This window comes from Astatotilapia calliptera, chromosome 19 (genome assembly GCF_900246225.1).
Source record: "Astatotilapia calliptera chromosome 19, fAstCal1.2, whole genome shotgun sequence".
Lineage (NCBI taxonomy): Eukaryota > Metazoa > Chordata > Actinopteri > Cichliformes > Cichlidae > Astatotilapia > Astatotilapia calliptera.
The window spans coordinates 30676346-30820524 of NC_039320.1; the positions used below are offsets into that span (position 1 = coordinate 30676346).

The 144179-nt window shown below is 42.3% G+C and overlaps 1 protein-coding gene, 2 long non-coding RNA genes and 2 pseudogenes across 4 annotated transcripts in view; 3 read left to right on the plus strand and 2 right to left on the minus strand.

Annotated features, from left to right (window-relative positions):
* Positions 1-11330: 11330 nt before the first annotated feature.
* On the minus strand, positions 11331-20701 carry LOC113012719 (GTPase IMAP family member 7-like; annotated as a pseudogene).
* Positions 20702-21269: 568 nt separating this feature from the next.
* On the plus strand, positions 21270-22707 carry LOC113012019 (uncharacterized). Its single transcript, XR_003270633.1, has 3 exons — positions 21270-21826; positions 21923-22015; positions 22144-22707. It is a non-coding gene; the product is annotated as an uncharacterized LOC113012019 (long non-coding RNA).
* Positions 22708-25484: 2777 nt separating this feature from the next.
* Positions 25485-28188, minus strand: LOC113012016 (GTPase IMAP family member 4-like; annotated as a pseudogene).
* A 6219-nt stretch (positions 28189-34407) lies between these two features.
* galcb (galactosylceramidase b) lies at positions 34408-88548 on the plus strand. 2 transcript variants are annotated; one of them, XM_026151948.1, is made up of 17 exons: positions 34408-34611; positions 34764-34832; positions 34908-34971; positions 35297-35410; positions 35913-36052; positions 36944-36982; positions 37169-37296; positions 74629-74784; positions 74990-75114; positions 75499-75626; positions 75729-75818; positions 75904-75993; positions 76082-76226; positions 76333-76513; positions 76687-76850; positions 86937-87013; positions 87648-88548. In XM_026151948.1, exons 1-17 carry the CDS (start codon positions 34471-34473, stop codon positions 87789-87791), a joined length of 1995 nt encoding a protein of 664 aa, XP_026007733.1. In that variant the 5' UTR covers positions 34408-34470; the 3' UTR covers positions 87792-88548. The 2 variants fall into 2 exon arrangements, with proteins under 2 accessions (XP_026007733.1, XP_026007732.1); XM_026151947.1 differs by lacking the exon at positions 37169-37296 and adding an exon at positions 46012-46142.
* Positions 88549-143643: 55095 nt separating this feature from the next.
* Positions 143644-144179, plus strand: part of LOC113012760 (uncharacterized) — a 602-nt gene continuing 66 nt past the window's right edge. Inside the window, exons 1-2 of the long non-coding RNA XR_003270735.1 lie at positions 143644-143905; positions 144071-144179. The exon at positions 144071-144179 is cut by the window's right edge and continues 66 nt beyond it. This is a non-coding gene — a long non-coding RNA (uncharacterized LOC113012760). The remainder of the gene's footprint in view (positions 143906-144070) is intronic.

A 144179-nucleotide genomic window follows, 5' to 3' on the forward strand; every position in this document is an offset into this window, starting at 1 on the left:
AACACCTGCCTCATTTCTCTCTTAGAGTGTTTCCTTATTTTTACACTTGTGATTCTAACATGTATATAAGCAGACACGACTAATTCCTATCATCAATCATGGGCTATTATACTTTATAGATGAGTATATAATGATCATAATCTTATGTCACTACAATTCCTCAGCCAGTTTCTTCTCACAATTTGCATGGCTGTGAGGAAAAGTGTATGAAATGTGCTACTCCCTGAACAGAACCAGGCTCAGAGAGTGGCACAGTTTATCAAGTGCTTGTTTATACAATATAATACATACATTACACACTTATAATTAATTACACACACACACACACACACACACACACACACACACGTAAAGATAAAACATTGTATGTTTGCTTTCTCTCTTTCAGGTGCTGTTATCTCTGAGACTGTGTTTTGTTGCAGCACTTGGTGAACCGTTGGGCTCATCCCCTTTTTTCTCTTTATTCCTTTTTTCTTCCTCTCTGTCAGCTCTGGCATTATTACACAAGACATACATTAATGAGAATAATAAAAAAAAAAACTTTGAAAAATAAATAAAAAGAATAAGAAACTGGGCAACAAGAGGAGCCTGTGCAGATTTTATAGAGCTCCTCTTAGCAAAGCAAGTGTTCTTGGCACATCAGGGCATTTAGATCATGACACTGCTAAAGCCAACAGCCTCCCACCTAAGCAGCTACACTTCTTCTTCTCAGCAGGCTCGCCACAACTTAGTGCACTGCTTTTGTCCTTCTGGTGAAATAATATCATTGTTTGATTTGTTGTTACTTGATTGCTTTAAAGCAGGTTTTAGATGTATCCTTGATCCAACACAGCTGATTTAAATGGTTAAATTACTTCCTCAACATGTCTTGACATTCTCCAGAGTCCTGGTAATGAACTAATCATTTGATTCAGGTGTGTTGACCCAGGGTGATATCTAAAACCTGCAGGCCCTTGAGTTCCCCAACCCCTGCTTTAAAGGCACAGTCTGTAAAATTTCACAACTAGATGTCAGTAGATTGCAGACAGCTGAATTCTTTGTTAGTGATCTTAATTCATGTGCATAATTGTAGCTTTAGTGACAGCTGTACTACAAACATATTTTAGTCAGCTATGTTTCCACTAGAAATTTATTAGGAATAAAATTATCTTAGTGGGTATCTTAATATCCCCTCGGCTTGCTGCCTGTACGTTGAGGTTTCTCCTGGTGGATAAGAGTGTTTGTTCCCTGCACCATCAGGTCTGGGAATGGGTGGTTTTCTGAGCTTATACGCTGAACAACGGAACAAGAACAACTTCTTGGAGTTCCTGGGCGGGGTTTGAGGGTGTTCCACCTAGGGTCTCTGTGATCCTACTGGGAGACTTCACGGCTCATGTGGGCAACGACAGTAAGAACTGGAGGGGAATGATTGGGAAGAATGGCCTGCTAGATCTGAACCTGAGTGGTATTCTGTGCAAACCACAGTTTGTCCATAAAGAACACCATGTTCGAACATAAGGTTGCCGTTACGTGCACGTGGCACCAGGTCAATGATCCATTTTGTAATCATACCATCAGATCTGCAGCCATATGTTCTGGACACTTGGGTGAAGAGAGGGGCTGAGTTGTCAACAGATTACCACCTGGTGGTGCGTTGGGTGATGGAGCACATCTTCAACCTGAGCCTGAGGGGAGAGTTCCACAGCTCTGGAAAACCTCTTGTGTGGTACCAGTGCCAAAGACTCTACGTCCCAAGGAGCTCAAGAGCTACAGGCCGGTGGCTCTGACATCCCTGATGAAGATCCTAGAGCGGCTGGTCCTGGCTCAGCTTCGGCCCCTGGTGAGCTCATTATTGGACCCACTTCAGTTTGCCTACCAGCCTAGAATTGGAGTGGATGATGCCATCATTCACCTCCTGCATTGTTCCCTCTCTCACCTGGAGACCACTGGGAGCACTTTGAGAATCATGTTGTTTGATTTCTCCAGTGCCTTCAACACCATTCTTCCCACAGTCCTGAAGGACAAGCTGGAAAACACAGGAGTGGACCATCACCTCACAACATGGATACTGGACTACCTCACCAACTGACCAGAGTACGTGAGAACTAAGGGCTGTGTGTCAGACAGGGTCATCTACAGTGCGGGGACCCAACAGGGAACGGTTCTGCCTCCATTCCTCTTCACCATCTACACTGCAGACTTCTGCCACAACTCCACCCAGTGCTTCCTGCAGAAGTTCTCTGATGATTCTGTAATAGTTGGCCTCATCACTGATGGGGACGACAGGGAGTACAGAGAACTGACCCAAGGCTTTGTGGACTGGTGCTAGCAGATCAACAATAGAAAAACCAAGGAGCTGGTGGTACACTTCCACAGGCACAAAAATCCTCCAATGCAGCCACTAAACATTCAAGACATGGACACTAAGGCTGTGGACAGCTACAGGTCCATTGGTGTTTATCTGAACAATAAACTGGACTGGACTCACAATTCAAATGCTCTCTACAGAAAAGGCTGTACTGCTGCAGAGGCTCAGGTCTCAGTAAAGGGCCCACTCCTGAAGACCTTCTATGACTCTGTGGTGGCCTCAGCCATCTTTTACGGTGTGGTCTGCTGGGGCAGCAGCATCTCTGCCGGGGACAGGAAGAGACTGAACAGGCTGATCTGGGGGGCCAGCTCTGTTCTAGGATGCCCTCTGGACCCAGTGGAGGTGGTGAGTGACAGGAGAATGGTGGCTAAGCTGTCATCCCTGTTGGACAACATCTCCCACCCCATACAGCAGACTGTGACAACAGCACTGAGCAGCTCCTTCAGTGGCAGGCTGCGGCACCCACGATGTGGGACAGAGAGATACCGCAAGTCTTTCCTGCCAACTGCTGTCAGACTCTACAACAAAGACTTTACAGATGATCACACACGCACACAAACACACACACACACACACACACACACACACACACACACACACACACACACACACACACACACACACACACACACACATCCAATACACCAAGACAGCCTTCACCCAGTCTCTGTAATGTGCAATAGTACCAGTGCAATTTTATTCGAACTTGTATAGTATTTTTATTCTATTTTGTATATTACTTTATTCTATTGGATAAAATATTTTATCCTATTTTGTATAGTATGTTGTTCTATTTTATTTTATTCTATTCTATTGGGGGTTTTTTCTTAATTTTTGCTGCTCCTAACTTTATACTCTCCACTTTCGGCCGTGACCAAAACATTTCCCACTTTGGTACTTATAATAATGGTTTATCTCATCTCATCTTACCTTCATCTGTTAGCCTCTGACTATATTTTTCCTGAGTTTTACACTTAACATAAAATTTGCAGTTCATTTATCTGAGCTTTTCAACCTAAAACAGCTGTATGCTCCGGCAACCATTGATCACTGGTTGATGAAAAGTATGAGGTAAAGCCTGGAAAGCTGTAAGATTATTGATCGTCTCATTTAATACTTAACAGGTTTCAAGGCAATCTGAGTTCCAGATTTTCAGATCTACTTGACAATCACCCAGTGTGTCCCAAAAATGTGTCATTTGATCTGGGTAAAAGAAAAGCCAACACTAATCCAAAAACCGGTGTGATGTTTCATGAATTCACTTAAATGGCAGCTAACATGCATGTATAAATATTCAATGTTAATTTTCAGGTGAGCTGAGTACAAGGACAGCAGGATATGTTTAAAAAAGTATGGGGGGATAAAGTGTTATAATTTGTGACTGCAGTCTTCTCCTCTGACCCCAGAAATAGTGCGGTGTTGGCATCAGTTCTCATGTCTAATCTCCAACTGCTAAGTGAGTAATTGGAAGTGAGAGCTTATGTATTTTGGTAATGAGCTGACAGCATATTTCCACTCCTTGCCCCAAAGGTTTATCTAATCAACATGGTCACTCAGTTTCTCTGTTAGTGACAGCTCTCGCCACAATGACCATGAGAAAACAAAGTGTCAAACAGTGAAAAGGGTGTGTGTGTGTGTGTGTGTGTGTGTGTGTGTGTGTGTGTGTGTGTGTGTGTGTGTGTGTGTGTGTGTGTGTGTGTGAGTGTCTGTATTTTGGGTGGGCTTCAACTTCTCCCCCAACAGTGTTTCAACATCACTCCTTTTTGTCCATCTGCAGCACTGGACAGGAAGCTGCACATGATAGATAACTTAGATGAATATGCTTAGTATGAATGCAACCTTTATATGTTGTGAACTGGAAGCCCCAAGTTCACAGACACATACCGCAACATTTAGCTCTAGATGATGAGTGTTTGCGTGAAAAAAACTGGGGTGGCTGTAGCTCAGGAGGTAGAGCTGATCATCTACTAATCGGAAGGTTGGTGGTTTGATCAACAACTGCTCCAGCCTGCATGCTGAATATCCTTGGGCAAGATACTGACCCCAAGTTGCTCTCTGATATATCCATCAGAGTATGATTATGTGGGAATTTTAGATATAAAGCATTTACAGAGAAAACGCACAAGAAAAAAGTCTTTGTGAAATATGTGAATGAGACATGTCATATAAGGTGCTTTGATTGCTCAGTTAGAGTAGAAAAGTGCTATATAAGAACCAGTCCATTTACCAAAATGTCTATGGTGACTATTTAAGAGAAGAAAATGACTGAATGTGCATAGCATTGGGAAGCCTTTGGAAACAAGGCATGTCTTACATGCAAGATTTAAATTTCCAATCTATAAAAATTTACTTGCTGAACAGTTCTTACATATAAAAATAACTTTTCATCTTTGTCTCTTTATCTTGCTTCTTCTATTAGTTTTGCATATTAACAATTTTCCCTTCCTAGGAAATACAGCAGCTGTATCTTTGACTAGCAGACACATCTGGTGACAAACCCTCAGTAACCATAAGTAACAATTTGTGTTTTTGAAAAGTTTAATGTGAAGTTACCTGGCACTGAAACTCTTTGGTCACTCCTCTTCTGCAACTATCTAGATTCACACAAGTTTAAAAAATGATGTTTTGAGGCTGTAAAAAATGAAAATGTTCAATCGCAAGAGCTTCCAAACTAGGAGTATTCCTTCATGTTTATTATGCAATGAATTTGATACAACAGATCAGAATGAAACCGTCACACTGGCAATTAATAAAAAAAAAACCCCAAAACATGTGTGCTCGGTCTGTGTTCTTAAAGTGAACTGCTTGGGAATTCTTGTTGGATTAAGAATGCTAAAACTGAGAATACACAGAGCTCAGAGGTGAAAAGGCAAGTGGTACAATCAGGATCCTGTCTTTTTAATCTGTAACTCAAGCTGATGGGCCTATGTGGGAAATCAGCTTTGGCTGAAGGCTTCACGGATTAGACTCTATCTTCCATGCTCCCTCGGTCCCTCAAGGCCAGTGCTCCTGACCGCAAAGCCTCAGCCCCATATCTCCATTTAGGGATACATGGGCACATGAGAGGTCACAGTGGATTGTATATGGAGGTGTTCCATTTTAAATGCCAAAACAATTTCCCTCTGGCCTGTTGAAAGCCTGTTTTGAAGGTCATCTGCCACTTGTGACATCAGTGAACCCAGAGTAACCTGCAAAAGGGTTTAGGGCTGCTCTGGACCTGCTGTGGGACTCAAATGCTGCAAACCATAGGCAAGAATGCATATAATACAGTTGTGTCATCAACATCAGAGGCTATCCCAAAGAGTGTTATATGTTTTCTGAAGTAATTACAATCACAGCCATGAGCTCTCTCTCCCCCCCCCCCCCCCCCCATTCGTCCTTGCAGTAATCTGGAGTACTGGCAATTGTACTGCTGAGGATCTGCTATCTGCAGCACAGGGCACCAACCCATGCGTGACCATGTGTAATATAATCAAAAAGTCAGAGCTGTGTTTTATACAACTAATCAGAGCCAATCAGTGTGAGCCCAATGTGTGATGGGAAGGTAGAAAGGGGAGTATAGGGTTTGCTGGGGCCCCAGTTGAGTGTGTTACTCATCAGTCTCCAAGGCACAGCGCTCTGTTTGGATTGCTGTGTTTGGATAAAGCAGATTGGTTTGCACTTAACCCTGTAATATATGCAAACTATTCTCCTGATAATACTCTTTAAGGCTGCCCAGTCACCACTGTGGCAGATACCGTAAACGTGACACAGCTTGAAGAAAAATGGCACATAATAAATTGTGACAAAGTCAATGAGTCAGGCAGAGTCTGTGTAGCCCCCCCCCCCCCCGCCCAACACACACACACACACACACACACACACACACACACACACACACACACACACACACACACAGAGTTATATTTCCATTAAATCATAGGGCATTTCATTGACCTATTTATTTATTTTTTTTACAGACTAACCTTTTTCTCTCTTAAACCAAGTTAATTAAAAAATGTATTGATTTATGGTATGGAGGTTGTTTCTTGCATATCTAGAAGATGGATGTACCAACAACATTGATGCGTAACTAGATTAATGTTCTCGCAACATGAGCAATATAAGTAAGCAGATACAACACTCTCCTCTGTAATGTTTCCAGTAAGGATATAAAATATGGGATTGCGATTTACAGATGCCGGTCAAGAGTGCGTATTTGCATTATAGTGCACATTTGAAAATAAAATTAAGTAAAAATTGTTCAAGTTTTAAATTGCAATTTTCATTAATTTCTCACCAGACTTATATATAACAATAAAGCATACATCAAAATATTAATCATAGTATTCATTACTGCAAAAACACACAGAGAAGTCTGTATAAACAGTAACTGATGATAAACATGCTGGATTCTCTATGAGTCATGATAAATACAAGGGAAAGTAAGGCCCTGATGCTCCAGAGGAGACATGCAAATTAAACAGGCAAATAAATCAATTTTTTAGTTCAGTTCAATGCTAATGTATATATTTTTATTTAAATCACAGCAAAAGTCATCTAATGGCACTTTATATTGTAAAGGAAAGACCTTACAATGAGTCGTAGATGAAGGGAAATTGTCTTAGCATGGTGTGAGGGTAGAATGGAAATCAGATGGGTTGGCAAAATCAAAGCCACTTCAGGTGTTACACTCTGGAGTATGTATTATATATGGTTAAAATACATCAAATGTAGGAATTATACACAGTAAAGACAGACAGGAAAGTATACTATTCTTTCATATGAACATAGTCTGTAACTTTGTTATTACCATATTTTTTGGGCTATAAGGCACACCCAAAATCCTTTAATTTTCTCAAAAATCGTCAGTGCGCCTTATAATCTGGTGCGCCTTATAAGGCGCATTGAGCAAAGCAGAAAACAGACCCATTCATCGACAGAGCGCCTTATAACAATAATAATAATAATGGATTGCATTTATAAAGCGCTTTACAATTCCACTATTCATTCACTCTCACATTCACACACTGGTGGAGGCAGCTACAGTTGTAGCCACAGCTGCCCTGGGGCAGACTGACAGAAGCGAGGCTGCCATATCGCGCTATCGGCCCCTCTGGGTCGCTGAGTGCACTTCATGGTCCGAAAAGTACAGTAGCTTTAGACCAAAAGATTCAACATTTCAGTTACATAACAAATTTGAATTTTGATGTTATGTACTGTATAGCCTATATAATAAATAAGCATGTAGTCCTCTGTGTCCCTCTGTTCCTGTCTTGTTATTGTCTAATCCGTATGTGTGTTTCCCGGTTCAGTTCAGTCAGCTTATGTTCTGTCCATCCAGTCCTTATAATAAACACTATCCACATCCTCAGCCAGCAAGTTCTGCATTTGGGTCCTCTCTCTCCACACTGATGCTGACAAAACTAGAGTGGCAGTAGGGGTAGGAAGAGATTAGTGACTCTACTGTGACTCTGCTGTGGTATAGCCCACCACAGCAGATCTGCCCCACCTACAATACTAGAAACAGTAAAATGTAAAAACTGCTATATGTACAAAGACATTATTTATTACTATTTGGTGTTATTCTTAAAAACCACATTTACTTTACCGTCCTCTGTCAATGATCTGCGGGTGCAGATCATGTGAGGCAAGGTGCAGACCCAGGCACAGACAACGCATGGAAATGGGGAACTTGAAAACAAAAGTGAGCCTTTTATTGAGTGTTGATAATAATAATGGATTGCATTTATATAGCGCTTTTCTAGACCCTCAAAGCACTGTACAACTCCACTATTCATTCACTCTCACATTCACACACTGGTGGAGGCAAGCCACAGTTGTAGCCACAGCTGCCTCGGGCAGACTGACAGAAGCGAGGCTGCCATATCGCGCCATCGGCCCCTCTGGCCATCACCAGTAGGTGAAGTGTCTTGCCCAAGGACACAACGACCGAGACTGTCCGAGCCGTGGCTCGAACCGGCAACCTTCCAGTTAGAAGACGAACTGCTAACTCCTTGAGCCACGATCACAAGAACACAAAAATAACCTAAACTGGAAAAGTACTAAGAAACCTGAAAACCTTAAAGAAATGAGAGGAGGGGAGCAGAGACTTGGACAAAGGGACAAGGGAAGTCTGAAACAATTTTTACACAGAGGGATGACAAGGAAAGCAACAAATTAAGTATAATGAGACAGGAGAAGCCACTGAACACAAAGCACATGAGACAAGGAACTGGCACCAAAGGTGGAAAGTAATGAATTACATTTATTTGTGTTACTGTAATTGAGTATTATTTTTGTGTATTTGTACATTTTAAAGTAGTTTTTAAAATCTGTAATTGTACTTTTCCTTAAGTATGTTTTTGAAAAAGTATTGTAATTCACTACATTTTCAATCACACCTGTTACTGAGTGAAAAAACATAGCGCTTTGGACTCGGAAATACTGCAGGGAATAATGGGTAGAAGAACAAACTGGCGCTAAGGTCAGAATAAAGATGGAGACGGAGGCCGAGGCCGCCTCAAAAGGGAAAGGACCCAAATGCTGGGCGCCGAACAGCACGTAAGTAGTTTCAGTGACAACGTTTATTTTCTCAGTAAGTGTTCACAATCAGGAAACTGGAATGTGAGTTTAACAAGTGCTAAATGCCACAATTAAACCAAAGGGGTTTTAAGCAGCCTGGGCTAAGTAAGCAATCTGGTCGTTGGTCAGTGGAAACAGCTGTTCCAGGGATTGGGCTGGAGGGAGAGTCAAACTGGGTCCGGGGCAAGGGTCAGAGTCACTGTAAATAGAGTACAGACGTTCAGGTATGGTTCGAGCAAGCTATTCAATTCAATTCAATTCAATTCAATTTTATTTATATAGCGCCAAATCACAACAAAAGTCGCCTCAAGGCGCTTCATAGATACAGAGAAAAACCCAACAATCATATGACCCCCTATGACCCCCTATGAGCAAGCACTTTGGCAACAGTGGGAAGGAAAAACTCCCTTTTAACAGGAAGAAACCTCCGGCAGAACCAGGCTCAGGGAGGGGCGGGGCCATCTGCTGCGACTGGTTGGGGTGAGAGAAGGAAGACAGGATAAAGACATGCTGTGGAAGAGAGACAGAGGTTAATAACAGATATGATTCAATGCAGAGAGGTCTATTAATACATAGTGAGTGAGAAAGGTGACTGGAAAGGAAAAACTCAATGCATCATGGGAATCCCCCGGCAGCCTACGTCTATTGCAGCATAACTAAGGGAGGATTCAGGGTCACCTGGTCCAGCCCTAACTATATGCTTTAGCAAAAAGGAAAGTTTTAAGATTAATCTTAAAAGTAGAGATAGTGTCTGTCTCCTGAATCCAAACTGGAAGCTGGTTCCACAGAAGAGGGGCCTGAAAACTGAAGGCTCTGCCTCCCATTCTACTTTTAAACACTCTAGGAACAACAAGTAGGCCTGCAGAGCGAGAGCGAAGTGCTCTAATAGGGTGATATGGTACTACAAGGTCATTAAGATAAGATGGGGCCTGATTATTTAAGACCTTGTATGTGAGGAGCAGGATTTTGAATTCAATTCTGGACTTAACAGGAAGCCAATGAAGGGAAGCCAAAACAGGAGAAATATGCTCTCTCTTTCTAGTCCCTGTCAGTACTCTTGCTGCACACTTTTAGGAGTCCTCATTCACTTCCGCAAGGAACCTGTAGTGGTGGCAGCAGACATAGAACAGATGTTCTATTGTTTCAAAGTCTGCCATGATCACCGGGACTTCCTATATTTCCTCTGGTTTGAGGACAATGACCCCACCAAGCGCATCACGGAGTATAGGATGACCGTGCACGTATTCGGCAACAGCCCCTCTCGCGCTGTTGCCATATACGGCTTGAGAAGAGCAGCTCTGCAAGGACAGGAAGAACACAGTGCAGAGGCAAAAGAGTTTGTTCTAAAGAACTTTTACGTGGACGATGGTCTTGCTTCCTTCTCCACCAATGAGAACGCCATCCAAGTCCTGAAGGAAACCAAGGAAATGTTAGCTGATTCCAACATACGGCTACATAAGATAGCTTCCAACCACAACATAGTAGTGGAGGCGTTTCCACCTGAGGAATGTGCTAAAGAGCTGAATGACCTAGAGCTAGGTGTGGATCTGTTGCCTATGCAGAGAAGCTTGGGTCTCAACTGCCACCTTCAAACCGACAGCTTTACCTTTCTTGTCTCCCAGGAAGAGAAGCCCTTTAACCGTAGAGGCATTCTCTCCACAGTTAACAGCATATTTGACCCGTTGGGGTTTGCAACTCCAATAGTAGTTCAGGGCAAGGCTATAGTCAGAGAGCTATGCATGGAGCATTGCGATTGGGACACCCCAATACCTGCTGAAAAAGGGGTAGTCTTGGAGAGACTCACTGAAGGCACTCGAGCAACTTCACATACCAAGGCAGTATCTACCTGTTTCCCCTGCTTTCCGCACAGCACAGGGAGTTATGTGTCTTTTGTGACGCGTCCACCATGGCCATCTCTGGCAGATGCCTACCTCAGGACAGTTGATGATGAAGGACACTGTCTTGTAGGATTCTGCATAGGGAAATCTAAATTCCTATACTGTGCCCTGTCTAGAGCCGTACTATCAGTTGAGCTGGCTGATATCTTGAGGGATGAGCTAGATGTCGAAATCCACAAAGTGAAGTTTTACACCAACTCCAGAGTTGTGCTGGGCTACATCTACAACGCCAACCCAAGGTTTTATGTGTATGTTGCAAACAGAGTAGCACGCATCCGGAAGTCTTCGCAGCCTGAACAGTGGCACTTTCTCAGTTCGGAACACAATCCTGGTACAAGACCAGTTCCAGCTGCACTGTTGAGAGATACAAACTGGTTTTCTGGGCCGATGTTCTTGAAAATGAAAAGGGAGTTACACTTACTCCACCACAGTTCTTTGAGCTTGTAGAACCAGAAAAGAATGCAGATGTGCGTCCACTGATTGCAACCTTTTCTACGAAAGCTTCTGAAAGACTGCTTGGTTCACACAGGTTTGAGAGCTTTTCCAGCTGGAAGACACTTGTATGTGGCATAGCGAAGCTCATCCAGAAAGTCAGATCCTGTGCTAAGACTCTGGAGGGAGATTCGACAAAGGTAGATGAGCATACACAGGCAACAACAGTGCAGGGAGTGCAGAATTATTAGGCAAATGAGTATTTTGTCCACATCATCCTCTTCATGCATGTTGTCTTACTCCAAGCTGTATAGGCTCGAAAGCCTACTACCAATTAAGCATATTAGGTGATGTGCATCTCTGTAATGAGAAGGGGTGTGGTCTAATGACATCAACACCCTATATCAGGTGTGCATAATTATTAGGCAACGTCCTTTCCTTTGGCAAAATGGGTCAAAAGAAGGACTTGACAGGCACAGAAAAGTCAAAAATAGTGAGATATCTTGCAGAGGGATGCAGCAGTCTCAAAATTGCAAAGCTTCTGAAGCGTGATCATCGAATAATCAAGCGTTTCATTCAAAATAGTCAACAGGGTCTCAAGAAGCGTGTGGAAAAACCAAGGCGCAAAATAACTGCCCATGAACTGAGAAAAGTCAAGCGTGCAGCTGCCAAGATGCCACTTGCCACCAGTTTGGCCATATTTCAGAGCTGCAACATCACTGGAGTGCCCAAAAGCACAAGGTGTGCAATACTCAGAGACATGGCCAAGGTAAGAAAGGCTGAAAGACGACCACCACTGAACAAGACACACAAGCTGAAACGTCAAGACTGGGCCAAGAAATATCTCTGTGACTGATTTTTCTAAGGTTTTATGGACTGATGAAATGAGAGTGAGTCTTGATGGGCCAGATGGATGGGCCCGTGGCTGGATTGGTAAAGGGCAGAGAGCTCCAGTCCGCCTCAGACGCCAGCAAGGTGGAGGTGGAGTACTGGTTTGGGCTGGTATCATCAAACATGAGCTTGTGGGGCCTTTTCGGGTTGAGGATGGAGTCAAACTCAACTCCCAGTCCTACTGCCAGTTTCTGGAAGACACCTTCTTCAAGCAGTTCCACTTTTTGTTCACTTTTTCTTGCTGAGCCTGAGAGAGCACATGCCTGTAAGTAGTTGCTATATGTTGTGTAAGCTTTCCCGCGATAGTTATGCGTAGCAGTTTAGAGTTTTGTGTGAGAAATGGCCGCGATGCTAACACGTTAGCCCGTCTATGGGATTTCCGGACTCCCGGATGTTTATTGTGGCCCTGTTAGCTATCTGTCAAGCTAGAAACCACCCTAATGAGGGCAGAATAACGACCTCTAAAATTTAACAAGACCTGTGACGGATGACACTAACTGAGGTTAGCAGATCACTTGGCGGCAAGTAGTGGTGAATGCTGGTCTTAAATGCCGGCAGCTCAGTTGCTCGCAGGTGTGTGGTAATGCAAGTGCAGGGTGACTCCGCCCAGGGGTGGTGACCACGCTCCAGTGGAAAATCCCAGCACTCACCCGGACCATGACAACTAAATATTCCACAGTCATGTGTTAGTAATAGGGCTGCCACAAACGATTATTTTGATAGTCGACTAGTCACCGATTATTTTTGCGATTAGTTGACTAATCAGATCATGCATCCATTGGACCTAAAACGTACAGCTTACTGCACAAGCATGCATCTGCTCTTATATAACTATCATTAGCTTACAGCTTTAAGTGTGTAAGGTCTGTGCTAACTAAAAATAAAGACAAGATGATAGTTTATTAAATTTTAATGAAATTTGCAGATTGTTTCGGTGAAGTTTAATAAACTCCTTGCTATCTAAAATATAACAGGACACCGGAGTATATTCTCCAGCATCTCACACTTCTGATAATCAGTTGTCTGCTTGACGTTTATCCATCTGTGTAAAAACTATAACTTTAATCTCAGCCAAACCGATTTACTCAGGAACAAATAAAATACAAAAAAAAGCCAAACAATAACATTTTTAAGTTATCTAATTGACTTATATATATTTAACCTGAGTAGCGAAAGACGGCGGTGGGTTTGAAAACGATTTGTTGGGAGTCCGGTGTTCTCACGGGCTCTAGTGAGCCTTGCCCCCGGCTAGCTATCCAGCTAGTGGGTAACAGACGTCTCCGAAAACGTCAGAGCGCTTTTGAAAATATGTGGTGTCTTGATAAACTGAGCAGATATTTGAGGTTTACACAGCTACATTCTCGCCTGAAAATATGTTAAAAGTTTATTTTGTGACCCAGAAAGAATAATAAGAGTAATAATAAAACTAACTAGCTGCCGCCATTGTTGGAAACTGAGCAGGGCCGCGCTATGAATTCTGTGACACAGCTGCTTCTTCTTCTTCAGGGTTTAACAGCAGCTGGCATCCTTGTACATGCAGTGCTGCCATCTTCTGTTTCAGTCCGTTATTACACTCTTAAATCCTACTACTTATTCTTGCGTCTTTTGTGATCTTACAAAGCTTCAAACGACACGTCGACTATTAAATCAGTCGTCGACAATTTTGATAGTCGACGTAATCGTGACTAGTCGACTAATCGTGGCAGCCCTAGGTAGTAATATTATAACAAATTTTATAACATTAATATATATAGTATATAATATTATAACAAACAGATCACAAAGTGGGGGTCTAGTGCACATAAGTCACCAACTTTCTGCAGAATCAATTGCTACAGACTTCCAAACTCCATGTGGCCTTCAGATTAGCTCAAGAACAGTGTGTAGAGAGCCTCAAGCAATGGATTTCCTTGGCAGCAGCTGCATCCATACCATACCTGCATCCGTGGTCTAAAGCATGCCACCACTGTACTCTAGAGCAGCGGTCCCCAACCCCCGGTCGTTTGGTACCGGGCCGCGAGAGTTGAGGCTCAGGTGTGAAATATATAGTTTTCAGGGTTTTTATCGGTTTTCAGAGTTATTTTGTTATCGTTTTTATCGTTTACTTGGTTTTCCTGGGTCTTTTCACGTGTGTTATGAATAAATCTTCTACCGGTACTAGTTTTATTTTGTTGTATTTATCCGCGACACCTTAAAGGCCGGTCCATGAAAATATTGTCGGGCATAAACCGGTCCGTGGCGCAAAAAAAGGTTGGGGACCGCTGCTCTAGAGGAGTGGAGATGTGTTCTCTACAGTCACGATCACACTTCTGTGTCTGGCAATCCAAAGGACGAGTCTAGGTTTGGTCATTGCCAGGAAAATGGTACTTGTCTGACTGCACAGTGCCAAGTGTAGTTTTATTGTTGGGGAGTTATGTGTAGAGTTATTTTTCAGGAGTTAGTTCCAGTGAAAGAAGCTTTTAAAGCTTCAACATACGAAGACATTTTGGACAATTTTATGCTCCAAGCATTGTATAAACAGTTTGTAGTTTGCCTCTTTACCAGTGCACAAAGCAAGGTCCACACTGTAAAATCTAATTAGTTCCCAGAACTCAAAAAAATTGAGGAAACTCGTTGCCTCAAAAAAATTGAGTAAAGCTTAGCTAAAAATGACTAAATTAGAACAACTTATTTATTTTGAGTACTCTGTACAAGCTCATTTGTTCCCAGAACTCAAGAAAATTGGATCAAGTTTACGTAAGATGACCAAGTTAGGGCAACTTACTCATTTTGAGTACACTATACAGCCTTGTTAGTTCGCAGAACTCAAAAAAATTAAGGAAACTCGTTGCCTGAACAAAACTAAGTAAAGCTTACTTAAGATGACTGTTAGGACAACTTATACAGTGCAAGTCTACAGTATTAAGAATAACTTGATACTGACTATACAATACTAATTGTTTACCTACTGACAAACATTTCAAGTTCAACTAAATGAAAAAACAATTTGTGGTAACCTGAATATGATTAAAAATAATTAACAACACTTTTTGTCATGATGTTAAAATCAGACCAACTTTTATTTTCAAACACAACAAAGTATAACAGCCAACATACTGGACACTGTTCTGCTGAACAACAAACAATTATATTGCCATCACTGTTATAATCTTACAATGAAACAAAGTCGCAGATGTAATTATTCTGAAAATAAGTTTAGGCCTACCACAACTTTGTTTTGTACTTACATTACTTATATAATCAAAATAAAAATATGTGTTGTTCTGTCACAAGTGCAGTCTCTAATTTAAACAACACATTTGTTTTGCATTCCAACACATGAGCTGGAATGTTGTAATGTTTTAAGGATGGCTTGTTTCCAGTCCAGGCATTACTGCCTGAATGACTATCATGGATCGAGGTGATCCAAATGTAGGTGCAGAAGAAAGTCTTTAACTTCCCTTAAGTACAGTGTCACTGGATGTGGGTTGGAGATGCAATGAGCTTGAACCTGCAGGCGACCATCTTCACTGACCACACCATCTGTGATGGAGGACTCATCTCTCCTGTTGTCCTGCAAGCAAACAATCGTATTTTTTGGAACATGAACTTAATTGCTTTCTTAAAACATTTTTTCTGCATTTGGTATAAACAGACTCAAATTTAGACAATCTCAGGCTCCCTCCCCACCGGAGAGGTGACATTCAGTGTCCCAATTGTCAGTCTGGATAGCCCTGACCACCACCCAACACACAATAATGTCATGAAAGCATCATTTTAAAAAGGGCTATGCAAACATGGCCAATAACTTTCATTCTAATGATGTACAAAATGATTTGGGCACAAAACAAATTTTGTTGTTAGAAAACTTGCAGACTTCACTATATACAGTGTAGACCCTCTAAACTAAGTTTGGGGGATGTGATCTTTCAAGAAATGCAGACCAAACTGTTGTTGTTTGTTTACTTACACAGCATGTCTTGTAGAATTAACTGGAGTCACCAGCAACAGCATCGCGCAGTCATATCTCAAGTCTAATAACAGAAGACAGGAAAAGATCAGTAAAGAAACAACTTCCCCAAACCAAAGCACAAATAAAACAATAAGTAAAACAGGCTGATCTAAAGTATGATTAAAGTTCAGCCTGATTATTATAAATGTCACTGACAGTTGCTAATATATTGGAAAACCAGAATACTTACTGATGTCTTTCTGTCCAACAGCAGGAGTACTGGTCCCGAGCCTCAAAGACAGTAAGAAGCAAGCAGAGGGAGAAAAAACAGAACATTTTTCAGAAACTGATTTGATCCTTAATGGCTGTGCAATCATTGTAACATGGAGTTTGCTTATGTTGTTAAATAAAGGCTAGATTTGACATTAATAGATGCCACAGATGTTCAAAAGCTGCCACAAAGCATGAAAAAAATGGACGTCTCCGAAAACGTCTGAGCATTTTTGCAAATATGTGATGTCTTGATAAATCGAGCAGATATTTGAACTTTACACAGCTACATTCTCGCCTGAAAATATCTTAAAAGTTGATTTTGTGACTCAGAAAAAGTAATAAGTTTTTTAGCCGCGCTCCTCCGCCATTGGCCAATAAGTACGCACACGCTCCGACAACCGCAGCCGACAAATGCCATCCTCCTTTTCCCCAGACTACCCTTTCTGGGTCACAAAATAACCTTTTAAGATATTTTCAGGTGAGAATGTAGCTGTGTAATGCTCAAATATCTACTTAATTTATCAAAATATCACATATTTGCAAAAGCGCTTCCACGTTTTCGGAGAGCTCTGTTATCCACCAGCGCGATAGCTGACCGGGAGGTTAAGGCTTGATAGAGTCCATGAGCACAGCTAACTCCTGGCTTATTGTTTTCAACCCCCTGCGGTCTTTTGCTACTCAGGTTAAACATGATATATATAATTAGTTAGTTAGTTAGTTAGTTATGGCTATGGATTGAAAATACCCCCCACACCACACCCCTAATGGCTGCACCTCCCGAAGAATTTTGTCTGGGCTCTTATCTCACTTTTTTATTTCAAACAATCAACAGAAAATTTCACCGACATAGTTTTATGTAAGGTTTTTAAGGGTGTGTTAATTTTTAAGTAACATGAGCCCAGCGGCAACAGCAATGCTAGGCTAACACTAACTAGCTAGCAAGATTATAAACTTGCTGCTAAACTAAGAGAAGCCACAAAATCAGTTTGAATAAGAGTAAACATTTACTTACCAAGTCAGTGTATCAGGTAAAGATTCACAGCAATGACAATAATCTCTTGAGCTGACGCTTCTCCAGGTTTGCTCAACATATTCCATAACAAATGCTGGCACCATGAACATGCGGACTGATCCAAGAGGGAGGAGGACGGTAGTGACGTGGCATTTTCAAAACACATCTTTCATCCTTCCGCACTGAGAAGCAAAACTTCCAGCTTATTTAGTTTTTCTAAGTTAAGACAACTCAAATAAATTGAGTTTATCAGCATTTTGCATAAAAAGTACTTGTAACTTATTTAAATTGAGTTCTAATAACAAATTGATAAAAATTGAGTTCAGCTTATTTAATATTTTTAATTAAACACAATATTACATTTTACAGTGCATAAAGACATGAATAAGTGAGTTTGGTGAGGAAGATTGTGAAAAGTGCGCTTCTGGTCAAAAATTCCAATAAACACACTCCTAAACCTTGTGGAAAGTCTTTCCAGAAGAACTAATCCTGTTGTAGCTGCAAAGGGTGGGCTAACATCAGATTAAACCTACATATTAAATCACATTTTAATGAATTAAAAATAAAATGTCACTCACATTTATATGCGTGGTAAAGCAGATGAGCTAATACTTTTGGCAATGTAGATAATGCTTTGTTAAGCAAAGTTGGCTCTGACTAAAACAAGTTAACAACATAGTCTACAGCCAAAAAGCAATATTATAAAAGTAATACATTAAACTAGGCAATAGTTTTTTGCTTCTATGAAGTTTGAATTTCTTATTGCAACAGACATGTTGCATGCTTCACTGACTGTCCTGTTAAATTCATTTCTCTTTTGACTTCAGCCTTTAGGTTGTTCTTTCTCTGTTGCTCTTCATCCTTTCGTTCCTTTGCAAGTCTCTGTTTCTCTTTCTTTGAGGCCTTCTTTGCCTTTTTCAACATGTTTACTGTGTAGTGACCCCCACAATTCTCCACAGTCATTCTGTCAATTTTCTCTAGAAGCTGCCTAATTTGTTCTGGGTCTTCCACTTCGTTATTGAAGACATGATATCTGCCATAGACACCCTCAATGAGCTCTTGAAGTCATTAATTTTTTGAGATGAAATTTTCAGTAGTTTGTTTCTTTAGTTTGTCTCCATGTGTGAACAGAACTAGCGAGTATTTGGCTGCCTCTTTACCAAAAGTACTTTGAATCATCTTCACAGTGTCTTCCTCTTCTTGTGTGAACCTACCAAGCTTTAGGACCATCAGGAAGGCATGAGGGCCAGAAGCAGACAGAGAAATAGATATTTTAATTTTTTTAACACTTCTTCTTCAGTCACATTATTGTCAAATACCCCAGGAGTGTCAATGATGGTCACCTTTCGACCTTCCACATCTCCCTGAGCTCTCTTGCACTCAGATGTCCAGGACGGTGGGGACAGTTCAGACTAGAGATGGACCGATCCGATATTACGTATCGGTCCGATACTGACCTAAATTACTGGATCGGATATCGGAGAAAAATAAAAAATGTAATACGATCCATTAAATATCACGAAAGCACCTCACAAAACTTGCAACACGCCGTAACTCGCCTCAGAACGTTAGCACGTCGAAGCAGTATGCATCACGTGATAGAGCGGCTGTGGCATGCGGGATCTGTCGGTGGTCTGGATAGCATTTGGAGCTTCGCTAGCAACCCGGCATTTCATCTCCGACAAAGTTATTCCCGAGAGAAGTAAAGCAAGTGTGTAAGTCCATCTCTGAATGTTTGTAAAGCATTCCTGCGTTAAGCTTAACAAGCGACTGCCTCTTCTTGCTGCTACTTCAATCATGAAACTGCTTAATGATCAGCTGATCGGCTTTTCTGTCGTGAGTCCGTCTCTCTTGTTTGGTTTTGGCCCACTTTGCACCAGAAAGAGGAAACCAGCGGATAAACAACAGCAACACGTTTAAGCTTGATAAGCTGTTGTTAGAATTTATTTAATATTACTTTCTACTCGAGGATCTTTTTCTACGTAGCTGACGGCTGGTAACTGTGCAGGGGCGGATCTAGCAAAGTTTAGCCAGGGGGGCCGATAGGGCATTAACAGGGAAAAGGGGGCACAAAGACATACTTTTCTTTCTTATTCTCATTTAAAATGTCGAGCTTTTAATAAATAATTATCTGACACCCAAAGTTTTAATTTGATGTAAAAGGAATAGAAGTCAATTACTGTATATAGTGACTATTAAGTCTAATATATATACCCTAGTAAGATATAGTACTTTTTCCTTTGGGAAGGTACCATCTGTGCAGTCTGCAATTTTGTTGAAGAAAGATGTTGAATCTATTTAATATTTCTTGAAAAATAATTGATTTCTGTGCATTTTTTTTCACACTGCATCAAATTAAGGTTGATTACGTCGATTAAGCATCATGAGGTGGAGCGTGAGGGGTGGTTCCCTATTTTTTATTTATTTATTTTTGTTGTTGCTGGGAGTTGGAACCCTGTTAGTTAGGTTGCTTAATATTTACGCTAAGTACTCTTTAAAATACCAGAATAGGGAGGATGGTGTAGGTTTAAGTTTATTAGATTGATCAGTATTGCTGAACTATGAAATATTTTGTTTTGCATACAGGTATAACAGAATAGCTTTAGTGTAGTTGTTGTTTTAAACTTGAGTTATGAACTTATACAAAATGCAGCAAGATATAAAAAAAAAAAACAGTTTTGTTGATTAAAAAACACTATATCGGATTCATATCGGTATCGGCAGATATCCAAATTTATGATATCGGTATCGGTATCGGACATAAAAAAGTGGTATCGTGCCATCTCTAGTTCAGACTGAAAATCTTTTCTTCCTAAGATGATGTTTCCTGTTGCACTCTTCCCTCCTCCTGTTTTTCCCACCAAAATAATTCGTAGTTCATCACTCTTCTTCTGCTTCCTAGAACCTGCAGACATAAAACATAGGAACATCTTTTTTCTTTTTCAGTTTTTTTTTTCTTTTTCTGCCGTCATTGTATAAAACATTGAACTTTAGTGTAGATTGTACAGTGTACACTCTAAAAAGTAATTCATCAGGCCTTTTACCACCACTTGATTAAATCCATGGCTGCAACATAAAAATTCTAATTTATTGATTAAGATAGACCTTCTAAGTTGCAAACTTTATTTTTTTGGGTTGTGTTGAAATAATAATGTTGGTAATTACATTAAATTAATTTTATATGTAATTTGAAATTAAATCCCAATGTTAGTGGGTTCAAAATAAAATTCAAGTTGTAATTACTTAAAGAAATTTAATACATAACTTATTTTTTTCCACTGTAACTTCTGATTTCAAATTCCCTCCCCTACCGACTTAACTAGCTGGGCAAATTCACACATGTTGAGTTGCATGGTGCAAGCTTTTGTAAAAGACATTTCAAGGTAAGTAACATTTCATTTACAAATAACAGTTCTACCAAAGCAAAGCATTTGTGCTAGTCACCTGTAGTGGATTTGTGTATGATGTGATGCTCATACAGATAAGGAAATACTTTGCACTACCACATGTAGCTAATGCTAGCCATTCTAAACTTTAGCACAGCAGAGGATAAGACTTATAAAGTTTCATTTGACAAAAGTCTTCAGCTAGAGAGTGCAACTGTGGCTAGGAAAAGCGTGGTTAAAGTTTTGCTACACAGTGCAATCTAATTTCGATCTTAGGCTGATTTTGTTTTTCTTTTTACCAAAATTGGAAGCCTTAAACTGTGAATAGTTTTGTCAGAGGGATAACCTAGAGGCTTCTTTTTTCCATCTGGCTCACCTATTTTATGTCTTTATAAAACTTGCATGACCTATACGTAATATTACATTGTAAATGATTTTGGTTAGTATTGTGATACAGCTTAAAGTAAGTATTGTTCTTGATCTTAAGAGCTGTAGCTATCTTTGTTTTGTTTTTTTGGGGTTTTTTTTTTTTTTAAATCAGATTGTGTGAAATATTGTTAATGTCATTCAAATAGCATTATTCTGGCATTAACAATGTGAATCTACTTAATATTAAGACTTTATGTAAGCAGTTAGTATAGTGTGATAATCTAGGGTCATTAGTGCTTTGTTAAGTTGGGACACATTTTTTACAAAATGGGCTGGGAGTGAACAATGTGTAAATTCGAAACCTCTGCAAAAACAGGGTTGCTAAAACATTAGAGATTACACCACGGTTATGGTGGGGAAGTCTCCCTTGTCTTCACCAAGATTGTTTTTGTTCCCTCAAAACTTGGGGTAGCCTTAGATCACTTCTATCCTCTTTAAATAATGTATTACAGCATTCATTAATGCAGTATAGCTAATAGTCTGCAAGGTTTAATTCTTCTGTTTGTGTGGTCTACAGATAAAGGAGGAGTTCAAGAGAATAACCACTGTAAGCCTTGAATGGCTACACTTGACCATTGCACCCCAAAACTGATGGATGTCATTTTATCAAGGGGATGAGCTAAGGGAGTGAGAATCAGGCAGATCAAGGACATGCTTCTTGAGGTAGGACAACTATTTAGACTTTGGGTAGCTTTGAAATGCACTTTGTTGTCAGTCACCCATGTATTTTATACTCACACTTTATTTTTTCTTAAATAGCACAATACAATTGAAACACGCAGAGAAGTAGCCATCTGCTGCCTTATCACTTTCCTTGGAGAGAAGGACGAGGACCTTTTCATGGAGTTTGGTGTAAGTAATTCAGCATTGTGTGTGTGTGTGTGTGTGTGTTCCATTGATCATCTGAATTCATTAAGATTCAGTAAGTATAAAAGTAATCTATAATTCACTAACCTATTTTTTAAAATTTGCTTTACAAGGACACCAAAGAACTTAAGGCAGGTGATGAAAACTGCCATCATCAGTGACCGGTACACCCCTGGATCTAACCATAAGACTGCAACCATTGTGGTGGAGGAAACAAAAATAATGGAGGGCCAGAATTTCCCAAGGTGCTGTGTTTTGCTCATGGGCATAATATATGCTCTCAATCTGAGCTAATGCAAATATACTTTTGAAGTTGTTCAGAAGCTGTTCCTTGACCTTGATGGAACCATCATTATGTTAAAGATGTTGACTCTGTTTCAAAAATTGTTAACTGTTTTGAATCCTGTATGTGTAACATTGATCTTAAAGGTGTTTGCTACATTGTGTAATAGAAAGATGCAAGATCTTGTAAAGTTTGGTAGGCATTGAAAGTTAACATTTACTGAACACTTGCATGGAAGTATTACTGCAACAAAATGTTTTCTAAGTAGATTTTTTACCAATTGAACACATTTGTTTCTGTGGTGTTAAATACATAAAGGCATATTCTATAACTTGGCTGTGATGGTATAAATCTAAATTTCTGGTTTATTTTCACTTTTTAAATACAAAGTGTTGAAATGCCTACTGTTAAAAAAATAAAAAAGTTATTTGATAAAAAAAAATGTTGAATGAATTCCTTTCTTAAAAGCTATTACAATAAAAAAAAAATAAGAGAAAGCTAAAATGATGATAATAATGATGAAAATCAGCAACTTAATATTTTAAATAATGAACTTTAAAAAATTGTTTTTGTAATTGCTGTAATTAATTACATAACACTTAAAAATCATTTCAAATAATGTGGAAAAAGTAATTGGAGGAACATAATTTTTATGAGTAAACAACTTAAAAATATGTTTTTAAGCTACCAAATATTACGTAAATGGTAATTCAAATCACCTTTGATTATGGAGGATAATTTAATTCCCGTAACTCAATATAGTTTGTTGGTTCAATCTAATTTCAACATAAGTTATCATAACTCAAAAAGACTAATGGAAACTGTTGCGTTAATTTTTTTTGTTGAGCTTAAACAATAGTTTTTAGAGTGTACAAGTTATTTGCTCACCATCACAGTGTAAGATAAAAGCTGGCCTTTCTAGACTGTCAAGCACCCAATTCTAAGAGACTGAAAAAACTATCTCCATAAACTAATAAAATATGAGTGCATAAATTGGTGCCGACCCTCATTAGCAAATAAGCATTTTTATTTTAACCTCTATCTACCAGGCCACCCACAACAAATCTAGGGTTACGTTACTGACCCTTTTTTAAATCGTATTTTTACCTATTTGGAACACCCAGATGGAAAAAAAGAAACTTTAAATACAAAAACCCTAATGACACAATGTAAGCAATTTAATTTAAAAGGTTTTGTTTTCACCCTACAAGAACATGCTGACTTACAATTTCTTTAAAACATTTGTGTGTGTATAGAATAGAATAGAATAGAATAGAATAGAATAGCCTTTATTGTCATTGTACAGAGTACAATGAAATTGGAGTGCCACTCCCTTGGTGCAAGATAAATAATAAATATAAATGTAAAATATAAAAAGTACAATAAAATAATCGCAAGTACTCAAACAATAGTAAGTACGATATATACAGGATAACGTGTGTGTTTACAACCCTTCAAAGGTCTGTGTGAGGTTCAAGCCTTGATTTTACTGTTGAAGTCCTTAGAGAGACTGCCAGACAAACATGTCTATACACCTATATACCAGGTTGAGCAGACAGTCACTCTAGGGCAGGGGTCTGAAACTCAAATGAGCTGGGGGCCACTGCTAGCACTGTCATCTCATTGGAGGGCCACTCAAGTGTTCGAGAAGTACAAAAAAACAAAACAAAAAATACACTGACAAATATTTATGAAAATATAGTGGGTTTTTTAAATTTTAAATATTGTATAACACAAAACTGCAAAAGTGAGTGCCAATCTTTTTTCCTTACTAGACCCCTGCTCTAAGGCAATCACCGATAGCCAAAACACAACAACCATATATCAGTATATCCATGTCCAAAAGATGAACACTGAACATTTTTGAATTGGGTTCAGGTCATTTAAATGGTGACACATATTTCAAAATAAATGAGTTTCTTCCATTTCAAACACCAGCATCAAAAGAATTAATTAGAATTAATCAAGAACTTTGAGTTGAATGTGCAAGTCCATTGTTGATCAACAGCAAGGCAAAATCCCCAGAATATTAGAGAGAATAGTATAGAGCAGCGGTCCCCAACCTTTTTTGCGCCACGGACCGATTTGTGCCCGACAATATTTTCACAGACTGGCCTTTAGGGAGTTGCGGATAAATACAAACAAAATAAAACTATTACCGGTCTCGAAAAAAGAAGATTTATTCATAACACACGTGAAAAGACCCAGGAAAACCGAGTTAATGAAAAAAACGATAACAAAATTACGCTAAAAACCGATAAAAACCCTGAAAACCATACATTTCACACCCAAGTCTCAACTCTCGCGGCCCGGTACCAAATGACTCACGGACTTGTACCAGTCCGTGGCCCGGGGGTTGGGGACCGCTGGTATAGAGATTTCACATAGATAGCTACATCTCTCCTAGAGCTCACATGTCCAAGGTTGTGGAATATCGTACCAGCATGACTGGCTGGTTTCATGTTTGTGCTTGAACAAGCTTAGAATCAGAGATGGGCAGTAACGCGTAATCCGATTACTTTTTTCAAGTAACTTGACCAACACTGCTTAGAATGACACTTTTTCAATCCAGTCTGACAAAAAAAATACAAAATATTCCCAGAACAGAATTTATATAGATACTGATATTCCATTAGTAAATGCCTGCATTTGTATAGCGCTTTTCTAGTCCATAGGACCCCAAAGCGCTTTACACTACATTCAGTCATCCACCCATTCACACACACATTCACACACTGGCGATAGCAAGCTACATTGTAGCCACAGCTGCCCTGGGGCACACTGACAGAGGCGAGGCTGCCGGACACAGGCGCCACCGGGCCCTCTGACCACCACCAGTAGGCAAACACGGGGTTAGTATCTTGCCCAAGGATATTTGGCATGCAGCCAGGATGCAGCCTGGGATCGAACCACCGACCTTCTGATTAGTGGCTGACCTGCTCTGCCACCTGAGCTACAGCCACCCCATTAGTGACTGTAATCATTTACAAATAATAGTGAAGTTATTAACAGTTGAGTATCTCTCACTTGTACATGTTCAAATTATTTCTCTAAGTATTAAAAAGTGATTAGGAAAGTCGTATTCTTTATTTGTGCAAAAATGTTTCTTGAGATGCAGTTGACCAAAACTGCCAAAATTTTCCTGGGGAATAATTTAATCCTCCAAAATCTTCATTGTATGTGGCAGCAATCTGAGACTCTCACTGCTAAAGCACCAACTGTAGCTCCAACAGCTGCTCCAGCAGCAATTCCAACTGCCAAACCTATCGGACCGCCTGCAATTCCAAACACACCTCCAATGGCAGCACCACAGGCTGCTGCAACAGCTATTGCTGGTGCTGAAGTGAAGTCATTTGATTTTTCAGCTCTGGCTCTGGCTTCATAATGATATCTCATCTGCACCTTGCACTTCTCTCTGGTGGCCCTTCCTCCATATTTGGCTCTCAGTTTATCAAGCTCTCTCTGCTTCTGTGCTTCCATCTCCTTCAGGAGTCGCTCTTTCTCCTTTTCTATGGCTGCCTCTGCTTTCATGAACATTGCATTTGTATAGTAACCTCCACCACAGTCATCTTGTCAATTTTGTCCAGGAGCTGAGAGATTTGTTTGGGATCTTTGATTTCATTGTTGAAGACATGGTATCTGTTACCACACTTTCGAATGATGGCTATGAGATCAGGACTTTCTGAAATAAAGTTTTCAATGGTTTGCTTCTTTAACTGGTCTCCATGTGTAAATAACACCATTGTGTATTTTGCTCCATCTTCACCAAAGGTGGTCTGGATCATCTGAACAGTATCTTTCTCTTCCTGAGTGAACCTGCCCAGCTGAAGAACCACAAGGAAGGCATGAGGACCAGGGGCAGACAGAGAGATGCACATCTTGATCCTATTCAATACTTCTTCTTGAGTGAAATTCGTGTCAAAAAGGCCTGGAGTATCATTGACAGCTACCTTTCGACCGTCAACATTCCCCTTTGCTTTATGGCATTCAGATGTCAGAGAGGATGGTGACAGTTCTGATTCAAAGGCCTCTCTCCCCAGGATTGTGTTTCCTGCTGCACTCTTCCCCACTCCCGTCTTCCCCACAAGAACAATCCTCCTTTCATCTGAATCCATGGCACCTTTGTACCCTGTTGGACAGAAACACACTGTTCATCATACAGTGCTTTGTTGTTCAGGGTGGCATGCACATGCAAAATGCAAAAAACATATTTTATATGCTGCTTAGAGATGGTGGTAACTCTTAAAGCTGAACCAGTGAGAACCTAATAAGAATCAATAAGAGAACTGATAAGGAAATTTTGACATCCAACAGGTGAAACAGCTCAGAGATTCTCAGTTTTAGTTAATATTGGATTTAAATGCTTATCTCTTGTCTTTGATAATGCCAAAATAAACAAAAAGATTCTAAAGAAATGTTTTGGGGGATTTAAACAGATTTCATGGGAAAAAGGCTTCTCTAGTATTCAATCAGAGTGCTCAAGCCCTGTGTGAAAAGTGATTGCTCCCCTTTCCAGAAATGGCGAAAACATGGAACCATGGTGAAGCTTCCCAGGGGTGTCCAGCTGACCAAGAGTGCAGTGATCACTCATCCAAGAAGTCACAAAAGACCCCAGAACATTTGCCTCAGTTGAAGTCAGTGTTCATGACTCCACCAAAAGAATGTGTCTGGAAGAAAACATCTTGATGATCCCAAAGACCTTTTGGAAAATACTCTGTAAATGAGGGTGTATTGTGATAAACAGCTGAAACACCCAATGAGTTGGGGGTGCACAACTGATGATGTTTCGTATTCGTGACAAATGGTGGTTTACATTAGTCTTCAACTAACTGAAGAATTACATTACTGAAAACACCTAAGGTCAGTTAAAGAAAACTTGCTTCACTGATCCTGTGACAAAGTGGCTGGACTGAATGCCATTTGTCACTTGCATATATTGTTATTTTGTGTTCTGTTATCTTATAGTCAATCATAATGCTTTAATTAGTGATGTGCGATACCACTGATTTCCTTTCCGATCCGACACCAAGTAAAATTCAGGGTGGTATCGACGATACTGATCCGATACTGATACTTTGTACAAAAACGTATTTTATTTATTGCATCTTTTATTGTATCTCAAATTATAGAGTCATAATGATTACAGGACATTCGATTAATTGTTCTTATCACTTAATAATGCAGAATTCATCATATAGAAATAAAAAAACTGAAGTTGTGCGCTATTTGAACACGTTGCCTGCCTGCGGCACTAAAGGACTCCGTGAAAGACGTCTGTCTCGCCCTAGCAGCACCTGTCCTGTCCCTCTCCTCTCCTCCTCTTCAATTTGCCTCAACATATGCTCATCATATTCTGTGATATGATTTACTCTGAGGTGTTTGACAAGGTTAGTGGAGCTGCCACAACACCTTACTTTTTTGCCACATGTATCGCAAACCACGCCTCGGCTTGTTTGTGGATGTAAAATACGTCCGCACATGACTCCATTTATGCGCAGCCATTGTTGTGAGTGTGCATGCCAAGGGGCTGCAACACATTTATACATCCGTATTTCGCACATGACTATGAAAGGCGGAAGAGGAAGTAGTTCCTTCCTATGTAGACAATCTGAATGATATAGTTTCTTTCCATTGTGTTCCCATTAATGGAACTGGCCTGAGGATCAGCTCTGAAAAGTCGAAGCTCATGCACGTCAGCTCCATGGACCCACGACGGGGGATCTACATCGGGACACAGCTGCTAGAAGAAGTGGAGAACCTACCTCGGTAGCGCGATTTCCCATGACGGCAACGCGGAGGTGGATGTCAAGTGCCACACTGGAAAGGCAGCTGCGGTATTTCGGAGGATGAACAAGATCTGGTTCTCCCCGACCATCTCCCTCAAGATCAAACTCCGCGTGCTTAATTCGATCGTGATCCCAACTGCCATTTATGCCAGCGAGACTTGGAAGGTATCGGCCTGCATCAACACCAAGCTCGACGTCTTCCAGCAGCGATGTCTTCGCCGGATTCTGAAGATCCGCTACACCGACCACATCACCAACGAGGAGGTCCTGCGAAGGAGTGGCACAGTCAAACTTCACAACATCGTTGCATGCCAAAGACTCCGACTGGCCGGCCATATCCTCCGCATGGATGATGCATGGATTCCAAAAACAGCGATGTGCTGGCAACCCCTGGGCATTAAAAGACCACGAGGACATCCCCGCAACACCTGGTGAAGGTCCATCAAGACCTAAAGACATCGAACATATCATTGGAAGAAGCTGAAGCCCGCACACAAGATCGAGCCTGGTGGCGTTCGTTTGCCACCCGATATGCCACATAAGGCATGGGAGGTTCTAAGTCTAAGTAAGTAAGTCCTGTTAATGATAAACTACAAATTTACCCTAAATTACTAAAATATCAATATTTTAATGTGAGAATCGATTCTACAACATAAATGACTGGTATCGGAGGAATCGATATTTCAGTATCAATCAGCACATCTCTAGCTTTAATGTAGACACTGCACATGTAACCTTGGCTCTACATACTATCCCGGGTCTGTTTGTGGTAGCATTGTCTATATATTGAGGCGATCGTGGCTCAAGAGTTGGCAGTTCGTCTTGTAATCGGAAGGTCGCCAGTTCGAGCTCCTGCTCCGACAGTCTCAGTCATTGTGTCCTTGGGCAAGACACTTCACCTGTTGCCTACTGGTGGTGGTCAGAGGGCCCAGTGGCGCCAGTGTCCGGCAGCCTCGCCTCTGCCAGTGCGCCCCAGGGCAGCTGTGGCTACAATGTAGCTTGCCATCACCAGTGTGTGAATGTGTGTGTGAATGGGTGGATGACTGAATGTAGTGTAAAGCACTTTGGGGTCCTTAGGGACTAAATAAAGCGCTATACAAATACAGGCCATTTACCATTTATTCATTACATCTCTGCAAATGTTCTTAAAGCGAAATGCCACTTCATCATTAGTTGATTTGAATCTTTCATTTGTTTATGTAGTTTGGTTATACTTACCATTGTGTGTTCCTTGGTGCAGGTCCTATATGTGAAACAGGTATATGGGAATGGCCGCCCCAGTACTTCCTGATTTTATAGGATATGATGTCACTGATCATATCAATTGGGTGTAACCAAATGAAGGGCTGTTTCTTTTGTGTAAAATTGTTTATTTCATTTAAAATAACCTCACGAGTCAGATTAAGTGAAGAGATTGACTTTTCACACCGTTTAGTTGGGTAAATGAGTTTGTTAAGTGGAAAAATGATTTTATTCCTGTTTCTTTGTCTAGACTGTGTTATTTAGCCTACCCTATATTCTCGATGGTAGAGGTTAATGAGGTTCAGATGTGAATGGAATTCTGTATAAAGCAGGTGAGATTTTGACTGTCAGGTTCTTATGTTTTGTGAAACATTTGTTGAAAGGCAATGCTAGAAAATAAAGAAGACTTAAAAGTAGGGATGGGTATTGATAAGATTTTCACGATTCCGATTCCATTTTCGATTCTGTTTAACGATTCAATTCTTTATCGATTCTCTTATTGATTCTTTTAAAAAAAAAGGAGAACACTAAGGCCGATTAGCTTAGAACTTTGTTTTATATCTTCCCTTTGAACAAGATAGAAATTTAGGAGTAGCATGGCCTTATAAACCCAACAGTGAGATATTAAGAGATCTAGCCTATGGCTCTTCAATGGGGTTTCACAGGGTCCCCGGGGAAAAAAATTGTAAATGTAAAATAATAAAATAAATATTCTTCTGTAGCAATAACAAAGTATAACATAAATTATTCTGTAACAATTACACAAGAATATCCAGTAATGTCCCTGCCTACAATTAAACACATTCCCTTACCGAAAATTTGAGGGCATCTGCTGTGGCAAATGGGTGCAAGCCTTTTACCACAAACTGAGTCACTGCTCGGTGACATTCGTCTATCCTGGCCTGAAAGTAGACGCTACCGGTAGACTGCAGCGACAACTGCCAGCGAGCGCCAGCCAGACTCTGTCTGTCTCTCTCATCATGGTCACCTAAATGCAGCACACAGTAATGGCAGGTTTTGTAATAAGGCAGATCACACTAACATAATATGCACTGTTAGTTGATTATTTACCTGCTGCATTAACGGGAGAGGACGTACAAACGTTACCGCTGCTGCTGGGTTGAGATTCATGAGTCTGGAGTGGAATTAAAATCACGACATTCATTTAAGGTCATCGCGTGTTTTGTGAGCAAATGCTTTTGCATATTTGTAGTGTTCCATCCATCCATCCATTTTCATCCGCTTTGTCCGGGGCCGGGTCGCGGGGGCAGCAGCCTAAGCAAAGAGGCCCAGACCTCCCTCTCCCCAGCCACCTCCTCCAGCTTATCCGGGGGAATACCAAGGCGTTCCCAGGCCAGCCGAGAGATATAATCTCTCCAGCGTGTCCTGGGTCTGCCCCGGGGCCTCCTCCCGGTGGGACATGCCTGGAACACCTCACCCAGGAGGCGCCCAGGGGGCATCCTTGTCAGATGCCCGAACCACCTCAGCTGGCTCCTTTCGATGTGGAGCAGCAGCTGCTCTACTCTGAGCCCCTCCCGGATGGCCGAACTTCTCACCCTATCTCTAAGGGAGAGGCCAGCCACCCTTCGGAGGAAGCTCATTTCTGCCGCTTGTATCCGCGATCTCGTTCTTTCGGTCACTACCCACAGCTCGTGGCCATAGGTGAGGGTAGGGACGTAGATCGACCGGTAAATTGAGAGCTTCGCTTTTACACTCAGCTCCCTCTTCACCACGACGGACCGGTGCAGCGTCCGCATTACTGCAGCTGCAGCCCCAATCCGTCTGTCGATCTCCGGCTCCCTTCTCCCATCACTCGCGAACAAGACCCCGAGATACTTGAACTCCTCCACTTGGGGCAGGAACTCATCCCCGACCCGGAGTGGGCACTCCACCCTTTTCCGGCTGAGAACCATGGCCTCAGATTTGGAGGTGCTGATCCTCATTCCCGCTGCTTCACACTCGGCTGCGAACCGCTCCAGTGCGAGCTGGAGGCCCTCACCCGATGAAGCCAACAGAACCACATCATCTGCAAAAATCAGAGATGAGATTCTGAGGCCACCAAAGCGAAAGCCCTCCGCCACTTGGCTGCGCCTAGAAATCCTGTCCATAAAAATTATGAACAGAACCGGAGACAAAGGGCAGCCCTGGCGGAACGCTGGACCAGCTCTTCATCCTCTCCAGGATACTTGAGGATGCATGGGAGTTTGCCCAACCAGTCTACATGTGTTTTGTGGACTTGGAGAAGGCATTCGACCGTGTCCCTCGGGGTGTCCTGTGGGAGGTGTTGCGGGAATATGGGGTGTCTGGCCCATTGCTACGGGCCATTCGATCCCTATACAACCGTTGCAAGAGCTTGGTTCGCATTGCCGGCAATAAGTCGGACTCGTTCCCGGTGGGTGATGGGCTCCGCCAGGGCTGCCCTTTGTCTCCGGTTCTGTATTTGTAGTGTTTCCTCCCTTAAATTAAATATCTACTATGCAAGTATTGCAAGTTGCCCTGTTGTTCTCGTAAAGTATGACCAAACTTTTTAGCGTTTGCCATGTTTCCTGCCAGGTACTGTAAATGACGCTCTGCAACGTAGTGACATCATTCGGGGTGACTGGAATCGATAAGGAAATTGTTTGCAAAAATGGCAAACAATTCCAAGGAATTGAAACAGTGGGAACTGGTTCTCAACAAGAACCGGTTTTCAATACCCATCCCTACTTAAAAGAAACTTGAACAGTCTGCAGATGCTGTTTTGCTATCACTTTCCATGCTGCTTATGTTATGCTACCTCACACCCCCCACCCCCCCCAACCCATTCAAGACTTGTGCTAATTATTTTAGGGATTTTAAAATCTGGTCCTATCAAGCAACCCATTTAGTCGCTTCATATTTTTCCCATAGTATAGGTTTATCTTTCTTTGTAAAATCAGACAGCTGCTACTACACTAGTACTTTAATTAGCATCATTATCAGGAGGCTTAGTTTAAAAAGAAAAGACATGTTTTTCACGGACCATAATAACTACTGTTAGAAATTCTGAACCTAAAAATAAATAATGCTTATGCTAATTGGAAAGCAATAAGTATAACCCTGGCAGAGGGTCTGAGGGGGTGTTCAGACCTTTTTGTAATTTTATACAAACCCTTTTGGAAACAGTTCGGATTCAAAGAATTCTAATGAAGCATGTTTCTGTTCTTGTATGACAGCTTGTTCCAATATTAAACTGTAAAGATATTCACAAGTGGATTTCTTTCAGTTCAGTGGGTTTCTTAGATTTAGATTACAATCAAGTATTGATCAAATAAGAAAAAATCCCCAGCATGAGAAAATGAAGCTGACAAGTTTGAATAAAGTATTCCTTGTGTGGGCCTGGTCCTGCCCTGACATAGGTCAGCAGGACACAGCAGCAAGCTCAGCCAGAAGCTACACACAGCTAAGTTGATTCCTGAAAGGAAAAGAAAATGAGCTGTCCCCAGACTCTTCTTTGTCAGTGGTATTAAGGAGGTCCTCAAAGTATTCCTTCCACCGCCTGTCTATATCCCCAGTTATAATCAGTATTACCCCAACTGCCACTATCCACTGTGTAAATAATGCACTATATTCCCCTTCTGAATTGTCTGATGGTTTGCTAGAATCGCTTTGAGTCAGACCTGAGTTTCATGGCCTCGCCGAACTACTTTTGCTTCAGCAAGTTCCTGAGCAAGTTCCTAGTTTTCCAGTGTTAATTCCTAGTTTCCATGTTCAGGGTGTTGGTTTGCTTTTCATGTGTTTATTTAATGGAGTGTTTTTCCCAGTAATAAAGCTACCATTTTAAGTTACATTTCCATGTTCGATTCCTGTATGTAGGTCCTTTCTCCTGCCTGCCACACAGCGAAACATGACAACAGTGACCACTGGGTAATTTGTGTTATAAACATGGATAAACATTACTAATTTGTAACGTGGGTTGTATTAAGTGGTTGAGAGGAGGCCGTAGAAACACTCAGCAGGACACTCATGACCACACTGGTACTGGAAATTCCACAGTGTTCGTCTTTTAATAAACACACTCTTCACCAACCGCTGCTGTCTTACATGGAGCAAGCAATGTTCATACAACCTGTAACATTACTTTGAGTTTGGGAGCTGAAAAAACGAGGTCCATCTCAGTCCATGTGTCCATGTGTAAGCACGTTTCTCCCACACTCTACAGAGGGCAGTAGCACATACTTGTGACATCACTAAACATTAACTTGGGTTGTCTTAAAGAGACATCACACAGTTGAGATTGTTATAACTTCCTAATCAGTGTATATGTGTATATGAATTTAATAACCCATCTCAAAATAGACAGAGCCGGGTCCGTGACACAAATCGTGTTATTTTTATTTTTTAACAATGAATATGTCATTTGATGGTTTTTCCTCATTTCAGTCTTGTTTTTCAATTAGACTTGCTTTAATTTGTTTCACAATAAATATATTTAATAACCCATTACTTTACAAGTTCTCTCATTTAGAAGACTTCACTAAAAGGGATATTGTTTATGGACTCATTATGCACAATAGCAAAGATGACTTTCTGGTGAATGCTATAATCACTCTTTGTACATTTTAAATACACAGATCTAAACATACAAAGCTGGCTTTTGTAAAATTTTTATTTCATACTTTAAAGCCCTTATTTTATGAAAACAAAAGATGCAGTGAAACCTTTGAACACAACTGAAGAATGTGATTTAGTTAGTAAGCCCAAATTTACCCCTTTATTTTCTCTTCCTTTTTTAAAAAAACTGAAAGCTAATTTCTTGTAATCACCTGCTCCAAAGGAATCTTGCAGGAGCCATGTTGTTATATATTAATTCTTGTTTTTGCGTCAATAAAAAAAACAAAACAAAAAAAACTCTTCTAATGCAGCAGACAAATGCCTCACCGTTTTTCCCCGGATTTTAAGGGTGGGTCGTGTGTACCCTTAAAAAAATCATTGCGAACACTGTTTGAAGATTTTTTTTTTTTTAAATTGCGGACGTTCGTAGAACGAAATAAACGTTTAAAAGTAAGTACCGGTGTGACGGGTTTCAACATCACGTGGCCGCTCAGCTGCGCTGTCATGTGATAGAGAATGTGCGCGCGCGTACAGCGTCTTGTCAGCTAGCGCTCAGGATGGACTGCAGAGAGTCGGCGTTATTAGTGTCCGTTCTCCTCTTGGCTTTGGCTTTGTGCTCTGCTCAGAATTATGTCCTGAGCGATGACGGGGGTCTGGGAAGGGTTTTTGATGGAATTGGAGGTTTAAGCGGCGGAGGGGTGAGTTTAGTGTATTTTACTAGAGTACTTCCTTGTACAACACTGCCTCCACAGGAACAATCTGATCTATGCATGCCTGCCTGCATGTTTCTGTTTCTCTGATTAGCTTATTATTTTACTAACATAACATTTCTACGTGTGCCTTAATGTAGGCGACGTCTCGGTTACTGGTGAGTTATGCGGAGCCGTACCGCAGCCAGATACTAGACTTCCTGTTTAAGGTACGACAGAAGCAACTCATTCACACAGTTCAGTTTTAAGCACGGGAACTCACTGCTCTGTGTTCCTATTTTCAGCCAAACTTTGGAGCTTCTTTGCACATTCTGAAGGTGGAGATCGGAGGAGATGCGCAAACTACTGGTAAAGTACATTTAGTCACACTACATTTCTGACAGTTTCTAATTTGTTACTTGTTACATTTCCATTTCTCTGCTGCCAGGTCTGAAATGCATTATGACACACAGCTAAAGTCCAGCAGAATGACATAAATTCCTTCTTAACAAGGAAACACTTGTGACATCTGCTTCATATGGATCTTAAAGTCTTGTATGGATAGGATATTGGCTATAATTACCACATATTTTGGTGCTGGGGTCGTGATAGACACTTTGGATCATAGTATAACTTCAAGAATAAACTGACTCTCTCCATTTTTTTGGTATTATTGAACCTCTGATTTGATCAGATGGAACAGAGCCGTCTCACATGCGCTATGAAAATGATGAGAACTACTACAGAGGCTACGAGTGGTGGCTTATGAAAGAGGCCAAGAAGAGGAACCCAAATATCACACTCATAGGTAAGAAGGAACATTGTTTCCTTTTCTGTCTGATAACTTGACAGCAGTAAACCAAAACCAGTAGACATCAGAGGGAAAATGTCATAGTAGGAAACTGAGATTTAGAATCTACATGTGTTGTTACAAATGACCACTCCTGCTTTTCTTGGCATGAACACATTTGGTATTACTGGCAAACCTCATGGAATTTCTGCCAGAACTTTCCACCCATTTACTTCTATCCGGAGATTTTTTTTTTTTTTTTTTTCATTTATTTTTTTTTAAAATTTGAATAAAGTAGTTTTGATATAAAGGTTACAATTCAATGCATGCAGTTATTTTATATGGAATGTAAATAATACAATAATATTATTGATATTATTGAAAACTTTAACAAGTCTGCTCAGTTTGTTGGATAGATGGTGGGGGTGATTGGAAATGTGACCAGATAGTGAAATTTATATTAAATGTAACACAAAAAGAATCATTGTCTTTTCTTGTGTGTCTGCTTGTTTTCATATAGGTTTGCCCTGGGCGTTTCCCGGTTGGGTGGGCCGTGGCAAGAACTGGCCCTATGACTACCCGGATGTCACTGCAACATATGTGGTGAACTGGATCCTTGGTGCCAAGCAGTACCATGACCTAGACATTCAGTATGTTGGGGTGTGTATACCACTTCTCAGATTAGAATGCAGCTCTGCACAAACCCACAAAATTCATGCAATAATCATCTCTACTTCAACACATTGCTTTTGTGGTCCTTACAAAGGCTGCTTCCTCAAAAAGTGAGTGCTTTGCAGCTTGGTGGCTTTTGGCATGTTTTGAACTTTCCTTTCATAACAGGATTATAATTAATTAATATAGCTATTAATTATAATTCTTTGTTACATTTCAAACACACACATTCATTTTTGAGCTCTGGTTAAACTGTTTGAACATCTGACTGCTTGCATTATCTCTCAGTATCTCTGGCATTCTCAGGATTTTAATAACCAAAAGTAGTAATGGTCAAAACTTCTAAACACTAAGCAGTTATTTGCAGCCACCTAGTGACAGTAAATTCTCTAATGTAAGTCCTGTTACCAACTTCTGTATTTCATCAAATATAAACCAGGAATTGGAACAAAGATGGACCTCTAGTAGCAGATGTGAATCTGGTCAATGTGACCAAGTGAAAGCCAGCCCACAAACACAGGGAGGAAAAAAGTAGTTCTGTTAATGTTAAATGTTACTTATTGCTCTCTACAGTAACTTACATGGCTTTGATTCATTCATGTTGTCTTAATCCTGTGCGGCTGTTGTTGCATGGAATTAGCCCTGTTAGAAAATGAAGGGTTTCTGTCCACTAAAGTGTGACTTTAACATGGTAAGTGGGAACATATCAAAACCTGACTTTGTTGTAAAATGTGACAGATGACATTTATTAGTTGCTTAGTACTGAAGGCCTGCCTGGAATATAAAAGCTTTACCACGTGATACTGGATTGATGGATTTGCAGGAAATTGAGCCTGCAAAAGTTTGTTTGCAAACTAAAATTCTCTTTCATCCATTTAGATCTGGAATGAGCGAAGCTTTGACATCAAGTACATTAAGGTAAACATAACTTACTGTTATCTTTCATTGTACTTTTGTCATAATGAGTAGCCTGCAGTGTAAATTGAAGTAGAAAAACAGCCACTAACATTGAGTTGTCCTACTGAGAGATGCAGTGTGACGGTGTTTGGGATGATTTTAAAGCTCTAGCCGAGTTCCACTGAGAGCATGTCTTTGTCGCCAAAGGTGCTCCGGAACATGCTGGATAAAGTTGGTCTAATTGGTGTTGGCATCATCGCAGCAGACGGCGATTGGAGCGTCGCTAATTCTATGATCCTTGACCCATATCTTAATAATTCTGTTGATGTGATTGGGTAAGTACAGAGTCTCAAGAAGTTTGAAATGAAATGCTCCCACTGCGTAAATCATTGGACCAGATGGCACAGTAAAAGCAGAACTTTTACCATGTGCTATAAGTTTACTTGAAGGCTATTTGGTGCTTGACAACTGATTGCGTAAATCCGAAATGTCCACTGAGTTTGGGTGCGTCTCTGTTAAAACACACTCTTCTTCCACAAGTACCCAGCTGAATGTTTGTGGCTGTTATTTTGCTGGACTTGAAAGATAAAGTCGGAGCTGAATCATGTGTAGGTGTGTTGCTGCTGAAAAAAAAATTTCAGATCTGCCACATTTCTTAGGTGGTTTTAAAGCTGCATTAAAAAAATGTTTTTAAATATGAATATTGACCCAATACAGAAAGTAATCATAAGTGCTGAGAAATTTTTTTATTGAATTTGGAGTCTAATTTGCATCTGTCTCTCCTGGGTGACAGCATGTTGATGTGCTACTGTAGGAAAAAACGAATGACTACAGTTGTGCCACACACTTATACAATCAAGCACCTAGGCATGCAGACTGCTTCTACAAACATTTGTAACAGAAGGGGTCGCTCTCAGGAGCTCAGTGAATTCCAGTGTGATGCCGTGATAGGATGCCACCAGGACAACAAGTTGTTTTTCAAGAGTTGGGTTCAGCCTCTTATTTCCAGTGAAAAGAAACAGTCCATAGATCACAGTTTTGAGCCATTTTATTGATTTATTGGTTTTAACTCAGTAGGCGTGATTGCGGATGCCACGCAGTTGCATCCACACTGCCCCACACACCACACCCCACTACAAACACATAGTGAAACACTGTCAGTCATGGACTGACCCATTAACATTACTGAAGCAGTGTAGGATCATCTTGACAGAACAGAACAAATGGCCTGTAAATGGTAAATGGCCTGTATTTATATAGCACTTTACTAGTCCCTAAGGACCCCAAAGCGCTTTACATATCCAGTCATCCACCCATTCACGCACACATTCACACACTGGTGATGGCAGCTACATTGTAGCCACAGCCACCCTGGGGCGCACTGACAGAGGCAGCTTGTTAAGGAATAAAGGTAACCATACCAAATATCAAGAGTTAGTGTAAAAGCAGATGAAGCTGATCACCAGCCTCAATCCCTGCCCCCCTCAAATTCCCTTTCCTGGACACATGACTGTGATAGCTGGCCTGGTGAAGAGACAGCTGGAGTGAATGCATCTATGTTCCGTTTCCTAGTGTAATATAAAGGAAAAAAAGGAAAGGTTCAAGACTTTACAGTAACATTGTAGCATCAGAGAGCACCAAAATATATCAAACATTATATGAAGGACTGGGAGCCATAACCTCAATGATCACTTATAATATCTTCTCTTCTCTTTTGGCTCTCGGCGAAGGCAGTTGCACTTTTCTCCTCTCCTCCTTCCCCTTATCTTCCCTGCTTAGCCTCTTGTGCCCTTGTCTTGTCTCGTGTGCATTAGTTTCCCTGGAACAGTCTGTCACTGTCGTTCTCTAAAACCTAAAAGAATTATGGATTTGATCAACTGGTCTCTGAATGCTATTGACACCCTTTTCTCAACGAGAAGTCTGGGCTTGGGAGAGCCCGAGTGCCCTGGAGGGACTTTCCCTGCCGGATACACGATGGACGGGTGGCAGACATGGAGGATCGTGTGCTTGGCGGGACTGTCGATCGAGGACGCTGAAGATATCTACCTATTCGGAACCATGATAACAGGGTTCTTGCTGATCGGAGCTGGCTTGGCCCTGGCTTATCGGAGAATTAAGAAAGCGGAACCGGCTGTTCAAACCCCTCCAAGGCTGCCCACTGGGATTGAAACGGTGGGACGAGGCGCGACTTCTCAGAAAGAGCTCACTGAATGCAGCATGGTTAAGATCTTGGAGAAGCTTACAGCTGCCGTGAATACTCAGAATAAGACCTCTGAGTAGAGCTGGGCAATATAAGATTTTTTCACATCACGATATGTTTTTTTTCATTTCAGGCGATAACGATATCTATCATGATATAAGCCAAATAACTATATTTGTAAGATTTAAATGTGCCGTTGCTCACAAGTAAAGTGTGAAATAATCAGCAGCTTGTTTTTATTTAAATATTTATTTCCCATAATAAGTTCAACAGGGTAGATGTACTTAAGGAACATGAGACTTTTTCAGATAAATAAAGGCAAATATTGCAAACTACACAAAAGGCTATGGAACGCCAGGACTGCCATAATGAATTAATTAAATACACCATTAAATAATTAATTAAATGTGACAATAATTAATTAAAATTGGAATTAATTAATTAATTAAATAAATAGTTATGACACATGTAATTAATTAATTATTGACACATTTAATTAATTATTTAATGATATATTTATTTATTTCATTTTGGCAGTCCTGGTGCCTGGCTCTCATCTTGAAATAATTTTATCTGTCAGCCTCACCCATCAAACTCAGGGGGCGGGGTTAACGCTGCCCATGCAGCTTCTCTAACATTTGATTGGTTGCCGTGCAAAGTAAGTCAAAACAGGTCGATCCTAGATAATCGATTGCTTGTGTAGACTTGGGGAAGCCAGGTATCCCAGAATGCAGATCAAATCACAGGCAGCAGTGGTGGTGTAGTTTTAAAATACCCGTTTTTCTGTCACCAACTACACTTTTAACAGTGTTTTAGCCGCGAATGTCGCGCCGTATGTCTGGTCAGGTTGTCAACATAGAACATGTTTGCAAAAGTGCTCAGATGTTTTCAGAGATTTAACTAGCTCTGCTAACAATTAGCATGCAGAGTGCACCCAGGGGGTTACGTTAACCGGTTTGTTTACATATTCCACTCTCCGTGTTCCACATGTTGCATTCGCAGATTCTCATTTTCACCGAACAATCGTCTCTTTCCGCCTGGTTTTGTGTCTCTGTGCTTCTGTAACATAAAGAACGAGCTGACATTTTTCTCACGAAACCAGCGATCAGCTCAACAGACCCTCAGTTTACCTGCATGCATCCTCCTCCTCATCTGTCAGCTGTTTAACACCTGCTGCTAATTCAAGAAACACGCCTACGTTACCTGGTGATAGTCACAGTTTAACTGGGCAGCCGGTGCTCGATATAAAGCAATGTCAGCGCATTTTTCTGCACAAGATAAGTAAATATAGTATTTTTCCCGAGCTGCTGGAGCTTGTTTCCTTACAGAGGACTTTATAGGCGAACAGCTTCATCAGCGGCTGATGTCCAATCACCGGCACACAGCTTTCAAACCTCAGCTGAGTTTTAGCTCTCAGTGGTTAAACGCTGGACTTCATTCACTCAGGTTCTGTCTGTCGGGTCACGTTTACTTCGCTGTTTTATTTACAACTGAGCAAATCGGTTTGGCTGAGGTTAAAGTTACGTTTCATAACTGCATAGTTTCACAGACGTTTAATGGTTCACTGGCACATGTGTTAGACTGAACTATTCGCTTTTCTTTATCTGGTGTGTTTTGGATTTAACAGTGAATTTTGAGATTAAACTGACTTTTATAACGTTTTTATACAAAGAGGAAAGAGAAGGCGCATTTCCACCGAGAGGAGCAGAGTTTGCAACAGCATGTTCATCATGAAGTCTGCAACATGGACAGAAATATTATATCATCTGTTTTTTAATAGTTATTCAACTGTATTCTAAGCACCAGCTGTCTGTTAGAATGTGATTTTTTTTTCTTTCTCTCTGTTGGCAGAGGTATAAAAATGCGCAGGAAAATCTGACGTGCATGGCAAACTTCACCGACAATATTTAGGGAGGAATAAACACACATCAAACATAAATGAACCATTTTTTTGCTTTTTCGGTCATGTTATGTTTACCTGTCAAAGGCTTGTTACAAACTATGAAACACATCGTGCAGACTTCTGGATGTTAGAAGAAAACTAATACTGCTCATGAAGGAGACTAAAGGCAGGAAGGTGTCCTTTAAAACTAAACATGTTAATAGGACCTCCCTATTTATATCATAGTTTATGATATAGCACGTGTATTTCAGTAATAGCCTGCTGATTTCAGTGTAGTGGTGAACAGTCGCACAGCTCACGTAGGCGTTATCTGTGATACTCCTTAACTATAATTTATCCAAGTTAACTTCAGTTAACCATTCAGACGGTTCTTTTGCAATGAAAAACATAAACACCCATGCTGCCGGTAAGCTTCCTCAGTGCCAGCTGTTAACATTATAGCTGCTTATGCAGTAACCATGGTAACCACGGACTCTGAGCGGCTGGATCGACGGAGGTCAGACAACAATTTTACATGTATGATCTTAAAACAGGACACAGCCACTATACGTGCTGGCCTCATATCAAATGTGAAGGCAGACTGAGTCTATGTTTGACATTTTTTAATATCTAATCTTCCTTTTCAAACATTTAAACAGCAGCGAGTCTGCAGCTGAGGGAATACAAACTCAAATTGTCGGAACAGGTTTGCTCGTTTCTTGGATTCATTTGGTGATTTATTAAATGTATAAATGTTATTCTAATCTGCTGCTGAGTCTCTTACACTTTTCTTTATGCTGTATATTTTCACGTCTCTGGAATAGTTGGCAGTTAGATAGTCAGCTGGGAAACTTTGTGTTAACTCATGGAGCTGAGGATATCGTGGATATGCTGACCTCGCTCCGTGGTGTACAGGGCCGTTTACCCTCATGATTAATATTCACAATAAAAATATTAGCCGAACATCATGAAGTCTGTATGTGTTTCATAGTGTCGAACAACCTTTGTACAGTTAAAGCCAGCAGTTACTACATGACGGAAACACCAACGTTATCTCTTTTATGCGTTTATACACAGATGACGCTGATTACTGAACAAAAACCCAAAGATCAGATGTTAAACAGATTTATTTGCACTTTCTCCTCCTTAAACATGTTTTTAATGTTAGTTATAATTCAGAATTGGCGACTGAAACACGTAGGACACATAAGAACATCAGGAAATAAAACACAGATAAATATAACCTCAGTAAAAGAAGTCAGCGGGGGTTATTACAGCTGTGTACCGGGGCCTGCGCTTTGTCGGTGGGATTGCTTGCGAGGCAAGCGGGTCTATCCCACGCTTTGCCGTGAGACTGGGCAGACATCTCCGAAATCATCGAAACACTTTTGCAAAGAGGCTGTATCTTGACAAACCGACCAGACACATGAAGATTAAACCACTACATGCTCGGCTACAAAAATATTAAAACGGTATTTGGTGACACACAAACAGGGTTTTTCAAAGTTCAGTTCTGTTAGCTTCCACATGCCGGTTGTTGTGTGCTAGAAACAATGGCCACCAGGCCAAAGCAATGGTTTTGACTCGATCAGCGTTAACCCCGCCCCCTGAGTTTGATGGGTGAGGCTGACAGATAAAATTATTTCAAGATGAGAGCCAGGCGCCAGGACTGCCAAAATGAAATAAATAAATATATCATTAAATAATTAATTAAATGTGTCAATAATTAATTAAATGTGTCAATAATTAATTAATTAAATGTGTCAATAATTAATTAATCAAATGTGTCAATAATTAATTAATCACATGTGTCATAACTATTTATTTAATTAATTAATTCCAATTTTATTAATTATTGTCACATTTAATTAATTATTTAATGGTGTATTTAATTAATTCATTATGCCAGTCCTGGCGTTCCATAAAAGGCAGCCGCTAAAGCGTTTAAGTTTCAAAATAGAACAAACGAAACAGACTACTAAATTGTCAATTCCACTTAGAAACAAAATATTAATTCTAAAAATAAATCTTAGTTTGTTTTACAGAAGAACAGACAAAACTGACTAACTTTTGTCAATATCAAATAAACTGAGAACTAAAAGGAAATTCTCAATCTCTCCTTGTTGTATAGCTGAGCTTTTCAAACAGTTTTAACAGTTACTTTAGTCTGACAAAAGCCGAATGACGAATTAGCGCTTCCAGTCAGAGACTGAGGCTACGTCCACACGTACACGGGTATTTTTGAAAACGGAGATTTTTCGTTTTAAAAAATAATCCCGTCCACACATAAAGGCAGAAATGAAGGAAAACGCTGCTATGAACATGCCAAAGCAGCAGGTGGCGCTAGATTCCTAACCGTGCAGAAATGTTGGCCAATCAGAAGTCTAGAAGCCTCGGTGGGAAAAAGTAAACAAAGCTGGGGCATAGAAGCAGAACCGAGTCGTATGTGTGTGTCACGCTTGGTTGATTTTTCTAGTCGGCACACTCATTTCCTCCATTACCCGGGCGGTACGGTGGCTGGCTGCTTCCCAAACAAATACACATGTGACGTGACGTGACGCTGCGGCTGTGATTGGTTCGGCTCTGTGCTACTTAATTTGGATTGGCTGTTCTTTTTTTTCTTTTTTTGTAAGAGGACAAGAGCGGCGAGGTCTATCGCGATATTTTAATTTTTCTATCGAGAAAAAGTTATATCGCGATACATATCGTTATCGTTCTATTGCCCAGCTCTACCTCTGAGCATATATTGGATTACATCAAGGAGAAGATCACTCAGAATAACATCTCTGAGGGAAAGTTGGATTACATCGTGGAGCAGCTCACTGCAGTCGTGAGTAGGGATGGGTATCGTTTAGGTTTTATCCGATACCGGTGCCAAACTGGTACTTTTGAAACGGTGCTGGTGCTTAAACGGTGCTCAAACCGGTGCTTAAAGAATCGAGAACACAAAATTGGTCGAAAAACCTCTCATGTTCAGCTGTTTTTGTTTTTTGTAAAAAGATAACAATGTTAGCCTTTTCTGCAGCTATGGGGCATATATGGTATCGCTCTTGGATGGAAGCAGTGCTTAATCAATGGAAAAAAACACAAACTTTGTCCAAAAACCTCTCATGTTTAACTGTTTTCCACTTTTTCTATAGTCATTTTAGCCTTTTTGGCCAGGGTGAAGGGAGTATCTGCCATCAAACAAGAAGACAGCCGCATGTAGCTATGATGGTGTTTGCTAGTTCACTTTACTGCATTAGGTCAGCCTACTCAACGTAAATTACACACGAACAACATTAAGCTACTCACACAGAGAAGAACGGCTGCTGCTGCATCATCATCCGTCATCATTTCTGCTACACTGGCAGGGCTAGGGGCCAGGACTCTCCTCTTCGAGTTTTTGGGGGATGTTGCTAACTCCGGGTCCGATAACAGGCGCCACACCCGCAGTAGATGTGCACGGTGTGAGGTCTCGCAGCAAGCTATCAAATACGGTGCATTTCTCGGCTTTTAAAAAAACCCGCTATGCGTCGCCAGGTGTTTCATCGGATATGAGGTGTTACTTCCTTTGACAGTATCACAGTATCAGCTTAAAGCACTTGCAGGCTGCTGAGTTTGCATATTTTGCTGTGAAGTACAGCCAGACTTTTGACCGCTTCGCCTTGGGCATTTTTAATCTGTAGCTCTGCTCTAAAAGAACGTACGTACCTGGGCCCGCCTACTATCCTCGGAAACGTAAAATGATTGGCTAGAATCTAAAGTGTATCACAGCTCAGGGAAAAAAAAAGCACCGAAATAAAGCACCGAAATGTGCGCTGCTTTTCGGTCTGGTTACTACCGTTTATGTCAGAACCGGTGCCATGATGGCACCGGATACCGGTAACCATCCCTAGTCGTGAGTTCTCAGAATCGGCTATCAGAGCACAAGAATGACAAGACCACGGAGCGCAAGTTTGATAACATCATGGAGAGGCTCGCGGCTCTCCAACAGGAGATTGAGAGACCAGTGTGTGTTAAAGAGCAGCTTTGAAATTCTCATGAGTTGCTCGCATAAAAGAAAAATCACCATTTATTGCGGCTATCCCTTCGGCGCCAGCTGTGGGCTCAAGGCTGGAGCCGAACAAAAACTCCCTGATAACGACTGTGTTTAGACTGTTCCTTCCCATTCCATGCTAGGCCACCTGGGTTGGCTGGAAGACTGTTTACTTAGCCTGGCAGGCGAAGGACACTGTCTCAGCTGAACTATGGACATGCATACACATACACTGATATGCACACACTCATCACCCCTCCCTTTCCAAACGCCTTCGATGGTTGTTCCCTCCTGGGGAACACGGCGGGTCTGAGCCCGCGCTGGAATGGTAGCGCTGGGCAGGATGGCTGCTGTGTTTGCTTCGGATTACTCCTCACCCCCTACCCATCCCTGTGGCTTGTCACGTGTTACATAATGTTGTGCTGTGGACATTTATGTGCTTTTTTGTGCAGAGGAGTTTTTTTGTTTCTTGTTCTCATGCTGTCCTTCCCGGAGCCCAGCATGAGTAGAGGTCTCTTTTTTTCCTTTTGTACTTTCCCATTGTAGTGTATATTTCAATGTTTTTCTGTAACGCTACCGATCTCGGACCTGTTTCCCCATGTGATGTCTGTGTTGTGTGTGTATGGTCGGGGGGGGGGCGTCCCATTTCACTGCAGGGCACCCTGCATGTGGTGAATAAAGCCTTGATTGCTTGATTTATAATAAATTGTCCCAAACATGGACAGAATCACTGAAATGTTAACTGTAGTCAGTAGTTTATCCCTCCTATTGCATCAAGTCTCTACAAAAGCATCTTTAATGCCACCAGTTTCTTGAGAAACTAGTTCTGGATATAAAAGTTTTATGTGGAAAGCAGCAAACATTGTATAGACAAATTCTGAATTGTGCTAGCTGTGAATCCGTCTTCTCTGCTGTCAATCTCCTTCTATGACTGTGACTGTCTGCACCAGCTGCTGCGATACACTCTGGATAAGAGTGGTCTGGAGAGGGTCAAGATCATAGCCAGTGACAACCTGTGGGAGCCCATTGCCTTCTCTCTGCTGCTAGACCCTGAGCTGAGCACAGCTGTAGACGTGATAGGGTAGGATCCTCCTCTGTCAATAGTTTGTATACGTAGCTTATGTTCTCTATCCTCAGCAGCTAAAACTTCAGCCAGCTGATGGTTGCTGCTTAAAAATGAACCACCTACAAGGCTTTAAATGGTTTGGCACCTTCATACCTTTCTGATCTTTTGCACCCTTATGTTCCATCTCGTACTCTCCGATCCCAGGATTCTGCCGTTTTAAAGGTTCCTAGAGCCAGAAAAAAAAAACTATCGGGGAACATGATTTTTCTTTTCATGCCCCATTTTTGTGGAACAACCTTCCTCAAGATATTAGGCAGGCATGCTCTGTGGAGGTTTTCAAAGCTAAGTTGAAGACCCACTTGTTCACCCTATCCTACATGTCTTAATTCTTTGCCTTTTAGTTTTGTTTTTTGTTTTTTTTATCGTTTTTAACTTTTATTATGTTTTTAACTTGTTAATTTGTGTTTTTAACTTGTATTGCTATGCATCACTTTTATTTATTTATCTCTTTATTTTCAAATAGCTGTATAGCACTTTGTCTGAAAGCACTTTATAAGTTTATAAGTTGTTGTTGTTGGTTATTATTATTATTATTATTATGTAAACTACTAGCAGTAAAAACAACATGCTTTTTTCTAATGGCAGTATAGCACAGAGTCGTTTGTTATTCTTTCTTTTGCGTTTAAACAAAGTGCAGCATTTAATACCTTCTAAGACGGATTTCATCCACGTTTCAGAGCCCATCACAGCACAGAAACAGCTTTGGTGAAGGTTACAAATGATCTTCTTATGGCCTCTGACAGTGGACTCATCTTTGTGCTTATTGTGCTAAACCTCAGTGCAGCGTTTGATACTGTTGATCACTTACCTTTCATGACCACGTAAACGGGGTGGTAAAATCAGCATTCTATCACCTCAGACGTTTAATGAAGGTTAAGCCCTTTCTTTCCAAGCGTGACTTGGAAAGTGTTATTCATGCCTTTATTACCTCACATTTAGATTATTGCAATTCTCTTTTGTCCCGAATTCGAAAATATTGAGCAATGGAACAAACCAACAGAGGCCCAGAAGAGTGCAGTCAAACAATGATTTATTGAGTACACGCGTGGGAAGATGTATACAGCAACACCAGCATCGATCTTCACCGAACAGCTCAATTCAGAATGGTTTTATTCATGTCAGGGTTCAACCCCTTCTGCGTCACAAATTAACATAATATGCATCAGTTTCAGTAAATGGTCAATCTTAAACCGCTAAAATTAGACAAAGAAGTCACATCTTCCATACAAGGCAATTAGGTTCAGACACAGACGGTCCCTCTGGGCTTGTCCTCTTCTTGACTCATCTTCTGTCATCTGTCACTAAGCAAACTAAAATGCAGTTAGAAGCTAAATGAATACCAGGCCTTCGGCCTGGCCTATGTTTAAATCATATGTCTGTAAGCATGAATGCTGTTTATCCTTCTATTGCTCCAAGTCACCTACACAATATATTGTGAAGACATAGCGCTTCACAAAGCTTGAAACCTTTAATAGACTGAGCATCATCTCTGAATGAGCACAAATATGCAATGTGTGTATAAAGTGATTATGGCTGCACCTGTAATAAAAGGTTAATCCAATGCCAGTATCTTTAATAAACATCTTGATGCTATATCAATGCTGTAGGTTATATTATCAATGCAATGTTAATGATAAAGAATATATTGTAGCAGTAAAATAATTTCTTTTATTTCCACACTTTTAATAGGGGTTGGGCAGGGCACTTTGTCACGCTTGCAACTAGTGCAAAATGCTGCGGCACGATTTTTAACTGGCAAAAGGAAATTTGACCACATCACTCCGATTTTGGCCTCTCTACATTGGCTTCCAATTGAATTTAGGATCTGTTTTAAAGTCCTTTTATTGGTTTTTAAATCTCTAAATGGTCTGGCACCTGTTTATTTGTCTGACTTGTTGAAGCCCCAAGTTCTCATTCGTTCTCTTTGATCAGCTGAGCATAGAGCTGGGCGATATGAGATTTTTTCATATCACGATATGTTTTTTTCATTTCAGGCGATAACGATATCTATCACGATATAAGCCAAATAACTATATTTGTAAGATTTAAATGTGCCATTGCTCACAAGTAAAATGTGAAATAATCAGCAGCTTGTTTTTAAATATTTATTTCCCATAATAAGTTCAACAGGGTAGATGTACTTAAGGAACATGAGACTTTTTCAGATAAATAAAGGCAAATATTGCAAACTACACAAAAGGCAGCCGCTAAAGCGTTTAAGTTTCAAAATAGAACAAATGAAACAGACTAAATTGTCAATTCCACTTAGAAACAAAGTATTAATTCTAAAAATAAATCTTAGTTTGTTTTACAGAAGAACAGACAAAACTGACTAACTTTTGTCAATATCAAATAAACTGAGAACTAAAAGGAAATTCTCAATCTCTCCTTGTTGTATAGCTTAGCTTTTCAAACAGTTTTAACAGTTACTTTAGTCTGACAAAAGCCGAATGACGAATTAGCGCTTCCAGTCAGAGACTGAGGCTACGTCCACACGTACACGGGTATTTTTGAAAACGGAGATTTTCCGTTTTCGTTTTAAAAAATAATCCCGTCCACACATAAAGGCAGAAATGAAGGAAAACGCTGCTATGAACATGCCAAAGCAGCAGGTGGAGCTAGATTCCTAACCGTGCAGAAATGTTGGCCAATCAGAAGTCTAGAAGCCTCGGTGGGAAAAAGTAAACAAAGCTGGGGCATAGAAGCAGAACCGAGTCGTAAGTGTGGAGGGACAGTAACTGTGTGTATATGTAAGCATTTAAACACTGCAGAGAGTAGAATTAACAGTAACAGTATTGTAGAAATTCATTTCACCGAAACAATAACGTGGCGCACAGTGTGACGCATGCACCAGTTTATTGTATTTCCAGACTTGCTTTCGGCACAATTTACAGTGCACGCTACTCTGTTTTTTGTCAGACTTGAAATAGCCGAAATACCTTCACACTACGGAACTTCTATGGCTCTTCCGTTCGACAATCTCTCCGGCGTTGGAACCATCATCTGTTTTCTCTTCGGTCACGCTCGGTTGATTTTTCTAGTCGGCACACTCATTTCCTCCATTACCCGCTGGCTGCTTCCCAAACAAACACACGTGCGGCTTGGCACTTGTGCTGTACGTAACAAGTCACACGACGTGACGCTGCGGCTGTGATTGGTTCGGCTCTGCGCTACTGAATTTGGATCGGCTGACCTTTTTTTTTTTTTTTTTTTTTTTTTTTAAGAGGACAAGAGTGGCGAGGTCTATCGCGATAGCTTAATTTCTCTATCGAGTAAAAGTTATATCGCGATACATATCGTTATCGTTCTATCGCCCAGCTCTAGCTGAGCAGTTGTTGCTTTTGGTCCCAAAGTCACGGCTGAAACTTAGAGGAGACAGAGTGTTCTCTTTTGCAGCGCCGATGCTTTGGAACAACCTTCCTCTCCATATTAGACGGGCTACATCAGTGACAGTTTTTAAGTCCTTATTAAAAAACTATTTTTATTCCCTGGCCTTTAACTCTGTGGGTAACTGACATTTTTATTAATTTTGATGCTATGTCTGATTTCTGTTATTTTATTACTATATTTATATTTGTATTGTACAGCACTTTTTAAAGTGCTATATAAATAAATGATGATGGATTCCCATTCATTTTCTATGACGGTCACTTTTGAACACCACATATGTAACAAACTTGATTCAAACACTCAAAGTTAAACAAAAGAAGTTCTCATCACCTTAATATGTTCAAGTGCATAGTGTGGAGGACGTACTAAGGCCTTGAGGCACTCAGATGTAAAACCCAATATTTAGGAGTTTTTAAATTTGTAAATTGGTGAGATTTGACCCGAACACGTCAGGAAATGGAGAGTCCTTTTCACACGCTAAATTTAATTATGGAGTTCCACTGGGTTCTTGATATCCCTATGGCAGTATCATTAGAAGGCATAGCATACCACCAGTTCAGAAGTTTTGGCGCGAGATATGTGAAGACTTATCAAAGGCTACGTTCACACCGCAAGTCTTAATGCTCAATTCCGATTTTTTGATCAAATCTGATTTTTTTTGTCTGCTCGTTCACACTACAATAAAATGCGTTCGCGATGTCTTATCGAGCGCTTCTCCGGCGGTGATAATTGGCGTCTGTCTTGTGTCAGTGACGTAAAAAACGGATTTAATGCGACTTGACCATTTACACAGCAGTCGCTTTCTGAAACATCGGATATGTATCGGATTCAGTACCACATACGAAAGTGACCCAGATCGGATTTGAAAATATCGGATTTGTGCCGGTCACACTTTCATACCATGATCGGATATGGGTCGCATAGGGTCAAAAAAATCGGATTTGATGCGCTTTCGCCTGCAGTGTGAACATAGCCAAAGTGTCTGGAATGTAACATTCCAACTTCCCCTTTAGTGTGTTTGTTGGGCAGCTTAGATAATGTCACTACAGATAAGAATATAGCCCATATGGTTTTCACTGCCGTATGCATAGCCAAGAAAACAGTCCTCATGAACTGGAAAAAACAAAAATAATCTTAATTCTAACCAATATAGAAATTATCTATTAGATTACATTAGTCTCGATACAGCCTCTACCACCACATCAGATCAATTGCTCTGGGCTCCTTTGATTAGCTCCATCACCTAGTGGGGGTGGGGGGTCATAGTTTGGTCCCACCTTCGCTGTAGTGATTGGTGTGGGGGTAGGGACAGGCTTAGGGCGTCGGGGGGTTCCCCAGTAGCATCTTCCTTGGGGGGCTCAACCCGGGGTAGCGGTCATGGCCTATTAGGGGCTCTTAGGTGACGGTTTCCTTGTGGCTGCATGCAGCGGGGCTAAGGGAGGGTCTGTGCTGACGGACGTGGGTTACTGACCTGGTAGCCTGGCTGCCCCTGGGTGGGTCCGGGACGGGCGTGAGGTTCTGGGGCGCTCCGTCTCTGGGCTGGGGCCTTGGCCGGGCCTCGGGGGCTTGGGTCCTGGTTGGTATGTTGCTGGGGTTGTGGGCGGGTGGGTGTATGGGGGCCCGGCCCTGGCGCAGGGTTCCGCCAGTGCATCGAGCCACCTGGGGGGCTCTTCAACTGGTGGGGGAGGTTGTTACATCTTGCAGGAGCTCTCCTCTCTTCAGGAACTCACTCTGCAGGAGGGGGAGATACAGGAGAGGTGGAGGAAGATTTCAGCCTGGGCGTCTATTGTCTCATGTAGTCTGGAAGATGAGTGGATGGTGGGGTGGGTGCAGTTTTCTCTGTGGTGGGGTCAGATGGGCTGTCCTGGGCTCTGTGGGGCCGGGTGGCGCTGCTGTTCTGTGCCCCGGTCCGGATGGGCCTGTGCCCCCTTTCCCTGGCGGGTTGCAGAGTATGGGGGTGCCTACTGGGGTCAGCGGGGGAGCTGGCCCCAGGGAGAGGTCACTTGCCCCTCCCTTCCTTCCCTCCCCATCTCCAGCTGCCTCCCTCTTCCCGCTCCACCACAATCACCCACACATGCAGGGCCTTGGAGTAGGGGTGTGTCACCAGGGTGCAGGGGAAGCATCCCCCCTCTGTCCCCTTCTGGCTTCTTGTGCCTCAATTTTATCTCACAACTTAGACATTCACATTATTCACACTCTCATAACACATACATATAGGATCTTGGGGGTGGGCACGCTACACGGACTCCAAAAGACCATCAGGGTGTACACCTCACCCCTGGCGTCATTGCCCACCTCTCAATTTTAAATACACGTAGACACTGAGGGCTATCAGGAGGGGCTATGTGCTTACCTGCTGCTCTCTGGCAGGTAGCTCCATGCCCTCCTGGGTTTTAAATGCACCTTAGAACACACATGCATCAGCACTACATATGAGCGGGTGGAGGGAGGTTTGGAGTCTTCTCTCACCCCCGTTCTCTGCGACCTGCTGGAGCGGGGGGCCAGGAGGAGGAGTTGGCCGTCCGACTGGGGTCTGGAGTGTGGGGCCTCCCTGCTGCTGCGGAGTCGGGGCGGTCTGCTTTTCCCCACTTCAGGGAAAAGGGTAACACCACCTGGGTCTGGGTGCAGTTTCCCCCTCCAGGGGCAAAGGTACCTAGACCCGGTTCTTAGAGTACGCTTGGGGAGTGTGATTGTGTGTACAGTGTCTCTCTATGTCTGTCTCCACGTTGGGTGAGTGTTGAGTAATTGCATATGAGAGCATAAGGGTGGGAATGGATGTTTGTATCTGTGTGTGCCTGTATGTCTGTGTCTATATGTCAGGTTGGGTATCAGACGCCACCTCTCTGGGGACATCTCAGGCCCTCTAAGGTATGGAGGCCTATCTCCCCCCACCACTTCCCCTGCCAGTGGCAGACGCCCTCAGACATCGGTGCTTTGGTGGTTCTTTGTGTCCGGGGATGGGCGCCCGGGTACACACCGGCTCACTCCTTGGTGGCTGCTTGTCGGGGCCTGGAGCCTGGGGCTCGCTTTGGCCACTTCGGGGGTTGGGTGCCCTCGGCCTCTCGGCCTGGGGCTCGGTCACTCTGGCACAGCTGGCTGCCGGCGGAGCTCACGGGCACGTCACTGCAACCCCCCCCTCCTGGCTTCTGCTCCGCGGCTGCTGAGTGACCCCTCATCTGGGGCTCTCCTCAGCTCTTTCTGGGATAGTGGCGCAGCTGCCCCTGTGTTGGTCTTCCTTGGTCTCTTGTGTTCTGAGGGCCTCTGGATGTCTGGAGTTTTGATCTCCTCCATACCTGCTTCATGCCCTGGTGGACGGGGCTGTGCCCCCCCCCCCCCCCCCCCCCCCACACACACACACACACACACACCTCCTCTAGCAGATCATTACATGAAGGAACCTTTTAAAAACAAGCGCGTCCATGCTCACAGGTGTACACACGGGTGATCACACACACAAGCTACACCCTTTTTGGCTCCTACCTCAAAGCACACTGTGCGCTGTTGATATTACGTGCTGCACAATAATGTTTAATATTTAGTATTTACTGTCATATTCCCATATATCATCGTGATGTTGTTTATTGTATTGCTCTCCTTTTCTTCTGCTGTTTTTCTTTTTTCTTTCTCAGGTGATCTAGGTTATTGTATTGTATGTATTTTTTTTTTTGTCTGCTTATTTAATTTTTTGGTTTTTTTGCCCTTTATCCCCGTCTGTCTTCTCCGCTGTTTTTTCCCCCCCCTCTTCCTTTCTCCCTTTTCTTTTCCTCATTCAAGTCTGTCCCGTATCTAGCAAGTGTAAATAAAAAAATAAATAAAATAAACAATAAAAGGTGAATCAAATAAACCATTACGGCAAAGGCTGGGATGTTCAATTTGGTAAAGTAAATCCGTTGGGCATCTTTCTTGGCCTTTAGACAATAATTCTGATGGCAAAAGAACCAAACGGGACAGGCAAAACAAAAAAAAAGACAGCATACATTTTCACTGCCATGCAGATGACACCCAGCTTTATCTATCCATGGAGCCAGATCACACACACCAATTAGTTAGACTGTAGTAATGTCTTAAGAAGCTCATAAAGATGTCTCATACTGACCTTGATGACCTCTAATTTGTTTTTGCTTCTAGTATCAGAAAAATGGTATCTAACTAGATGCTTACTCTGGATGGGATTACCTTGGCCTGGATGGCATCCTGGATTTAGGATAGGTACTTCTTCCACAATTGTAAAAAGTTAATCAATATTTGATCAGAGCATGTGTTCACTGTTCATCAAAACAGTGATCAGTAATTTTACTAATAACCAGGGAAGTACAGAGCAGAAACAGCTTTTTAATATTGTTCTTGCTCGCACCTTTCTGAACACTTTTAAGATTTAAAATAAACAAATATATAAACTTATTAAACAAAAATTTAAAGAATTTCAAGGAAATTGTGCAAATATTTGTCAGACAGCTAATAGATGTGTGATGTTTCCCTGTGGTCTGCAAGTCCAGGCCCAGAGACCAGACTGATGGATCTAAAACAGATATAACTAAAGTTAATCCAGTGGTTACCTGCACAGAGATAACCACAAAGCATAAACAACTTAGCTGCTGCAAGCTAGGTGTGCTACGAGCTTGCTGTGTAATGTAATATAATATAAGATTTACACAGCATGTTCAGACCAATGAGCTACTTACTAAAGATGTCCAAACCCTTTTCTTTCCAAGCTCCTTAGACTATTAAAGAAACCCTGTCACATCCTTCTCTTCTGTCCACTCCACAGATTGTCTGTTCAGGTTCATCTAGGTAATATTTCAGGCTCTCTAAACTCACAGTTAGTGGAGCTCTGCAGCCAGATGTCTAAGAAACAATTTTACCTTTCTTAGGAATGCTGCATGCTTAAATCATAGAAGCTATGTAATGCTATGTAATGCTGTGCAACAAGCACAGAATTACACAGCATCAATGGGACAGCAGTGCAGAGGATTCAGAGCTTATCTTAGAATCCTCAGGTTTAAAATATTGTTTCAACATTAAAGTAATCCAGTGACACACCAAACAATAACTTGATTGTTCCAAGCTTTATTTTTCAAATTGTAACCAAATGCAGTTTAAAAATGTGATAGCGACAAAGAAAAACTATTTCTTCTTTCCAAAACAAAAACTGAGAAAGGAGTCAAGGATTAAATGGAATTTTAAAAAATATATGATTTTTGTAACCGTATCATCCAATTTCAATAATATTATAATTCTTTTCTGTTTCTCTTGTTTTCCCCTCTGGTAAATAAATCAGTTCCCTTTCAGTCTATTCACTCAGTACACATAAGTATGGGATAGCCCTCGCACATCCTGCCGAAGAAACCTTTATTCACTCCTTCAAGGCAGATGACCTGTGTTGACATGCACACAGCCCCACCTGCACATATAACCCCTATCATCACAGACGTCTCTCAGTTCTTACGCTCTTCCCCTCGCTGAGAACACCTCTGCTGAGTTGGGCTAGCTATCTGCTGCTAGTTAGGTCCGTTGTCTGCTGACTTGAACTTAACTTAACTGCCGCTGTTGGTGTTAGTCTCCATCTCTGGTTCCTGATGACAAGCCTGCTGGCACCTCTTCTTAACGAGGTCAGAGTTGCCACGGATTACATCATCCATGCGTCCCGCTGTGCAGTGCTCTCCCTGGGCAGAGGGATGGCTTCGACAGTAGTAGCGCAGAGGCACCTGTGACTGACCTTCTCTGGCGTCCCGGATAGGGACAGGGCTGTATATCTGGACTAACCAGTGTCTGCGGCTAAGTTATTCGGACATTCACTAGATTCAATCTGAGGAAGAAGCAGACAGAAGCTTTGCGCGACATCATCCCCAAACGTCAGGCGAAACCCAAACCCACAGCTACCTCGCACAGGCCCGCCACTCCTCTGCCAACTGGCAAAAGACCGGCGCCCACTGCTGCAGTGGGTGTGCCGCCAGCGGGAGCACATCCTCCACCCTGAGCTCCGCACCAGTCAGCCTGGAGCAAAGGACAACCCTTGGACCCCCGGCGGGACCCGACGCCCAGGAGGAAGCCTCAGCCCTCCTACAGTGGCTTGCAAAAGTATTTGGCCCCCTTGAACTTTTCCACATTTTGTCACATTACAGCCACAAACATGAATCAATTTTATTGGAATTCCATATGAAAGACCAATACAAAGTGGTGTACACTTGAGAAGTGGAACGAAAATCATACATGATTCCAAACATTTTTTACAAATAAATAACTGCAAAGTGGGATGTGCGTAATTTATTCAGCCCCCTTTGGTCTGAGTGCAGTCAGTTGCACATAGACATTGCCTGATGAGTGCTAATGACTAAATAGAGTGCACCTGTGTGTAATCTAATGTCAGTACAAATACAGCTGCTCTGTGATGGCCTTAGAGGTTGTCTAAGAGAATATTGGGCGCAACAACACCATGAAGTCCAAAGAACACACCAGACAGGTCAGGGATAAAGTTCTTGAGAAATTTAAAGCAGGCTTAGGCTACAAAAAGATTTCCCAAGCCTTGAACATCCCACGGAGCACCGTTCAAGCGATCATTCAGAAATGGAAGGAGTATGGCACAACTGTAAACCTACCAAGACAAGGCCGTCCACCTAAACTCACAGGCCGAACAAGGAGAGCGCTGATCATAAATGCAGCCAAGAGGCCCATGGTGACTCTAGACGAGCTGCCTCATTTCCGCAGAGTCGTAAACAAGACAGTCAGCATCAAAGCAGCAGGAAGAAAATAAAGGTGCTATTGCAGAAAAGAGCAATACAAGTACAGCCGTTAGTTTGTTCAAAAAAAAGGGGGGGAGGGCTTCATCCCATCCACAACCTGTGAGTCTTGAACATGTATCTACGAATGTACAAGGTCAAGATGCTAACACTCAGACAGCTCTTGAATGCAGTTGGTCCGGGAGATTGGTTTGCAACAATCGATCTAACAGATGCTTATTTTCATATGACTATACACCCGAACTACAGGCAGTTTCTGAGGTTTGCATTCGAGGGCGTAGCCTACAAATACTTGGTGCTGCCTTTTGGGTTCTTGCTTGCTCCTTGCACCTTTGCAAAATGTGCCGAGGTGGCGCTAGCACCCCTCCGAGAGAGAGGCATCCGCATCTTAGCCTACCTAGACGACTGAACTCTCGTAGCTTGCTCCAGAGAGCAGGTGGAGACTCAGTTGTCACTGGTTTTGTGACACATTCACACACTGGGTTTCTCTGTGAACTTTCAGAGCTCGCTAATCCCGAGTCAGCAGATTTATTTCCTCGGTTTAGAAATATGCTTGCTTTCCAGCCGCTCACGTTTGTCAGAGCATCGCTTCCTCATTCAGGTTCAGCTGGGACGCAGACTGCATTTCCAGATGATATTAGGTTTGTTGGGCATGATGGCATCTATGATCGCCGTAGTGCCGCTTGGACTTTTAAAGATGAGTGTTTCAGTGCTGGATTCTCTCTCATTGCCTGTGGGCATCGTGTCACCTCGGGAGGAGGCATGCTAGCTCTCCGTCCCTGGAGGAAGCCCAGGCTGTTGCATCAGGGCTCTTGGACTGGGAGGGTGTTGTTTTGCTAGGTGGTGTCCACAGATGCTTCCCTAAGGGGGTAGGGAGCGCTGTGCGGTGCATCAGTGAGAGGGATCTGGTCCCCAGCCCGGTGCGAGCTGCACATCAACCACTTAGAGCTGTTAGCAGTGTTCTTAGCTCTCAAACATTTCCGTCCAGTCCTGGAGGGCCAACATGTCCTAGTCAGGACGGACAATTCAACAGTAGTCTCTTACATAAACAGGCATGGAGGAATACGCTCCTCTCAACTGTTGAAGCTGCCTCGCTCTGCTGTTATGGTGCAGTGTTCATTTTCTGTCTCTAAGAGCCATCCATGTTCTGGGTTACCTGAACTTGGGGCCAGACCTTCTCTCTAGCGGGGGGTCCTCTGGTGAGGGAATGGAGGTTGCACCCTTTGATAGTGGCTCAGATTTAGGATCTGTTAGGCAAGGCACAAGTAGATCTTTTTGCCTCCAGGGTAAATACTCACTTCCACATGTTTTTCTCCATAATCAACCACGATGCACCGTTGGGCATGGACACGTTAGCACACCAATGGCCAGACGTGCTCCCTTGTGCATTTCTCCCAGTGAAAATGACATCTCCAGTTCTGGAGAGAGTGCATCAGCAGTCGCTCTCTCTGATTCTAGTGGCCCTTTGGTGGCCCACAAGGTTGTGGTATGCAGAAATAATCAGCCTGCTAGCAGCGAGTCCTTGGCAGCTTCCTCTCCGCGGGGACCTCCTCTCTCAAGGTGCGAGGAGAAGTGGTTCATCCACGCTCGGATCTGTGGCGGCTTTATGCTTACCTGCTGAGAGGTCAAACTTGATTGCTAAGGGTCTGCCAATAAGTGTGATAGCGACAATTCAGAGCATTAGGGCCTCATCCACTAGAGGCTTGTATGCTTACAAATGGAGCTTTGAGCAATGGTGCCAGGATTGCCATACTCTCCCATTTCAGTGCTCTATTGTGGTTGTTTTGACATTCCTGCAGGAGCTGCTAGATAAGGGCCTTTCATTTTCAACAAATAAGGTTTATTTAGCAGCTATATCTGCTTGTCATATTGGCTTTGACGGGATGACATCAGATGCATCTCCCCTTGCCTTACGTTTTCTGAAAGGGGTTCACCGGCTGAGACCCATGCTTCTGCCCAGTGTCCCTGCTTGGGTCTTATCTTTGGTGCTGGAGGCCCTTTGTGGCCAACACTTTGAACACATTGAGACTTTGGATATGAAATTTCTCTCATATAAGATGCATTACTTCTCACTTTGGCTTCACCAAACACATGTCTGTGTATTGCGTTCAGATGCTGCCTTTTTTCCCAAGATCATGCCAGCATCTTATAGCTCAATGGAGTTTGATTTGCTGAGCTTTTGCTCCCCTCCTTTTGTATCTGAGGAGCAGAGAGGGCTACATTCTCATTGTCCTGTGCGTGCGCTACGTACCTACATTGAGCATACTCAGAATATGCGTTTATGTAACCAGCTGTTCATCTGTTTCGCTAGTCCAGCCAGAGGTTCCACCAGGGGGATGGCAACTTCATGGGCTCTTTTGGGGTGCTGTTAAGATTCATTATTGAGGAAGGGTACAAGAGGTGATCGAAGAATAACCACACCGATCCGGCCGGGTGAAGTCAAACGATGATTTTAATGAATACACGCGTGGGAAGACACTCTGTACGCAGACAGCCAGTAGTCCTCAACTTAATCAAAGCATGAACAGATATTTTATAGCATCAGGGTTTGTTTACTGACGCCCCTTCATACGTCACAGACACATTTTATACATAGATCAGATCAACATCATCATGACTTTTCACCCAGAAAATCATCTCCTATTTTCATGGCTTGGTACTTTCCGTTCTTATCTTAAAATGAATTGTTCCTCTTTCTTGCCGAGACAACAAGAAACGGTTCCTCTTTTACCGAGACAATTTTGTAGTTACAGCCAAACATAACTAACCTCTTCCTCTAAATAAATCTAATTTAAAGTGTGTGTGTCACGACCTCACATGCTCTTTCTCAATTCACCTGTTGCACTTCTGACCTTTTACCAGACCAGAAGCTCACTGAGACTATGTGTATGTCTTCTACTAAATAAATGTTTTAATCAAGAACCTCTACTAAAACCTTAATATAAAATGATAAAGCTATCTGTTATATTGTTAAAGCCTCGTCTTAGCCTGCGGCTCAAAATAACTTCCTGGTTTCACTTCTGCATACAACTTCCTGTCAGCCTGCAACTCAGTCTTTCTGAAAGAGACACTGTCTAAACCTTGGAATGCAATATCCATGCTGCAAATTATATTATTAATGCAATAACAATTATTTAACAATAGCAGTAAAATAATTTCCCTCCTCGACACTCCCCCTTTTGACCTCTGGAACACCAGAGGTCACAATACATTGTGTCCTCACGCAGACCCTTCTCTGGTGGTCTCGAACCTCGAGATCTCCAGGATCCTCGCCCCTCCTGTGGTCGCCGAGATCTTCTGCAAAGGAAACAAAACACCTTTTCTTGCATCTCCCTAACTTATCCTATCTGGGACTCTTTAATCAAAAGCATGATCCTAATTATGCTCTTAACTTATTGACTTGTATTTATGTATACTCTTCAACGTTACTCATCACTTTAAACTCTTTGAGCCCTGCTTTCACGTCCAGTTGCTCGCTCTATTTTCCCTTATCTGATCATCAACATCCTGTGCACAAATTGTCGCTGCTGCAAGTTAATCTACTCCAAAAGAAGGCAACCACTTTAATCAATTAAGTTCAAGCATATAAGCAATTACTCCTGTATACATTTCATCATAGCTAAATGCTGCCTTGAAACAACTCCTATGTGTTAACACTAACTTCATTTTAAAACCTCACATTTCCTATGTTATCACCTGTTTCGGTATAGCCTTTTTATTTCATTTTGCTCCTTTTAATGTAACACTACCTTCTAATTCTAATGTATCAGACTTAACCAAAACATATGCTTTCCTTCCTCTTTGGTCCTTCTTTAAGTTCAGTTAAAAGCTAAATGAATTTAAGGCCTTTTGCCTGGAATCAATACTGTCATGTGTGTTTCTTAACTCTGTGTCTGTAAGCGTGTGCAATCCTTCATGAACTCATATTATCCTCACAGTAGATTGGCTAATCATAGCGCTAGCCAAAGGCTCGTGACCCTCCAGAGACAAATTTGAGCCACAACTCCTTTAAAAGCACAAAATGCAATATGTATAAAAATCATTTCTATTTATAAGCTCCCCCTTTTATCCTAAAAATACCTCCTATGTAATATCTGTATGTGTAAGCCTACATTATAACCACTTCTTCTAAAGATCAAAAATCAAAGCTGTTCTACCCCTTCAACCCTCACTAATTTTCCCTCTAAGATTTATTCACAGCTTTGAAAAACCGGCATTGTATCTTCTAAACAGGATTCAGTTCTGTCATGGTCCTGGGCCATGTTGGCCCAGTATTCTTGGTTCCTTGTATTTTCGCTCCTTATTTAGGCCAGGTTTTCTGAGGTGTCCTGTTGTGGTGTTCCCTAAGTGTTTTTCCTTTGTGACTCTTACCCCCTTGTGCCCCTCTGTGTATTTATGAGCTCTCGTCTCTCTTTGTGTTTATTCCATGTTTCCCCAGCCTGTTATGTCTGTGTTCTCCCCGTGCTCTGGGTGTATTTAAGTTGTGTCTTCTGATATTGTAGTTCCTGGTTCGTCTATATTGTTTCCCCTCGGTCTCCCTGCGTCCTCGTTTCTGGTTTGTGTTATTAGCTTACCCAGTTTTCCGGTTTCTTGTTTTTCCACCAGTGCTGTTTTGTGCCCACCGTTGTAAATAAATATTCACCTGCACCAGAGCTGCCGCCTTTTGGGTCCTTTTCTACAACTCCACACGGCTTGCCTCGCAAACCGTGACAAGTTCACTTTTAATCCTTTAACCTTAACTTAAAAATACCAGTTTCAGTTTTACCATATCCAAATGATCAAAAACCCAAAAGGTCCTAAAATGATCCTAAATTATTAAACAATTAAATTATTAAACCCTAAACCCCCCTTTATCTTGATACATTTCATGTGTCAAGATACTATACAAAACTTAAAACTGCTCAGTTTTCCCCACTCATGATCCAATCTATGTCATAAAAATAAACTTAAAACAGAACAGTTATCAGTCATGTGTTTCTACAATTAATGGTAACTGAGTTACATCAAAAAATATTTCCCCTTTAGCATTTGGCATTCTCCCAACAATATACTATAATCTCATAATCTAACCCCAGTCAACAAAACAAAAATTTTTCTGGTAAAAGCAAATTGTTTATCCACATTTATTCATCCTCACCTTCATCCAGTCACACATTCACTCACATGCAGTCACACCATGTATTTGCTGATAGTGGAGCCTCCCGCATGATCAGATACTCCACCCTCAGCAAAATGAGCTCCGTCATTTTTTATTTTCCATAGGAAAATATTTCTTCATGCTTTTGGACTGGATTGACTCGCATAAAATCCTTTTTACAGGGACTTACGACCTGAATTGTCCCCAGGTAGCTCTCCTCAGCCAATTGTAATCTGGAAAGCCGCCTTATATTTGCTCTTCCCGAGAATTTTCAGCGCTGTTATTCACTGTTGCAGGCCTGCTTAAAACAGAAATGAAAAATAGAGCTGGTTGTTAGCTCATAAAAACAAAACAAAATCACCTGACAGGTTTTCTTTAAGTGCACTGTTACAAAATAATGGGCCCAATTTTAGACATGTCCATGTTTCCTAAAACTCCCTCTATTTAAAACAAAAACACCAACAACAACCTACCTGACAGAATCAACCCATCACCACAACAACCTTAAACACACAAATCTTGCCACCACATAATTTCTCCTCCTGAATACACCAAAAGTCTCATTAAAACCACTCAATTTGCACACAAAAATCACCCCCTTATACTCTTAAATTCAGCATAAGACCCCTTACGACATCATATAATCACTAAACTATAAATTCCCTACCCCAATCTGCACTTCTCGTCTCTGCTATGCTTCCTCTTCCTGAAAGTCACAGTCACACACACACTCCAGCTAATTTGCATACTGAGTCATCTCTCAAGAAGCTGTAACAACAGAAACATATGTTTAAACATTCCCAACTCATTAAATCATTTTATTTCTTCCAACAGTGATCACTAGTGTTGATCACTCAGTACGAGAGCACTCCTTAAGTCACTCTTTTTTTTAAAACTACTTTAATCCCTTTTTCGTTTTCATAACTCCCTTTGTCATATGGCTTATTCTATTCCTCAATTACAAACTCAAATGTATTTTATTAAACATTCACACCATTGTATCATTCATACAAAATAGCAAGCTGTTCTTCATTGCCTATGTTTGTGTTCTTAGCCAGGTTTAATCAGTGTCTATGCATTAAACTCCATGAGCTTGTCTTGTCTTTATAAGTTTAATGCATTTCCTGTTTGTGTGTGTGAATTTGCACATGGTGCTTTTACAGTGTGTCAGACTCCTTCATAATTTTGCCTTTAAACAGTCAATTTTCTCCTCCCCAACTTTACTAACCCAAATTCTGATTTCCTACCTTAAATAGCAGCATTCCTTGTCCTCAGCCAGAAGGTAGGGCTCCACTTGCCACTTTCCACCTCCACCCTAGCCCAGCGGTCTTACCCGTCAGGTCCGAGAGTATTCGTGACTGTGCCTGCCTTAGGTTGTCCCAGGGTTTCGAGGTGGGATCTTACCCGTCATGGGCTATCCAGCCTTCCATACTCGCCTGATACGGGGCCCAAGTGGGCAGGGGAGGGAACACACTGGCTCTGGGAATTAAAGGAATGTAAGCTGCTTCCTTCATTGCATCTTATGTTAAACTATCTCTATAATAAGCTATCTCAATTCTGACTCCTTCCTAGAATAATTTCACATATGGCACTTTGTGTATGTGTGTTTTCTATTCATTAATGTAATTGTCAGTTATTTTCTCTCTTCATTTTACCTTATTTATCTATTTGTTTGTGACATTCTACTTTAGCTCTACTAAACCTTGATGTAAAAAACAATACTCCCTTATTTCACGCACACACTCTGCATTTTGCCTACGCACACACTTCTCTCTCAGACTTCCTCTGTTCACACATCACCTTGCACTCACTCTACTATCAACTTTCATAGTGTTATTATTATTTAGTATTTTGTACACCTCACACAGAATCATTCAAATCGAGTACTCACAGCATTCACATCACAACCTTCAACTTTCACTTTCGATCCTGCAAGACGCAGAGATGGACATCTCCTTCACCTAACATAAAACTAAATTACCATATCAACATACAATTACTGAAATTCAAACTCAAATACACCATCTGTTTTAATAAAGTCAAAGAGTAAACAGGTGTACCAAGTGTATGTACTTATGTGTTTTAAACTGAAAGAAAAAGAAACTCAAACTCTCATAACATCACTCATGCATCTCTTAAATTAAAAACACTTTCAAACTTTAAAACCTCCTACTTTACATCACCAAAGAAATACCTCTCACACCTTCATTCATCATTCAAAACCTTCTAGTCACCGCATTCACACTTAAACTGTGACTAGAGTTGAAGAATATAACTCAAAACACAATTTCCTAAGAGTATTTTAGACATGCTTGTCATAATCAAAAAAGCAAGTAAAAAACAAACAAACAAAAAATTGAAACCTCCATTAATTCTCACCGCACACACAAGAAATTGAAAAAATAAAACCCACCAGCAGCTAATGCTGGAGAACAGTTACTACTGAAAGTCATGTGTTAGTCTTAAGTATATACAGTGCACTCAATATATTTATATATCTACATCCAAACTCAATCAATTACTATACATCCACTACGGCAACTCAAAACTTTATTTATAGTCCTTTGCTAAACATAAATGGCATTTTAAACACACACTCTACAATGTTTGCAGCAGTATTTGTAAAACCAACTGTGGCTTAAACAGTTCACTGCTTACTCATTTGCATTTTCACTCACACACACACCTCCAAAAATAGCAGCAGGCAGTCAGTGCATTACTGACTCGACACACAGAGATCTCTTATTACAAAGACGTCTTATATTTACAACTACTGTCAGATCTGTCAGCTTTAGCGCCTAACCAATTTAGACAAATTTAAAATAACCGCCCACCAATTAACCAGTATCAAGACTTTAACTGTTTCTGGCCTCATTTCTAAAATCCCTAACTCAATTTAAAAGCGTCAACCAACCCAAACTTTGCCTGAAGCTCTATTTTTGGCATTTCACAGCCAAGGCTTACCTCGAAGTGTTAAGTTAAAGTTACACGCCCGAAGACCAACTTCTCCTGTCCAAAAAAGCGCAGATACCGTTGCAAACGGTAAGGAGACTCTAACTCCTAGCTTAATTCCGGGATGCCCTGTACCCCACAGCTAAACCACACTGAACTAACCCTCTTCGCCGAGAGGTCAATGTCGCGCGTCCACGACAAGGAGGGAGCGTAACCTCCGGGCTCTGCGCTTCCTAGCAGACTCGAACTGCCGTTCTAGAATAATTTAGAATATTTTGAAACAACAATCAACACCCGAAACAAGTGTATAACTGAGGCAGGTGCAACCTAGTGGCCAATTTGACCGCTCAGGTCCACTCTTATGACCAAATTTGGACTCTAACCAACACAATAACCAATTCCCTACCAACTACTTGAGACTCTAACTCAATTTCTTTGGGACTTCAACCCATTATTTAAACTTTTCTTATCAGACTCTTAACTACTTTCATTTCTTCTTAGCAGAACTCTAACTGCTTCAACTCATGAGATTTTCATCAAAATCAAAACAGACATCCACCAGTAACTTCAGTGAGTAGACTTAAATTTTATCATGTCCAATTTGGCACACTTTGGAAATAATTCAACAGGTAGTGCCTTACCTTTTGGATAAGCCGGCTTATGCCCACTCACTTAGACCACTGGAACTCATGTCTGCCCGTCAGACCACCCAAGACCACCAAATTTCTCCATCTAAACCTCCAACTCACCCTCCTCAATAACCGGACGAAGCCCCCAAATGTTAAGATTCATTATTGAGGAAGGGTACAAGAGGTGATCGAAGAATAACCACACCGATCCGGCCGGGTGAAGTCAAACGATGATTTTAATGAATACACGCGTGGGAAGACACTCTGTACGCAGACAGCCAGTAGTCCTCAACTTAATCAAAGCATGAACAGATATTTTATAGCATCAGGGTTTGTTTACTGACGCCCCTTCATACGTCACAGACACATTTTATACATAGATCAGATCAACATCATCATGACTTTTCACCCAGAAAATCATCTCCTATTTTCATGGCTTGGTACTTTCCGTTCTTATCTTAAAATGAATTGTTCCTCTTTCTTGCCGAGACAACAAGAAACGGTTCCTCTTTTACCGAGACAATTTTGTAGTTACAGCCAAACATAACTAACCTCTTCCTCTAAATAAATCTAATTTAAAGTGTGTGTGTCACGACCTCACATGCTCTTTCTCAATTCACCTGTTGCACTTCTGACCTTTTACCAGACCAGAAGCTCACTGAGACTATGTGTATGTCTTCTACTAAATAAATGTTTTAATCAAGAACCTCTACTAAAACCTTAATATAAAATGATAAAGCTATCTGTTATATTGTTAAAGCCTCGTCTTAGCCTGCGGCTCAAAATAACTTCCTGGTTTCACTTCTGCATACAACTTCCTGTCAGCCTGCAACTCAGTCTTTCTGAAAGAGACACTGTCTAAACCTTGGAATGCAATATCCATGCTGCAAATTATATTATTAATGCAATAACAATTATTTAACAATAGCAGTAAAATAATTTCCCTCCTCGACAGTGCCTATAGCTGATATTTGTGCAGCAGCTAGTTGGGCATCACCACACACTTTTGTGTGGTTTTATTGGTTCGACATTAAAGCCCCTTTGGTGGCTCGCACTGTCCTTTCTGCTGGGTCTACTGCACACTAAGGTGGTGGTGGTCCAATTCCAGTTCAGTGGCTGCTCTGCAGGGTGTGTATATATCTTCCATACTTATGTGTTGTACCTCGCTCCTCTCCTTCAGGGAACAGAAGTTATAGACATAACTGTGTGTTCCCTTTCAGTTGATTCACTCGGTACAACACAAGGTGGCCCCACTGAGCAGTTTGGCTCGGTGAAGAGCGGCTATCGAACTGAGGGATGTCTGTGATGACAGCGGTTATATGTGCAGGCGGCGCTATACGCATGTCATCACGGGTCATCTGACTTAAAGGCATGAATAAAGGTTTCCTCAGACAGGACACGTGAGGGCATGATATCCCATACTTATGTGTTGTACCTCGTTCCTCTCCTTCAAGGAACAGAAGTAATAGTGATAGGTTTGTAGCATAAACCTATTCGCTTGAACGTTAAGGACAACTTACTACACAGCAAAAGCAAGACACAAGTAGGCAAAGTTCTCTGTGTTACTCATGCATGAGGGAGGCCTGCCTGGAGCCAAGTGTCGTTCCACCCACTTGACCTCCGTCAGACTCTCAGCCATAGCACTTCTTTTATTGTGGTTACATGAATATACATAGGTTCATTAACATATGACGTCTACATACACACAAAGAGTACCTTGCCTGTGCGTTGTGTAAGTGTCTCCACAGACTACTAAGGATCAAACCTCTACCAACACGACATTGATTATAAAACTCTAAGCATAAATGAGTAGATATTTCTAAGCATAAATGACAATCCGCTATATAACCCTGACAAATAGACATAACTGTTTGCTTCACAAGCTATAAAATACAGGCTTTACAATCTGTGACTGTTTGATACTCAGCTTTAACTCCTTTTGTAGCTACTTTTGTTTTTTGTTTTTTTGCTGTATGGGAACAGCTTGAATACAGAAATCTGAACTGTGATCACCAAGTTTGACCTTTTGTATGTCCAGATGGGACTATTGCAACTCTCTTTACTTGGGCCTCCAACTCTCCCTCCTTCAGCGCCTGTAATTAGTCCAAAATGTGGCAGCATGCCTCTTAACTGGCACTAGAAGGCATGAGCACATCACCCCTACCCTCGCTAACTTACACTGGCTTCCTGTCAAATATCGCATTGATTTCAAAATCCTTCTGCTCACTTTCAAAATTCTAAATAACCTGGCCCCTAGCTACCTAAGTGATCTCCTTGATCTGTACAACCCAAAGAGAGCACTAAGATCCTCCAGCCAACTGCTCGTAATGCAGCCGAGGTCTTGTTTAAAAACCAGAGGGACTTTCGCTTCTGGCCGCATGGAGTGAAGTAGTGGGTGCGTTCAGCTCCGCTTATTATTTTTAAATATTGCATATGCATACTTAATTCTTGGTTAGCAGAAGCCACGCTAAAATGGATACTAAGAAGACCAGAAAATACACACAAAAGACCATAGACATCGATTCGACCATCTCGAGCGGGGAATATGGCGAAGCAACTAAAGCTAAAGCTAATGCTAACGTGGAGACGGGGGAGGAAGCGCCTATATCTGTGGGTACGCTGCGACCAGAAATACGTGCAGGACTGAAACCGTATGAAGACAGTTTGGACAGCATTAAAATCCAGTTGGCTAGTATACATAAAGGAATCAGCAGTGATATATCTGTGTTGCAAGAAGAAGCTAAAGCAGATATTAAAACCACCCGAGACGAACTCATGGGAAAAGTTGAACAGCTGTTCACTATGCAAGCAGAGGCAGCGAGCACACAGAAAGAGATGGAGAAGTCCCTGAGTGACACGACTGACAGGCTGACAACACTGGAAAAGTCCTATATGTCTCTAAAGGCAGACCATCAGAAGCTACAAGAGAAATGCACTAACTTAGAAGATAGAAGTCGCAGACAGAATATCAGAGTAGTTGGTGTTGCAGAAGGCGCAGAAGCGAATAACATCACCGATTTTGCCGCAAAGTTTCTGGCGGAGGTCCTCGGAGCAGACAACTTTGACTCCCCTATTGTTATTGATCGAGCTCACAGAAGCCCCAAACCACGCAGCGGGGAGCGACCGAGGCCCATTATTATCCGATTGCACTACTTCACAGACAAGGAGAAGATCCTGAGACTGTTTCGTAATAAAGGAAACTTACGCTTCAACGGGTCTCCAGTTTATATTTTCCCCGATATAAGTCCTGAGGTTGGGCGGATGCGAGCAACCTTCAATCAACTGAAGCAGAAACTCCGCAGCGCTGGCATCCAATACAGCCTGTATTATCCAGCCAAATTGGTGATTACGGCAAACGGCTCCAGATACACGTTTACCGACGCACAAGCAGCTGAGAAATTTATCTTGTCCAACAAGCTGATCACATCGGAAGATGAAACTGAATGGGAGGCGCTGGCCAGCTGATCGAGAAAGACATTACTGGATGGTCACACTCACTGACTGAGTTGATAAACTCTTATTCAGGTGAAATATATTATTATGCTGTTGAGGATATTTTTACATCTTCTTCCTTTCTTTGTTCTGTTTTGAGAGAATGAATAAGTTTATAGAAGGAGAATGAATTAGAATGTGTTCGCAAGAAAATTCATAGTTAATATTTAAATTGATTAATATTAAGGTAATTTAAGTTATAAGATGATGTTTATTCTCTTACCAATGTAATCTCTTCTTGTATGTAAACCATCATAATAGGAATTAAGGGTAATGGCAGAGCCTGAACTACTTTTTTCCCCCCTTTATTTATTAATTTTATTATTATTATTGATATTATTATTACTGTGAGTGTGCTTTATCAAAATTAAACTGGATATGAATAATATAATTCTTTAGGAGCTTAGTGGTAAGTCAGATGCTCATATCTCTCTCTGAGTTGAGACTTAAATACTTTTGTTGTATGGAGTCCCCTCTCTGTCCAAGCTCTGTTGGAGTGCTTTGGTCAGGGAGGAGCAGAGAGGAAGTAGGGACTGTTTTTGTGGGGTTTTTTGTTTGGGTTCTCACCTGCACTTTTGTTTGTATTTTGTTTGGAGGCCATTTTATTAAAAAAGGAGGGGGGAAAGGGTTTAATTGGGTTGCAAATCTTTATTTATAAGTTAAATAATGGTTATTGATAATTATAAAAACCTAGTAAATTTTGTGTCATGGAATTGTAAAGGACTCAATAGTGCTGTTAAGCGGGGCAATATTCTAGCACACCTTAAAAAACTGGGGACAAATACTGTATAGGATATTTGCAGGAAACCCATTTGAGAAATCAGGATCATCAGAAGCTATGTAGCAGATGGATTGGGCAGGTGTTTCATTCTAACTTTACAGCTAAGAATAGAGGTGCAGCCATTATTATCAAAAAAGGGATTCCCTTCATAGCGTCAAAAGTATTATTGGACCCTCGTGGACGTTACATCATAGTTACAGGAAAACTTTATAACAATCAGGTTACACTAGCAAATATTTATGCCCCTAATGTTGAGGATGCAGGTTTTATTAAATCATTTATATCCTCTTTACCTAATATGGACACCCATAAACTGATAATTGGTGGCGATTTTAATTTCGTTTTGGATTCTATTCTAGTCTTGATAGATCATCACAAAGATCAGTATTTAAATCAAAATTTGTGAAAACTATTCAAGAATTTATGAAGACATATAAACTGATAGATCCATTTAGAGCTATTTCCCCTAACTCTAAGCAATTTTCATTTTTCTCTTCTGTTCATCATACTTATTCTAGAATAGACTTTTTCTTAATAGATTATAGATTTCTTACACAGATCCAAAGTTGTGACTATAAGGCAATAGTTTTATCTGACCATAGTCCAGTATTGCTACAACTAGCAATAGGAGATAGACCTACTGCACCAAAATGGAGATTTAATAATGGTTTGCTGTTAGATAATATCTTAGTAAATGAAATAAAGGATCAAATCAAGCTATTTATTTCAATAAATGGCACACTTGAAGTTACGAGATCCATACTATGGGACACATTAAAAGCCTACTTGAGAGGCCAAATTATCTCATTGAGTAGCTATAGGAATAAGCAACGAAAAGAAAGAGAGTTAAACATAACAATGGAACTTTTAGAAATAGACAAGGAATATGCTATCTCTCCTTCATCGAAACTTTATAAAAAGGTCCCATTGCAGACAGAACTTAAATTGCTTTATACAAATGACACGATAAGATTACTTACACAACTTCGACATAAATACTATGAACACGGGGAAAAAACAGGTAGTTTACTAGCAAGGCAAATTAAAGAAGTTGCAGCTTCAAGACTGATTACAGAAATAAGAACTAGTGCAGGGCAATTAACAACTGACCCAAAGAGAATTAATGATGTATTCCGAGAATATTATAAAGCACTTTACTCTTCAGACTTAAAAAAAGATCCAAACATAATCGAAAGTTTTTTCGATTCTATTCAAGTTTCATCTATCAATATAGAACACAAACTATTGTTAGAACAACCAATAACATTAAGGGAGATAAATCAGGCTATTCAAAGTATGCAGTGCTCGAAAAGTCCCGGTCCAGATGGGTATAGTGCTGAATTCTATAAGACCTTTAGTGAACAAATTTCACCCGTTCTTTTGGAGGTATATAACGAAGCTCTAACTAAAGGATGCTTACCTTCAACCATGTATGATAGCACTATCTCTCTAATCCACAAGCCTGGTAAGGATCCTTTGGAACCTGGTTCGTACAGACCAATAAGTCTATTGAACGTAGATAATAAAATATTGGCAAAAATTCTGGCTATGCGATTAGAGATAGTTCTCCCAACAGTTGTGTCGGAGGACCAAACGGGATTTGTAAAAAATAGACAGTTATCTTTTAATATTAGAAGGCTATTCAATATTATATACAGGGAGTGCAGAATTATTAGGCAAGTTGTATTTTTGAGGAATAATTTTATTATTGAACAACAACCATGTTCTCAATGAACCCAAAAAACTCATTAATATCAAAGCTGAATGTTTTTGGAAGTAGTTTTTAGTTTGTTTTTAGTTTTAGCTATTTTAGGGGGATATCTGTGTGTGCAGGTGACTATTACTGTGCATAATTATTAGGCAACTTAACAAAAAACAAATATATACCCATTTCAATTATTTATTTTTACCAGTGAAACCAATATAACATCTCCACATTCCCAAATATACATTTCTGACATTCAAAAACAAAACAAAAACAAATCAGCGACCAATATAGCCACCTTTCTTTGCAAGGACACTCAAAAGCCTGCCATCCATGGATTCTGTCAGTGTTTTGATCTGTTCACCATCAACATTGCGTGCAGCAGCAACCACAGCCTCCCAGACACTGTTCAGAGAGGTGTACTGTTTTCCCTCCTTGTAAATCTCACATTTGATGATGGACCACAGGTTCTCAATGGGGTTCAGATCAGGTGAACAAGGTGGCCATGTCATTAGTTTTTCTTCTTTTATACCCTTTCTTGCCAGCCATGCTGTGGAGTACTTGGACGCGTGTGATGGAGCATTGTCCTGCATGAAAATCATGTTTTTCTTGAAGGATGCAGACTTCTTCCTGTACCACTGCTTGAAGAAGGTGTCTTCCAGAGACTGGCAGTAGGACTGGGAGTTGAGCTTGACTCCATCCTCAACCCGAAAAGGCCCCACAAGCTCATCTATGATGATACCAGCCCAAACCAGTACTCCACCTCCACCTTGCTGGCGTCTGAGTGGGACTGGAGCTCTCTGCCCTTTACCAATCCAGCCACGGGCCCATCCATCTGGCCCATCAAGACTCACTCTCATTTCATCAGTCTATAAAACCTTAGAAAAACCAGTCTTGAGATATTTCTTGGCCCAGTCTTGACGTTTCAGCTTGTGTGTCTTGTTCAGTGGTGGTCGTCTTTCAGCCTTTCTTACTTGAGTGGGATTTCCTCTTCTCGACCCTATCAAAGTATGGCATAGGCCCTAATTATATCTCCTTTGTTAAGCTGCTTTACACAAAACCTAAGGCCTCGGTTAATACAAGTAATATATCTTCTAGTCCTTTCCTCCTCCACCGCTCTACAAGACAAGGGTGCCCTTTGTCCCCATTGCTATTTGCACTTGTCATAGAACCTCTTGCCATTCAATTACGCTCTACAAAAGATTATAAAGGAATAAGGAGATTTGGTGTAGAACATAAGGTCTCTCTATGCAGATGATTTTTTTGCTATATATCACTGACCCTACTAAATCATTGCCAAAAATTATGACAGTTTTAACTGAATTTGGGAAAATTTCTGGATACAAAATCAACTTAACAAAAAGCATATTGTTTCCGATTAGTTCTTTAGAAAAATTAGATAGCGCTACATTGATCTTGTTTCCTTTTACAATCTCAAATACCTTCAAATATCTTGGAATAACTGTAACCCGTGAATTCTCTGGCCTTTTTAAACATAATTTTGTTAATTTATACCATCAAACTGAACAGAACTTGGAAAGACTGTCTAAACTGCCCATCTCGCTTGCTGGCCGAGTAAATATCATTAGGATGAGCACTTTACCCAAATTGTTATTTTTGTTTCAATGTATCCCAATATTGATCACAAATTTTTTTTTAAGAAAATAGACCAGTTAATCTCTCAGTTTATCTGGAACAAAAAGACACCCAGAATAAGAAAGATATTTCTCCAAAGATCCAAGATTACAGGAGGAATGGGGTTGCCTTGTTTTCAGTTTTATTATTGGGCCTGTAATATACGTTGTATGTCATTCTGGGGCGGGGAACATAGACCTGATTGGGAACGGATGGAAAGTATGACTTTTTTCTCCAATACTCTTAAATCTTTGGTTCATTCAAACTCAGATCTGGGTAAGCATAAATGTAAAAATCCGGTAGTGTCTGACTCACTAAAAATTTGGTCTCAAATTAGAAAGCATTTTCATTGGCGTCAATGTTCAATCTTTACACCATTAATTCATAATCAAGCATACACATTGCTCTCAGGATCAACATTCCAGCTATGGAGTTCCAAAGGGATACACACAATCAAGGATCTGTTTATTGATAATCTTTTTCCTTCGTTTCAACAACTTCAGCAAAGATTTTCCATAGAAAACAGAGATTTTTTCAAGTATTTACAAATACGTCATTTTTTTTAAAGAAACGTTTCCATCCTTTCCCAATGAACCACAAAAGCTAGTTTCAGATGATCTATTCTTAATGAACCCGCTAAAGAAAGGAGCTATTTCTAGGATCTACAACCAACTTTTGCAAATAGACAGTACAACTACATTGGACCACTTGAGATATGCTTGGAGTGAAGAACTGGCTACTAACATCACTAAAGATCAATGGACTAAGGCACAAGAACTGGTTCACTCCACTTCTGTCTGCTGCAGGCACAGACTACTACAATTTAAGGTCTTGCATAGGCTCCATCTGTCTAAATTGAAGGTTTCAAGGATGTTTCCAGGGGCTGACTCAAGATGTGATCGATGTGGCCAGAATTCTGCCTCATTGTCACATATGTTTTGGACATGTCCTAATATCGCTACCTACTGGTCTAAAATATTTAAAACTTTGTCTGATATTTTTAAAAAACAGCTCCCCCCAGACCCAGTAATGGCACTATTTGCTGTAGCTACAGTTAAAAACTTAAATAATAAACAAATTCGTGCTCTGAGTTTTATAACATTGCTTGCAAGACGCCTTATACTTCTAAATTGGAAAAATAAAGCCCCCCCAACTCATTCTGCTTTATTAAGAGACACAGTGTATCATTTACAGTTGGAGAAAATTTAATTTTCATTAAGAGATAATGTTAAACAGTTTTACCTAATTTGGCAACCCTTTATAGATTACTTTAATAAGTAAAACTGGGAGGTATGGCCTCCTCCCATATCTGCCCCAAGATTATATATATATGGGTCTACGCAGGTGTTGTTGTTTTTTTGTTGTTGTTGTTTTTGTTTGTTTGTTTGTTTGTTTGTTTTTTTGGGGGGGGGGGTTCGTTTGTTTTGGTTTGTTGGTTTGTTGGTTTGTTTGTTTTTGTTTTTTCCCTCTCTCCCTCCTTTGAATATACTTATTTAGGATAATAAATGTGTATGTATAGACATAGATATGATTGTTTATATAATGGTAATTATATTTTATGTAAAAAGGATGGGGAGAGGAAGGGAGGGAAGGGGGAAAAAGAGGGGAGGGGAAGGGAGAAGGGGAAAAAAAAACCGATGTCAATGTAAATGAGATATATACTTTGTTGCCTGATTTGAATAAAGAAAGGAAAAAAAAAACAAACAGAGGTGACCATGCCTTTGACATTACCGCCCCTAGACTCTGGAATAATCTCCCAGTTGATATCCGTAAATTGGAATCAACTCAGTCGTTCAAATCATGCTTAAAACACACCTGTTCAACTTGGGGATGGCAAGTGTCCTGCACTACACCATGCAATGTAATTTTAATTGTAACTGTACTACTTGTTCCTTGTTCTGCCCGCATTGCAGTACACTAGTCTTTCAAATGTGCTATAGAAATTAATTTTGACTTGACTTGACTTTTGTATGTGGTGATCAGGGCTCACTACCCGGGTACCACCACAATAACAGAGGCCCTGAAGACACAGAAGAAGCTGTGGTCGTCAGAGGACTACAGCACCTTTAACAATGAGGTGGGAGGAGGTTGTTGGGCTCGTATCCTCAACCAGAACTATGTCAATGGACAAATGACAGCGTAAGTTAAAAACAAGCAGTACATGCCAGTAAAAATATTAAACATTACACAGAATGTTTTTAAATTTATTGAATTTTAATCAATTTGATGGTAAGTTTATTTTTAGTTAGAATAAAGTGTAAACTTGGTGAATACATGCTTTGGACAGACTGTTAAGCCTTAATGTTGAACAATGTGGTTAATATGACTGTGATCCTTCCTCCAGCACCATCTCCTGGAATCTGGTGGCCAGTTATTATGAGGATCTCCCATTCGGCAGGGATGGGCTCATGACAGCTGAGGAGCCCTGGAGTGGCAACTATGTGGTCGAGTCTCCAATTTGGATCACGGGTCTGCATACAGAGACAGATAGTTTGAAAATGTGTTTCAGATCAACATAACATTTCTCATAATAGCAAAGTTATTAGAGAGTGGTCAGTGGTCATAAAGGTCAGCAGTGTACTTTTAAATCCAGAAATCATGACACCAACCCTTAAGGTTCTGAGTAAATATAATTCATTATGTCACTGCATTTTTAGTGTTGACTGTATGTTGCATACTGATGGGGTAGACTGCATAGAAGACATCTCACTTGTGAGACAGATTTGATGGGTTGGCGAAAGTTTTGGCATGAAAGCAATCTGATTTTTTTTTAGAAGTGAATTAGTTTGGTAGTTGTTAGGTCTGGCTAGTGATTGTTTTGTAACCCTTTGTTTTCAAATGTTTTCCTTGCAGCCCACACCACACAGTTCACCCAGCCAGGATGGACCTACCTGCAGACTGTTGGACATCTGGCACAAGGTGGAAGCTATATTGCCTTGACTGATGGGAAGGGAAATCTCACTGTTGTCATAGAAACAATGGTAAGTTAGTTACACACACACACACACACACACACACACACACACACACACACACACACACATGAATGCTCCTTTTAACAAAGCTTTTTGTTTCCTTTATAGACTCACAATCATTCAGTGTGCATAAGACCTCCACTACCTCCCTTTAATGTAACATCCCAAAATGCAACTTTCTGGCTAAAGGGGTCTATTGTAAGTTCATGTTATCTTCTTGAATCTTGCTTAGAGTTTCTGACTTGTACATCTCTCATGTTCAAGATTATTTATTTCTTCTTAGGCATCCATTAAAGAGCTCCAAGTGTGGCGGTCACAGTTTGACTTTAAGACGAACAAGCCCTCCTTTTTTGAGAAACTAAAACCCCTGAAGGTGCTGTTTACACTCTGAAGAAAGATGCACCTCAGTGATATGTGGGCACCAGTTTGTCAACTGTAACACTGTCTTTATATGACATTAGCTTGTAGATGGCTCGTTTACCCTGAATCTGGCTGAAGACGAGGTTTACACACTGACCACTGTTAGCACAGGAAGCAAAGGCAGCTATCCCGACCCACCTCCCTCAGCTCGCTTTCCTAAAGTGTACAAGGATGACTTTGATGTTCGTAAGTTAACCATGTGCATGAACCCAAAACTCACCGAATTTTTAACGTCCATTAAAATGACATAAAATGTGACCTTTATTTTAAATCTGCTTCTGTGTATGTATAGGAAGCCCACCTTTTTCAGAAGCTCCATACTTTGCTGATCAGACAGGAGTGTTTGAGTACTACATTAACCTGACTGATCCTGGACCTCACGTTTTCACCTTAAGACAGGTTCTAACAGAAAGGCCCATCACATGGGCAACGGATGCTGATCAGACCATTAGTGTCATCGGAGACTATTACTGGTGAGTAGTCCTGTGACTACTATGATTACCTTAGTTGGGTTAGTCACTACTATCACTAACCCAACTAAAGTAATTCATGGGGTGTCTGTGGCTGAGGAGGTAGGCAGACACACACAGACACACAAAATATATATATTTTTTTCTCCACCCTGTTACATTGTTATTTTATACAGGCAGAGCCTGACAGTGACATGTGACGTCTTCATGGAGAAGATGAATGCTGGTGGTGTGTTCATAGCAGCCAGAGTGGATAAAGGGGGACAGTCGATCCGCAGTGCTAAAGGAGTCTTCTTCTGGGTGTTTGCTGATGGCACCTACAAAGTTACCAATGATCTTGGTCAGTACAATCTGTCTCTGCTCCAACCTTCTATAAGAATGATCAAAGATGTCCTACCATTAGTTAATGATTGAGTCTTAAAAAATGATCAATCTGTCTTTATTAATGGGCTGTGTACCACAGGGTTTTGATGTTCCACTAGTTAAACCATTACTTACAAAGCAATCACTTGATCCCGCTGTCTTAGCTAGTTCTAGGCCAGTCTTCAACCTTTTGAAAATTGGCCTAACATTAATATTAGATTTGTCAACTCTTTCTCAAATTTTTGAAAGAATAGTCCTAAAACAAGTAACTGATCATCTACAGCGGATTGATTCTTATTAAAAATGATAATAATACATTTTATTTAAAAGGCGCCTTTCAGAACACTCAAGGACACTGTACACAGCAGAATAATAAAAGTAACATAAAAGCATGCAGTTTACATAATCATAAAAACATAAGACATAACACAAATATAAAATTAGAATAGTTTCAGTCAAGTTTCACAACTTATCAAAGTACTGAAACAGCATTAGTTAAGGTTGCACATCATCTCAGTACAGCGTTCCATACTGTTGCCCATTAGTGATGGGATTTCCGGCTCTTTTTAGAGATCCGGCTCTTTCGGCTCGGCTCACTAAAAAGAACCGGCTCTTCAGGTTGGTTTGTTGCTTTAATTAATTTATTATCAACAATAATATAAAATTATGCGCAAAAGGAATTACTAATGTAAAAAAGTGGTTTTATTTATATATGTTTAAATATAAATATATGCGGTGGCCCCTAGAGACAAAGCACGTGCAAACTCTAAAGCATATACAAACTCCAAAACACATTTCTAGCGTTAACTGAACTTCCAAAACAGAGCTACCTAGATCACTTAAATTACACAATTGAAAGCATATGTGTATTGTTTGTGTATTTATAGACAAGCACTTACATATATTCAAATATTTTTTTTTAAAAAAAGTTCATTTACCTGTTTCAGCTAAACGGGCTGGCCTCGTTTTGCGCCGACAGAAATGCAGCTCTGTGTGGTAAGACTCGCGGTGGCGGCTTGTGTGTTTACATCAACGCGAAATGGTCCAAGAACTCTGTGCTAGTTTCTAGTTATTGCTCATCGCTGGTGGAGTTTGTGACTGTTAGATGCAGACCTTTTTATTTACCACGGGAATTCACCACTGTTTTCATTATCGGAGTGGCGCTTAGAAGAGCTAGGGCCGAACTTTCTCGGGCCATCAGAGAGGCGAAGCGCGCACACGCCCAGAGAATCCACAACCACTTCAAGGACAGTGGCGACACACGGCGGATGTGGCTGCTGAGCATCAACGGCTCCTCTGTGGAGATCGTCGACAGCACCAAATTCCTGGGCGTCCACATGGAGAAGGACCTTGGCTGGTCCCTCAACACCAGCTCCCTGCACAAGAAAGCCCAACAGCGTCTCTTCTTTCTGAGAAGACTGAGAAAGGCTCGGCTTCCACCACCGATCCTGACCACCTTCTATAGAGGAACTATCGAGAGCATCCTGAGCGGCTGCATCACTGTCTGGTTTGGGAACTGTGCCATATCGAACTGCAAGACCCTACAGCGGATAGTGGGAACAGCAGAGAAGATCATCGGTGTCTCTCTCCCCTCTATTGAGGACATCTACACCACACGCTGCATTCGCAAAGGCACCAGCATTGTGGCTGATCGGACACACCCCTCTCACACACTCTTCACACTCCTGCCATCTGGAAAAAGGTACCGAAGCATTCGGGCACACACATCCAGACTGTGCAACAGCTTTTTTCCACAAGCCATCCGTCTCCTCAGCAAAAAGGGACTGGACTGATAAACACACACACACACACACACACACACACACACACACACACACACACACACACACACACATTATCACTCAGCTTAACTCAACTACCTCAAAACATTGAGACTGCCCTGACTAATCAACACAAGTGCAAACACACTGACCTACACCACCAAACTATCGTACACACCAACCTATTACTGGACTTTTTGCACTAACTTCTTTACTTCCTAATTTTTGCTGCTACACTAAGGAATGTTTACTGTTCCTCCTCTACCTCAACTCATCATCACAAAACCTTATTATTATGTTACGTTGTGTTTTTTTGTCACACTGTCACTTTGTTGCTCTTGTTTGCACATTTACACGTGCACTTTGTTGTCTGCTGTCTGTTAACAAGAAAAAAAAAGTCTTCCTTAGATAGTTAGATAGTTAGTTTTTGTTAATTTATGTTGTAATTTAAGATAAGATAAGATAAGATAACCTTTATTAGTCCCACACGTGGGAAATTTGTTTTGTCACAGCAGGAAGTGGACAGTGCAAAAGTTATGACGCAAAAATTAGAATACAATAAGAATAAATACAGTACACAGCTGTACAGAATAGAATAAAATAATATACTATATACAGTAGAATAAAATAGAATAAAAATATACAATAAGATAAAAATAGAATACGAATGCTATATACAACTGAGTAAAAATACAACGATGCCAGAAAAGATTATTGCACTTAGTGTTATTGCACATGTGTGGATGTGTGTGTTTGTTCAGTTAAAGTCTTTGTTGTGGAGTCTGACAGCAGTGGGGAGGAAAGACCTGCGAAATCTCTCCGTCCCACACCGTGGGTGCCGCAGTCTCCCACTGAAGGAGCTGCTCAGTGCTGTCACAGTCTGCTGCATGGGGTGGGAGACGTTGTCCAACAGGGATGACAGCTTAGCCGCCATTCTCCTGTCACTCACCACCTTCACTGGGTCCAGAGGGCATCCTAGAACAGAGCTGGCCCTTCGGATCACCCTGTTCAGTCTCTTCCTGTCCCCAGCAGAGATGCTGCCGCCCCAGCAGACCACACCATAAAAGATAGCAGAAGCCACCACAGAGTCATAGAAGGTCTTCAGGAGTGGGCCCTCCACCCCAAACGACCTGAGTCTCCGCAGCAGGTACAACCTGCTCTGCCCTTTCCTGTAGAGGGCGTCTGAGTTATGAGTCCAGTCCAGTCTGTTGTTCAGATGAACACCAAGGTACCTGTAGCTGTCCACAGCCTCTATGTCCATACCCTGGATGTTCAGTGGTTGCAGTGGAGAATGCTTGTGCCTGCGGAAGTCTACCACCAGCTCCTTGGTTTTACTGGCGTTGATCTGGAGGTAGTTCAGCTGGCACCAGTCCACAAAGTCTTGAGTCAGTCCTCTGTACTCCTTGTCGTCCCCATCAGTGATGAGGCCGACTATTGCAGAGTCATCAGAGAACTTCTGCAGGAAGCACTGGGTGGAATTGTGGGAGAAGTCTGCAGTGTAGATGGTGAAGAGGAACGGAGCCAGAACCGTTCCCTGTGGGGCCCCCGTACTGCAGACGACCCTGTCCGACACACAGCCCTGAGTCCTCACATACTGTGGTCGGTCGGTGAGGTAGTCCAAAATCCAGGTAGTGAGGTGATGGTCCACTCCAGAGTTCTCCAGCTTGTCCTTCAGAACCGAGGGAAGAATAGTGTTGAAGGCACTGGAGAAATCAAAGAACATGATTCTCACAGTGCTTCCAGCGGTCTCCAGGTGAGCGAGGGAACGATGTAGGAGGTGAATGACGGCATCATCCGCTCCAATGCCAGGCTGGTAGGCAAACTGAAGTGGGTCCAGTGATGAGCTTGTTAGGCGCCGAAGCTGAGCCAGGACCAACCGCTCCAGGGTCTTCATCAGGTGGGATGTCAGAGCCACCGGCCTGTAGCTGTTGAGGTCCTTGGGGCGTGAAGTCTTTGTTAGTCTATGTTAGGTCAGTCTGTCTTGTCTCTGCTAGCCAGCTAACTAGGCCTCTTAGTTAGCTAGTTTAGTGTTTTCTGTTAATTTATGTTGTAAATTTATGTTGCATGTAGCACCTTGGTCCTGGAGGAACGTTGTTTCGCTTCACTGTGTACTAACTGTATATGGTTGAAGTGACAATAAAGCCAACTTGACTTGACTTGACTTACTACCACACACCAAATCCGATTGTTGATACTTCCTGGCTTGTGTAGCCACTAGGTAACAAAAGCTCAACACTGCGCCCTAGCATCCTGGAGCACTTCTGTTGTCTTTTGTATGTGCTTCAGAGTTTGTACATGCTTCTGGGTTTTTACGTGTTTTGGAGTTTGTACGTGATTCTGAGTTTGTACATGCTTCTGGGTTTTTATGTGTTTTGGAATTTTTACATGTTTTGGAGTTTGTACGTGCTTTGTCTCTAAGGGCCACCATAAATATACTTTATTTATTCACTCCACATAAAATGTAATAAATAAATCATATACAGTGGGGCAAAAAAGTATTTAGTCAGCCACCGATTGTGCAAGTTCCCCCACCTAAAATGATGACAGAGGTCAGTAATTTTCACCAGAGGTACACTTCAACTGTGAGAGACAGAATGTGAAAAAAAAATCCATGAATCCACATGGTAGGATTTGTAAAGAATTTATTCGTAAATCAGGGTGGAAAATAAGTATTTGGTCAATAAGAAAAATACAACTCAATACTTTGTAACATAACCTTTGTTGGCAATAACAGAGGTCAAACGTTTACTATAGGTCTTTACCAGGTTTGCACACACAGTAGCTGGTATTTTGGCCCATTCCTCCATGCAGATCTTCTCGAGAGCAGTGATGTTTTGGGGCTGTTGCCGAGCAACACGGACTTTCAACTCCCGCCACAGATTTTCTATGGGGTTGAGGTCTGGAGACTGGCTAGGCCACTCCAGGACTTTCAAATGCTTCTTTTTACAGAGCCACTCCTTTGTTGCCTGGGCGGTGTGTTTTGGATCATTGTCATGTTGGAAGACCCAGCCTCGTTTCATCTTCAAAGTTCTCACTGATGGAAGGAGGTTTTGGCTCAAAATCTCACGATACATGGCCCCATTCATTCTGTCCTTAACACGGATCAGTCTTCCTGTCCCCTTGGCAGAAAAACAGCCCCATAGCATGATGTTTCCACCCCCATGCTTCACAGTAGGTATGGTGTTCTTGGGATGCAACTCAGTATTCTTCTTCCTCCAAACACGACGAGTTGAGTTTATACCAAAAAAGTTCTACTTTGGTTTCATCTGACCACATGACATTCTCCCAATCCTCTGCTGTATCATCCATGTGCTCTCTGGCAAACTTCAGACGGGCCTGGACATGCACTGGCTTCAGCAGCGGTACACGTCTGGCACTGCGGGATTTGATTCCCTGCCGTTGTAGTGTGTTACTGATGGTGACCTTTGTTACTTTGGTCCCAGCTCTCTGCAGGTCATTCACCAGGTTCCCCCGTGTGGTTCTGGGATCTTTGCTCACCGTTCTCATGATCATTTTGACCCCACGGGATGAGATCTTGCGTGGAGCCCCAGATCGAGGGAGATTATCAGTGGTCTTGTATGTCTTCCATTTTCTGACGATTGCTCCCACAGTTGATTTTTTTCACACCAAGCTGCTTGCCTATTGTAGATTCACTCTTCCCAGTCTGGTGCAGGTCTACAATACTTTTCCTGGTGTCCTTCGAAAGCTCTTTGGTCTTGGCCATGGCGAAGTTTGGAGTCTGACTGTTTGAGGCTGTGGACAGGTGTCTTTTATACAGATGATGAGTTCAAACAGGTGCCATTCATACAGGTAACGAGTGGGGGACAGAAAAGCTTCTTACAGACGACGTTACAGGTCTGTGAGAGCCAGAGATTTTCCTTGTTTGAGGTGACCAAATACTTATTTTCCACCCTAATTTACGAATAAATTCTTTACAAATCCTACCATGTGAATTCATGGATTTTTTTTTTTTCACATTCTGTCTCTCACAGTTGAAGTGTACCTCTGGTGCAAATTACTGACCTCTGTCATCATTTTAGGTGGGGGAACTTGCACAATCGGTGGCTGACTAAATACTTTTTTGCCCCACTGTAATATGTCTGTGAAGGTTCTCAGTCATCCAGGTCATCGTAGTCAAAGGAGCTTGCAAAGAAAAGCGTCTGGACTTCTTTAAGTTGCTTGAAGACGTTTCACCTCTCATCCGAGAAGCTTCTTCAGTTCTAAGGTCAAATGGTGGAGACAAAACGCCAAAACACAAACTTAACAATGTGGTGTATGCTGTACAGTGCAGCGAGGAATGCTCAGACCTCTACATTGGAGAGACCAAACAGCCACTTCACAAGCACATGGCACAACACAGAAGAGCCACCTCCACAGGACAAGACTCAGCAGTCCCTCTGCATCTTAAGGATAAAGGACACTCTTTCGAGGATGCCAATGTTCACATTTTGGACAGAGAGGACAGATGGTTTGAAAGAGGAGTGAAAGAAGCCATCTATGTCCACTGTGAGCGACCATCTTTGAACAAAGGCGGGGGTTTACGACACCAACTCTCTGCCATCTATAATCCAGTTTTGAGATCCCTTCCCAGACGCCTTAACGCCCACTCACATCCTGGGCCATCTGACCTCAGGAATTCGCATGATAAGGTGGGGCCAGGTTTCACAATGAACTCACCCGAAACTCTGGCTGATTGGGACCCACACCCAGTTTCACACCTTGGCTCAGGCGAATAGAGAATCATCAGGGGGTCCTTTTGTCCCTCTGTGGGGGGTTACTCCCACTAGGTTTATATCTGGGACTCTCCACCATTTGACCTTAGAACTGAAGAAGCTTCTCGGATGAGAGGTGAAACGTCTTCAAGCAACTTAAAGAAGTCCAGACGCTTTTCTTTGCAAGCTCCTTTGAAATCATATAATACAAAAACCAACTATTTACATTTTAAACTTTTAACAATTTAAATTTTCAGCTTTTTCCTTTTAAACAATTTTAAAGTGAAACAACACAAAACACTGCAAACCACAACACAATTAAATATAAATTAAAATATAAAAACAAAAAGAGCTTGCATATTCTGTCATATGGGCCTGCATGAATAAGCTTTCTGAATCCGTTATCATCCGCAACTGAAAATAGTTGTGGATGATTACTATACCTTTCTAATGTGACGTTATTGTCCCTGGCTCTCTTTCTCTCCCGCTCTGTTCCTGTGCTACTGCAAGTGTAACTACCGCCCCTCCCCCCTCTTCCCAGCACAAAGTACAAGCCTCGCATGCGGAGTGAAGCGGAAAAAAGGTGCGAGAGAGAGAGAGGGTGAGAGAAAGAAAAACAACCCCACGGCTCGCGATAAGGAGCCGGCTCGCGTCGTTCACTTCAAAGAGTCGACTCTAAGAGCCATTTCGTTCGCGAACGACACATCACTATTGCCCATAATATTCTATTAGAGCAGTTAAAGCATGTCGTCCCTCTCTGAAACAGCAGGATGGGTGTTGGTGTCCCTGTTTTGTTGGTCAAAGCGGGCAAAAAACTGGTTTAGGGTGTCAGGTAAGGTGATGTCCGGGGAGTTTGTGTGCGACTGTCCTTGTAGCCAGTGAGTGTCTTGATCCCCTGCCACATGTTTCTGGAATTGTTTGTGTTAAAGTGTTCCTTGATGCACTGTTTGTATTTCCGCTTGGCTTCTTTTATGCGTTTAAGCAGAGATTGGCGTGCCTCTTTGTTGGTCTCCTGATTTGAAGGCACTGTCCCATGTTATTAGTAGGGCTCGCACCTCACTGTTGAGCCATGGCTTCTGGTTCGGGAACACTTTAACAGTCTTTGTTGTTGTTACACTCTCGCTACAGAAGTTGATGAATGAGAGTACAGCAGATGTGTGGCCCCCCAAGTCTGATCCTTCTGCAAATGCACTCCAATTCATGTTATCAAAACAGTTTTGTAGGGCCGTGGTGGCTTCCATGGTCTACTCTCGTACTGTTTTTACAGATGGTTTTTGTCTTTGAATTAGAGGTTTAAAGGGAGGGATCAGGGACAGAGAGAGATGGTCTGAGAGTCCAAGATGAGGCAGTGGGGTGGCTTTGTAAGCATCTGGGATGTTGGTGTAGACCTGGTCAAGTGTGTTGTTTTCGCTTGTTGGGAAGCTCAAGTTTTTAAAGAATCCAGGCAGGACAGATTTCAGGTTTGCATGGTTAAAATCTCCTGCCATGGTCACAGCGCAGTCCGGGTGCGTTGTTAGCTGTTTATTAATCGAGCGCTGGAGTAGCTCCATGGCTGACTGCACTGCAGTGGTTTGAATTACATTCATCTAATACAGGGAGTGCAGCATTATTAGGCAAGTTGTATTTTTGAGGAATAATTTTATTTTTGAACAACAACCATGTTCTCAATGAACCCAAAAAACTCATTAATATCAAAGCTGAATGTTTTTGGAAGTAGTTTTTAGTTTGTTTTTATTTTTAGCTATTTCAGGGGGATATCTGTGTGTGCAGGTGACGATTACTGTGCATAATTATTAGGCAACTTAACAAAAAACAAATATATACCTATTTCAATTATTTCTTTTTACCAGTGAAACCAATATAACATCTCCACATTCCCAAATATACATTTCTGACATTCAAAAACAAAACAAAAACAAATCAGCGACCAATATAGCCACCTTTCTTTGCAAGGACACTCAAAAGCCTGCCATCCATGGATTCTGTCAGTGTTTTGATCTGTTCACCATCAACATTGCGTGCAGCAGCAACCACAGCCTCCCAGACACTGTTCAGAGAGGTGTACTGTTTTCCCTCCTTGTAAATCTCACATTTGATGATGGACCACAGGTTCTCAATGGGGTTCAGATCAGGTGAACAAGGAGGCCATGTCATTAGTTTTTCTTCTTTTATACCCTTTCTTGCCAGCCACGCTGTGGAGTACTTGGACGCGTGTGATGGAGCATTGTCCTGCATGAAAATCATGTTTTTCTTGAAGGATGCAGACTTCTTCCTGTACCACTGCTTGAAGAAGGTGTCTTCCAGAAACTGGAAGCTCGACTCCATCCTTAACCCGAAAAGGCCCCACAAGCTCATCTTTGATGATACCAGCCCAAACCAGTACTCCACCTCCACCTTGCTGGCGTCTTGCTAGAGCTCTCTGCCCTTTACCAATCCAGCCACGGGCCCATCCATCTGGCCCATCAAGACTCACTCTCATTTCATCAGTCTATAAAACCTTAGAAAAACCAGTCTTGAGATATTTCTTGGCCCAGTCTTGACGTTTCAGCTTGTGTGTCTTGTTCAGTGGTGGTCGTCTTTCAGCCTTTCTTACCTTGGCCATGTCTCTGAGTATTGCACACCTTGTGCTTTTGGGCACTCCAGTGATGTTGCAGCTCTGAAATATGGCCAAACTGGTGGCAAGTGGCATCTTGGCAGCTGCGCGCTTGACTTTTCTCAGTTCATGGGCAGTTATTTTGCGCCTTGGTTTTTCCACACGCTTCTTGCGACCCTGGTGACTATTTTGAATGAAACGCTTGATTGTTCAATGATCACGCTTCAGAAGCTTTGCAATTTTGAGACTGCTGCATCCCTCTGCAAGATATCTCACTATTTTTGACTTTTCTGAGCCTGTCAAGTCCTTCTTTTGACCCATTTTGCCAAAGGAAAGGACGTTGCCTAATAATTATGCACACCTGATATAGGGTGTTGATGTCATTAGACCACACCCCTTCTCATTACAGAGATGCACATCACCTAATATGCTTAATTGGTAGCAGGCTTTCGAGCCTATACAGCTTGGAGTAAGACAACATGCATGAAGAGGATGATGTGGACAAAATACTCATTTGCCTAATAATTCTGCACTCCCTGTAGACTCCAATTTTTCCTGTTAAGGAGTCGTCGTCTTCATACAGTAAGGTTAATTATGGAGTTCCACAGGGCTCTATGCTTAGGCTAATTGTATGTACATTATGCCTGCTTTCTTTAGGAAGTGTCATTAGAAGGCATACTATACTGTAATTCATTATTATCAGGATGTCCTAAAAACTCCCCGAAAAGCCTTCAGATGATCCAAAATCCTGCAGCAAGAGTACTGACAGTACTGACAAAGAAACTTGAGGCCACTGCTGTTAAGATTTGGCACTGTATAAATAAAATAGAATTGAATTGGTTCATCACACTTAACTCCAAACTGAAAACCAAAATCATCACTTATAGTCTTTTATTTCGTAGACAGTTTCTCCATAATTTCCATAGTTGGACAGTTTGTTGTTTCTGTGCCTCTCATCACTGTTCTTTTGTCAACAGTTGGCGAGACTGTACTTGCAGAGGGACAGTCTGGTACTGAGGTACATAGCTGGTACACCTTGTCACTCACTGTAAAAGTAAGTAGACACTTTTTACTATTTCTAATGTTTCTTTATACTCTCACTTCTTCCACTGTTATGATGATTAAAGGAGTTTGTAATCCAATAAACCATGTTAGGACGTGGAGATTAGATCAACTCAGATTAGCTACTCTCATTATCAATAGTATTTTGAGTCAGCATCTAAATCACATGAGAGATTTAAGATGATGTATTAGCAAGACAGAGCAAAAAATCTGCCTTTTTCCTACTTGGATTTTATATGGAGGTTTGTTTGTTTTTTAGGTGATTTGTAGATTTGTAGGTGTGTTAATACAGTATGTCAAAATCAAGAAATAACAGACGTCACACTTGAGGTTGTTCTGAAAAAAGGCAAGGTAAACAGTTTGTGATCATATATGAAGACAAAATAAAAGTGAAGGATTATAACCTTGACGACACAGTTAACTGGGGCAGTAATCAGTCCTGCTTGCTGGTAGCTGTGCAGGAACAGTCCTTTCTGGTGTAGGTTATTGTGTTGACACACTGTAACTGAACATTTCAGCAATATGCCTGTCTTGTCACAGCCACATTAATTTACGAATTAACCTATGAAAAGTCTATCTTTTTGCACGGATTTGAAAATGTAAAGATGTTTTTCTCTTTACTGTAGGGACAGTATGCATCAGGGTCACTGAATGGATACCCTCTGTGGAAGAATGCTGTGATACTGACCCCAAAGGCTGGCTGGGCTGCCATAGGAACACGCTCATTTGAACTGGCCCAGTTTGATAACTTTGCTTTGGTGGCTGAGTGATGAATTAACTTTAAATCATGATTTACACTATGCTGAATGTCCTGATTCATTTATGGACTTGATTAGTACTTTACAGCCGATAGCTTCAAGCATAATAATGTTGTGTGTAAAATTTTGGGCGATGTATTGACAGAAATGGGTTATAGTATTTAATTACCATGTAATTATGCATCACTGTGTTTTTTTTTTGTTGGAATGATCCTGTCATATCAAACCTCAGTCCTGAACAGAAATTAATGTCTTTCTACAGCTCACAGCCAACAAAACACTGGTTTAAGACCTTTCTTTGAAGAGATGCCAAGACTTCAAGATAAGGCTGGAATTGTTTTGGGGCATAACTTGTAGTGAATCGTGTGTTTGTAGCACATCAGAATCCATCACACTTGTACAGGATGTGCCTTATAGCCTGGTGTTAGAATCAAATGACCATATTAGTATTTGGTGTTAGCCGTGTAGTTGGCTTGTCACTACCATAGGAGCATCCCTCAGTTCCCTCAATGGGCTCCACCCCTCATTTGTTGCATCTGTTTTCAAAACAGCTAAGTTTCAACACACCACGCTTCTCGGAAATAATACTTAATGTCTTGGTGGTTTCCTCCATCTCCATCTTTTTATATACAGTGTATGTGGAGGAAAAAAATATATCATATGGCACTGAATCCTGGAACTTTGTTTGATGTGATTGTAAATGATTTTATAGTTTGACTTTATATTGTCTTAACTGCTTTGAATAAATCAAATAGAAAGTGTAGTGTAATCCGTGACTCCCCATTAATCATGTCTGCTCCCTACTCCCATATAGCTAACTGCACAGTCACCAGGATAACCTAAGATGGCAACACAAGCACTACATTTTAATTTACATTCATTAAAATCAGCTAAATTTAGGGTCCAATCCTGATTTATTCCCTGTGCTTTGAATACCCTAGTTGTCAAAAGTGGAATAACGCTGGGATTTGGTTTAGTCAGTAGAATCTCCAGGTTAGGATTAGATATACAAATTCTGTGGAGAAGGACAGGGAAAACTACTGGTCTAGGTGTTTGTCTTACTCATTTTTCCAGTCCTAGATTGTCCAAACTAATGTAAACTTCTGAGTACCATGGCCAAAGGATATGGAAATCTTAATTTCAGAAACTCTTATAACACTGTTGCATCCCATGAATATGAGAATTTAAGCAGGCTTACCAAAGGTGATCACATGTTTTGTTTTTGTGTTGTTTTTGTGTTTGTTTTTTTAAACACTCACTCTACTCCATGCTGTTCATGACATCTGTGTTCTTTCTTTGCACCATGATTGGGGTTGTTGAAAAGTCCAATCATCAAGCTCTTCTCACAGTTCCATTGTTCCATGCTGGTCCGGTGTCAGGCTTCCAAGCTCCAAAGTAGAGCTTTCAAGTTACTCTGCAGCTATTTTCATTGAAGAACCTTACACACACAGAACAAGATGGAAAAAAAGTAGCAACAGTTGCCTCTGTTTTCTTGCAGTTTGCATAAGGCTCCATGACACAACAATAAACAAGGCAGCGTTCCCCACTAAAATGTATAATAATATTAAGAAAGCTCAGAAGCTGTTAAAAATCGTGGGATTAAAGTCAAGGATTTAGGTTTAGGTTAAGCTCCATGGGCGTAAACGAAGTTTTATTTTTTATTTGGGGTGGGGAATTTAAGGTATAAGGTTTCAAACCTATATTCAGACGTAGACAGCATATTGAGTGGGTTGGTCAGCACGTACCACATTGCATCTGGCAGATCTGCCCTTTATACTAGTAAATGGACGAACTTTATAAATTGCCTTTCTACAAAGGTATTGCTCATCATTCACACATCACTAATAACTAATAACAACTAATAACTCCAATTTCCTTGGCAGCACCTGGAAATTGGAGTTATGGCAGACTGCACAATTTCCCCTCTGGCATTTATCATGGCAATGGAGTTGGTTATGCAGGTATCCCAGTGGGTAGTGGGATGTGAGAGACTCAAGAGTGGCCTTCGTCTTCTACCCATTAGGGCCTACATAGATGACATGACCATCATTACAACAACAAAACCATGTACTAGGCGATTGCTACAGAAGCTCCAGGAAAACATAGAATGGGCAAAAATGGAGTTTAAGCCAAGTAAATCTTGCAGTATCTCCATCATAAAAGGAAAACTGACAGCCTAGCAATTCTATATCAGTGGAGAACCAATTCCAGCAGTCTTAGAGAAGCCCATAAAGAGCCTGGGATGGTGGTATAATGCAGACCTCAATGATACGTGGCAACTAGAACAACTAAGGCAGATCTTGGCTGATGACCTCAAGCAGATTAACAACACTGCACTCCCAGGGAAACTGAAGCTCTGGTGCTTCCAGTTTGGGTTATTACCCAGACTACTGTGGCCGCTGACAATGTACGAGGTCTCACTCAATCATGCCAATCAACTAGAGAGGCTAGTGAGCTCCTACATTAAGAAGTGGCTCGGACTTCCCAAATGCCTCAGCAGCGTTGGACTCTACAGCGACGGGATACTGTCATTGCCTATCCCTAGCCTGGTTGAGGAGATTAAATGTGCAAAAGTAAGGCTTGAGATGTCACTCACGGGCTCCCGGGACCCCATAGTGAGAGGCACTGCTCCCACCCTAGCAACGGGGAGGAGGTGGACCACAGCCACATCTGTGCTACAGGCGAAATCCGCTCTTCGGCACTGTGATGTGGTCACATCCAACAGGGTAGAGGAGGATTTGGTCTTGGCGCAGTAACACCTTGGTGGCAACAGGCATCTGTAACTGTTCTGGTTACAGATGCCTGTTTTATTGTTGTGCCTGAAGAATAAATTCCTCGTTTAGAGCCTCTGGGTCTGGGACTGATCCAGCATCGACACTGTCAGCAGAGGATGGTCCAGCTGCTAGTGTAGAACTTTTAGCAGGAGGTGAAGCTGAAAAATGTTAAATATTAAACATTCATTAAAATGGGTTGAAATAAATGTACAGTACACATAATAAGTAGTGATTTGCATGTTTTCAGTTAAGTTTTTACTAAAGTTACAACTTTTAAATATTGGCATCAAATAAGTCATCTCACACACTCACTGACCCAAATCATTCAGTACAAGTGCCCTCTAGGGTAGTGTGACATCTGTAGTGCTTTTCTACATTGTACATTAATAAATTAATGAGTGTGACTATAAATCCAGATAGCTAATGACTTTTTGACACTACTTTCCTGACTTTGTAGTAGAGCTGGGCGATATAAGATTTTTTCATATCACGATATGTTTTTTTCATTTCAGGCGATAACGATATATATCACGATATAAGCCAAATAACTATATTTGTAAGATTTAAATGTGCCGTTGCTCACAAGTAAAATTTTAAATAATCAGCAGCTTGTTTTTATTTAAATATTTATTTCCCATAATAAGTTCAACAGGGTAGATGTACTTAAGGAACATGAGACTTTTTCAGATAAATAAAGGCAAATATTGCAAACTACACAAAAGGCAGCCGTTAAGCGTTTAAGTTTCAAAATAGAACAAACGAAACAGACTAAATTGTCAATTCCACTTAGAAACAAAATATTAATTCTAAAAATAAATCTTAGTTTGTTTTACAGAAGAACAGACAAAACTGACTAACTTTTGTCAATATCAAATAAACTGAGAACTAAAAGGAAATTCTCAATCTCTCCTTGTTGTATAGCTTAGCTTTTCAAACAGTTTTAACAGTTACTTTAGTCTGACAAAAGCCGAATGACGAATTAGCGCTTCCAGTCAGAGACTGAGGCTACGTCCACACGTACACGGGTATTTTTGAAAACGGAGATTTTCCGTTTTCGTTTTAAAAAATAATCCCGTCCACACATAAAGGCAGAAATGAAGGAAAACGCTGCTATGAACATGCCAAAGCAGCAGGTGGAGCTAGATTCCTAACCGTGCAGAAATGTTGGCCAATCAGAAGTCTAGAAGCCTCGGTGGGAAAAAGTAAACAAAGCTGGGGCATAGAAGCAGAACCGAGTCGTATGTGTGGACGGATAGTAACTTTGTGTATATGTAAGCATTTAAACACTGCAGAGAGTAGAATTAACAGTAACAGTATTGTAGAAATTCATTTCACCGAAACAATAACGTGGCACACAGCGTGACGTAAAAAAATGCGCACACCTTTGACGCTGTGTTTTCTCAGTTTTTCTAGTCCACACGTAAATGCAAAAACGGAGTTTTCAAAAATATCCACCCTGGCCGGAGTTTTTAAAAATCTCCGTTTTCAGTGACCAAAAACGCCGTTTACATGTGGACAAAAGGTGCAAATGCATAGAAAAATCTGCGTTTTCAAAAATACCTGTACGTGTGGACGTAGCGCATGCACCAGTCTATTGTATTTCCAGACTTGCTTTCGGCACAATTTACAGTGAACGCTACTGTTTTTTGTCAGAGTTGAAATAGCCGAAATACCTTCACACTACGGAACTTCTATGGCTCTTCCGTTCGACAATCTCTCCGGCATTGGAACCATCATCTGTTTTCTCTTCGGTAACCTTCGGTCACGCTCGGTTGACTTTTCTAGTCGGCACACTCATTTCCTCCATTACCCGGGCGGTACGGTGGGTGGCTGCTTCCCAAACAAATACACATGTGCGGCTTGGCACTTGTGCTGTACGTAACAAGTCACGTGACGTGACGCTGCGGCTGTGATTGGTTCGGCTCTGTGCTACTTAATTTGGATTGGCTGTTCTTTTTTTCTTTTTTTTCTTTTTTTAAGAGGAGACGAGCGGCAAGGTCTATCGCAATAGTTTAATTTTTCTATCGAGAAAAAGTTATATCGCAATACATATGTTATCGTTCTATCGCCCAGCTCTACTTTGTAGTGCATAACATTTGACACTTCAAACTAGTACTGTGACTTAAGAGTTTTGTACAATGATGATGCTAACTACCTCAGGGAGGTAATCAGGTAACCTCTTAAGAAGTATATAAGTTATATAAGAATCTTGGTGTTCATATTGGTAACATTATATAACATTTGTTATACTAGAAAGTCTTGAAGAGAATTATCAGGTCTGGTTTTCATGAAGATTTTTAAAATTACATTTGTATATACATGAGTGTGAAGACCATACTACACACACACACAAAATTGTTCAGGTGGGTAACACCAGAGGTTCAGTATGGCTAGCTTTGGTGATGTGAACGACACACGGGGAGGTAATAAGGCATATATAACACTATTTTCACGTTAGCAACAGGACATGTAGGGCAGCTGTCACCTCACAGCAAGTAAGTAAGTAAGTAAAATTTATTTATATAGCACATTTCACAGATAAAAATTAGAGATGGACCGATCCGATATTACGTATCGGTATCGGTCCGATACTGACCTAAATTACTGGATCGGATATCGGAGAAAACTAAAAAATGTAATCCGATCCATTAAATATCACGAAAGCACCTCACAAAACTTGCAACACGCCGTAACTCACCTCAGAACGTTAGCACGTCGGAGCAGTATGCATCACGTGATAGAGCGGCTGTGGCATGCGGGACCTGTCGGTGGTCTGGATAGCATTTGGAGCTTCGCTAGCAACCCGGCATTTCATCTCCGACAAAGTTATCCTGAGAGAAGTAAAGCAAGTGTGTAAGTCCATCTCTGAATGTTTGTAAAGCATTCCTGCGTTAAGCTTAACAAGCGACTGCCTCTCCTGCTGCTACTTCAATCATGAAACTGCTTAACGATCAGCTGATCGGCTTTTCTGTCGCGAGTCCGTGTCTCTAGTTTGCTTTTGGCCCATTTTGCACCAGAAAGAGGAAACCAGCGGCTGAACAACAGCAGCACGTTTAAGCTTGATCAGCTGTTGTTAGAATTTATTTAATATTACTTTCTACTCCAGGATCTTTTTCTACGTAGCTGACGCTGGTAACTGTGCAGGGGCGGATCTAGCAAAGTTTAGCCAGGGGGGCTGATAGGGCATTAACAGGGAAAAGGGGGCACAAAGACATACTTTTCTTTCTTATTCTCATTTAAAATGTCTAGCTTTTAATAAATAATTATCTGACACCCAAAGTTTTAATTTGATGTAAAATGAATAGAAGTCAATTACTGTATATAGTAACTATTAAGTCTAATAAATATATATATATATATATATATATACACACACCCTAGTAAGCTATAGTACTTTTTCCTTTGGGAAGGTACCATCTGTGCAGTCTGCAATTTTGTTGAAGAAAGATGTTGAATCTATTTAATATTTCTTGAAAAATAATTGATTTCTGTGCATTTTTTTTTTCACACTGCATCAAATTAAGGTTGATTACGTCGATTAAGCATCATGAGGTGGAGCGTGAGGGGTGGTTCCCTATTTTTTATTTATTTATTTTTGTTGTTGCTGGGAGTTGGAACCCTATTAGTTAGGTTGCTTAATATTTATGCTAAGTACTCTTTAAAATACCAGAATAGGGAGGATGGTGTAGGTTTAAGTTTATTAGATTGATCAGTATTGCTGAACTATGAAAATTTTTTTTTTTGCATACAGGTATAACAGAATAGCTTTAGTGTAGTTGTTGTTTTAAACTTGAGTATGAACTTATACAAAATGCAGCAAGATATTTAAAAAACAGTTTTGTTGATTAAAAAACACTATATCGGATTCATATCGGTATCGGCAGATATCCAAATTTATGATATCGGTATCGGACATAAAAAAGTGGTATCGTGCCATCTCTAATAAAAATCACAAAGTGCTTTACAATAAGATCAGACATACAAGAAGGTTACTGGTCTGAACCTTGGCTGAATAATAGAACAGAATAGAGTAGAATAGAATAGCTGGTGACTGTTAACTATCCTCATCCTCACCATCTTGTTTGTTTCTGTGTACCCCGTGGTGATCTGCTTTCTTATCTAGGGTGTACTATGAGTATCACCCAAAGACAGCTAGGATAGGCTACCTGATAAGGACACCTGGTTACAGATAATGGACTCATCTTCATGAGGATGTCACGTGCAGCACCTTCCGCTGGTTCGATCTGAGTGATCACGTCCCCTACTATAAGGCCCTTACGGTCAAACTGTCCAAGAAACAGAATTGGCTGGTAGCCCAGGGCATGTAGTTTTGAAACCTGCAAGAACAACAAAGAAAAACATGCAGCCAGTCTTTCATGTAAGAAAATTGATGTATAACAAACCTTTAAGTTTCACATCTTTGTTGTTTTATTGTTGTAGATAGTTAAAAAGTATTTATGGTGACCAAACCTGTAAATGTATGATAAAATCCATCTTAAAATGTTTTGTCTCTCAGTTAATAGCCGATTAAATTAAAAATCAGAAGTAGCTTAAATAAAAAGTTTTTAACAAGTTTTTTCTAGTTTGATGTCTTTAGTGTGATGATGTTATTCTGATGTGAATAACTTTTTTTTATTTATGCTCTTTTATAAATTAATAGTTTATGTGTATATACATGTCTTGTTAGTTTCTTACTTCATGATATACAAGAAAACATTGACAACTGTGATTAATAAAGAATTGTCTAGCAGACCAACCATCAGAACTTTTAAACTTACTGACAACTGGGCTGAATTAACCACCCTGCTCGCATTTCTGTTTTTTTTTAACAGAGGCAGCCCAGTTACTGTTTTTAAACTGTTCTTGTTTTTTTTTTTCCAATCCCTCCTTTACGTTCAGGCTGCCCAGGCATCCACTGCATGTCTTCCTGTTGCAGGTGCTTGGAGCCTGACAGGAAGGGCATGGTTTGGTTTTTGGCTTTGTCATTTCTGCAAATGAAAATGGAACATGTAGTGATTATTTCAGGTCTGTTTTGGTTAAATTATTACAAAAATAATTTATGACCAAAGAAATAACTTGTATTACGAGGCAGTATTACACCATATTTAGAAAAAAAATCAATTACGAGATTAAAGTCATTAATATTGAGTTAATTACGTGAATAGGGTTAAAAAAAAACTGAATTGATTACAGAAAAGATAAATTGCTAAGCAAGTGTGGCCAAGCAAGTGTCTTTCACATGAGAATACATCACAAAAGAAAAATTTAATAAACTTTTGCAGAAGTAGTTCTCTTGGTACACAGACTGCTCTGTGAAAACATTTCAAGTTTAATATCAGTTTAATATCACTGAAATTAATATTTCAGTGAACATGCAAATAACCCACAGTTTGTCACAACTTACTTAGGTAGGATCTGCCTCGTGTCGAGTCGAAAAATTCGCTGCAGGACCGTGAGTTGAAAGATACATTTACTACGACTCCCAAGATGCATTGCAGTAAAAACCATCCAATCGCCTTGCTTAAGATCTGTTGACGTGTCGCTAAAGGCGCGCTGTAGATAAATATTGCAATTTGAAAAAAATAAAAGAAAAAAATAAAATTTGTAATTACATCATTTAACACTGGGCCAGTTTATTTTCGTATTATCGCTGGTTATTATTTTAGAGTAAATAAAGGAATAAGATAAGATAAGATAAGATAAAACTTTATTAATCCGTCGGGTGGGTTCCTCTGGGAAATTCGGTTTCCAAAAGCACAGCACCGACAGAAGTTACAGTTACAGAATATTATATATATATATATATATATATATATACACACACACACACACACACACACACACACACACACACACATATATAAATACAGAGACATATATAAATAAAATATATGAAGGGGATAAATAGAATAAATAGGAATAAAAATAAAAATACAAGTGAATTGCACATTTCAAGTATTGAGGTCTATTGCACCATTGACTATTAACAAAAGTATTGCACAAAAGGTATTGTACAGTGAGGTGCAGAGGCACTACAGCTTAGTTGTTCCCCCCTCCTTTGTCCTCCTGTTTCCCCTCCCTCTCCCCTCCAGAGAGGAGTTAAACAGTCTGATGGCGTGTGGGACAAAGGAGTTTTTAAGTCTGTTAGTTCTTGTCTTGGGGAGAAGCAACCTGTCACTGAAAAGACTCTTCTGGTTGTTAATGGCCGTGTGCAGAGGATGCCCAGCATTGTTCATAATGTCTAGCAGTTTTTTTAGTGTCCTTTTCTCTGCCACTGTCACCAGAGTGTCCAGCTTCATGCCGACCACAGAGCTAGCCTTCCTGATCAGTTTCTCTAGCCTGCATGAGTCCTTCTTTGCTGTGCTGCTCCCCCAGCACACCACAGCATAGAAAAGTACTCCAGCAACCACCGACTGGTAAAACATCCTCAGGAGCTTCCTGCAGATGTTAAAAGACCTCAGCCTCCTGAGGAAGTATAGTCGGCTTTGGGCTTTTTTATACAGGTGCTCTGTGTTGCATGACCAGTCCAGTTTATTGTCCACCCACAGCCCGAGGTACTTGTACTTGTTGACCACCTCCACCTCCTCCCCCTCTATCTGAACCGGCAGTGGACCTTCTCTGGACCTCCCGAAGTCCACAACCAGTTCCTTAGTGTTTGAGGTGTTGAGTTGCAGGTGGTTTGTGTGACTCCATGCGACAAAGTTCCTCACCAGACTTCTGTACTTCTCTTCATGATCGTCCCAGATACACCCCATGATGGCTGTGTCATCTGCAAACTTCTGAATGTGGCATAATTCAGAGTTGTAGCAGAAGTCAGAGGTGTACAGGGTGAAGAGAAGAGGGGACAGCACGGTTCCCTGTGTTGCTCCTGTGCTGCTGACCACAGTGTCAGACGTGATGTCCTTCAGCCTGACGTACTATGGCCCTTGTTGAGGTAGTCGGAGATCCAAGCCACCAGGCGGGGGTCCACCTCCATCCTGTTCAGTTTTTCCTGAAGCATACAGGGCCGGATGGTGTTAAAGGCACTGGAAAAGTCAAGAAACAGGATCCTGACCGTGCCTTTTCCCCCATCCAGGTGTGAGTGGGCTCTGTGTAGGAGGTACAGGATGGCATCCTCCACTCCGACACCCGCCTTGTATGCAAACTGTAGTGGGTCCTGGGCATGTTGTACCTGTGGTCGGAGGAGGTTGAGGAAGAGCCGCTCTAGAGTCTTCATAAGATGTGACGTCAGTGCCACCGGTCGGAAGTCATTCAGCTCATTGGGCCGGTTCCTTTTGGGGACCGGGATGATGCAGGATGTCTTCCATAGGGCGGGCACTCTCCCCAGTCGCAGACTGAGATTGAAGACTCGTTGTAGCGGCTCCCCAAGTTCAGCAGCACGGGTAGCACCAAGCTGTTTGAGCTAAGATGTTAAAGTTATTCACATAATGAAAACCTATACTTTGTTTCGGGCGAGTTCCCCATTAAAATGCATGTAATAGTCAGAAACGCACTGTCTTGACGAAATAAAGCGTTTTTGTACAACTGTCCCTGGTGTAATGCGGATGGCCTCAGCCAACATCAAAGGCCCTTGGTTGGTGAAGATTGCCTTACAGGAAGCACTCTCCCTGGTGTAATGTGGATGGCCTCAGCCAACAACAACATTGGCCCTGATGAAATGTGGATGGTATTGGCCAGCACCAAAGGCCCTGGTGTGATGTGGATGACATCAGCTAGTAACGCAGGTTCTGGTCAAATTTACATGGCCTCAGAAAGCAGTACAGGCCCTGGTGTGGTGAAGATGGCCTCACAGGAAGCAGTGGCTTTGGTGTAATGTGGATGGCATCAGGCAGTAGCACAGGCCCTGGTGTAATTTGGATTTTCTCATCTAACAATACTGTCCCTAGTGAAATGTGCATGATATTGGTCAGCAGCACAGGCCCTGGTGTAATGTGCATGCCATCAACGAGTAGCACAGACCCTGGTGAAATGTAGTTGGCCTCAGCCAGTAGCACAGGCCCTGGTGAAATGTAGTTGGCCTCAGCCAGTAGCACAGACCCTGGTGAAATGTAGTTGGCCTCAGCCAGTAGCACAGGCCCTGGTGTGGTGAAGATGGCCTCACAGGGAGCACAGGTCCTGGTGAAATGTGAATGTCCTCAGCCAGTAGCACAGGCCCTTTTGTGTTTTGGATCGCATCAGCCATCAACACAAGCCCTCTTGAAAGGTGGATGGCATGAGCTAGCAACGCAGGACCTGGTGAAATGAAGATGGTATCATCTAGTAGCACAGGCCTTTGTTTCGGGCGAGTTCCCCATTCAAATGCATGTAATAGTCAGAAACGCACTGTATTGACGAAATAAAGCGTTTTTGTACAACTTCATATAAATAGCTGTAACTTTTGATAGAAGATTCAGATATACGTATTCATGGCTTTATCTCAATATCCCCGTGCTGGGCAAACAGGTTTTGCAGCTGTGGGAGCTAAGATTTTCAAGTTATTCACATAATGAAAACCTGTACTTTCTTTCGGGCGAGTTCCTCATTCAAATGCATGTAATAGTCAGAAACGCACTGTCTTGACGAAATAAAGCATTTTTGTACAACTTCATATAAATAGCTGTAACTTTTGATAGAAGACTCAGACACGCATATGTATGGCTTAATCTTATAATATTCAATATCCCCGTGCTGAGCAAACAGGTTTTGCAGCTGTTTGAGCTAAGATGTTAAAGTTATTCACATAATGAAAACCTATACTTTGTTTCTGGCGGGTTCCCCATTCAAATGCATGTAACAGTCAGAAACGCACTGTCTTGATGAAATAAAGCGTTTTTGTACAACTTCATATAAATAGCTGTAACTTTTGATAGAAGATTCAGATTTACGTAGTTATGGCTTTATCTTATAATATTCAGTATCCCCGTGTTGAGCAAACAGGTTTTGCAGCTGTGTGAGCTAAGATTTTTAAGTTATTCACAAAATAAAAAGCTATACTTTGTTTCGTGCGAGAACTCCATTCAAATGCATGTAATAGTCAGAAACGCACTGTCTCGGCGAAATAAAGGGTTTACAACTTCATGAAGACAGCTCTAACTTTTGATAGGAGACTCAGATATGCATATTTATGACTTTATCTTATAGACTTCAATATCTCCGTGCTGGGGAATATACTTTGTTTCGGGCGAAACAGTATGTATACGTGGATGGATCAGCCAGCAACAAAGGCCCTGGTGAAAGGTACTTGGTCTAAACCATGAAACACCGGGCCTGGTGAAATGTGGATGGCCTCAGCCAGAAGCACAGGGCATGGTGCTGTGAAGATGGCCTCACAGAGAGCACTGGCTCTGATGAAATGTGGATGGCATCAGCCAGTAGCACAGGCCCTTGTGTATTGTGGATCGCATAAGCCAGCAATACAAGCCCGGGTGAAATTTGGATGGTATCAACGAGTAGCACAGGCCCTGGTGTAATGTGGATGGCCTCAGCCAACAACACTGGCCCTGGTGAAATGTGGATGGCATTGGCCAGCAGCACAGGCCCTGGTGTGGTGAAGATGACCTCACAGTGAGCACTGGCCCTGCAGCAATGTGGATTGAATCAGCAAGTAGCAAAGAATCTGGTAAAAATGTGGATGGTAACGGCCAAAACCAAAGGCCCTGGTTGTGTGTATGTGTATGGCATCAACGAGTAGCACAGGCCCTGGTGAAATTTAGTTGGTCTAAGCCAGCAACACATGCCCTTGTGTAAAGTGGATGGTGAAAGAAAACTCTGTCCCGGGTCATCCGTGGATCGGGTTTCCTCCGAGGCGTGGGCACCTATCAGCAAAGATTGTCCATGACCTATAGAACTCAAAGGAATATTCTCAAGTAACAGTCAGATATTTTCTCAAGTAATAGTCAAATATGCCATTCAGCGTGTTAGTTACAGCGCCGGGAGTAGCTTGGGAGAACAAGGAAACACAGACTGCTTCAGGTTGCCTTCCCAAACCAACTCAAAGTTTATTTGTCATACAACAGTTTATATAGAGGAAAAAGGTTCGTGTGTCAGCAGATTCTCAGTTCAAACCGGTACAGACCAAATAAGGAAGCGTCTTCCTGCCCTCTGAGCAAAGAAGTATCCTTCGTATAGTTTATCAGTTCAGCTACAATTTATGATTATCCCAGCGAAATACACTCCTAGACATAGAATAAAGACTTCTTTCATTAGTGAATTCTGAAACAAACCACCTGGCCTTTAACAAGCCCTTTTCTAAGAGATAAGGAAGGGAGGATGGGAGTAAGGGAGTGATCTCTGTGGTATTTTCGACCTTGAGGTACCAGCCTGTGATTCTTACACATCAATTCTTGGGTCACAGAGAAAGAGAAAAACAACTAGTAAAAGGGCCTTATTAAGTAACAGTTTTCCTGTATAATATCACTATAAAACAATATCCTGTAAATGCTCCCATGGTGCTAAAATACATAACAGTTCCACTCTTTTATTATATTTAAAATAACAACTCAATATAAAGGAAAATCACAAATGTAATAACATAATATAAAGACAAATCATAAATGTGAAGTAAATCATAAATGTAACTGGTCCTTCGAGCAAGCTTAATATCAAAATTCTGAACGAACCTTCATTCCCTTCTTGGATAACGGAGTAATTCACAACCTAATGCTCAATATATACATCAGGATCATCATTGGTGACATCTGGCACATCATCAGGGTCAATTTGTGCTAATTGTAAATATATTGAGGTAGCTGTACTAGGTGGGTGTCCTGCCAAGTGGAGCATGAAGTATTGTCAGCAAAATGTGGCTTGCAGAAATATAAACATGGTTACAGCTTTCAATACAAAATAGTAAATAAAAAATCCTAAAGTTAATGCGATCGATACAACAATCAACCTAAAAATATAAAACATACAGTTCTTCTGTCGTCTCCTGGCCTGGTCCCAGGTTCGAGAGACCTCGTATAAGTGTCGAGTGATGACAATGGGCATTTCATTTTCTCTATTATCAGGATGGAATGAGTCAGCTCAGACATTGTGTGGTACTCTAGGCTTTCTGTTCCTGCTTGATGTTCGAGTACCTTGTTGTTGTTCAGGTGGGGGATCAAAGAGCTCTCTGAGTCTTGGCTTTTTCAGGCGTTGTGTGTATAGAGATTGACAGACCACGTGACTTTCGCGCATTGCATGCCGTGAACTCGTGGCAAAACAATCCAAGTACCGCATCAAATGCAAGCATTTGCAGCACCGCAAAACGTTCATTCTTCGGTTCCAATAAATTCTTGCTTTTTCTTTGCCCCCCAAAAAGGTATGTACAAAACGAAGGAGAACAATGCCGGTCCGTACAAAGACAGACTTGATGAAAAGTCAAAGAAAAGATACGAGGAAAAAAATCAAGCCAGTGAAAGGGTCAGACCCGTACGAGCACACAGAGTGACAAAATACGTTAGCGTGCTGCCCAACTTTCAGATTTATAATTATACGGTTCTTGGAGTGAGTGCATACACTCGTGAAGTTTAGTAACTTCAGGTCACTGCAACAAGCCCAGGTACAGTTTACCGACGGATGGGTACAGGACCTTGAAATGCACCGTGTAGAAAGTAAAGACCATCGTACACATCATAAGTTTGTCTTCATAAATACACATTCGTTAACCGTTTATTAATAGGACCTTTAAGCTCAACGGTAATTAATTAGTAGTGGAAATAATTTCTGGTACGCATTACAGAAATGTAGCAGTTGTGGAGCAGGGAAATTATTTTACTGCTATTGTTAAATAATCATCATTATTACCATTGCATTAATAATATAATCTGGAGTTTATATTGCATTCACGGGTTGAACAGTGTGTGTCTTTCAGAAAGACTAAGTGGCAGGCTGACAGGAAGTTGCAGAGAGTTTGCAGAAGTGAAAGCAGGAAGTTATTTTGAGCAGCAGGCTAAGACGATCATTGCTTTAACAATGTAACAGATAGCTTTAAGATGGCCTTAAGATGTTTATGATGATGTTAAATTTGTATTTCAGGTGCAGTTATGGCTATTTTGTACACATTGCATATCTGTGCTTATTTGAGTTGATGTTCAGGTTCTTTAAAGGTCTTAAGCTTCACTAGTGAGAGTGAGAGTGTCTAGATGATCCATGCTGAGGGAAAACTAGAACATAGAAGGAATTGCAATACATGCTTACAAAACACTTATATCAGGTCATTTTATATTAAGGTTTTAGTAGAGGTTCTTGGTTAAAACATTTATTTAGTAGAGGACATATACATAGTCTCAGTTAGGTTGTAACACATAAGGATGAGCCTCTGGTCTGGTAAAAGGTCAGAAGTGCGAGAGGTGACATAGAGGCTGAGTGAGGTCGTGACACACACACATGAGTTAGAATTATTTATAGGAAAGAGGTTCGTCGTGTCTAGTTGGAACTGCGAAAGTGTCTCGGTAAAAGAGGAACCGTCCTTGTCGTCTCGGCAAGAAAGAAGAACTGAAAGGTAGAAAGGAAGTGCCGGCTATGAAAATAGAAGATGATGTTCTTTCAAATTGGGTTAAAAGTCATTGTGGTGTTGATCTGATCTATGTATAAAATGTATCTGTGACGTTAAAGGGGCGTCATTAAATTTAAGCCCTGACAGTATAAAAATCTGTGTATGCTTTGAGTAAGTTGAAGATCAATTGCTGTCTGCGTACAGAGTTGTCTTCCCACACGTGTGTATTCATTAAAAATCATTGTTTGACCAAGAGCTTCTGGACCAAGGGTGGTTTGTACTCTCCTTCCATGGCAATAACAGAAGCGAAACGCAATATTGTGTCAGGACAATTCACTATTTATGCACAATAAACAAAGGCGCGACAATTTCTGTTCAGTGCCAGACTTGCTTGTAACCTATATCACTAATTATGTTAAGAAAAATGACGCATTAACTACAACAGCAGACTTGCCTTCGTGTAAATGCTTGGAGCAGACTAACCTGTGAGCTGGAGTGTTCTGGGACGTTATATTTGGTCTTTGAATGGCTGCAATCCAGTCGCCTCTTTGTTACTTCGGAAACATGGCTCGAACAATTTCTCTTCAACGACGTAATCCGATAAAAAAAACGATCTCTTTACCTGTCAGCTTCCCGTGGCTGTCATGCGACCGGCTATTGCAGTTAATAATACAACAGCTTCTTGCCATTTTTTGTGTTTCTTTTTATCGCTGTGTAACTAATTTCAATTGAAAACCTGCGTGCGCTAGTACCTCTTGCCACGAGTTCCCAGAATTCTTTGCGGTTTTACCCCTGAGTGACGTCACATTTTCAATCTCTATTGGATCCGGGCGCTGGCTCGCCTGAGTCGTTATCTACCTGTGTGTGTTTATTTGTTTTGGTTCCCGGCGCTGGCTCGCCTGAGTCGTCGTCTGCTTCATCCGACACCTGAGGTGGTCTGGTTGGGCTGGTCTTAACCCTGCTGGCATGAATCCACTGAGGTTGTCCGTCTGTGAGGATGCTGGTTCTCGTCACTGCCAGTACAGTCTGGGGGTTGGAACACGCGGCCTCCCCGAGTGGCCCTGGTTTTAGCGACTTCACCAACATCGCGTCTCCTGGTTTCCTGAGGAAGGGAGAGGCTGAGAGAGACAAACTTTCTGATGGTTATTATTCAGTGTTTCTACCAGGTTGTGAACATAGTCCGACAATGCAATGTCTATGTCCCCTTCCAATAGCGGTGCCCCTCTGGAGGCTGACCATGGTGTTGGGAATGGTCTTCCCATGATTATTTCAAATGGAGATAATTTGGTTGCTGCGGATGGAGTCATTCTAATCTCGCAGAGGACTTGAGGAAGTAATTTGACCCAGGTCATTCCTGTTTCTATCATTGCTTTAGTCAGGCAATTTTTTATGGTCCTATTCATTCTTTCTACAACTCCTGAACTCTGAGGGTGGTATGGCACATGATATTTCCAGTCTATTCCTAAAGTTTTAGCACACTTTTGAATTACTTCTGATGTGAATGAAGGTCCTCTATCACTGTTAATTTGGTGAGGTATTCCGAATCTGGGTATTATTTCATTGCACAACTTTTGACAGACTACTACTGCAGTTTCTTTTGATGTTGGATAAGCTTCTACCCATTTACTAAATTGATCCACTATCACCAGTAAGTACTTGATGCTTCCTTGTGCTGGCATATGTGTAAAATCAATTTGTAATGTATGAAATGGAAAATCTGGTTGTGGTAAATGCTGATGTTTTGCTTTTGGTCTCCCTACATTAGTTCGTGCACATGTTAGACAGGTTGCTAATATGCATTTTACTGCGTGTGATGTTTTCTCAATTACAAATCTTGATTTTATTGCTCCTATTACCCCTCTTTGTCCGACATGACTCACACCGTGAAAATGTCGGACAAGGACTGGCAGTAGGGAAGATGGGAGGGCAATCAAACCCTCAAGATTTTTGTATAGGCCATCTCTGTCATCTAAGGTACAGTCATTATCCTCCCAATAGGTGTAATCAGATGCAGAGGCCTGCTCTTGTCTGGGAGTGTAACAAGTGGCAGCTGTAGGGGCACAGATAATACTTCCTGTGGAGGTGGGAGCTGTGACGCAGCTGCAGCCTTGGCAGTCACGTCTGCTAGGGCATTACCTGCTGCTTCGTCTGTGTCAGCTGTACTGTGTCCTTTCGTTTTAACGACTGCAACGGCCGATGTTAGCTGTATAGCCTGCAAAAGTCTTTGAACAAGATAAGAATTAGCAATTGATTTTCCGTCAGCAGATCTGAAGCCTCTCTGTCTCCACAATGTGCCAAAGTCAGGTACCACACCAAACGCATAATGGCTATCAGTATAAATTGTCACCCGCTTATCTACATGTAGCTCACAGGCGCGTATTAAAGCTCTGCTTTTTGTCCTGAGTGAAATGGTAATGAGTGAGCCTCTAGTATAATGTCAGGCAATGTCACCACCCAATAGCCACAAAGAAATGAGTTGTCATTTGGTTTTGAACAGGATCCGTCCACATAAACAGTGATAGGTGTCTGCTCTAAATCTGGGCGTGGTGCTGTAGATTCTTGTATGCGTGTCATGCAATTGTGAACATCAGGCCCGTCTGAACCATCCTGTCGGTCAGAGGAACACAGCATACGAATAAGTAAGTGTGCTGGCGAATTGAGTGTGCTGCTTGCTTTTATAGTGAGATTTGCTGTTGAGGTCAGTGTAGCTTCATAACCTGAGCGACGTTGTGCGGTCATATGTTAAGATGAGATAAGATAAGATAAGATAAGATAAGATAACCTTTATTAGTCCCACATGTGGGAAATTTGTTTTGTCACAGCAGGAAGTGGACAGTGCAAAAGTTATGAGGCAAAAATTAGAATACAATAAGAATAAATACAATACACAACTGTACAGAATAGAATAAAATACTATATACAGTAGAATACAATAAAATAAATATACAATAAGATAAAAATAGAATACAAATACAAATACTATATACAACTGAGTAAAAATACAACGATGACAGAAAGGATTATTGCACTTAGTATTATTGCATATGTATGGATGTGTGTGCTTGATCAGTTAAAGTCTTTATTATGGAGTCTGACAGCAGTGGGGAGGAAAGACCTGCGAAATCTCTCCGTCCCACACCGTTGTGTAGTTATGTTTGCTAGAATGGTCGTGACCTGATGATTGGTGTGTAGAATAGTGTCATGTGAGAGTGTGAGCTTCTCGCAGTCCCTTATCATGATAGAGCAAGCTGCTACTGCCCTCAGGCAGGCCGGCATCCCCTGAACAACCACAGGCAGCACCTTTGAGTGGCGGAGGTCAGCGCTCCCTTTAATGCATTGAAAGAGGCAGTCATTTCTGTGGACCACAGTATTCGAGGAGGCTTGTCTTTTTTACAACAGTCACGCAGAATGTGGTCATGAAAAGAACAGTCTGGTATCCACTGTCTGCAATAGTTCACCATGCCTAGGAAGGACAGCATTTCCTTCTGTGTAGTGGGACGAGGGACGGAGGTCACAGCTTTGACCCTGTCTGCAGTCATGGAATGTTTTCCGTGAGACAGTGTGAATCCCAAATATTGAACAGAAGTCTGACAGTACTGCATTTTCTTTGCCGATGCTTTGTGGCCAGTCTGTTGGAGGTGCTGGAGAGGCATGTGTGTAGCAGTTTGACATAGTTCCTCACTCGGAGCACAGAGGAGGAGGTCATCCATATCCGTACAACATTAAAAAGTTTTTGCATCTCTGTGTGTGGAGTGAAGCTGTGGAACAGACTAAGTAAAGATATGAAGCAATGTCCAAGCATGGCGCAGTTTAAAAAGGATATGGTTTTTACAGGGTACAGGGAAAGGTAGAGATTTGATAGGGTGTTCTTGTCTAATATTTTCATGTGTGTGCGGGTGCACAGGTATGTTGGTATGGGTATATATATATATATATATTTGTAGGTTGTGTATCCTTGAGGTGAAAATGTGTATATGTGCGTATGTGTATATACGTATGTATGGATAGACAGAAACATATATGTATATATTAAAAAAAACAAAAAAAAAATTACACATGACATATAATGTAATTGCAAGGAGGTATTTTTGTAGTCTATTGATACTATATAGTGGAAAAGGGGTGGGATTAAATAAGCTTATGCTTCTTCCTGCTCCTTTTTGAACATGAACTTTATTTGGAGTTGTGGTTGCTTGTTTTCCTTTTGTTTTGCTTTGTTCATTTGTCTCTTTTAATTCTATTTTGTTGTACTTTTTCAACATGTTCAAAATAAAGATTCAATCAATCAATCAAACCACGTACTGTATCAAGGTACAGCCCTCCGGAGGAGTGAAGCTGTCCAGGGTAGCACGGACCACCATTGAGAAAGCAGCAGGGCTATCCACCATGCCTTGGGGCAGACGAGTCCAGGTGTACTGCTTATTTCTATGTGTGAATGCAAATATCGGCTGTGTGTCTTCATGCACAGGCACTGAGAAAAAGGCGGAACACAGGTCCACCACGGTAAAATGTGTAGCTGTGGATGGAATGGATGTCAATATGCTGGGAACGTCTGGGACGAGAGGTGGCAGAGGCATAATGACTGCATTAATTTGCCTTAAGTCTTGTGTGAAACGCCATACGCCAGGTTTGTTAGGCTTTGGCACAGGATTGACAGGAGTGTTATATGGAGATACTGTGGGCTTTATTACTCCTGTAGTCAATAAATCTCCTATGATGACATCTAGGGCTGCGGCTTTTTCGGCGGAAATGGGATATTGCTTGACATATACTGGCTTGTTGTGTTTCAGCTGTGCGTGATAAGGTGTACAGTCAATAAATCCTACATCATTCTCAACTTTTGACCATAATGTCATATTCTGGTATTCAGCTGGCAACGTAACTGCAGAAATAGTACAGTGGATAGGGTAGGTTAGATCTATGTGTCGACATGGTGTAGTTATGTCATAACCTATGTCTGAGTTATGTGACAAAACCACTGTTTGACCTTCACTGGTGTGAGCAGTTATCATGTTGTTGAACAGTGTGAGAGAGACAAAAGTGTGGCTCCCAGGCATGGGGTTACCTGGTAGTGGTGTCTGTACACGTGTTTGGCACAGTGTGTGACATGGAGTACCGGACAAAAAGATGTTGAGTTCATTCTCTGCTGAGGCGTCCAGCTGACACAGAGGCTGTTCCTTCTCCATGATGTCGGTGCATAAGGCAGAGAAAACATAGCTGTTATCAGTGTCAGCAAACATTTCACCCTTTGTGTTAAATGAAATACACAAATTCATTTTTGCCATTAAATCTCTGCCTAATAGATTCACAGGCGAGTTTGGAATAATTACGAATGGATGATATGGGATTTCATCTGGTTTTGGGCCCCAGCGTGTCTTTAGAGAATGAGTTTTAGGGCATCGCACTACAGTTCCGTTAATTCCCATAGTGTTGATGCACACAGAGGAAACAGGCCCATTATAGAATTTTCCAGACAGTGAACTTTTAGTGGCTCCACTATCCACTAAAAATGGGTATTTCTTACCATCTATTTCTACCTCTAGCATGGGCAAGTGCTCTGTATTAGGGGACAGTTGCAAATGCAGCATCGTGTGTAGTGCCTCACACTGCTGTCCCTCATCCTCACCTGGGCCTCCCTATTGGCGATCCAGCCGGGGATTATCAGATGATGGGAAGAGATCATGGTGGGAATTGTAACGCACCCTCTCTCATTCTGATTCATGCTCTGGGTGTCTGCGGCTGCCGGAAAACTGAGCTAAATTTGCACCTCTAGCTTGTCTACCTTGTGGGTTAAAACGCGGATTGTAAGGCTGCTGCCTAGATGTGGCGCCTAGTGGCAGGAACTTGTCCTGCGTTCTGTGGTTGAGGCGCGCGTGCTCTGTTGGAGGCTGCAAACTGACACTCCCTAGACCAATGTCCTATCTTTCCACAGCAAAAACACACATCTCTACTCCTATCATTCTGCCCTCTGAAACCTCCCTGCTGTGCTGGGGCAGGTGGTACTCCTGCATACATTAGTTTCTCACTTTCTTCTGGATCTGCAACATCAAAATTCAGCATCATTTTAACACTTTTAGCTTTCGTGGTAGTAGGGAAAAGTTCTGCACTGGCCTTCAGTTGTACAAGCTTTAAAAAAGCATCTTTACTCAGTTCATAGAGATTATTAGTAGCTGTCACTTTTAGCAACTGAGAGCATTCAGGGTGGATATTGTTCAAAAAGGTAGTAATGAAAATCTGATCATTTCCATCCTCTGGCATGCATGCCTCATTGGTCCAACAGTGCATAAAGCGTTTTATGAATACTAGGATAGATTCATCAGGCTTCTGTTTACACATAGTTACTGCATTTAAGTCAATTTTGTCTCTGGACATTGTTAGCAGGAATCTCTTTAGATTCCTAAAGAAACCGGTGATTTTGTCATCATTTACCCACAAGAACTCTGCAGTTGTGGATGCTTTATCATACTTTGGATCTAGATCATAGAAGAGTCACAACTCTTCTATGAGTTGTGACTCGGTTACTCCAGGAATGCATTGACACAATATGTACCTGTAATCCGGAAGTGGGAGTCGTACTGAGCCGTTATTTGTGACTTTATATTTTATTTTTTTCGGTTTTACAGTTAATTTAGATTTTTCCTCGGACCTGTCTGAGGTCTTTGAATTATTCTGACCCATGTTCAGTGATTTCCAGAGGGGTTTACGCTTGAAGGATTTAAGTTAGTATTTTTGCTGTGGCATACCTGAGGTTACTTGATTATTGCTAGCAATTTTATCTTTTCTTTTTTTTTTTTTTGGTGAGCAGCTTCTCACTCTTTAATGAGCAACTTCTCGTTTTATGACAACAGGCAACTTCCTGTGTCCTTTCTGCTGGTGAGCAACTTCTCACTTTATGACAACAGGCAACTTCCTGTGTCCTTTCTGCTTTATTTTACTTTATTCGGGGACTAAGGAAGATTCGTCAGTGTATCCCATTTATCTGGGCCACTGAGGAAAGCTTCGTCAGCATGTCCCGTTTCTACGTGGGTCACTGAGAAAGGCATAACACAGTCTTTATAAATAAAATTAAGAAAATTGTGTTTTAGTAGCTGTGTTTCGATTAATGTATCGCATTATATTGTTGGGAATGTTAAATGCTAAAGTGAAGAAAAGGTTTGATTTCACTCATGACTGAGCATGTTATTATTAACCATAGCAGGCCACTGTAAAGAGTCAATTAACTTTTATAGAGGTAAAAAAAAAAAAAAAAAAACCCCAAAAAAACCCCAACCCTCTATTGAGGTCTATGAATAACAGGGGAATGATAGACTTGTCACACTCAAAATGGAGATATGTAATAATAAACACTGGTCCCCGTCTTTTGGGTGCTTTCTTGAAATAGTCAGCAATTTAAAAGCGGGATAGAACCGACAGGGGCATGTGCTGAGAGGTGGCGCTGCACAAGAACAAGAGCAAAATAAAGAAAAATTATTGTGTTTAGCTTTGATAAATTCAAATTAAAATGTACCATTACACTCAGAAGATCAATATGAAATTCGATATATGCTAATTTTGTATGAAGTACATGACTGATAACTGTTCTGTCCTGAGCTTTTGTTTTTACAGCACCCACTTGTCCACACCAACAGTTTCTCGCCACCAACAGGGGGTACTTGCAAAGAATAGGGAGGAATATCATCAAAAATGGGAAAGGTAAGCCCCGAACGGGGTGATAATACCATAACTTTCACTTATGGTCAAATTCTCAAAATTTGATCCCAAACTTGAAAATTCTTCAAACATTTAGAGACAGAGTGGATAAACATAATGTCGCAAACCACATAAGGATGGAGCATTTGAATCGATAAGATGGTGAAATAACATGCAGTAAAATGTTGATCATGTTGATTATGTTTATTCCAGTGTGCAGAGCAAGGTTATTATTATTAACGAAAACAAATGAAATAACGAAAACTAGAAGTGAAAAAACATTTTCGTTAACGGAAATATAATAAAAACAAAAAAGGAAAACTAACTAAAACTGTAATGAGTGTTCACAATACTAACTAAAATTAACTGAATTTACAGCAAAATGTGTTTCGTTTCATTGATGTGTTCGTGTCCTACAATAGTTAAGGGTGAAAATGAAGTTTAGTTTCCAGATTTTTGCTTGCTGTCTAATTATGCCAGCAGGTGGCAGTACATTAGTTGAGTCGTCTGTGTTGCTGCTCCGTCCACGCACAGAATCATGTCAGGAAAAGTCGGGGGAAAGCGCCAGAGTCCAATTTGAATATGACTGTGTTTTGGATAAAGCAAGTGTCTGTTGTAGTTGAAAGAGACAAATTATGAGGGACATTTCTAATGGGAAAATTCCCACAAACCTTAAAATGCACTTGAAAAGCTCACACAAGAAGGCTAACCTAGCTTACCTTGAGAAGGTAAGGGAGCACACTCAACCCTCATCCCCAGAAAACAGAAGCTAACCCCAGGCAAGGCAGCGTGATGCATCCCGAGACAACAGGACGGGGACATCTATATAACTGTGTGAGTCAATTGCCTTCACAAAGTTTATCAATTCAATTGAACCAAAATTAGGAACACCCGGTGCTGTAAGAGTTAATAGTCTCAATACTAGGGCTGGGCCATATTATACCGTTCACGGTAATACCGGTATAATGTTAGGCAACGATAGGAAAATGAAATATCTCGATAGAATGGGAGTAAAACGCGCATGCGCAGTGCCTTTGTTTTCATACGCACATGGCCGATTGTTGAGTGAAACAAATGAACCAGAATTGGTTTGTAAAAATGGTGCAACTTCAGTGATGTGGAACTGGATTGGTGTTTGTCCGTCAGATACACAACAAAGCACATTTTTTGCAGAACATGCAAGCGGCCGTTGTTATTGTCATATTTATCAGACTAAGATGCTCTTAAATCTGGGAGTAATCTGGGTCCTAAACTCTGTATGCTTCAGGTCAAACAACACTGCAGCATCACTGAGAGTTAAAAACTGTCTAAATTCTTTCATCTGTAATAAAACGATCAGCATCGCTGCTTTACCAGGTGTAACTATAAAGTTTAACTTCCAGGCATCCATGAAAACAAAAGTTATTACATTTAACAGGGTTAGAAGTTAGCAGGAAGCTAGCGGAAGTTAGCTCGCTAGTTTCGCTAGTTACCTAAGCATGATATTGCATGTTCTGACTGAGATTTCTGAAAAAAAATTAAACGTACAGCTCTGCTATCACTTCCAACATAAATGAAGACAGGAAACTAAACAGCAGTGACGTTTGTAGGGTTACTGAAGTAGGGCTAGCTGGTATATAATGATGTGCTACGTGATCGCTAGCGACACCGCTATGTTAGCATAACATAAACAGTGAAGCTGGAGGACGAACACTAACACTTTTCCACTTATAAAAGTTAATGTGAAGGTTCCTCATGGTTAGAGACAAATGCAATCGCATGGCAGGATGCTGTAAACCAGGGGTGTCAAACTCAAATACACAGTGGGCCAAAATTCAAAACTGGAACAAAGTCGCGGGCTAACATTAATATTTATTGAAATATATTTATTCCTCCAGATATAAGAATGAATCTTTTCTTATGGACTCAAACACGTTTTGCTGAAAAACTGAATATGGAACAAGCAAAGCTTAATTTTAAACAATATATATATTAGCTGTATAATACCAGTAGGCCAGCTCTGATAGTAATTTGGTATGGCTTCACAGGCCAAATGTAATTAGGTTGCAGGCCAGAGTTTGACACCTATGCTGTAAACGGACCAAACTTCAGTCAGGAGAACAACTGAGATAATCCATCCACAATACAAGGTTAGTCATTAATATACTGCAACAACATGGGAATAGAGCAGCTGCCAGAGAATTCAACATTAATGAATCAATGGTACAGAAGCGGAGGAAGCAAGAAGAATGAGTTTAATAAAGTTTGATTTATCTGACTGCTTTGTTTCGCTTAATGTGCCTTATAATCCCGTGCACCTTATGGTCCAAAAAATATGTACTGCACACTGCAGTTTAATGTTGCAAAGCACCTCTTTTTAACTTCAGTGGATATTATACATGGTTATGCTCGGGATATGTCAGCCCATTTCTACTGGAAATGCCTTTTGGTTAAACTTTCAGCAAGGAATTTCCATTTGCACTGTTACATTTTTATAAAGCTTTAATGTACATAAAAACCAGCTTCTTGTTTAAGTGAAAATAAATGGAAGGGAGTCTTTTTGCGCTAGTAATGTTGTGGAGTTGTATTTTGTCTCGCATCAATTATATCGTCAGTTATATCGTTATCGCAAATTTTCAAATATATATCGTGATAAATATTTTTGGCCATATCGCCCTGGTCTACTCAATATCCGAGGATAAGCAGAAGAGCATTACTGATATGATGAAACTGGGATTTTGTTACACTTAATTATCGCAAACACAACCAAAACTAAACTGAAACTAATCAAAACTAGACTAAACTGAAACTAAGGATTTTCAAAAAATAAAAACTAAACTAAACTAGCAAACAATTGGTAAGAACTAATTAGAAACGGATGTAAAATTGAAAATCTGGAGTCAAGACTAAATAAAAATAAAAACTAATGAAAATTGCAAAATGATTAAAACCCTGGTGCAGAGATTGGCTAATCTGACCAGGAAATGTTATAAAATGGATTGTCGGAACAGTCAGCGTTAAAGTCACCTTTGACAGTCCAGACTAAGATGTCCGACGCCATGTTGGACATCTTCAGGGCGGAAAAGGGTTGGTGTGACCAAGGTGTGGTTTGGCTTGTTGTATGTATATTTCAAGATCATATGGCTCTGGATGGACCAGTTACCAGGGCATGGAAGGAGGACAGACTCATTAAATGAGGAGAAGGAATTTCCTGGGATTGAAGATCCTCTGGGTGAGTGGTTGACTGAAAGCATGCATAAAATAAAAGCTATTTTTCGTTATTGATTGGTAATACATTGATAATTGGCCACATTTACAGCTGTATTGACTTGTTGTGGACGTAGTCTACTTCATGTTTAAGCACTCTAATTAACAGATTGAACATAGAGACATTAAAGGAAGTGTATGCAGCTCCACCCTGTTAGATGCCAGTCACGGTGGGGCTCAGTGATGAATCAGGTGAGCTGGATTCATGGCTGAATCAAGACAAAGATTCCCCTGCTGTGGTCAGTAAGGGAAAAGCAGGGGGAAATAAAATTTAAAAGAGGCATTTATAAACGTTTATGTGTCAAGTTTATAAACGGGATAAAAAGGGGGTGTTATTTTAGCATCAGCATTATTATTGCATCAGAATCATATAACAAGCATTGCATTGATCATTTATTGAAGCTTCTGACATTATATTAACATTTGTGTTCCAGTGATTGTTATAACCTCAGGTTAATCTTCTATTTACAGGTGTCAGGATAATCATATGATCTTTCATTGCAGGTGTAACCATGATCATTTTTATACATATTGCAGTTTGTTGCTCATGATAGAGTTGTGCTCAAGTTAATAAGGGTTAAAAGCTACAGTCAGCGCGATGTTTGGCTGATCTATGGACTGGAGTGACATTGGGCATGGAAGGCCGCACGCGCTTACATAACACTGATATCATGCTTTTCTTTGTGATCTTTTATTCGGTTATGTCTTTTGCTAAGTTTTAAGTAGTGGCAGTTAATTAAACGACATTCATTTAATATAACATACCTGATTCGGAGCATTACACACAGATCAACTTAACAATCTGCAAAACCTTGTAGCTGCAATATTGTGTCTCCATAAGGGACAGTTGGCTCCATGAGATAAGTGGGAGTCAGTGCCTGTCCTCGAGAAGGAGAGAATCTTCCTTTGCTGTGTCACAAGTAGTCAACAAGTTCATATAAACGTGAAGTTCATATTATTACAGGTTTTGTTTCTTGGCAATTCTGCAGATGCAGGCTCTGGGCGGAGCCAGGGGTTGAACAGATCTAACATGACAATTAAATTGATTTCATTCCCTGACACAGGATGACAGGACTGGAGCGACGACACTGGATAGGAGGAAGTCTCATACTTTCTAAGATATGAGGTCACTAACCTTTTCTTTCAATTTTCTAGCTCCGTTGATTTGACACATGGGAATGTGTCAAAAAAGGGGGAGGAAGTTGAGTTTTAACATCAAACAAGGGTTATATGAACATTTTTATGACTTCATTTGTGTTTTAATAACTTAGGTATGGTAAAACTTAGGCTAATAATGTCCCAAAAGGTTTCCAGACTTTTTTAGAGAATCAGTGAGAAGCATTAATCATTATTTCCATGTTTAAGCATTAATTATTGAAATGAACTGAATAGCGTTTAGAAGATAAAATGCCTGTGTTCATGAGAAGCTGAGTATCACACTGGAGAGGAAACCGTGGGACAGTAGGCGGAAGCAAACACATGATTTTTGGGGGGCAAATGCTAGGATTAAAAATGGCTAATTTGTTTTTGATGTCTTTTGTTAAAATGAGTGGTTTTAATAATTTTCAGACACACCTTGCAAATGTGCTTATAATGAGTTAGCACTTGGTCTTTTGAAGGTCATAAGCTTCGTTCGGCGTGATGGTCCGGACTGATAAAGTGTAGGAAATGCCTTGAGTGCAGAGGGCTAAATGCAAACACGCTTACACACACACAGGATATGATTAGAATAAGTCCCTGGGACATTCTGAATATTCTAAACCAATTCTGAATCACCAGAAGGTCAGTAGATAACAACATTAGATTATTAGAGCTAGGAAGAGAGGTGTTTTGGTTTTCTGTCTCTTACAGAGAAAGGAACAGACACCAGACGAGGTCACAGATATACGAGGATCCTTCGCAGCAGAGACAGACACAGTGACTGCTGAGACACCAAATGGGTTCAATTGTCATGGCGTTTGGGGTCCGATTAGTCACCTCAAAAGGATGGATCCCATAAACACACAACCATGAAGGGGTTGGCGGAAATCCAGGAACACCAGACCAACGAGGTTCGAGAGGCTCTTGGGCAAAAGGGGGACACGTTCCTGTTCCTTTTTCTGGGGGATACACAGGATACACAGGACAAACAGGACCCGAGGATACACAGGTCGTTGTTTGAAATCGGGGCAGAATAATCCCCTGATCTGTGCAACGACTGAAGGGTTGTCTAACCCCTGAGGTTGAAGAAAGAAGAGCAGAAGATCACCCAACTGGACGACACTGGTGGCTGCAGCAATAAAATAAAGACTAAAAGCTCCTTGGACAGAGGTTCTAGTCTGAGTACGTCTGAAGGGTATAAGGTAGCACCAAAATAAAGCTGTGGAAGAACTGGGGAGTGTCATCTGTACCTGCTATTGTTGTAATAATAGTTTTTTTGGCATCTGAACTGTGCAAAGACAGAGGTCATCTCACATATGGTTCGCCAAACAGGGGGACAAAGGGCCTCAGGAGTGAGAAGAAATGAACCTGGCCACACTGGATTACAGGGTGTAGGTGAGCTCTCTATTCTAAAGAGCTCATCAGGGGGAGTGTGAGGTTATAATATTATTTTATGCCATGTTATACCCCTAATTAAGGATTGTGAATTATTATGTAGTTTTAGTTTGCATTATTCTCCTGAATTAGAAGAAGGTGGTAACTATTGCATTTGTTAAACTGATTTGCATTACATTAGACTGCTGATTTATTGTGAATGAATGATATTGTTTTATGATGCATTATACTGCTGAGTTATAAGAAATACTGTTCGCAGAAAGTCTTCGCCTTATTTGTCTGATTAGAAGAGAACAGAACATACTGGAGTTTTCTGCCCCATCTCAGCAGGAGCAGATAAACAGGGAGCCAAGGTCGTAGCTTAGGCGCTGTGTGAGAGAAAGCATGTGAATGTTTAGGCTTTTATGATTAGATGGGGGCCACTAGATGCTATAAGAGTTTGATCAATGCTCCACCATTTTGAGATCTGATGCTGTCTGCGTACGGTGTCCATCTCCCACGCGTGTGATCATTAAAATCATCGTTTGACTCAACCCGCCGGACCAGTGTTGTTATTGTGGTTTTTCCTCTTGTATCCATCCCCAATATTTGAATCAGTAACAATGGCCTGATCTAACAAAACTGTCCCTGTTGAAATATCGATGGTATTGGTCAGCACCCCAAACTCTGGTGTAATGCGAATGGACTAAGCCAACACCACTGGCCCTGGTGAAATGTGGTGGCATCAGCCAGTATCACAAGCCCTTGTGTATTGTGGATGGTTTTGGACAGCACCACATGCCCTTGTATAATGTGGATGGCATCAACGAGTAGCACAGGCCCTGGTGAAATGTAGTTGGCCTAAGCCAGTAGCACAGGCCCTGGTGTAATGTGGATGGTATGACCCAGCAACGCAGGCCCTGGTGTGGTGAAGGTGGCCTAACAGGGAGCATTGGCCCTGGTGCAATGTGGATGGCCTCAGCCAGCAACGCAGGCCCTGGTGTGGTGAAGATGGCCTTAGCCAACACCACTGGCCCTGGTGTAATGTCGATGGCATCAGCCAGTATCACATGCCCTTGTGAAATGTAGTTGGCCTGAGCCAGTAGCACAGGCCCTGGTGTAATGTGGATGGTATGACCCAGCAACGCAGGCCCTGGTGTGGTGAAGGTGGCCTAACAGGGAGCATTGGCCCTGGTGCAATGTGGATGGCCTCAGCCAGCAACGCAGGCCCTGGTGTGGTTAAGATGGCCTTAGCCAACACCACTGGCCCTGGTGTAATGTCGATGGCATCAGCCAGTATCACATGCCCTTGTGAAATGTAGTTGGCCTCAGCCAGTAGCACAGGCCCTGTTGTTATGTGGATGGCATGAGCGAGCAATGCAGGCCCTTGTGAAATGTGGATGGCCTCATCTAAAAACACTGTCCCTGTTGAAATATGGATGGTATTGGTCAGCACCACTGGCCCTGGTGTAATGTGAATGGCCTTAGCCAACACCACTGGTACTGGTGTAATGTGGATGGCATGAGCAAGCACCGCAGGCCCTGGTGAAATGAGGATGGCCTCAGCCAGCAACAAAGGCCCTGGTGTTATGAAGATGGCCTCACAGGAAGCAGTGGCCCTGATGTAATGTGGGTGGCATCAGCCAGTAGCACAGGCCTTTGTATATTGTGGATGGGATCAGCCACCAATACAGGCCCTGCTGTTATGTAGTTGGCCTCAGCCATGACCACACACCCTGGTGTAATGTAAATTTTCTAAGCCAGTAGCAAAGGCCCTGGTGTAATGTGAATGACCTTAGCCAACACCACTGGCCCTGGTGAAATGTGCATGATATCGGTCAGCACCACAGGCCCAGGCGTAATGTGGATGGCATCAACGAGCAGCAGAGGCCCTGGTTTGGTGAAGATGGAAGCAATGTCCGTGGTGTAATGTGGATGGTAGAAGTCGGCATCACAGGCCCTGATGTAATGTGGATGGCCTCAGCCAAAAGCACACTCCCTGGTTTGGTGAAGATGGCCTCACAGGAAGCACTGTCTCTGGTGTAATGTATATGGCCTCAGCCAACAACAGTCGCCCTGGTGTAATGTGGATGATATTGGCCAGCACCACAGGCCCAGGTGTAATGTGGATGGCATCAACGAGCAGCAGAGGTCCTGGTGGGGTGAAAATGGCGTCAAAGGAAGCACTGTCGCTGGTGTAATGTGGATTGTAGAAGCCGGCTTCAGAGGCCCTGGTGTAATGTGTATGGCCTCAGCCAACATCACTGGCCCTGGTGAAATGTGGATGGTATTGGCCAGTGTGGCACTATGTTAAAGACAGAGACATGAAAATAGTAGCCCCCCATTTTATTTGATGCTCAGAGACATTTTCTTTTAGTGAGGCCACTGCAATGTAAGTTTTACTGTTGTATAAGTTCCGCCAGCAGAGGGCGCTCGGTCCTGTACGCATCGGTAGGTGACGCTACACTATAAGAAGTAGTGTCAGTGGTGAAGAGGCAGCGTACGGCCTGCACACCAAAGAGAACTGATTGTCTTATTTTTCTGTTTTTACAGGTAAGCTGGGTGGTTGATAATATAAACAGATGTTATAAAAGTGACAGACAGCAGTGGCGATTAATGATAAATGTCTTGTGTGTGGTGAATGTTAAGCTAAAGAGCTAATTTCCAAGTTGGTCCAGTTGTTATTCTGTGCCGATTAAAGTGTTAGACTGTACCGAAACTCTGTGAGCTCGGTGCGGTGTATTTTTGGGTTAAAGTTGCAATATATATGTTTTGCACAATAAGAGAAAGTGTGAATTGCTTTATGTTTAGTTCATGAAGAGTGGATGCTATAGAAACATGTTAAGAAAAACATTTATTTGAAAGAGATCTAGTTTATTAAATACAGTTAAGAAGACAGGTTCATGAAAAGATTTAAAAAGTAGTAAAAACAAGATAAAACTGTAATGAGTTCACTATGTTGTTCATGTGTATAGTAAAATGTATTTGTGTGATTTAACCAGTTTACAAAGGTGGTGCATGTGAATGTGAAACTGTATAAGTTACTTGTATAAAGTAATGTCAGCTACACTAGAAGAAGTAGTGTCAGTGGCGAAGAGGCAGCGTGCGGCCTGCGCGCCAAAGAGAACTGATTGTCTTATTTTTCTGTTTTTACAGTTTTCTGTAAAAATAAATGTGTTGCACGGGAGATGAGTTGGCCCATCATTTCAACAGTGTAACACCAGCACCAAAGGCCCTGGTGTAATGTGGATGGTATCAACGAGTAGCACAGGCCCTGGTGAAATGTAGTTGGCATTAGCCAGTAGCACATGACCTGGTGTAATGTGGTTGGCATGATCCAGCAACGCAGGCCCTGGTGAAATCAATCAATCAATCAATCTTTATTTATAAAGCACTTTTCATACAGAAAAAATGTAGCACAAAGTGCTTTACATAGTTAAAAGCAGCCCACCCCACCCTCCAACTCACTCCCCACACTCTCAATACACATATATCCCCCCACCCACACACACATACACACACGCGCACACTTAAAGAGTAAAAATTGGGCTGGGCTCGCATGAGCCAAGTGAGGAAACATTATAACAGAGAGCCGTCTGCACCGGGAGCCGGTCACAGACCGCAGCCTCCGGGCTGGGCACACAGCAGGAGGGAGGCCAAGGAGCCCCCCAACCAGGCTGAGAGGACCCCAGAGACCCAGCAGCCACGGTCAATAACAGCCCCGGTGCAGAGAGCGCCCTCCGAGGAAACACTGGAGATATGACGCAATACGAAATGAGGATGGCCTCAGCCAGCACCACACACCCTGGTGTAATGTGAATGGACTTAGCCAACATCACTGGCCCTGGTGAAATGTGCATGATATCGGTCAGCACCACAGGCCCAGGTGTAATGTGGATGGCATCAACGAGCAGCAGAGGCCCTGGTGGGGTGAAGATGGCCGCACAGGAAGCACTGTCTCTGGTGTAATGCGGATGGCCTCAGCCAACAACATTGGCCCTGATGAAATGTGGATTGTATTGGTCAGCACCACTGGCCCTGGTGTGGTGAAGATGGCCTCACAGGGAGCATTAGCCCTGTTGCAATGTGGATGGCCTCAGCCAGCAACACAGGCCCTGGTGTGGTGATGATGGCCTCACAGGAAGCACTGGCAGTGGTGTAATGTGGATGGTCTATTCCCGACAACACTGGCCCTGGTGTAATGTGGATGGCATCAGCCAGTAGCACAGGCCTTTGTATATTGTGGATGGGATCAGCCAACAATACAGGCCCTGGTGAAATGTACTTGGCCTCAGCCAAGACCACACACCCTGGTGTAATGTAAATGTCCTAAGCCAGTAGCAAAGCCCCTGGTGTAATGTGAATGGCCTTAGCCAACACCACTGGCCCTGGTGAAATGTGCATGATATTGGTCAGCACCAAAGGCCCTGGTGTGATGTGTATGGCCTCAGCCAACAGTACAGGCCCTGGTGTGGTGAAGATGCCCTCACAGGAAGCACTGTCCCTGATGTAAAGTTTATGGCCTCAGCCAACAACAGTGGCCCTGGTGAAATATCGATGGTATTGGCCAGCACCACAGGCCCTGGTGTAATGTGAATGTCTTCAGCCAGTAGCACAGGCCAAAGTGTATTGTGGATCGCATCAGCCAGCAACACAAGCCCTGGTGAAATGTGGATGGTATCAACGAGTAGCACACGCCCTGATGTGGTGATGATGGCATCACTGGAAGCACTGGCAGTGGTGTAATCTAGATGGCCTCAGACAACAACACTGGCCCTGGTGAAATGTGGATGGTATTGGCCAGCACCACAGGCCCTGGTGTAATGTGAATGGAATCAACGAGTAGCACAGGCACTGGTGTAATGTGGATGGCCTCATCCAACACCACTGGCCCTGGTGTAATGTGGATGGCATCAGCCAGTATCAAAGGCCCTTGTGTTTTGTGAATGTCATCAGCCAGCAACACAAGCCCTGGTGAAATGTGGATGGTTTCGGACAGCAAAACAGGCCCGGGTGTAATGTGGATGCAATCAACGAGTAGCACAGTCCCTGGTCAAATGTAGTTGGCCTCAGCCAGCAACGCAGGCCCTGGTGAAAGGAGGATGGTATAAGCCAGCAGCAATATGGTCCCACAGGGAGCACTGGCCCTGGCTTCGGACAGCACCACATGCCCTTGTATAATGCGGATGGCATCAACGAGTAGCACAGGCCCTGGTGAAATGTAGTTGGCCTAAGCCAGTAGCACAGGCCCTGGTGTAATGTGGATGGTATGACCCAGCAACGCAGGCCCTGGTGTGGTGAAGGTGGCCTCACAGGGAGCACTAGCCCTGGGTTAATGTGGATGGTGTGAGATTATAATATTATTTTATGCCATGTTATACCCCTAATTAAAGATTGTGAATTATTATGTAGTTTTAGTTTGCATTATTCTCCTGAATTAGAAGAAGATGGTAACTATTGCATTTGTTAAACTGATTTGCATTACATTAGACTGCTGATTTATTGTGAATGAATGATATTGTTTTATGATGCATTATACTGCTGAGTTACAGTTTTTCTCAGTCGCTTTGGTGCGTTTCTCAGATCAGAATTGAAATTCTCATAACTATTAGTTCAACCTCCACAACACTCAGTCATTTGTGCACATCATAGTAGCAATTTCTCCTCTCTCTGAACAAACTGCAAATGATTTTGGACATGAATCAGTTGCTTCCATACATTTCCCTGCTGCTTTCTGACATTTCCATTTGCTTATGTCATGTCAGTCAAAAGTAATCATACCTATGGATGCTGAATAGTCGTTCCCAATAAAACTAATAGTCATACATCCATTGCTTGAGTCATCACACACAAAATTGTTGAACTAGTTATCACATGCCAAATATTGGCCATCTGTCAAGCAAATCCTATACCTTTCTGTATCATTGTTCCTGGAAATGTCTCCGAAATTGAACAATTGATCTCGGGTGAATTACAGCTGTCACTCATGAGGAGGCGTGTGAAAGTTTAGTTGTAACCAATGACAAACAACTTGTTCACTGTCAATTATGGATGAATCCTGTGAATCCCCAATTGGCAAGCATATATAAACTGCGCAGGAGCTAGTGTGTACCATTTCTACACTTCTGTGACACAAAATGGAAGGTCAGCACCGTGGAAGAGGGGTGAGGATGCGGGGAGGAAGGGGAAGGGGAAGAGGGAGAAGAGGCAGATATAGGTGGATTCCTAATGAAATAAGGGCTACAATTGTGGACCATGTTGTCAATCACGGCCTCACCATGGAGGAGGCTGGTCGAAGGGTGCAACCCAATATTGGAAGAACTACTGTCAGTTCAATCATTCAAACATTCCGTAGGGAAAACAGGTATGCAAACAGTAATACACTGTACTGTACTGTGCCATCTCAGACACATCACATGTTACTGTACTGTATTTGCAATTTCACAAAAAGTTTACTCTGCACCACATAGGATTGTAAGACAACCTCGCGGAGGCGGAAGAGGGCCCCTTTTTACCCCACAGCAAGAAGAAGCCATTTGTGCAATGGTCATTGCAAACAATGCAATAAAGCTGAGAGAAATACAAAGCGCTGTCATAGAGAATTACACGGTATTTGGCAATATTGAATCTGTTTCAATTTCAACAATTGACAGAGTACTCAAGAAAAATGAAATCCACATGAGCAAATGGCCCTGCTAGCAGCCATGGATGCAGCATGTGACGACATCACAGCAGGGTCCTGCAGAGGATGGATTCGCCACTCCAGGAGATATTTTCCTCGCTGCATTGCGAGGGATAACATCTGTTGTGATGTAGATGAAAATATGTGGCCAGACAGACAGGAACGTCTGGATGTGCCAGAATGATTTACTGTACTGTTACATGTGCTGTTTATTGTTCACATTAGTGCACAGCTCTACCAAATGGGTGATTTTATGTTTACATGTATTCTACAGTGCACAAGTGACTGTAGCATATTTTTCTTTTGCACAATTCTGTAGGATTACAAACACTTCTACACAATGGAAATGTGAAACGTACGTATTCAGTGTCTCAGTTACTCCCAAGACTCCCATAACATCTACAGTGACTTTACTGCACATTTCAGATGGCTGTACAAATCAAATCAAATCAAATCAAATCACTTTTTATTGTCACATCACATGTGCAGGCACACTGGCACAGCACATGCGAGTGAAATTCTTGTGTGCGAGCCCCACAAGCAACAGAGATGTGCAAACACAACAACACAAACGAGCAAAATACAAGAATGGCCAACAGGTAGGCCATAGTGCTGTCGTCAGCATTTTCAGGTGTCACCAATTGTTTTTGCAATGGGAAACACTGAAATTATAAACTGTCATAGTGGAAACATGACAATGCCATTTGACTATCTTGTTCATAAAGATGGTGTCAAGACTTTTCATTTTGATGGCACTGACAGTTTCATTGACATGGATACTTGCTTTTGAGGTATGGATAATCAATTCTGTGCATGTGACGTGCTTTTGCAGGCTATCCACTAGGTTTTGCAGTTTGCACTAAATGTTTTGGGAAATGCACTAACTGCTGTGCAAATGTTAATGGTGTTCTGAGAAACGCACGAAAGCGACTGAGAAAAACTGTATAAGAAATACTGTTCGCAGAAAGTCATCGCCTTATTTGTCTGATTAGAAGAGAACAGAACATACTGGAGTTTTCTGCCCCATCTCAGCAGGAGCAGATAGACAGGGAGCCAAGGTCGTAGCTTAGGCACTGTGTGAGAGAAAGCATGTGAATGTTTAGGCTTTTATGATTAGGTGGGGGCCACTAGATGCTATAAGAGTTTGATCAATGCTCCACCATTTTGAGATCTGATGCTGTCTGCGTACGGTGTCCATCTTCCACGCATGTGATCATTAAAATCATCGTTTGACTCAACCCGGCCGGACCAGTGTTGTTATTGTGGTTGTTCCTCTTGTATCCATCCCTAATATTTGAATCAGTAACAATGGCGTGATCTAACAAAACTGTCCCTGTTGAAATATCGATGGTATTGGTCAGCACCACACGCCCTGGTGTAATGTGAATGGCCTAAGCCAACACCACTGGCCCTGGTGAAATGTGGTGGCATCAGCCAGTATCACAAGCCCTTGTGTATTGTGGATGGTTTTGGACAGCACCACATGCCCTTGTATAATGTGGATGGCATCAACGAGTAGAACAGGCCCTGGTGAAATGTAGTTGGCCTGAGCCAGTAGCACAGGCCCTGGTGTAATGTGGATGGTATGACCCAGCAACGCAGGCCCTGGTGTGGTGAATGTGGCCTAACAGGAAGCATTGGCCCTGGTGCAATGTGGATGGCCTCAGCCAGCAACGCAGGCCCTGGTGTGGTGAAGATGGCCTCACAGGGATCACTGGCCCTGGTGTAATGTGGAATGCATCAGCCAGTAGCAGCCTGATCTAACAACACTGTCCCTGTTGAAATATCGATGGTATTGGTCAGCACCACACACCCTGGTGTAATGTTAATGGCCTTAGCCAACACCACTGGCCCTGGTGAAATGCGCATGAGATCGGTCAGCACCACAGGCCCAGGTGTAATGTGGATGGCATCAACGAGCAGCAGAGGCCCTGGCGAAATGTGCAAGCAAGCAAGCAATTTATTTATAAAGCGCTTTCAGATCAGCCACCAGCTGAACACAAAGTGCTGTACACTTGACATGCCAAACATGATACATTGAGCATGTAAAAAAAAATGAGAAAAATAGTAATAATAATATAAGATAAGTAAAACATATATATATATATAAAAAACACACACACACACACATTTAAAACAATAAAATCAGCGCATTAGATTAAAACAATAAAATCAGGGTCAGACTGTGTCATAAGCCAAAGAGTAAAAATGATTTTTAAGACGTGTTTTAAAAGTGGACAGTGAAGGGGCCTCTCTAATGTGCTGGGGAGGATTGTTCCACAGATTAGGAGCAGCAATAGAGAAGGCCCTGTCCCCTCTGAGCTTTCTCTTGGACCTGGGTACCTCCAGGAGCAGCTTGTCAGCTGACCTGAGAGGCCTGGGGGGTGAGTAAGGATGCAGAAGCTCAGAGAGCTAAGTTGGGGCAAGACCATTTAAACATTTAAACACAAAACATGAGAATTTTAAAATGAACTCTAAGATATACAGGCAGCCAATGGAGTGAAGCCAGGACGGGAGTTATGTGCTCTCTTTTACGAGTTCTGGTTAAAAGTCGTGCAGCAGAATTTTGGACCAGCTGCAGACGAGAGAGAAGATGCTGACTAACTCCACAATATAGTGCATTACAGTAATCTAAACGACATGAAATAAAAGCATGGATTACTGTTTCAAGATGCGGCCTGGATAAAATAGGTCTTATCTTTGCCAAGTGCCTTAGATGATAAAAACTGGACTTGACAGTACCCCTAATTTGACTATCTAATTTAAAATCACTGTCCATCTTAAAACCCAGGTTTGTAACAACAGATTTAAAATACTCTGCCAGGGGTCCCAAATCAATAGCTGAGGGTTCACAAGGTCCACTAGGACCAAACAGAATGACCTCAGTTTTGCTGGAATTGCATCTTAGAAAGTTTAGGGACATCCAAGATTTAATGTCTTCTAGACATGCTAAAAGTGGCTTAATAGAGAAGGCATCGTTCTGCTTCAGAGGCAGATAGATCTGACAGTCGTCAGCATAGCAGTGGAAGGATATTCCATGCCTTCTGAGGATGGTTCCCAGGGGCTGTAAATATAATGAAAAAAGCAGAGGCCCTAAAATTGAGCCCTGCGGGACCCCAGACTGAAAAGTGGCAGAGGAAGACTCATATCCTAAAAAGTTAACACTAAAAGTTCTGTCACAAAGATAAGACCTAAACCATTTCAAAGCAGTACCACAAATGCCTGCAAGATGGTGCAAGCGAGACAGTAAAATGTTGTGGTCTACAGTGTCAAAGGCAGCTGTTAGGTCAAGGAGGACAAGAACAACACGACTGCCAGAGTCACAGGAAAGGAGGATATCATTAAAAATCTTTAAGAGTGTTGACTCCGCGCTATGCAAGTTTTTAAAACCTGATTGAAAGACCTCCAGGATACCATTCTCATTTAAAAAATCCATCAATTGGCAATGTACAATTTTCTCTAAGATTTTAGACATAAAAGACAACTTGGAGATAGGTCTGTAGTTAGCCAATACAGTGTGGTCCAGGGCAGGTTTCTTAAGCAAGGGTTGTACTACCGCATGCTTAAAATTAGCAGGGACTACACCAGATATTAAACTGCTGTTTATAACACTAAGAACAGCCTGGCCTATGCTAGGAAAAATCTCCTTAAAAAATTTTGGTGGGACAGGATCATTTGGGGAACCAGAGGGCCTCAGGTGGCCAACCACATCCTCTAAATAAGAAAGAGACACAGGCTCAAACTGGTTAAAAACAGCAGGGAGGGCAAGGGATCAAGACAGAGGGGTCAGAGTCAGGAGAAGAAATGAGAGCCCGCGTGGTTGCAACCTTCTCAATGAAAAAACACATAAAATCATTAGACAGTTTATGAGAGGCCTCCAAACAGTCACTTTGTGGAGCATTTAAGACTAAGTCAATAGATTTAAATAACACACGTGGATTGTGACCGTTGGAGGAAATGATCTTAGAGAAGTATTTTCTTTTAGCCTCTTTGACTGCATCCTGATAGAGGCGCCAGCAGTCCTTTAGGATTTGAAGAGACACCTGCAGTTTGTCCCTCTTCCATCTGCGTTCAGCTCTACGACACTCCCTCCTCGCAGTCCGAGTGGCGTCATTAAACCAAGGATCGGTTTTAGCCTTGAGCTTCCTGGTTTTTAATGGTGCCACAGAGTCCAGAATGGTTAGGCAAGAAGATTGAAACCAGGAGCTGAGGTTCTCTGTGTCCAAGGGAGTACGATCGGCGGGGATAGACAGCTGGTTAAAAGCAGTTGAGAACTGGGCAGCAGTGAAAGGGTTAATAATCCGACAGCGGCGAACAGGAGCACCGGTTTGAGCTGTAGTGCGTGAAAACACAACATCAAATAATACAGCCATATGGTCAGAGAAAGCAGTGTCAGTCACTTCCACATTAGACACAGGTAGACTGTGTGACAAGACCAGGTCTAGTGTGTGTCCGTGTTCATGTGTGGGACCAGGTACGGACTGAACCAGATTAAAAGAGTCAATGAGGCTTAAAAACTCCTTCACCAGAGGTTTATCAGGGCAACAGACATGGATATTAAAATCTCCCACAATAAGAAAATGATCATAGTTGGGCATAATCCCAGCTAGAAATTCTGAAAAGTCATTTATGAAATTCTTATTGTATTTAGGGGGACGATAAATAACAGCAAAGAGCACAGAGTTAGAGCGATTAACTTCAAAACACGTGAGCTCAAAGCTGGAAAACGAGGGCTGTAAAACACACTGTTTACATTTAAAATCCTTTTTAAAAACAACCGCCGTACCTCCTCCTCTCCCTGAGGTCCTTGGTGTGTTAAAATAACAACAACCCGCTGGTAAGAGTTCAGATAAAGTACTGGACTCACCAGTATTAAGCCAAGTCTCCATGACACACATGAAGTCTAGTTTCCAGGAGGTGAATAACTCATTCAGAATAAAAGATTTGTTCACCAGCGATCTGGCATTTACCAGCCCAATCCTGACAGGAGCCGGGGATGAGGTAAAAACCCCAGCGGCACAAGGAGTCCGACACAGCGGCCTCAGATTGCGGAGGTTCGCCCGGCGCACGTTGAGCCGAGGGGGACAGGGGTCACGGAGGAGCGGCGCATCACCCTGGCAGACCACGGGGATGAGGCAGGAACCCACGGGGTCCAGGAAACGTCGGTGCACAAAAACTCCAGGAAATAATCTCTGTATTCCTTTGACGGTAGTGCGATGGTGTGCTAAAGAGATCTTGAATTTAACCAGCCGACCACTGCGCCTACCCCGACGTCTTCGCCGGGGAGGTAGCATGACTGCACGGCATGGGCAAGTTGGGATATGTGACAGCAACGGACACCATGAATTCTGACCTCCGTTAGAAAATGGAGCTGTATTTTGTCCAGAACTTTGGACGTTCAGAAGCGATTGGCGGTCGTACACCAGTAATGACCCGATTTCTTGAGTGACACACGACAGGAGCAATATAAAAACAAACAAAACTGACAGCGACAGACGAGCAGCCATGTACACCGGCGCCATCTTGCGAGCCATACGTGGATGGTATTGGTAAGCACCACACACCCTGGTGTAATGTGAATGTCCTCAGCCAACATCACTGGCCCTGGTGTATTGTGGATGTCATCAGCCAGCAACACAGGCCCTGGTGAAATGTAAATGTCATCAGCCAGTTGCACAGGTCATGTTGTAATGTGGATGGCCTCATCTAACAACACTGTCCCTTGTGAAATATGGATGGTATTGGTCAACACCACTGGCACTGGTGTAATGTGAATGGCCTTAGCCAACACCACTGGTCCTGGTGTAATGTGGATGGCATGAGCCAGCAACAAAGGCCCTGGTGTTGTGAAGATGGCCTTACAGGAAGAAGTGGCCATGATGTAATGTGGGTGACATCAGCCAGTAGCACAGGCCTTTGCATATTGTGGATGGGATCAGCCACCAATACAGGCCCTGCTGATATGTAGTTGGCCTCAGCCATGACCACACACCCTGGTGTAATGTAAATTTCCTAAGCCAGTAGCAAAGGCCCTGGTGTAATGTGAATGACCTTAGCCAACACCACTGGCCCTGGTGAAATGTGCATGATATCGGTCAGCACCACAGGCCCAGGCGTAATGTGGATGGCATCAACAAGCAGCAGAGGCCCTGGTGGGGTGAAGATGGCCTCACAGGAAGCACTGTCCATGGTGTAATGTGGATGGTAGAAGTCGGCATCACAGGCCCTGATGTAATGTGGATGGCCTCAGCCAAAAGCACACTCCCTGGTGTGGTGAAGATGGCCTCAAAGGAAGCACTGTCCCTAGTGTAAAGTGTATGGCCTAAGCCAACAACAGTGGCCCTGGTGAAATGTGTATGGCATCAGCCAGTATCACAGGCCCTTGTGTTTTGTGGATGTCATCAGCCATGAACACAAGCCCTCTTGAAATGTGGATGGCATGAGCCAGCAACGCAGGACCTGGTGAAATGAAGATGGTATCAGCCAGTAGCACAGGCCTTTGTTTCGGGCGAGTTCCCCATTCAAATGCATGTAATAGTCAGAAACGAACTGTCTTGGCGAAATAAAGCGTTTTTGTACAACTTCATATAAATAGGTGTAACTTTTGATAGAAGACTCAATTATACATATTCGTGGCTTTATCTTATAATATCAGAATCAGAATCAGAATCAGAATACTTTATTGATCCCTGGGGGAAATTTTTTTTTTTTTGTTACAGTGCTCCATTTTAAACCAACATTAAGACAAGACAGACAATACGCTAACTAAGAATAGTACAATATATACATATATATACATACATACATACATAAGTCACTTATAAATAAATAGTTGGAAAAGAAACATGTGTAGCTGTAGCAGCAAACAGTGTGTTAAGTGGATGCGTTGTACAGGGAGATGGCCACAGGCAGGAAAGATTTCCTGTGTCGTTCAGTGGTGCTTTTCGGTAATCTCAGTCTCTCACTGAACGAGCTCCTGTGACTGACCAACATGTCATGAAGTGGGTGGGAGGTGTTATCCAACATTGTCTTTATCTTGGACAGCATCCGCCTCTCCGTCACCACCTTGAGGGAGTCCAGCTCCATCCCCACAACATTGCTGGCCTTACGGATCAGTTTATTAAGTCTGTTGGCATCTGCGACCCTCAGCCTGCTCCCCCAGCATGCAACAGCATAGAGGATCGCACTGGCCACAACAGACTCATAGAAAATCCTCAGCATTTTCTGGCAGATGTTGAAGGACCTCAGTCGCCTCAAAAAATAGAGACGACTCTGGCCCTTCCTGTAAAGTGCTGTGGTGTTTTTAGCCCAGTCCAGTTTATTGTCAATGTGTACTCCAAGGTATTTATAGTCCTCCACAATGTCAACACTGACCCCCTGGATTGAAACAGGGGTCAAGTGTTTCCTGGTCTTCCTGAAGTCCACGATCAGTTCCTTGGTCTTTGCCACGTTGAGCTGCAGATGATTCTGCTCACACCACGTGACAAAGGAGTCGACCACAGCCCGGTACTCTGTCTCATCATCCCTGCTGATGCATCCAACCACCGCAGAGTCATCAGAAAACTTCTGAAGATGGCAGGTCTCTGTGCAGTGGCTGAAGTCTGTGGTGTAGAGGGTGAAGAGGAAGGGGGAGAGGACAGTCCCCTGTGGTGCCCCTGTGTTGCTAATCACCTTGTCAGACACACACTGTGGGAGACGTACATATTGTGGTCTTCCTGTCAGGTAATCAACAATCCAGGACACCAGAGAAGCATCCACCTGCATCGCTGCTAACTTATCACCCAGGAGGGTCGGCCTGATGGTGTTGAAAGCACTGGAAAAGTCAAAAAACATGACCCTCACAGTGCTCGCCGGCTGGTCCAGATGGGTGTAGACACGATTGAGCAGGTAGATGATGGCGTCCTCTGTTCCGAGACGAGGCTGATAAGCGAACTGAAGGGGATCCAGATGTGGTCTTACTATGTGTCGCAGCTGGTCCAGGATGAGCCTTTCCAGGGTCTTCATGATGTGGGAGGTCAGTGCCACGGGCCTGTAATCCTGGGGGCCACTGGGACGAGGCGTCTTTGGTACAGGGACGAGGCATGATGTCTTCCACATCACCGGGACCCTCTGCAGACTCAGCATAAACAGTTTATGAAAGACTCCACACAGCTGGGGGGCACAGGTCTTGAGGACAAGGGGACTCACTCCGTCTGGTCCAGCAGACTTGCCTGAGTGAAGTCTCCTCATTTGCATCTCAACCTGGTATTGAGTGAAGGTGATGGGTGGGGGAGGGGTGTCAGGAATCTCACAGGAGGCAACATGTGAAGAGAGAGGCTGGCACAGTGGTGTGGCTCTGGATTCCAGGCTGACTGCAGGTGAGGTTGTGGGGGTGGGAGCAGACACTGTGGTGTCGAATCTATTGAAAAACAGATTCAACTCGTCGGCTCTATTCTCACCTCCCTCAGCTCCCATGCTGTTGGTTGGCCTGAATCCAGTGATGGTCTTCATGCCCCTCCACACCTCTCTCATGCTGTTCTGCTGGAGTTTCCACTCCAGCTTCCTCCTGTAATTGTCCTTAGCCTCTCTGATCTTGTCCTTTAGTAACACCTGGATCTTCCTCACCTCCTCTTTGTTGCCCCCTCTGAAGGCCCTCTTCTTGTTGTTGAGGAGGGCTTTGATGTCCTTAGTCACCCACGGCTTGTTATTTGGGTAACAATGAACAGTCTGAGCTGGAACAATGGAGTCGGTGCAGAAAGTTATGTAGCCTGTGATACACTCAGTAAGCCCATTGATGTCCTCGGCGTGAGGCTCACAGTGTTTCCCAGTCGGTCACCTCGAAACAGCCCTGTAGTTCCGCTATTGCCTCCTCTGACCACCTCCTAACAGTCCTGGTGGTCACAGGTTCCCTCCTCACAATTGGCACATAGTGGGGGGTGAGGTGAATCAGGTTATGATCTGACCTACCAAGTGGGGGGAGGGAGGAGGAGCTGTATGCATCCTTGACGTTAGCATACAGTAAGTCTAAAGTTTTCTCTCCCCTGGTGGGACAGTCCACATATTGTTTGAATGTTGGTAGTGTATTGTCCAGTGATACATGGTTGAAGTCACCCGAGATCACAATAAAGGCACTCGGGTGCTGAGTCTGTAGCCGAGCTATGGCAGAGGGGATAGTGTCACATGCAGCTGTGGGGTTAGCAGAGGGGGGAACATAGACAGCCACCAAGATGACGTGAGAGAATTCCCTGGGTAAATAATACGGCCTGAGTCCAACAGCACACAGTTCAGTGTCCGGGCAACAAATCCTTTCTTTGATTGTTATGTTGGCAGGGTTACACCACCGGTTGTTAACTAAAACAGCAAGCCCACCTCCTTTACGCTTACCGCTAGCGATGCTGTCCCTGTCCGCCCGAACAGTGTGGAAGCCTTCCACGGAAGCATTCTCATCGGGAATGTCCTGGTGCAGCCATGATTCGGTGAAACACATCAGGCTACACTCTCGGTATTCCCTCTGACTCCGTACCAGTGTTGAGAGCTTGTCGATTTTAATTGCCAACGATCGCACATTTCCCATCACAATAGACGGCAGACACGGTTTAAACCTCCTCCTCGCTTCGAGCCTCCGCTGTCTCACCGTCACCTTTTTTCTTCTCTTCTGTCCTTGACCTCTGCATCCCCGATGTGTTTTCCTCCAAATTTCAGCTGGTACTTCTGCGGGCCTGGCCAGCGAGCCGGCCGGCATCAGGGCGATCAGCTGATCTCTGGAGTAAACAGTCCGTGCGTGTAGGAGATGTGCCGCGGTCCCGTTCCTTGATAAAAGTAACAGTTCCACGGCCACCAGAAGAACAAAAACTCTCTCAATCCACATGATTGAGTAAGAGATAGAAAACGGAGGAAAATACAAGTCAGAAAAAAAAAGAATACGTAAGAAAAAAGAGCTAAACTAAGAGAAAAGCAGGAGCGACTGTAACAGGCTGCACGCTGGTTGGCGCATGCGCACTCGAATATCCCTGTGCTGGGCAAACTGGTTTTGCAGCTGTTTGAGCTAAGATTTTCAAGTTATTCACATAATGAAAACCTATACTTTGTGTCGGGCAAGAACTCCATTCAAATGCATGTAATAGTCAGAAACGCAATGTCTTGGCGAAATAATGCGTTTACAACTTCATGAAGACAGGTCTAACTTTTGATAGATGAATCAGACACACATATTCATGGCTTTATCTTATAAAATTCAATATCCCCGTGCTGGGCAAACAGGTTTTGCAGCTGTTTGAGCTAAGATTTTCAAGTTATTTACATAATGAACACCTATACTTTGATTCGGGCGAGTTCCCCATTCAAATGCATGTAATAGTCAGAAATGCACTGTCTTGACGAAATAAAGCGTTTTTGTACCACTTCATATAAATAGCTGTAACTTTTGATAGAAGACTCAGATATACGTATTCATGGCTTTATCTTATAGAATTCAATATCCCTGTGCTGGGGAATATACTTTGTTTCGGGCGTAACAGTATGTATACGTGGATGGATCAGCCAGCAACAATGGCCCTGGTGAAATGTACTTGGTCTAAACCATAAAACACAGGGCCTGGTGAAATGTGGATGGCCTCAGCCAGAAGCACAGGGCATGGTGCTGTGAAGATGGCCTCACAGAGAGCACTGGCTCTGATGAAATGGGGATGGCATCAGCCAGTAGCACAGGCCCTTGTGTATTGTGGATCGCATAAGCCAGCTATACAAGCCCTGGTGAAATTTGGATGGTATCAACGAGTAGCACAGGCCCTGGTGTAATGTGGATGGCCTCAGCCAACAACACTGGCCCTGGTGAAATGTGGATGGCAATGGCCAGCAGCACAGGCCCTGGTGTGGTGAAGATGGCCTCACAGTGAGCACTGGCCCTGCAGCAATGTGGATTGAATCAGCAAGTAGCACAGAATCTGGTAAAAATGTGGATGGTAAGGGCCATATCCAAAGGCCCTGGTTTAATGTGCATGGCATCAACGAGTAGCACAGGCCGTGGTGAAATTTAGTTGGTCTAAGCCAGCAACACATGCCCTTGTGTAAATTGGATGGCATTAGCCAGAAAAGCACGTTCTGGTTAAATAGTAGATGGCCTCAGAAAGCAGTACAGGCCCTGGTGTGGTGAAGACGGCCTCACAGGGAGCACTGGCCCTTGTGAAATGTGTTTGGTATCGGCAAGCATCACAAGGCCCTGGTGTAATGTGGATGGCCTCAGCCGGCACCACAAGCCCTGGTGTGGTGATGATGGCCTAACAGGAAGCACTGGCAGTGGTGTAATGTGGATGGCCTACGCCAACAACGAAGACCATGGTGAAATGTGGATGGCATCAGCCAGCAACACAAGACCTTGTGAAATGTGGATGGTTTCGCACAGCACCACATGCACTGGTGTAATATGAATGGCTTGAGCCAGCAACACGGGCCCTGGTGAAATGAGGATGGTATCAGCCAGAAGCACAGGCCCTGGTGTGGTGAATATGGCCTCAAAGTGAGCACTGACCCTGGTGTAATGTGGATGGTATGAGACAGCAACGCAGGCCCTGGCGAAATGAGGATGGTATCAGCCAGAAGCACAGGCCCTGGTGTGGTGAATATGGCCTCATAGGGAGCACTGACCCTGGTGTAATGTGGAATGCATCAGCCAGTAGCACAGGCCTTTGTATATTGTGGATGGGATCAGCAACCAACACAGTACCTGGTGAAATGTAAATGTCCTCAGCCAGTAGAACAGGTAATGTGGATGGTCTTAGCCAACACCACTGGCCCTGGTGAAATGTGCATGATATCGGTTAGCACCACAGGCCGAGGTGTAATGTGGATGGCATCAACGAGCAAAAGAGGCCCTGGTGGGGTGAAGATGGCCTCACATGAAGCACTGTCCCTGATGTAATGTTGATGGTAGAAGCTGGCATCACAGGCCGTGATGTAATGTGAATGTCTTCAGCCAGTTGCAAAGGCCCTTGTGTATTGTAGATCGCATCAGCCAGCAACACAAGGCCCTGGTGTAATGTTGATGGCCTCATCCAGCACCACAGGCCCTGGTGTGGTGATGATGGTTTCACAGGAAGCACTGTCCCTGGTGTAATGCGGATGGCCTCATCCGACAACAGTCGCCCTGATGAAATGTGGATGGTACTGGCCAGCACCAAAGGCCCTGGTGTAATGTCAAGGTCCTCAGCCAGTAGCACAGGCCCTTGTGTATTGTGGATCGCATCAGCCATCAACACAAGCCCTGATGAAATGTGCATGATATCCGTCAGCACCACAGGCCCAGGTGTAATGTGGATGGCATCAACGAGCAGCAGAGGCCCTGGTGGGGGAAAGATGGCCTCACAGGAAGCACTGTCCCTGGTGTAATGTGTATGGCCTCAGCCAACAACAGTGGCCCTGGTGAAATGTGGATGGTATTGGTAAGCACCACACACCCTGGTGTAATGTGAATGGCCTAAGCCAGCAACACACACCCTGGTGTGGTGATTATGGCCTCACAGGAAGCACTAGCAGTGGTGTAATGTGGATGGCCTCATCCAAGAACACTGGACCTGGTGAAATGTGGTTGCATCAACAGAGCCAACATGAAGAAGGTTCTCCCCAAATACTATCAGCACATCTCCTTTCCCACAAGATGTGATCAAACATTGGACCACTGTTACACTCCATTCAAAGAGTGCTACAAACCCCTCCCCCGCCCAGCTTTTGGTAAGGCAGACCATTGTTCCATACTGCTGCTGCCGGAATACAGACAAAGACTGAAACAGGAAAAACCAGCTTCCAGGGTTATTTCCAATGGGACAGTGAGGCTGAGGAGGTCCTGCAGGACTGCTTTGACACAACTGACTGGCAGATATTTGTGGATGCAGCTGATGGCAACATCAATGAACTCACAGACTCTGTCATTGGATATATTGGAAAGTGCATGGATGATACCATCACAAAAACCACTGTCCGCATATATCCAAATCAGAAACCCTGGGTAAATAAAGACGTTCGCGCCAAGCTAAAAGTGCGGACCTCTGCCTTTAACTCCGGGGATGCTGATGCATATAAAGCAGCCAGGTGCGACCTCCGAATGTCCATAAAAAAGGCCAGAAAGGACTACAGGGACAAAATGGAGTCCAGCTACCACAGCTTTGACACCAGGCGACTGTGGAATGGACTGCACTGCATCACTGACTACAAGAAGGTCAACACAGTCAGTGTTCAGCCCACTGCATCTCTTGCAGACGAGCTTAACAACTTCTATGCTCGTTTTGACGCAGACAACAGAGAGCAGATCCTCTACCCTCAGGAGGACAGTGAGGCTGCAACTCTAACTCTGAAAACAGAAGCTGTGAGATGGACCTTTAAAAAGGTAAATCCTCACAAAGCTCCAGGACCAGACTGCATCCCAAGCCGGCTACTCAGAGTGTGTGCAGACGAGCTGGCAGAGGTGTTCACCAACATCTTCAACCTCTCCCTGAGGCAGTCAGTGGTCCCCACGTCCCTCAAAGCATCCACCATCATTCCCGTTCCCAAAAAATCAGTGGTCTCCTGTCTGAATGACTACCTTCCTGTTGCACTGACATCCGTCATCATGAAGTGCCTGGAGTGGCTGGTCAAAGGTCATATCTGCTCCTCCCTCCCTGACACACTGGACCCTCTTCAGTTTGCCTATCGGACAAACAGAGCCACAGAGGATGCCATCGCCCTGGCAACGCACACCACCCTCACTCACCTGGAGAAAGGGAATACATATGCAAGGATGATTGCATCACCATCAACGGCGCTTGTGATGTTATGTGCACATTGAGAATTTTAGCATCTCCTAGTGGTTAGCTTGGAGACTGCGGTCAAGTGAATTTTTATGTGGTTTGGCTTGTATTCCTATTGGATGTTTAGAGTCACATGAGTGGGGTGATACAGGAAGAGTTTCCTATTGGATGTTTAGAGTCACATGAGTGGGGTAATGTAGGAAGCCATTTTAGTATTGGGATTTGCACAATGAGGCGTACCAGAAGTCTCCCTGTTTAATCCTTAAGCATCCACCTGTGTTATGCCATGGAGAAGCATTGTTTGTAAGTTTGAATTGTGTTTCATCTTTATAAGTAGTGAGTGTTATATATTTTATTGATTTTATGCATATTTGGAGAGATGTATATATAAATGCCTAGATCTGTTCGCCATGTGAAGCAAATGCATAATTCTTTATTGAGCATATTTCTTTTTTGTATTTTTTGTAGTTTCACAAGTTCTGGGAAATCACTGTAAGTTGTACGTTGATGAAGACAAACAAGTAAACAGCCCTCAACTTTACTTTCACGCCTGACTCATCATTCAACGCTTTCAGTGCTTACGGCATATGTTTATCTATCTGTCACTTCGTGTACCAGAACCACGCACGCAGGGGACAGAACAGTGAAAAAACAGCATCACACCAGGGATAATACAGCAAGTCTGGATAGCAGAGACCGCTAACGCTCATTAGTCTTCCTGTTTAGTTGTACCTTGCATGCCGAATAGTCATCATGGACAATAAGCCAGATACAGAAGATCAACAGAAGACTAGCTCTCCAGGAACATCTGTGAAGTCATATCTGACCAGATCTGTTGCTAGTTCTTCTAACAGCTCCTGCAAGTCTTCTGCAAGCCTAGCAGCTGCTAAAGCACGTGCAAGAGCTGAAGCAGTGCGTGCTCGCTCCACCTTTGTCAAAAAAGAAACTGAACTCATGGTGGAAAAAGCCCAGTTGAGAGTAGAAGAGGCACGCATGGAGGCTGCTCTGGCCACACTGAAGCAAGAGAAAGAAGTTGCAGTGGCTTTAGCTGAGGCGGAGGTTTTGGAATCAGCCGTAGCAGAACTCTGCTCTAAACAAGATCTCAGGGCAGCAGACATCATAGGAATTCCCCCTGACTCCACAGAAAAAAGAACAAATGATTATGTTGAGTGTCACTCAAGAATGCACTCTAGTCAGCTGTCGTTGCCCGGCCTTGAGTCCCATATCACCTCCAGTCGGCCACGCGATTTCTCTCATGCTCCACCACTCCAGGACAACGAACTGAATCCCATTCGTACAGCCATTGATGGACTGAGCTCCACTCCAGCTCGTGTCAAGAGCCATACTACCTTTGAAGAAAATGGTATGAAGCATCCATCTGCTCAGAATTACCCTGGGATTTATCCATGTAGTGTCACCCCCCTGCAGGAACCTCAACCACACACACATCCTCTTAGAATGCAAGCAGCGCAGCCCTCTGCTCTGAACCATACCGGCATTAATGACTTTGCTGTATACATGGCTCGCCGGGAACTTGTGACATCCAGGATGACAAAGTTTGATGATCGTCCAGAGAATTATTGGGGCTGGAAGTCTACCTTCATGAACATCATTGAAGGGCTAAAACTCACCTGCAATGAAGAGCTCGGCCTTCTCACTAGATGGTTAGGTCCTCAATCATCTGAGCAAGTCAGGAGAATCAGAGCTGTTCATGTCAATGACCCCGCTGCAGGGCTCAGGATGGCGTGGATGCGACTTGGAGAGAACTACGGGTCTCCTGAAATAATTGAGAAAGCTCTGCTGGACAAACTGGAGAGATTTCCTAAGATCAGCAACAGGGACCCTCTCAACCTGAGAGAGCTTGGTGACTTGTTAAGGGAGTTGGGGTCAGCAAAGTTAGAAGGTTGTTTGCCTGGGCTCGCCTATCTGGATACCTCTCGCGGCATTAACCCAATAGTGGAGAAACTGCCGTATGGCCTTCAAGAAAAATGGATGACACAAGGCAGTGCGTACAAGCTGCAAAACCAAGGCCAGTTTCCACCATTCTCATTCTTCACTGACTTTGTCTGCAAAGAAGCCCGCACTCGTAATGATCCAAGTTTTGCATTTAGCTCATTTGGGATGACGACAGTGAAACCAGAAAACTCACCTAAAAGGTACACGCATTTCAGGAACCACGTCTCATCCAGCAAAACAGAGATTACATCAACATCTGCCATCAAGCCCACAGAGTCAGCTAGCAGTAAGTTGGATGTGGACAGACAGTGTCCGATTCACAAAAAACCCCACCCTCTCAAGCGGTGTAGGGGCTTCCGAGCTAAGACACTGGATGAACGCAAAACGTTCCTGCGAGATAGTGGAGTTTGTTTCAGATGCTGCTCCTCAACTGAACACGTTGCTAAAGACTGCAAAACAATTATTCGCTCTAAAGAGTGTAACAGTGACAAGCACTTCACAGCGCTTCATCCAGGACCAGCTCCATGGGCTGTCAAAGACCCTGAGGATGAGCATGGCGGGGAGGAAGATGAAGCGGCTTCTCCTGACATAATCTCCAAATGCACGGAAGTGTGTGGAATTGCCAATAACTCCCGCTCTTGCTCTAAAATCTGTCTCATAAAAGTGCATCCTAGAGGACAACCAGAAAGATCTATAAAAGTCTATGCCGTACTTGATGACCAGAGCAATAGGTCTCTTGCTCGGTCCAAATTCTTCGACCTGTTTGGCCTCAAGGGTACCGGTTCTCCCTACACGCTGCGCACATGTGCGGGAGTCACTGAGTTATCTGGCCGAAGAAGAGTTGGATTTGTTGCTCAGCCATTGGATAGACATCTCAGCATTCCTCTTCCCACACTTATTGAGTGTAGCCATATCCCAGATGATAGATCGGAGATACCTACTCCTGATGTAGTCAAACACCACCCACACCTAAAGTCTATCACTCATCTCATCCCTGAACTTGATCCAAATGCGCAAATTCTCCTTCTGCTGGGTCGGGATGTGTTACAAGTCCATAAAGTGAGAGACCAACGCAACGGGCCCAATAATGCACCCTATGCCCAAAGACTGGACCTTGGCTGGGTCGTAGTTGGAGACGTCTGTTTGGGTGCAGCTCACAAGCCGAAAGCAGTTAATGTCTACCGGACTAACGTTCTGGAGAATGGGCGTCACTCTCATTTCAGTCCATGTCCCAACCACCTAGTTGTGAAAGAGAAGCTTACAACAAGGACAGGCATAAGACCGCTCAACTCTCAAACCCTGTCACACTTTCATCCTCTGGACAGTCTGTTTCAGAACTCTGATGATCATTTACTTGGCAACAAAATCTTCGAAAGAACAGAGAATGACAATGAAGTTGCCCCATCTATTGAGGACAAACGGTTCATTCAGTTGATGAATAATGAGATGTTCATAGATGATGCTAACAGTTGGGTAGCTCCCCTTCCCTTTCGCATGCCAAGACCACGGCTGCCTAACAACAGAGGACAAGCTCTGACTCGTTTCACCAGTCTCTGCAAAACTCTAGAAAGGAAACCTGAGATGAGGAGACATTTTCTGGCTTTCATGCAGAATATCTTTGATCGAGATCATGCTGAACCAGCTCCAGCACTCAACGATGGAGATGAATGCTGGTACCTTCCCAGTTTTGGTGTCTATCATCCACGCAAGCCTGGCCAGATCCGAGTTGTGTTTGATTCAAGCGCTCCTTATCTTGGCATCTCCTTGAACGATGTGCTGTTGACAGGGCCAGACTTAAATAACACTCTGCTGGGAGTCCTAATGCGGTTTAGGCATGAACAGGTAGCCATCACAGCAGATATTGAGCAGATGTTTCACAGCTTTGTTGTCAGGGAAGACCACAGGAACTTCCTCAGATTTCTGTGGTTTAGAGACAATGACATCACGAAGGAAGTTGTGGAATATCGTATGAGAGTCCATGTGTTTGGCAACCGCCCCTCTCCAGCTGTGGCTACTTATGGGCTTCGGAGAGCAGCTTTACATGGAGAGGGCGAGTTTGGGGAGGAGGCAAAGGAGTTCATACACAGGAACTTCTACGTTGATGATGCACTCAAGTCACTGCCATCTGCAACAGCAGCTATCAGTCTTCTCAAGGCAGCCCAAGGCATGCTTGCCATCTCCAACTTGAGACTTCATAAAATAGCATCCAATTGCCTAACTGTCATGCAGGCTTTCCCATCAACAGATCATGCAAAAGACTTGAAAAATCTCGACCTGGACAAAGATTCACCTCCTTTGCAGCGAAGTCTTGGATTAAGCTGGGACCTTGTGAATGACACTTTTACATTCCGTGTTGCCAGGAGCGAGAAGCCATTCACCCGAAGAGGAGTTCTTGCAACTATCAATAGTTTGTTTGATCCACTTGGTCTCGTAGCTCCCGTTACTATTCAAGGAAAGCTCTTGTTGCGGCAGCTCACTCGTGACGGTAGTGACTGGGATGCTCCCCTCCCGTCTGAAAAGGCAACAGAGTGGATTACCTGGAGGGATTCACTGCAGGATTTGGAACAGTTTGCAATCTCCCGAGCCTACATTGCTACGTCCCTGTCCACTGCACAGCGGCTGTGGCATATCTCAAAGTGGAAGATGTGGAAGGTAAATGTCATGTAGGTTTCATAATGGGGAAAGCCAAGTTGGCCCCCGTGCCATTTCACACTATTCCCAGGCTGGAATTAGGTGCTGTTGTTCTGGCAGTGGAAATTGCTGAGCTGCTTGTGAAAGAGCTGGACATTAGTCTTGATAGTCTGAAGTTCTATACTGACAGCAAGGTGGTGCTGGGGTATATTTACAATGAAAGCAGGAGATTTTATGTGTATGTCAGCAACAGAGTGGAACGGATAAGGAAGTTCTCATGCCCTGAACAATGGCAATATGTCCACACTGATGAAAACCCTGCAGATGTTGCCACCAGGTCAGTGCATCCAGCTCGTCGCTTAATCACCAACTGGCTTACAGGTCCACGTTTTCTGAGACGTTCTGGGGACATAGACTCAGGTAAAGAAACACCCTATGACCTCATTGATCCAGACTCTGATACAGAGGTCAGAAGCCACATTACTACTGTTGCAAACCCCCATAGGAGTATGGGGTCGCATCGATTTGAAAGATTTTCCATGTGGCAACCCCTTGTCAGAGCTGTGGCCTCCCTAATCCACATCGTCCAATCCTTCAGGTCTGAGAAGGATAGAAATGGGCAAGACTGCAAAGGTTGGCATCACTGTTTGAAGCCACACAAAATGGATACACTGTCGCAAGCAAGGCATACCATTATTGGATGTGTACAAAAGGAGACATACTAAGTGGAAGTGTCTTGTTTGGAGAAAGGCGAAGTAATTCCCAAAAGCAGTCCTCTGAGGAAGCTCAGCCCAATTCTTGATGATAGCAAACTTTTAAGAGTTGTTGGGCGGCTCCAGCATGCTTCAATCGAGACCCATGAAAAGCATCCTCTCATCATTCCTGGCCGCAGCCACATAGCTACTCTACTTGTAAACTACTACCATGAGCGGGTTCACCATCAAGGCAGAGTTTTTACTGAGGGAGCTATCCGCACGGCTGGCATCTGGATTGTAGGGGCAAAGAAATGTATCTCCAGAAACCTGCACAAGTGTGTTACATGCAACAGACTTCGTGGTAGACCCGCAGAGCAAAAGATGGCAAATCTTCCACCTGATCGTCTTAGCACTGAACCTCCATTTACAAATGTGGGCCTGGATGTTTTCGGCCCCTGGAATGTCTCCACCCGTCGCACCCGAGGTGGTGCCGCAAACTCTAAAAGGTGGGCAGTACTCTTCACGTGTTTAAGTGTTCGTGCTGTGCATATCGAGCTCATAGAGTCAATGGACACATCGAGCTTCATTAATGCTCTACGGCGGTTCTTTGCTATGCGTGGTCCTGTGAAGATGATCTGCTCTGACTGTGGCACAAACTTTAAGGGGGCTTGCAGAGAACTTCAAATTCTCCTACGGGATGAAACCGATATCTCAAGGTACCTCAGTGAGGAAGGATGCACATGGCTGTTCAACCCACCTCATTCTTCCCATATGGGAGGAGTATGGGAAAGAATGATTGGGGTTTCGAGACGGATTCTTGACTCTATGCTTTCTCAGATCAGTCCCTCGCATCTCACTCATGAAGTGCTTTCGACCCTTATGGCTGAAGTAGGAGCGATAATAAATGCAAGGCCTCTTGCTCCCATCTCAAGTGATCCAGATTCACCGTTTCTTCTGACTCCAGCAATGATCTTGACACAGAAGGTCTGCACCCCTCTTGCTCCTCCAGGATCATTTGAAGCTACAGATATGTATCGTCAGCAGTGGAAATGTGTTCAGCACTTGGCGAATACATTTTGGGAGAGATGGAGGCGAGAATATCTCTCTACTCTTCAAAATCGAAGCAAGTGGCAAAATAGTCAGCCCAATGTCAAGGAAGGGGACTTGGTGTTGCTCAAAGACCCTCAGGTAAAAAGAAATCAGTGGCCAATGGCTCTTGTCACCAAGGCTTACCCAGACAGCGATGGAAAGGTCAGGAAACTCGAACTGAAGGTCACGAAAGGAGGTACCATTAAGACCTTCTTTAGACCAGTAACCGAAGTAGTGGTACTTTTGTCTATCTGATTATCTACCATGGACAGTCAATGTGTTATTTTCTTTAGCTGATTGAACTGCTAAGAAATTGATAGTGGTATTGTGTTCAATACCAAGCGGGGAGTGTGATGTTATGTGCACATTGAGAATTTTAGCATCTCCTAGTGGTTAGCTTGGAGACTGCGGTCAAGTGAATTTTTATGTGGTTTGGCTTGTATTCCTATTGGATGTTTAGAGTCACATGAGTGGGGTGATACAGGAAGAGTTTCCTATTGGATGTTTAGAGTCACATGAGTGGGGTAATGCAGGAAGCCATTTTAGTATTGGGATTTGCACAATGAGGCGTACCAGAAGTCTCCCTGTTTAATCCTTAAGCATCCACCTGTGTTATGCCATGGAGAAGCATTGTTTGTAAGTTTGAATTGTGTTTCATCTTTATAAGTAGTGAGTGTTGTATATTTTATTGATTTTATGCATATTTGGAGAGATGTATATATAAATGCCTAGATCTGTTCGCCATGTGAAGCAAATGCATAATTCTTTATTGAGCATATTTCTTTTTTGTATTTTTTGTAGTTTCACAAGTTCTGGGAAATCACTGTAAGTTGTACGTTGATGAAGACAAACACGTAAACAGCCCTCAACTTTACTTTCACGCCTGACTCATCATTCAACGCTTTCAGTG

Coding starts and splice junctions, on each gene's coding strand:
- galcb (XM_026151947.1), top strand. CDS start 34,471: ATGGACTGCAGAGAGTCGGCGTTATTAGTGTCCGTTCTCCTCTTGGCT. Junction 75,627..75,728: donor CTGTTGTCATAGAAACAATG/GTAAGTTAGTTA, acceptor TTTCCTTTATAG/ACTCACAATCATTCAGTGTG. Junction 76,227..76,332: donor CAAGGATGACTTTGATGTTC/GTAAGTTAACCA, acceptor GTGTATGTATAG/GAAGCCCACCTTTTTCAGAA.